We start from the raw sequence: 144,179 nt of genomic DNA, 5'->3' as shown, positions 1-144,179 counted from the left end.
AAGAAAACTCCCCATGTAGTTAGCACATCCATCACCTCACATATTTACTTTTTTGTGTGTTAGAATATTTAAGTTTTACTCTCTTAGCAAGTTTCAATTGCACAGTGCAGTATTATCAACTATAATCTTTATATTCTATGTTAGATTCTTAGGCTTTATTCATCGTATAACTGGAAGTTTATACCCTTTTACTAAACTCTCCCTATTTCCCCCACCAACTACTCTACTGTTCTGTTTCTGTAAGTTCAACTTTTTTTTGAGATTCCACATATAAGTGGTACCATGTGGTATTTTCCTTGCTGTATTTGACATATTTTGCTTAACATAATGCTGTCCAGTTTTATCCATGTTGTTGCAAATAACAGGGTTTCCTTTTTATTAAAGCTGAATAATACATACATATACCACATTTGCTTGGTCTATTGATCAGTGAACGCTTGGGCTGTTTCCATATTTTGGCCATTGTGAATAATGCTGCTGTGAACATGGGAACACATATATCTCCTTGAGATAATGATTAGTTTCCTTGGATATGTAAAAAGAAACACAGCTGCTGGATCGCATGGTGGTTCTATTATAAATTTTTTGAAGAGTCTCTGTGCTTGTTCCACAGTGGATGCACCAATTATATTCCTACCAACAGTGCACAAGGGTTTGTCTCCTTTTCTCCACATCTTCACCAACATTTCTTATCACTTGTATTTTTTTTTTTTTACAATACCTATCCTAACTAGTGTGAGGTGATATCTCATTGTGTTGTTGTTTTATTTATTTTTTTTCAATTACAGTTTACATTTAATATTATTTTGTACTACTCTCAAGTGTGCAGTATGGAGGCCAATCACATCCTTTACAAAGTGTCCCCCCTGATATTTTAGTATCCACCTGGCACCATACATAGTTATTACAATATTACTGACCATATTCCCTATGCTGTACTTTACATCTCCGTGACTATTTTGTAACTACCTATCGGTACTTCTCAGTCCCTTCACCCTTTTCACCCAGTACCTTAACCTTCTCCCCTCTGGCAACTATTAGTCTGTTCCCTGTATCTATGAATGAGTCTGTTTCTGTTTTGTTTATATTGTTCCTTAGATTCCACAGGTAATTGAAGTCATATGCTACTTGTCTTTTCCTGACTGATTTATTTCACTTAGCATAATACCCTATAGGTCCATCCATGCTGTTGCAAATGGTAAGATTTCATTATTTTTTGTGGTGGAGTAGTATCCCATTGTATATATGCACCATGTTTTTTTACCCGCTCATCTACTGATGGGCACTCGGCTTGTTTCCATAACCCCGCTAATGTAAATAATGCTGCAATAAACATGGGGGTGCATATGTTCTTTTGAATTAGTGTTTTGGATTTCTTTGGATATGTACATAGAAGTGGAATCACTGGGTCATCGGCAGTTCCACTTTTATTTTATTTTTTTAAAAAACCCTCCATACTGTTTTCCATAGTGACTATGAATCTGCATTCCCACCAACAGTGCGTGAGGGCTCCCTTTCCTCCACACCCTCGCCAACACTTGTTTGTTGATTTATTGAAGGCAGCCATTCTGGCAGGTGTGAGGTGAGAGTTCATTGTGGTTTTGACTTGCATTTCCCTGGTGATCAGTGATGTTCAGCACCTTTTCATGTACCTGCTACTCATTTATATGTCTTCTTTGGAAAAGTACCTATTCAAGTCCTTTGCCATTTTTTAATTTGGTCATTTGTTTGCTTATTGAGTTGTATCAGTTTCTTGTATATTTTGGATATTAATCCCTTATTGAATGTATGGCTTGTAAATATTATCTCCCATCCCACAGGATGCCTTTTCATTTGGTGGTTGGTTTTGTTGTCCATAAGCCCTTTAGTTTGATTTAGTCCTACTTGTTTATTTATTTATTTATTTAGTTGCCTTTGTTTTTGTTGTCAAATCCAAAAACTCATTGCCAAGACTAGTGTCAAGAAGCTTATCTCCTATGTTTTCTTCTAGGAGTTTTATAATTTCAGGCCTATACTCAAGTGTTTAACTCACTTTGAATTGATTTTTATGCCTGGTTAAGATAAAATCTGTAATTTCAACCTGAGTTTAACAAGCTAGATTCTAAATTTTTAAGTTTAATAAATTAATGTTAATCATGACCTGGGTAACTATTGATACTCCTCCTTGTACATAAAGCCATTTTTAGACCTGTGGAAGTTCACACAACAAAAACGCTTTATAATTCTGCTTTAGAATTACTGTCCCACCAAAAATAATTAAAACACCCGACAATTAAAAAATTCAGACAAAACATATCAAATGATCATGTTTAGACATTGAAAAAGAAGCACCACTGGGCTAAATTCCTGAAACAGAGGAAACAACTGAGTCCTACAATACCACAGTGTATTGCTTGTAGGCATTTTTCAGCAAAATGCCTAGTGGTCTCACTAAGTTCAAAAACAGAAATTAGAGGCCGTGAAGATCAAAGCATCTAAAATTTGTGGAACAGAATATGGGCAGAGGGAAGGAGGAGGAACTGCATATAGAAAGAGCAATGAAGAATTTAAGAAGAATAACTTTTCTTTCAGGGGAGATACCACATCATAAGGATGGTTTTCCTAAGGTGAGGCTCACCCATTACATTCTGGGTGTGCTTACCCCTGAGAATTTCTCCAAAAGAAAGAAAAAAAAAAGAATAACCTTGAGGCACTGGTTGAATACTATACGTGCACGTATTAAAGGAGACTCCCATAGTCCAAGAAAAGAGCCACTGGCAAGCAATAGGCTGATCAGTAGCCAAAGCTACGCAAACTGGAAGTGGTTTGTTTTCTTACTGATCATACCCGAAAAGCCTTGTAGTATATAAAAGAAAACATTGGGTAGAATCTCCAGACATGTCACAACTTAGCAGTTGGGGTTAGTTAGTCCCAGAGAGAAGTCTATTCTGGACTGTCCAAACAAAGCTTAATGTGGCTTGAGTGGATCAAACTATCACAAATTACTTATCTAGGCATGAGAACAAAATCCAGCACTCTTTAAACTAATTCAATAAAATCCAGAAACAAATGACACAAAATTCATAATCATTGAGCAGCTAATAAAACATTATCAGGAGTCTAAGGAAGCAGAAATATGTGAACCAGGCCAGGAGAAAAGTCAAGCAATAGAAACAGAACCTGAAATAAGAGATGATGGAATTTATAGACTTGGGCATTGAAACAGCTCTTATAAATATTGTAAACGAAACCTAGGATGTAAATGAAAATATAAACATACAAAGAAGAGAAACAGAAGCTATTTCCCTTGGAAAAAGGGGAAATTCAAGTGGAACTTTACAGATGAGAGATGTAATATACATGCAGCATGGGATTAAAACAGATTAGACACTGAAAAAGAAAACAGAACTAAAGATAAGCTAATAGAAACCATCCAAAATAAAACACAAGGATAAATAAGGCTGACAAGAAAATATAACTATAGAAAATGTCAAATGGTTTACACATGTAATTGAAGGCCCCAAAGAAGCAAGGGAGGGCAAAAATATATTTAAAAAATAATGCCCAAATTATTCCAAAATTGATGAAAATCATTAAGGGTACAGATCCGAGAAGTCTAACAACCTCAAAAGTAAAAAAATCAATAAATCAAAAAAACAGACCAGTATCTGTCCTAACAAAGGGTTAAAAAACAACAACAAAGAAACTCTTAAAAACAAGGTGCAGAAAAGAGACATTATATATGGAAGAACAAAATCAGAATCACAGAAGCAGCCTTGTTGTCAGAGGCAGTGCAAACTAGAAGACAATCAGCAACATCTATAAAATACTGAAAGAAAGAAAGTAAAGATATATCAATCTAGAATTCTATTTCCACCAAAATATCTTACGAAGCTGAAAACAATGTGAAGATTTTTTTTTCCTCCTATGAAGAAGAGCAGAGATAAAAAAGAAAGAAAATGTAAAGGGAGTTTTTGAGACAGAAAGAAAAATGATACCACTGAGAAATTTGAATCTACACAAGAAATAAATACTGTCAGGGGTGGAAAAAATATGTGAGTAAATAGAAAAGAAATTTTCCTCATTTTAAATCTATTTAAATAATAATGGACATTTGAAATAAAAATAATGTGTTGAGGAATTTAATTATATGACAACAATGGCACAAGAGATGGGAATGCACAAATCATAGTATTTTTAGGCCGTTATGTTACATTTGAAGCAGTACAGTGTTATTTGAAGGTATACAATAAGTTAAAGGTATATGTTTTAAGTTCCAGATAAATCATTAAAAACATTAATAAAGCAAAGAATTATAGTTAAGAAGCCAATAGTGGACATAAGCAAAATCATAACAATTCAATTAATCCAAAAGAAGTAGAAAAAGTAATAAAGAACAGATAGAACAAATAAAAAAAATAGCAAGATAGCTGTAATTAGAGATATCACATTGAATAAAAAATGCAAGGGCCTGCCCTGGCTGGTGTTGCTCAGTGGTTGGAGTGTCAGGCAGTGCACCTAAGGGTGGCAGGTTTGATTCCCGGTCAGGGGCATGTACCTGGGTTGCAGGTTTGATCCCAGTTCAGGTCTGTGTGCATGTGGGAGGCGACCAATCCATGTGTTTTTCTCACATCAATGTTTCTCTCTCCCTCCCTCCCTCCGTCCCTTCCTTCCTTTCCTTCCCCTTCTCTAAAAATCGATGGAGCCCTGCTGGGCGTGGCTCAGTGGTTGAGCATCAACCTAGGATCCAGGATATTGCAGTTTGATTCCCGGTCAGGGCACATGCCCGGGTTGCAGGCTCGATCCCCAGTCGGGGGCGTGCAGGATGCAGCTGATCAATGACTCTCATCATTGATGTTTCTCTCTCTCTCTCTCCCCCTCTCTTCCTCTCTCTGAAATCAATAAATATACATTCAAAAAATCAATGGAAAAAATACCTTTGAGTGAGGATTAATTAAAAAAAAACAAAAAACAAGGACCCTATATATATGTTTCCCTCAAGAAATCCACTCTGTCTCAGTTTTTCTGGCCCAAATCATGTGATGTATAAAAATACTCCGAGTATTGATATATAGGTTCTATGGCTCAATTTGTTCTCAAGAGATGTTCTATGGAATAGCTTTTGGGCTCCATCATGTTCAAATGATTTGTTTGAAGACATAAAAAACAATCCAAAAAAAAAAATGTGTGTCACCACCATGTCAAGCTGCTTAGCTAATGCCACATAACCACATATGATAGAGTCAAGATTAAAAATAACACATAGAAACACTGGGCACCAACCAAAGTGAAATATTGTAAGAATAAAAATGAAATTCTGAAATAGGTGCAGGGCAGCTGAAAACTGGCTTTCAGTAGAATATCATTAAACATTTAGAGATCTTCATTAAAAATTAGTATATGCCACACATGTATCACGGTGCCCAGAATCAATTCTTGGAACGGAAAAAGAATGGGAATGGAAATGGTGACATCTCAGTATCTGTAGTTAATAGTGTTACGCCAATGTTCATTGCTTAGTTTTAAAAAATGCACCATGGTTATAGAAAACGTCAATCCTTAGAAAAAGTGCACCGTCCGGTATGTAAGAACTCCCTGTGCTATACAGGGGTGGGCAAAGGTAGGTTTACAGTTGTCCATGTGGAAATACAGTAAAAAATACAAGAATAAACTCTGTTTTGTGCTCACAAATGAACTCACAACTGTAAACTTACTTTTGCCAACCCCTGTATTTACAACTCTACTGTAAATCTAAAATTATTTCAAAATGAGAAGTTAAAAAAGTTAAAATGTGTCAATAAAGTCCAGTGGCATGTAAAACATCAGGGGAATAGTTATTTCATGATAGAGAAGTAACTTCTCCTTGGTAAAGGAGCAAGTGAGTGGAGGGATTGGTAACGTTCTATTTCCACAATAACCATTATAGTTCACATATTATTCTCAAGATTTTACAGATGAAGTCAAGTTAATTTCTCAGAGCAGTCAATTGCAAATCTGGGATATAAAACTAAGTTTATATAACTAGAAAGACCAGGAGTTTCCCACAATAACGTAGCAGCCTCTAATGTTACGATTTGTCTTCTGCACTCTCCTTAAGTTTTATTTTCACTTATGTTCATTTTAAGACTGGTGTTTAAAAGTTGAGTGCATTAAGAGAATAATCAGAATAATAAAGGAGTAAAGAAACAGTGAGCTTTATCCCAAAATAAAAAGAACAGAGCCCAGCCCTGGGTGGTGGTTCAGTTGGTTGGAGTGTCAGCCTGTACAGGAAAACGGTTGCAGTTCAATCCCTGGTCCAGGCACGTACAGAAAGCAACTGAACTCCGTTCTCTCTCTCTCTCTCTCTCTCTCTCTCTCTCTCTCTCTCTCTCTCTCCCTCTCCATTCCTCTCTTTCTAAAACAAATTTTAAAAATAAGAGAAAAAAAAGGTATATGAACATATGATAATTAGTATGAATAAGCCAGGTTTTCATTTCTTCAGAAGGGATCCATCCATACAGTGGGAGGGGTGCACATTTTATCTTAAGAGAAAATATGTTTTAGCATTATGCTGCTTAAAAATAAAATGAGTTGCTTTTTGAAATCTTGCTAATGCAGTGGTATTAACGTATAGGCAGGGTGTGTTGTTCCCCAGGGGAGGTCTCTCATTCTAAGGAGAAATAATTCATGCAAAGACATGATGGTGTGAAATGCACCACATATTTAGGAAATAGAATATACTAATGGATAGCAGGATTACATATTCTGGTACCAGTGGAAACTGTTCAGAGATTTTGCTGTCACAATAAAAGACTGAGAAATTATATTGCCATTCTAACTAAATGCTGTTATTATGACTTGGAGTGCTGTTATAGATCCACTAAGCAGTCGCTTGAAATAATTCTAGGCAGTGACAAAATTTGGTGATAGTTTTGTAAAGTCCAAATTAAGGACAAGTTTCAGCTAGTTTCATTGCAAAAAAACAGGAAAGATAAAAGCAATACAATTAAAATTAACTAAGCACTTACTATATGCCAACTGTTATGCTTGATATACTTTATATATAATTTATGAAGTCTGCTTCAAAAAAGAGTAAAAATCAAGTCCTAAATCTGGGAGATATGCATAAATTTACTGAAAAAATACACCTTACAATTCTATTTTATTTCTGACACAAAGTCATACTATGCTTCATTGGTTTAGCAAATATGGGTACAAAATACAAATATTTCCCTAGAAATAGCATTGGAAATCCTACGAGGAAGCAAATCTGCTTAGTTCTTTTAACACAGAAATTTTGTAGTAACTCATTCCTTTAACTTAAGGCTCTGATCTCTCATACCATAAAAGGATGCAACCCTCTACATCTTTATCAGTAACTGACCTTTTAGTATAAATGAAGGCTCTGAAAGCAAGTTTTAATAAAGGTGACCAGGTGGTTGGATTGAAGGAACAGAATGAGAACCCGCAGGTAGGAAGTTTGGACATGGGACAGGAGACCTGAGGGAGACATATGCAAACTGCCTTAAATATTTGCCTTGAATACCCCTACTCATAATTTTTCAATTACTGTATGACATACTATAAAATTAGAATATTTCACTTTGAGTTAATATCATTGTTAAGGAAAACATGAGTACTATAACCCTTAATTTTCTCTAGAATGAACTGGATAAGTGATTATAGGATAGGTGCATAACACACACTATTTCTATAAAAAGAAAACCTAGTAACTAGACATTGTATTCTTTTTAGTGGACCACTTTTTAAATAAGGTAAATTCTTGACTAGTTTTTTCATGACTAAACAGAAAAAGGTCATGGTTTCCTTCTAAAATAAATACACACACTCAAGTAATGTCAATAGTTGATTGAGACTCATAGAGATCTAGTTGTGGTCTTTATTACACCTGTGATGGTTAATTTTATGTCTCAGCTTGGCCAGGCTATGGTGCTTCAGATGTTTGGTCAAACATCAGTCTAATGTTCCTGTGAAGGTAGTTTTTTAAAATGTGATAAAGTTTTAAATCAGTACACTTTGAGTAAAGCTGATCACCTTCCATGATGAGGATGGGCCTCGTTCATTCAGTTGAAGGCATTTACAGCTCTGGTGGGGGAGTTGTGACGGGGGGGGGGGGGGGTGGGGGGGGTGGGGGGATGGAGTGGGGGAGGGGAGGAGGGCTTGAGCGAAAAAGGAAAAAAGAGAGAAAACTCAGACATGGACAACAGTGTGGTGATTGTTGGGAGGAGCGGGGTGGTGGTGGAAGAGAGCATAGAGGGGTTAAATGGTGATGGAAAAAATAAAATAAAATAATAAAATAAAAATAAAAACTGAGTTCCCTGCAGGAAGGAGTTCTGCCTGCAGACTGCCTTTGAACTTAATACTGCAACATCAGCTCCTCCCTGAATCTCCACCCTGATCCCTGCCTTCAGATTTCAGACTTGCCAGTCCCCACAATTTCACAAGCCAATTTCTTTAAATCTCTGTCTTAATAGGTGATATAAATAAATAGACAGACAGAGCTCAATCTAGAGAAACCTGACTGAAACAATACCTTTACTAGGGAATGCATCCTTGGTTTGGCTGTGCCCCTTGTTTTGGCCAGCTGCACGAATATTATCATTGTACAAACATCAGGGGTAGAATGAGCCTGAAGTATGTGCTGAGTGATCACAGGATACAATCTCTGGACAAGAGAATCCTTTTTATTAAGTGACAACCACAGACTTCTTTTTAGTAGGGGTCCTTATGCAAATGCTTAATTTTTGTTATGTATGATATAATTCCCAGTGATTTTTGTTCTGATTCTTAATTTTTATTCCAACACACTACAACCTAAAAAAGCCATGCTTTAGGTTTATTCCTAGTACTAATCTCCATGGAAGAACTGAAACAATTTGTAACATTGAAATTTATAGCTTTTATTCAACAGACAAAAAGAACTGCTTCCAGCATTTTTGATCCTTAAAGTACAAAAACCAACACACCCTATTCTTTTTTTGATAAAATACACAAACACACACAGTTTTATGGTGATAACACCTCTCAGCATGAGTCTTATGCAAATAGAAAACTTTTAAAGTATGCATTATTTTAAATGTACTAATCTATATAAAAATCAAACACATAATAAAAATGTATATGTCTACATAAAGGCTTAAAAGCACACATAAAGTTCACCTTGCCATCAAAACCATTTTTTCAGTATTATTCCCTGGAGATGTTTCCATTAGAAAATTTTATTATATCATTCAAAGAAAATGTATGTATATATACCAGCATATGAAAACATACTACTCTACATACTATTTTGCATCTTGACTTTTAATTTAATAAAAAAGCACATGGGAAATCACAAAATCCTCACAACAGTATAAAGTAATTATGTACTTTTAGCTACCTCACTTGGCAAATGAAGAACCTAAAATGTTTGGGACTGAGATATAAAGTAACTTGCCCAAGGTCACAGCTAGTACGTGGCAGACAAGGGTTTGAGAACTAGGCATCTTGACCTGAAAGTCTGTGCTCTTAGCTCTTCATCATAATGTCTTAGGGATCTTTCTTCATCCAAAAAAAAAAATATATATATATAACTTTAAACATAGTTTTTAAAGGCCATAGGATTTCAAGATATTTTAAAAATAAATAATCCTTTTCACAAGTTACTGAGTGAGTATTTAGCACTGCTTTCAACTTTCTTACCGTAGAGCACTAAGAATGAGATACCAGCCAAGAAGCTTGCCTTTCTAACTTAGTTAAAATTGTTTAGTTAACTCTAACTTCGAACTTAGTTCAACTGTTGAGGTAAGCTCTCTCCATACACTTTGTGAATATAACTAAGCTGAACAAATTTGTAACGTAGCAGCAGGATCTTCCCAGGCCTCTCAAGGTGTACAGTTAGGATGGTGGGTCAGAATGCCCCTGCTGTTGGTTGGTGGTTTGTTGTTATTGTAGTTATCACAATCATCTCTTACAGCCCATATAAAAAGTCTATTTCAAATTAATACAGTTAGTGGACTGCTCTCTCCCTCAAATGAGGTCTTCAGACCAAAATCCTAGCAGCATAGTAAGAAAATGTAGATAAAGCTATCTTAAACATCAAGGCTTTTCTCTACTGAAGGCTTTAAGGAGACCACAGATGCCTAGGGATGGCTATTTTAAAATATTTTGTCAAATATTTTAAAAAATAGGTCCCAAGCCCAGCCAGACGTGGCTCAGCAGTTGAGTGTCAACCTAGGATCCAGGTGATCGGGGTTCGATTCCCGGTCAGGGCACATGCCCGGGTTGTGGGCTCAATCCCCAGTCCGGGGCGAGCAGGAGGCAGCTGATCAATGACTCTCTCATCACTGATGTTTCTATCTCTCTCTCTCCCTCTCCTTTCCTCTCTCTGAAATCAATAAAGACATATTTAAATAAATAAATAAATTAATTAAGTCCCAAAGTTACTCTCTCATCTCCAATGATACCTACCTTACCAATTATCTTTGTTCAGTTAATAAAATGGAGTTTATGTTCCTTTTCCTCTGGAAAAATGATAAGGAACCAAAAGGTACCTTAAGACTTATTTATGGTGAAAAAAATAAAACTTTAAGCAAAATAGCATCAGTATAATAATGCATATTGCTAAGACTGACAAAGTTCTCACAAAGCCAAATGGTTCACTAGCCTGTCCTTCCCCTAGATGAAAGAATCAGTAGGCATTTCACAGAGAAGCAGAGGAAACAAAGCATTTTGTCAATTGTGAATGTCCATGTTTTATTTAATTACTACCAGATTTAATAAGGGAATGCAAGTTATTCTTCATATTGAAATTTTAAAATTTTGTGCCTTATATTAAAACCTTTGAAATGTTAAAAGTTTTACCCTTTCCCTGCATTCTCTAACATTTACTTCCCTGAACATATATTACTTTTCTAATGAGAAAACTCAGCACCTCACAAATATTTTAAAGTGTTGGGTTTTTTAAAGTGTTTTGTCCCATAGTTAATAAATAGTTCTTAGAATGTCTATTTTTGCCAAGTAAACTGCTATAGAATCTCTTATAAGTGCGAGGATATTTTGATTTTGATATTAAATTTAGTACATATACTTCATAAGTATAGTTCAAAGCTGGAGAAAAAAATGACAATTTTGTTTTTTATTTTTAAAATGTTTCCATAATAGAGGCTGTTTTTTCTCTCTACTTCTATTATAGCTTTGTATGACCTTGCCTGTCTATAGCAGATGAATATTATTTGGGAAAAAATAATGTTTAAGAATTTTTTTACAGGTTAAGAAAATTCTTTATCCAGTTCTTATGTGTGTTTTTGAACTTTCTGAGTGCTATACATTTTTGTGTGAATTTTAATATAATGGATAAAATACATATTAATGACACACTTTCCTTTTTGAAAGACTTTAATCTCTAAAAAGGAAATAAGACTTTCAAAGAAACGACATTTTACCAAAAATCTTGATCTTTTGTGACATTGTCATCTAACTCTCATAGTGGGTATAATTTACCAAATTGGTTCGAAGTCATTTCAAGAAAGTACAGGAGCCATGGTCTGCATTACTGATAGATTTATCCAAGTACTTGATAGTCCATTAAGAGAATAATTTGTCTGAAAGCATGCAGACCAATATCCACACAGTGCTCCAAACACACAACCAATTTGAGAAGCAACCAGACAGCTGTTACCTACTTAGGGTTTGCCTATGACCACATAAATAATGCCTTGGGTTCCCACTTCTAACAAGATTAGACTTGCTACTTAAAAAATTGCTATTTTCTCTTGAATAGATGAATGTCACACGTTCTGTAATTAGAAAGCAGCTAAAGAATATCCAATTTAGTGGGAAAGGGTGTGGTGGGCAAGAGGAAGAACTATAACACAAACAGGAATATTTGAAGTAATGTATCACCGTTGCCTGAAAGATTTTAGGTGCTATTGTTATGTATCTTAATTACAATACTCTAAAATCTCTATACCTTCTTTTTATTCCTACTCCCCTATCTTCCCATTTTTCTGGGGATTTCACATAGCGTCTGAAGCTTTCACTTTTATAACATCTCCTCATCACACTCCAGGCCTTGGAGTTTATAGGCAGTCCTAAAAGTATACTCAATCATATCTGTGATTTATTTTGCATAAAGTGCTAAAATATGTATTCAAGCTCAATGGTGACTAAATCCAGAAGAAACAATATAAAACCCCTCAAATTTCATTTTTAGCTTTTGAATTACAATCTTCAAAAGCGTTTATAATTATTTTTTATCTTAATGATCTAATTAGACTTCTTTGCAGATTAATAATCCCTAGCTCCATATCTTGTAGTCTTCCTATTACAGGTACTTATGGACTCACTTCCCACACTTCCTCTTCAAGTAATCACAAATGGCTTGGCTACTTACTGTCGGCAGAATCCTGGGCTGCTGCATTGCCCCATTCCATCAGGTAAGTTCATGTAAGCTATGTGAACAATGCCCGCTGAAATTCTGCAAGGCACAGTTGTTCTCATGAACGACAATGGGAATATGCTTCTGTAATTGATGCTCTTAAGTAGCCTGACTAGACCCATCACACCTTTTTTATTGTTACTCCTTTGCTTCCATTATATGTTCTGTGCCAGCAACCCCACTCGCAATCTCTAGGCTCCCTAAATGATGTTAAACCTTATTTATATTTTAATGCCTAATTTGAAGGCTCCCACATCTCTGAGCCCACCTGATAGCTGAAGTTGATATGCCCTCCTCTGTGCTCCCCTGGCCTTTCGTTCTTATGAGAGGTCAGCATTCCATCTATGGCCTCGTGTGTGTGCATGTGTGTGTGTGTGTGTGTGTGTGTTTTCCTTTCTTGCTTTAGAATGAGATATTTAAAGGCAGAAATCATGACCTGCTAATCTTTGAATAATTATGTCATAGTGCCTGCAATATTAGTGGACTAAAAATTGCTGAATTGATGTCCATAAACTGAGAACTCTTATAGAACTCAAGAAAGTACATCAAAAGACCTATTAGCCTTTAGGGTTACAAAGAAAATACCCCGAACCAGCTACCTAAAATTTTATTCTTAAATATCATTCTGACTTTAAAAAAAAGTTAAACTCTATTTCATATGTGTTATTGAAGTCACTCCTCTCACAAAACCAACTGCAGAATTACCAGACTCATAAACAGGTTCCCTGGAGCAATGCCTTCCTATTTCCCAGCGTGATTATTAATCCAGTGGGCCCAGCAATGCAAAACTAAATCCACAAAATTTACATGATTCTCTTTTTCCATAATCCTTCTAAAGCCTAGGCCTGTCCCTTGTAATGCAAACTAAAACCTGCACATAAGAAATTCAGAACAGTATCTTGAAGACCAAAAAAGCCATCTTCCATTAAATGCAGCCCCTATTTTAAGCAATTCTCTTTGATCAACTGTAATGCATGTAGCTGCCAATTTTCTATTGTACACCAGAATTAGACCATGGTAAGGGCAAATATATCAAGTAACTGATTATTTTGAAATAAATCATACAGCGAAGGCTTTGAGTGGTTCTAAGAAAAGATATGGCAATGCAAATAGCTAATTGATCTTTAATTATTAGACATCCAGAAAGATCTTAGCAGGCCAAGTGGGTACCCTTTAGACAGCCAGCTCCATAAAACAAATAAATGGAGAAATGTATACAATAAAGAGAAAGCCCATTCTGAGATAGTTTTAATGATATGTATTGAGAACTTATTACATGCCATAATTTAACAGATGTTTATTGAGCACCTATTATATGCCAGGCTCCCTATAGAACTGCAGATAAAAGTGAAGAAAACAAACAAAATCTCTTATTTCATGGGGCTTATAGTAGGAAGAGAAATTAACCTTGGAGAAATCGGTCAGGACTTGGTTTATGTCACGTGTAATTCTGTTCCTTCTAAGCCAAACACAGCCCCATGTTTTAACAGAACTTGGCATTATCTTGTCCTAAGGAGCTGTCACCCAGGAGTAGCTAAGGTGCCCATGTTTCCCGGGATGGCAGCACTGCATCTGGCTGTGCCGTTCCAACCACAGCCTTAGTTTATGCCTCATCCTGTGACAGCATGTGAAGGAAGTGCCAGGAGACCAACGATAGATTGTGTATACTCTGAAAGCCAATTTCAACATTTAGAAGCTGATCTGGCAACAGATCCTTCCCTAAGGACCCCTTCTAACATCTGAACATGCAGTTTTCTAGTTGCCTGCACCTTTTCACACTATAAACTCAAACTTTCCGTCAAACAACGGTGTTAAATAATCAGCATCCTTCCCCAGCCAACATGTACTTGCAAAGCAGAACACACCAATGAATCTCCCAACACTGAGTACCAGCCACTCTGTTTCCAAAGAAAACAGGGATTTAAGGTGGACCTTGTGTAGGATGGTTGCTGGCAGGCGATTTCTGAGGCTCCTGCAAGCACCCTCCGGTTTCATGGCTCAGACAGCACTCGAGGGCATGCCCCTCTCCAAGGGCCTGCACTCGGGGCACGGGCCCCGAAGGCTCTCCATCGAAGGCAACATTGCTGTGGGAAAGTCCACCTTTGTGAAGTTACTCACGAAAAGTTACCCAAAGTGGCATGTAGCTACAGAACCTGTGGCAACATGGCAGAATGTCCAGGCTGCTGGCATGCAATATGCCTGCAATACCCCAAATCTTGGAAACTTGCTGGATTTGATGTACCAGGAGCCATCACGATGGTCCTACACATTCCAGACGTTTTCTTTTATGATCCACCTGAAAATGCAGCTGGAGCCCCCCACCGAGAAAGTCTTCCAGGCCAAGAAAGCGGTACAGATCTTTGAGAGGTCTGTGTACAGTGACAGGTATATCTTTGCAAAGAATCTGTTTGAAAATGGCTCCCTCAGTGATTTGGAGTGGCATATCTATCAGGACTGGCATTCTTTTCTCCTGCAGGAGTTTTCTAGACGGCTTCTAATACACGGCTTCTTCTACCTTCAGGCTACTCCACAGGTTTGTTTGGAGAGACTACACCGGAGGGGCAGGGAAGAAGAGAGAGGAATTGAGCTGGCATATCTCGAGCAGCTTCATGATCAACACGAAGCCTGGCTTGTTCACAAGACCACCAAGCTCCACTTTGAGTCTCTATTGAACGTTCCAGTGCTGGTGTTGGATATTAATGATGATTTTTCTGAAGAAATAACCAAACAAAAAGAACTCATGAAAAAGATATACACCTTGTGAATAGTTTGTAACCAATACCAGGATGTCCTGGCTGTGATCTGGGCTCTCTGACTCTGAAGCTAGAAAACACCGAGTCAACCACCTTTCCATCCCTACACCTGTCTCCTTTTGCTCCTAGAGTGCCCTGACACTACACTGTGCGGTTTCTGTTACCTTAGACTTTGCCATGGTCTTCTTTTATATCTCAAAGTCTTCTAAAATAAAGTTTATTTAAGTTTTGCTTGAAAAAAAGAAAAGAAAACAGGGATTTAACTCTTAGAATTCATTAATTGTCTCTTATGTTAAACAAACACCAAAGAGGATGGAAGAAATGGGTTTCCTGGGGATTGGGTTTAAAGACACCTTCATTAAGAGACAAAAACTACTTGGGCTGTAATTTCTTTTAAGAAGAAAAAAGATCTAATAACTTTCTTAACAATATCCATAGTGAAATTGCTTCAGGATCTTTTTCTGCATATAAAACCAAACGGGGGGAGGAGAAAGGGAGAGCTAAAAGAAAGGGAGACTTAACTGTTTCTAAGGACAATGAAAGATTTGTTGATATAACATACAGTAAACAAAACTGATGACAAAGCACCAAAGACATGAATATGTTCCAGGAGTTTGGATGACCATTTAAACTTGCTCTGTCTTAGAATCCCTTGTTATCTACTTTTTGGAACATAGTTAGGACTAGAGATATCTTTTTTTTTTCTTCTTTTTTTAAATATATCTTTATTGATTTCAGAGAGAAGAAGGGACAGGGAGAGAAAGAGATAGAAACATCTATGATGAGAGAGTCATTGATCTGCTGCCTCCTGCAGGCCCCCGACTGGGGATCGAGCCCCCAACCCGGGCCTGTGCCCTGACTGGGAATTGAACCGCGATCTCCTGGATCCTAGGTCGATGCTCAACTGCTGAGCCATGCCCGCCGGGCAGGACTCGAGCTATCTTGATCTGCCTAGAAATTCTTCTCCTTCTTACTAGGTTTTAACCTCTTAGAGCAACACTGCCTGTTAGGAATATAATGCAAGCCATAAATGCATGTTAAATATTCTAGTAACTGTGACAAAAAGTAACTGAAAATTAATTTAAAATGTGTTATATATAACCCAATTTATCTAGAATATTGTCATTTGAAAAAGCATTCATTATAAAAATAACTGAACTTGTTTTTGATACTGTCTTTTGAAATCCTGGTGTCAACTTTATACTGACAGGACATCTAAATTGATACTAGAGACCAGTATGACAGCACAGTCTACGGGGTGAGACTATATTTGAGACAATTTCTGTTCTCAGCTTCTCTGTATCTGTGCCCCTGGTTGGTACTGTGTACTGGACAAGTTTGCATGCATATCAGGGTCTAAAAATAGTACGTGTATTATTATAATGAGATGTTTGTAAACTAATATGTAATTTGGAAGCACGTCATGTGGTAATTAATCGCATCATCGCACAGTGTATGAAAGTGATTCACATTCCAACAGCAAGCCCTTGACTCCCAACGTACTGGTTGAAGAAGCCTAATATTCATGAACACTGAGCTGTTGAATAAAAAAACGTTTCAAAACATCAATAGTTCTCAATTTTCTTTTCTCTTTATCTAATTTACAAACACTGTGGCAGCACTTGTAAAAGTTTCAGAACTTTATTCATCATTAAGAACTAAAAATGAAGTAAAATAACAAAGAAGTATTCAACATTTTCACAATTATATTTGTTTAGGGCAGATATATCAAGTTTTTGGACTCTGCTTCTAATATTCAGAATATATCTTTTCCAGAACTTTCCTCTGGAAAAACTTTTGCCTTCTTTTATATGCGCTCAGATCCCTTGGGCTTCATCATCCTGTGGTTGTAAATGATTAGTTATAAATGGATTTCCTGGCTCTTGCTCATACTTGCTCATGCTAGAGTTTGGTTTCCTGCAAATTCTTCTTTAAAAGTTTTTCATGAGTCACAAGGTGTGTCTCGATTGGTGCTTAAAAAGCAGCATGCAGTCTCTGTCACAAGTCCAGCTTCCCTCTTGGGGGTCTTGCTGTTCTGGACTCTGTTAAGGCAGCTTGCCCTTCAGGGAGCCTACCTATAGGCTATATCTAGCACTTTAATTTAGCAGCATATTTAGTATCCTCCAGCTGTCCACCAGGCAGAGAAGTCCTCCACTATGGCTTTCCTGGTAACTTATATTTGCCACAACTACTTCTTAACAACACAGAGAAAATTGTCCTCTCTCTAGTGCTATTCACCTTTTAACTGGGCCCTAAGGTGACTGAATATGTCTTGTGTCTCATATAGTTCCTGTCAAAATGGCCAACTTAATTTCTGTTCTCAGCTTCTCTATAGTGGGTCAGATCAGGTTCCTGGGGACAAAATAGTTGTCACAGACTCTCCTCCTTCCATTTCCCATCCTACTGTTACATCAGTGCCAACAAGGTGGCCAAACTCAGAGTAGGCATTTAATATTTTGAATGAAAATTTTTTTCCACTTTTCATGATTACATTTTCATATTCTTTATGTAAGAAAATATTTATTTAAACTTTCAGATTATTTTAGTGTATCTTAAAACATTATTTGCATAAGAGGTTGTGAAGATTTATGTTTTTAAATAGAAACAGCTTTATCATTGATTCTGTCTATAAAACTAATAGAAATTTATTGTAAGAAAATAAATCAAAATATACATAGTTCTATAAAATATTTTGAAATCCCTAACAGTGAAAATTTCTGCAGTGATTTGTTGAAAATTCTTTCAAAATTCCCTGTTCATTTTCTTTCTCACAAAGATCATATGATACATGATGTATAACATATCTTTTCATTTATATATATATATATATATATGAGATATCTACCTTGAAAATTTTATTAGATCTATAACATCCCATTGCATGTATGTACCATAAAAAACTAACCAACTCCTATTGGCAAATAATTTATTACTTCTAATTGTTTTAATTACAACCTCACTTTTATATAAAAGAGTTTGTTTTAATTGTATCCTCTTAACAATTCCTTCAGTGTAAAACTGTGTCAAAAGCTATCATATTGTGTTTATTTATTAATTTCTTTTAAATATATCATTTGACAAAATGTTAAAAATTATACATAGGTTTTATCATTCAAAATAAATTTAAAATGTGTTTATCCCCATCGATATCTTTAAAAATAAGATAGTCTTAAAAATAACAATAAATGAAAGAGTGTCTTCTCAATAAGCTAAAAATGAAGCTTAAAAAGCATTTAAGTAATATTATATATCATCCTCTTTTAAAAATTAATACTCATGTTTGCTCATCTTGATATAGACATATATGGATCTACCTAATTCTTTCCAGTGACTCCATACATCTAGTATAATGTATCTCCTAATAAATGACTTTGAAAATGTACTTAGTTTATATTCTATTAAATACAGTGTATAGATATTTATTGCTTCCAATCAATATAACTATAAGATATAGATTTAGCAAAACAATTGTAATCAAGAGATTATGTTTTTTTCAATTCTAATAGATATTGCAAAATATCTAAAAAATTTACACACTTGTCAAACACATATAAGAGTGTCTATTTCTCTACACCAGAAAACTGAGAAATTATTAAAATTTTTCATGTTTGCCAAATACATAGGTAGCAAATCATATCTCACTCTCCCTTTCTTTAACATTTCTGAATACAAGATTACTATGCTGTATTTTATATTTACCATTCCCTAGTTTTTAAATATAGTTTTCTTACCTATATGCCAATATTTATATTATTTAATTTTGAAAATTCTTGAAATTCAAATAAAGATATCCTAATAAATTAATTCTATGTTTTGCTTTATTTGCTCAATATTTTGTAGGTGAAATTCAAACATATGATACACATTATGGTAGTTCGTTAGTTTCCCTCTGTGGATCTGCCCCACTGTGGCTTATATTACATTTGTTTTCATTCGTCGCTTGGTTGTTTTACTTTTGGGTTGCTCCTAGATTTTATTTATTTTTTTGCTATTAAAAATAATGCTAATATCAACATTTTTCTGTTTCCTGGCAACGATGAGGAAATAAATCATTTTTAATTAATCATACATGAGAAAAACAGCTAAAACAAAATGTCTATTAGATTTAACTTAATCCCATTGATTAAGCTTAATACACTCAAAAATTTTTCTTCTTTATTTAGTAGCAACTCAGAAAAGTCACTACACATGTTGCTAAATGTGCCATTGGACATACAGGATCAAAGACAGAGAAAAACTAACCGTGTTGCCTTAAACTTTACCTGGGAAGTCCTTGTTTTTATCTAATGTGATTTGGAATCTGTAATAATAAAGTTACTTTTCTTTGCTAGAGCTTATGATCAAGCATTAAAAGTTACTTAAAAGATAAATGGCTTGTCAAAGTTCTTATTAGGTAAATCCCAGAGGGCATAATTTATTTACTTACGTAAGTGTTTGGCAGGAAAAAAAATCACAAAATTTATTCTCAAGTTCACTAAAACCATAGTATTAAACAGTAACATTTCTCACAACACTAGTAAATTCTTTCCCTACTACTGAGTACACTATAAAGGGGAAGTTTTATTCCATTGGCACCAGAAAGCTCAAAAATGAAATGACTCTATGTGCCTGAAGCATTTCTTGGGACATTACAATAGTACTTTGCCATCTGTGTGGCAAACCAATACTATCTAAGACACATCACAAATTTAAATCCCTGTGGGTCCTGCCCACAGCGTAACTGAGGAAGCACCCAGGTGTGAGACAAAGGAGGCAACCTAGGCTGTTACACACTGTAGAGTGTCCTATTTAAGGGGACTGTCACAGTGCAGCTTAAAAGATTATTATGATGCAGAAATGTTGGTCCAGCGCTGTCAGACCCGGCCAATCTTCAAGAGATGTTGGTAAACTAAATTTTTAAACAAAACATTCAATTTTGAAAACGTTCTGGTGAATACATGCAATACGTCCATAGAATGCATAATACTCATCCAGCCCATAAATGTATTACATTTCAAATATAAATTCTTTACATGAGAATAAAGGACTGAAGAAAAAAGACAATATAAGAGGAAAGAGAAGAAATACTTTCCAGTAGAGTAGTTGGCCCCAATGACTAAATATTTGTAGTAAAAACTGACAAGGAAAAGGGGAAATGGAATTTTTGGTAGAAAATCTAAGGTAGCAGATAAAGACAGAATTCTTAAAATTATATTTTGGTGAATGTCAGAGTCTAATAACTCTGGCATCTACTATTTACTTGCTGGGCCCCTTTTGAGGGGAGGCATACTAGCTCAATCCCGAGTCTCAGTTTCCTTATTTGCAAAATGAGAATAATTACTAAAACTTCATGGGATTTATGAGATTATTAAAATGAAATGATATTTGTACCTAAAGGTAACAACACATATAAGCAACAGGAGATAGACTTCATGCTTGCCAGTTTAACTTTTTCTTTTCTTATTTCATATTACTTGGAGCATAGGTGGCATTGTGGAATGTGGTTTATAAGATGTACGAATCGACAATTTAGGTTGTAGTCAAAAAGGAAAAGGAGTTTAGAAGAATTAGCAAGATCATATTTATATCTAATTATTATTTTCTCTTGAGCAGCTACTCAAATAAAGAAAGCAGAAAGAGACATTTAAATGAAAAGATTGATGGTAACTATCTTGGCAATAGCGGTGAGAACAGAAGACAGGAAGAGTGGATTTTGCTAGTTTCAGAAACTTATTTCAAGCTTATAGTGAGTGCCGTTTTTACTAACATAAAATAAAACACATTTTAATTTAGAGTATGCTTTTATCTAGGTTGTACTTTTTAATTATGACTGAAGGGAAAAGTTGGCCAGTTAACACCTGCATACATGATGAGTTGTGTTATAGGATGGGAAGCCTGTTTTTAGGGAACCCACATTTTTCCTGTTGGACAGTCACCTCCCAAACCTTTGTCACAAAAGGAGACATTATCTTTATTATCCTGGACAGTAAACAAACTTGCCATTTGAAGAGACAAAGGTACTCTATCTTCCAAAGCTGTTTGCTACACAAACATGCTTGAAAATATGGTCAAAACAAAGGCAAACAGTAACTAGTTTGCACATCACAGGATGTGCAAAAGCATGACCGAAACTGTGTACATTAGGTGCATAAACTGTGGAGAATTAGTCCCCAATATTCTATAATGAGTAACTCACTCATCCATGATAAATGTACCCAGTTTTCAATATTTGTTGCTGTTTTTTATTTCTCCATAATCATTTTTATTTCCCCACTATAAAAAATAAAAGTGGACATAAATCTATGTAGCAGCATTTCTTCAGTCCCACCTGTGCTGATGTTGTGCAGAGCACTGAGGATTAAACATTAAACTAAGCAACGTCCTTGGCTTACAGGGCCTCCCACTCAAGTAAAGGGGCCACACATCAACGTCAGTCGTTGGCTGTGTTCTAACAGAAGTACATACAAAGCAAAAATAGTAGATAGAACGAAGTGCTCTTTTTGCTTGAAACGTCTCTATCTAAGCGGACCTTTATCCAGGAATGCAGCCTCTAAATTTCTCAGAGGATGTAAATTATGAACTGTATTTTGACAAATAAGTAAGTTTTAATAAGTAGAGATAGAAGGAAGTGATGGGAGGGGAAGGTGCAGGCATTGGAAATAGACAAGTCATGCAGTAAAAAAAAGCCAAGGAACACTAAGGGGTTTGCAAGTATTTTTTGTATTTAGAACATAGAGTACAGATGAAATGATAGAAAATAATTCTAGAATAATAGGCAGGGTACATCGTGAATGGTACATTTTATTCTAAGTATTTGAGTTTTGCTATAATATAGTAGAAACCAACTAGGATTTTAAGAAAGTATATTATTTTGACATTACATTGATATTTACTTGTTCTAGAGAGAGTAATGCTGATCCCTATTCTCTATATGAATGGCCTTTTACCCAGAAATAAACTCTTTAGTTTAAAACTGTAAATAAGCTTTCTATTTTTCTTGAGATCTAGTCCAGCTGAGTTATCATGAATGTTGATAACAAAAAAGGAAATGGAGAGTTTTGCTTGCAATTGTCTTCAAAAGCTGATTCATTCATAATGGGAAGAAAATGAACAATACTTCAGATTCCTAAAAATGCAACAGCAGTAGCACTGCCTTGGGATGGGAGTAGAAGTAGTATAACAAACAGCAGAGTCTAAATTGCTTCATATGGGGAAAGAGACTCTACAGCCAGTCCCTCCTTCCTACAGGGTCAGTTGAGTGCATTTCTAACTCCTGTATATCGGCATGGCCAGGGAAACTCGGAAAGGGCGACTTAATGGTATCAAGTGTAACAAGATGTTTAGCGGTTGCTTTGCTCAAGCACATCAAGTGTAAGCAGACAGTCAGGGTCTGAGGTTCCTCCAGGCAAACAACAAAAAACAACAACAAAAACAAAACCCTCTCTTATTGTTTAGTACACCCTTACGTACACTATTTCATGGTATAAGAGTTTCACATGCATGACATTCAGATTTAATTATAAACACTACCCAACAAAGTAGGTACTCTTTTGTAGTCCTTTATTTACAAATAAGGACACAGAGACTCAAACATTAAGTAACTTCTTCGAGTTCCTAAAGGGACTAAGTCAAGATTCACAAAAAGCCAGTCTGACTCCAGAGGCCACACTCTTCAAAACTATTACATATATTATACATTGGAATTTCAAACACACACTTGATAACTGTATTGCAATCATTTTGATCACCTACTTTATTTCTAAGGTCTACAGTCTAGTTTTTCTCAGGCAAAGTGTAAGAAAAAAAACTTCATTTGAAAGCGGGTTTTGCTCTGGGATTGTACAGAGAATCATTAGCAAAGTTAGCAGGAACGTAGTGAGCTATTTGGTTTGAGAAAGATGTCCCAGCTGCAGACAAAAGAAGCCGGTTTAGGAGGGATGAGCAATATTAAACACAAGGAAATTAGATAGTGTCAACTGAGTGAAAATTAATGTGTACTTAAACGAGTTAGTGATAATAAAAACAGAAAGGAAAATATTATAATTGGCATTTTGAAGGTAAAACCAGAAGACTTAGTGGTTCATTAAGTAATCAAGTTATAAAGGGAGTGGGTAGAACCTGCAAGGACTAGAAAAAAAAGTTTGTAATATACATAAGTTTACTCAAAAGAAAATCTTTTGGGGAGAAAGTTTTGGGTATGCTGAATTCTGTTGACTGCTGGATTCCAGGTGGAGATATCTAGTAGGTAGTTTTTAAACATGTGTGGAGTTTAGGACTCGAGCCTAGAAGAGATCTGAAATGGGTAATTGCCAGCTTGTATTGAGTGGTAGGAGCCATATCAATGGAAAGATTATATAGCATGAGGCAAAATTGTCCTGAGAAGCCCTGGAGAATATCAAGTGGTCAGAGAATGAACATTCCTAGAAAGAGGAAGTGAAGACAGTATAGTCCCTTTGAGACAGGAGGAGTTTCAAAAGGCAGGAGGTGTTTTAACAGAGTTTGACTCTAATAAATAAGAAGCAACATTTTTCTACATATTGGGTCAAATAGAAGATTTTTAGTGATCTTAGAAAGAGCAATTTTGAAAGAGTATTAAGAGATGCACTCAATTTGAGTAAGTATAAATTAAGAAAGTAAAAAGATATTAAATTATCTTTTCAAGAAAGAAATAAAATAGTGATAGAGAGAGAAAAGGTCATGAAGGATTTTCTTGTTAGCTTTACAGACAAAAATGTCTTGAAAACATTTTTAGAGAGAGGGAGAGGAACTAACATAAAGCGATGTTAAGAAATAGGTGATACATTTGAAGAACAAAGAAGTCTGAAAGTAGAACTAGATGCTAATATTCCATTTTTAAGAGTGCAAATTATTTTTCTTAGTTTAAAGATGGAAAAATAGAGACGTAAAGCAAAAAAATTCAAACTAAAGAACCTACCAAAAATTGAGAGAAAAAGGGAGAAATCAAGTATGAATTAAATCATCAGACTTGGTTTTTCATGGGACGGTTCGGCTTCAACAATAAAAAAATAAGATTGTGTGAATCAAGATTGCTGTACTGCCATAGTTACAACACACACGAACCACACCGACAAAAGCTTACATCACTAAAGTGTATTTCGTTCAAACCATACTCTACGAGGCATCAATCGTTTCTCCTCCCTGCAATTGCCTTTGTTTTTGGAGTCTTATATGCTTTGAATTTTCAATCACCTATATTTTTTCAAATTCACTCCTTTGATCTTTGAATTTATTTAAGTGAGTTTGCATCTGTGGACTCAAAAATTATAGGTTTTAAATTGATCACTATTTATTTCAGTTTATTTGAAGTAGAGACATTTGTATTGTATTATAGTAGTTTGTCCAACAACAGAAACAAGTAGGTGTGTATAATACTACATTAGTGGGTGTAAGGGACATGAAGAATACAATGCACCACCTTGTTCTCAAATGGCTTGCAAATTACTTTGAAAAAAATTATACTCAGTATTTGCAGGACATTATTTTCATCCTATTTTGCTTGCAAATAAGTTTATCTGTGCGACTTATTCAATGCCAGGTGTAAGCACTGCTGGTGGATTTGCATTGATTTATTTAAAGTACCTTTCCTTGGGATTAGATGCAGGTATTTGCAAGAAGGCCAGCTGAGATGAAAAATCTATTTGCAGCCGTGGTACAAAGTGGGGGAAGCCCATATCCATGACTTACTTTGATCTTACTAACACGATGTTCCAAACAACCTCTCTACCCAGCCACAGAGGGGATACTGATAAATATGCACATGTACAAAGACAGAGTACCTAATACAACGTGTCTTACCATACACTCAGATTCTCCTGTGAAGCAATTTGCATTTCCTAAAATGCATGAATCTATTCATTTTTTTCAGGATTGGTAGAAAGAGATTTTGAAAGCACAACTCAACTTTCCACCTAATTAATTACAGTGCTAATGCAAATAAAGTACAGAGATTTCAAATGCACTAATCTATGTTATTTGCTTAGATACAATTTTATCTGTATTATAAAACACAAACACTAGATATTCAATGAATTATTTAAATCAACTGATCAATACAATAGTCAAAGTTTCAGATTCCATCAAGCGAAAATACCTGAGTGAAGAATGGTATCAAGCACTGTGGAGCAGAATGAGTTGCCTTTCCTTCAGGCTCCCACATTGCTTGGTTAGCATGTATATTAGTAATATTTCCATGCTGTGTTATAATATACCTGCTTACTTTTCACTTCATCAATGTGTGAGACCTTGGATAGCAGTGTTATATATTTTTCATCTTGATAATTGTCATTAAAGAATGTACCTGCACATAGTGCACTTTTTTCTTTTAAGTGTTTTTTTTTCATCTTCACCCAAGGTTATTTTTTTCCATTGCTTTTCAGAGAGAGTGAGAGAGAGTGGGGGGGGAAAGAGAGAAACATCAATTGCTTGTATGTTTATGGGCATGGCCCATGGATGGGGACATTGGTGTGGGGAGGGCCTGGGGGTGGGATGGATGTGGGGTGGAGGGGATCAGTGGGGTTAAAAGGGGGACATTTGTAATGGTCATAACAATAAAGATAAAGAAACTTTAAAAAAAAAGAGAAACATCAATTGGTTGCCTCCCTCACGAGCCCCGACAGGGGCTGGGGATCGAGCCTGCAACTGAGGTACATGCCCTTGGTCAGAATCAAACCCAGAACCCTTCAGTCCACAGGCTGATGCTCTAACCACTGAACCAAACCAGCCAGGATCATAGTGCACTTTTAAATAATATTTATTTTATGAAGTGTACTGTGTTAATCTTTCTCACTATTCTAATCATCCTTACCTGTATTATAATAGACCTTATATTAATAGAAATTCATATAAAAACATATACATATCAAGAATATATTTATGGTTCAGGTTTTAGTTATACTAACCCAGTCTGATTTAGAAACTAATAATTCTTTTTAGAGATTGCTCCAGTATATTGCTTTTTATGGTAAGATATCCAAGAACAGGTATTCTATTTAATTGTTGTGCATGTACTGATAAAGTTGTTTATTGTTTACTGCTGTCCCCAGAATATAAGTTGATAATTGAATATTATATTTTCTCTCCCATGGAAGGATTAAAATGTTTTCCAAAGTTTTACTGTTAAGATTTCTCTGATTGTTTGCTTTTGTTTTATTTTTGTTCTTTGTTTTTTTTGGATGAAGGGGAGGTGGCCTAAAATGATGTGATAACATTGATCAAACACAGAAATATGTAAATATTGACATTCACCTAACCAATTAGGGTAGAGAAAATAAATACACTTTTGTCTTACTGTAATGATTAGAGACATTGAAAAGAGAATGAAAGTTATTTAATTTGATTTTGGTTAGGACATTGGAACTATTTTCCCCTAAAGATATAGTTTCCCCTAAAGATATAGCTATCATGATAAATTCTCACATTGCCCTAAAATGAGTCAGAATAATTCTATTCTGTGTCTCAAATGACAGATCTCTTAGATTTATTTTAATTATTTTATGGACCTACTACCTTACTTTTTAGTACAGAATAAATGAAAAATGAGCCATGGAACTGAAGACAGAAGTATAAAAAGCCCTGGAAGGGTGGTTCAGTAGGTTGGAGCATCTCCCATACATCAAAAGGTGGCAGGTTCGATTCTCAGTCAGGGCACATACCTAGGTTGCAGGTTCTCTCCCCGGCCGGGGCAAGTATGGGAGGCAACTGACCAATGTTCTCTCTCACATTGATGTCTTTCTCTCTCTCTTCCTTCCTCTCTCTCTAAAAATCAATAAAAATACATCCTCAAGGGAGGATTTAAAAAAAAAAAGTATAAAAATAAATCAGAGCAACCATTTGCATCTCAATGATTCCCCATCATTGCCTGATTTTACAGGGTACCTGCAATGAACAAAGAAATAAACTAATTTTCTAAATAAGCACACTTGTCCAAGAAGTCAATTTGCTCCACCTACAGCCCAATTACCTTGCTTTGACTTTCCAGAGCTGATGATCAGCTAATTAAATTGCCTTTGAGAGATCAACAAGAAAACAGCTTTCACCACATTTACTCACCTCTTTTTCAGCAACAGTAAGGCTTCATGGCTTAATTGTCAGCATGTTTGACCTCATGGAAAGATCAGAAGAAATTCTTAAAAGGATCCCCACTCAACTTTCACTACTATAGTTTTTTTCTTTTTTTCTTTTTTATTATGTGTGTTCCTCAAGTAAGCACATAATGATTTGTTATGGCCCACAAGGTAAACGTTTGGCCAACAGGAGAAAGCCTACAGAAGGATGGGAATCGTCCTGTCAGTGTAGGTAGCTGGATATTAATAAAGAAAGGAAACAAAGGGATTATGACATTGTAGAGCCTAATGGGCTGGGGAGCTGAATGGTACAAGGAGCCTGTTTGCTTCACCAGGAAGCTACAGCTTCACACACTCCAGGTGATCAGAGCATTGCCCATCCAAGGATTAACACCCTTCCCTTCCCCTACCTGCTACCAGATTGTCGGGGGGGGGGGGGGGGACAAGGAGAGGTAAGGACATGAGCAATAGAAGTCAAAATGGCACAGGGAGAGGTGCTTCTATGAGGCATGGGCAATAGGCAGGCCCAGCATAAGTCTGCAAAAGTTTGGGAAGCTGATTGGTTATTTTTAAAAAGCTTCTGGTTCTTTCCAAGCAGGAGATAATATATTCCTAGGGAACAAAACCTTTCTCTCTTGCTGGATAACATGCAGGCCCCAAAGGACTAAGCTTTAATGTGAAACAGAAACTCTGGACACTAGCCTGTTTTGGCCTTGATGAAGACAAAACTGGATTTTTTTCTATGGTGGGAGGACAGAGATGGGGCACAGGGGTAGCCCCTGAAGAAACTTCACCACACCACAGTCTCCTGTGCCTTGGTCCATGGACCGCTTTTCTTGTGATCCGGGGAAAGAACACATCTGCCACCAGCAGCATTCCTATCTTCAAAGTCCACTTTTAACCTGCCAGTTGTGAAAGAACAGAATAGAGTTCGCATTTCCACATTTTAGAAATCAATGGGAGTGGGGAAATAGAACAGTTAAATTTTTTTTTTCCTTCTACACAGACTATGGTAGTCCATTAATCATGATTTAAGTCCTATACCTATGTCAAAGTCAAGTGAGTAGGAGTTCTATGATTCTTAACACTGTAAGTACTTTTGGTTGCTTTCCTTCTGCTCCTTTTTAGATATTTTCATCATCATTATTTGTCCAAATATAGTATTTATTGAGTACTTAGCATGTGCCAAACTATGCTAAATGATCCAAATGTACTATCTGACTTAGTATGGAATTTACCTTTGTTTCCATTTTGAACCTGAAGAAGTTGACACATATGGAGAATAAGTTGGGAATCTAGAAAATGATAGAACATGATCTTAAACTCAGATACATCAAAGATCGTGCTCTTAATCACTTTACTATAAAACAGTGTAAATGGCTAGGCTATATTATGAAGGGAGAAAGGAAATTGCAATTGCATAACTAGAAATATGTCTTCATACATAAGAACTTACTAGTGAAGAAAGGCATAATAACCAAAATTCACCCTGTTTGTGTTTGTTTTGGCATGTTTAATGGTGCTGTTCATCTGTCACTTTTGGTCAATGTTAATGAGAAGTTAAAATGATCTCGATAATAAGTCACTGTTAACACAGATTTCTTTTTACTACAGAAACTAGAACTCTCTAATTAATGCTTCACATTGTTATAGTGTGTATCCTTATGTTATTCTAAAAGAGCTTTAAACAATGAAAACTAATCTGCTAGGGGAAAGTATGTAAAGATGGCCAAATAGGACACACAGGCCTTGACTCTAGAGGAGAGTATTTCTCATGATATGTTTCTACTTTTTTAGCTAATTGCTAAATATTCTCTGTATATGCCTCCCCAAGAGGGGGATTTACGGCAGTAATTACTGCCTGCTCTAGATCACACAGTGTGGTCTATAGCTCCCAGGTGATAGTAAGAAAGTGCAAAATTTATTTCTGCAGACCAAGAACACACTGAAACACTGAAGACTGTAAATTTGTTTAGGGGTAGAATGCAGCTAGACGTTTAGGCAAGAGTAGGGGTGGGAAGTGGAGGAGTCTGAGGTGATTCTCTCAGTGAAAAAGTTATATTCTTTCTAGAATGGTGCGAGGGTAATTCTCAATAATAATCATAAAGTAGCCATGTTGAATGAACAGTATCAGCAACAGCAACAGCAACAGTAGGGATCTAGAGGAGGCTTTGCAGGAAGAGCTCCTGGAGGAGGTGGAGGCCCCAGTCAAAACTGGAACCAGGGATATAGTAATTATTGGAATTAAAGATATGGCAGCTATGGATATAACAGCTAATGTCACGGTGATTATAGAAGATAGGACTATACTGGTTACATCTACTATGGATATGGTGATTATAGCAACCGGTAGAGTGGTTATGAGAAAGTATCCAAGAGAGGTGGTCATCAAAATAGATACAAACCACACTAAATTATTCCATTTGCAACTTAACCCCAAAAGGTGGTGAAGTAGTATTTTCCAATTTGAAGATTCTTTTGAAGGTGGCTCCTGCCACCTGCTAACAGCAGTTCAAACTCGAAATCTACTGGAAATTATTAAATTTAATAGAGAAATCCCCATGCAAATCAATGTCCATGTAGGATTTTATTGATTTGCATTGATAATCATAGTTTAAATCTAATTATTTATGATGTTCTTTTCATAATACAGTAATATAAGCCCAGCAGATTATTATGTGAATTGAATGAGCCTTCAAAAATAGGAGTAACTTACTTAATAATTGTTTCTAGAATTTAATAAACCTTTGCTAGCAAGCCAAAAAACACACAACAACCCATTTCATGTGGATTTCACATGCACTATCTTGCAACAGCTTTCATATAAGCACACACACAAACACACATACACTCTCAAACTCATTCACATGTGCACATGTACACTCCACACTTTAAGTGCATATATAATTTCCATATTCCAGATTAAGATGTTAGAACATAGAATTACAAACCAATAGATTGTCACTTGATAACAAAGTCAGTACCATGACCCTAGGTATACCCAATTCTTTGGTCCTCATGATTAAACTCCATTCTTCCTTTTATTGGTTTCAACTGTTGCATCTTTCTAAAAACCAAGAATATATGTATATGTTTAGATGAAAGTGGTGCCTTTTTGTTTAGAAGAATCAAAATAGAAAGGTTTTATAAAGCAGAATAAACAAAGACAAAGGAAACTTAAGAGGAAGTTAGTGAAGAACTCCACTTTAGGTAAATTTATACTAAAAGAGTGCACAGAAAGCGACGCAGAATCTTTCTCATTACTTACAGGACATTTTCCTTTTTCTTGTTTAAGTCTTAATTCTTAATATTTTAAAAATTTCAAATGTAGCAAGTGAGGAGATTTTAATTTGTATGATGTAATTCTCAAAGAAAAGAATGTTGTTTAAAATAAGGAAAGGTAACAGTAGTGATAAATGAAATATATAAAACTAAGTATTTCTTAATAGCAGTAGCCTTAATCTATAATAATTTTCTCTAATTTTCATTTTTTTTCCTAATAATTTATGTAGTGTTAACAGTTATACTTGGAAAGCCATTCTCTTTATTTTGTTTACTTCCAAGAAATACAGAGGCGTACTTATTAATCTACAGGAAGAAATGTTCTATCTTTGCCTACTAGGCTTAGCAAATTCTCATTATTACTATAGTCACTAGAAAAAAAAATTATGGAAATGTAAGACTGGCTATTAGCCCACATATCAGTCAAACTCCAACCCTCAAGAAATGCCCAACTCTCCTGTAAGAGTGTTGAATTTTTAGTCCAAAGAACACGAAGGAAAACAAGCTGAACGTGTGGTCAGGCAGAGAGAGAAGTTTGTTTTGCATTAGGATGTACACCCACAAGTACTTGTGAACACCCAAGATAAATCTGGAGTCTGAGTATGACTCGTTAGACTTATTTGAGTCTCTAACAATACTAGAAAATAATAGAGCTTTTCACACTAACAAAATCCTAGACACCAAATTAGAATTGGCACACACATTTACACACCCACACACACATCAAAAAACTTGGCAAATTATACCATAAATTATTTATAATTTATTACTCTGCTCAGACTTGTAGAGTATCTGATCCATAAAAATCATCAAATAAATTATATCACTTTTTTTTACTTACTTTCAGTGTCCCTTACTTTTAAAAAATACATTTTCCAAATATCTATTTTATTCTTTTTAGTTTTTATTAATTAATTCAGATCATCTTTCACTCCAAAGTTCTTTTTTAAAATTTTATTCTAAAAAATAATGATGAGAGAAGTAACACTCTCCTCCCAGAATGAGAATGAGACCTTGAGTAATGTCTGTGCCCATGAGTAGGAGGAGCATAGTTTGAATGGGAAAGAGCTGAAGCCCAAGACTTCACTTGTAACTAAAAAGTTCCCTTCAGCCCAGTACCACTCCACTTTCTCACTTTTCATTGCTTCATAATGTTTCTTCCAGAAAAACCACAGTTTCTCAAGAAAGTATTGTATTTTTCTATCTAGAATCAACAACAACAAAAAGAGTGACACACTACTGGTTATAACCTGAATTCTGAAATTTTTTATGAGTCCATAACTTACATTTACTTCAAAATTCCACATCAAATAAAATGAATTAAGAAAAAAATCTAAATTTGATGTTATTTTTAGGTTATGGGAAATACAGAGCCAGTTATGCCTGAGAAATAGACTAAGCATATTTACCCTATAATTAGTTCCAAAGACTCTCAATGTAATACTGTGTCCTTTAATTTATGTTTTATAAGGTATAGTCTATGGTATTGAATATTTTGTACTTGTTAGTATTACACAGCTACTCAAGGAAGTTCTCTTTCTGATAACATAAAATATACATAGATGGATAAGTTGATAGAGGTATCATGAGGTGTGTGTTTTCTAGCATAGTTTATAAAGTATTTTTTAAATTGTAACAACAGAATGAAAATAAATTAATTTGATCTTTTCTAACCACATGCCAGTTTAAGGAGAATTTGTGTTCTCCATAATAAAGGCAATGGCATTTATTTATGAATTTTAAAGTAAGTCTAATGAACTTGTAAAATCAGTTCTACTTGAAACTTATGAAATTTATCATTCTGACCTCTAAACTATTTTATTAACAAAACAGTAATTGTACAAATATTGCATTCATTTTTCTTTTATCTATGTATTTCAAAGAACTTAGCAAGCCTAAAGATGTTTTCCCTTTTTATAAAATATATTCCAAAAAATGGGTTGATTTATTAAGAATAAGACCCTCCCTCTGACAGAGGTAAAGCTCACTAAAACTGATTATTCTTTGACTTGATATTCAAGGCTCCCCATTCACTATGTGTCCACTGACCTGCTGTCTCTACAGCAACGAGAGCTGTAGCACAGCGTTGAGAGTAAGAGCCCATTAAGGAAAATGCTTCTCACATGAGAAAGCACATCTGACTCTCATGCATATCCTTATAGAAGAGATATCAAATGCTTCTACAAAAAAATTTTTTTTCCAGGAAATGAAACTCTTTAAATTATGTTTACTGAATGCAATAGGGCAACTTGTGCTCATATATGAAAAGTTTCCACCTTTTAAAAAGTGTCTAGGGCCTTGTAAAATACAGAAGCATATGAAGATGGCTCACTTTCATTTTTTTGAAAAACTAAGATTGAACGTTCATGAAGGTTGCCAGATAATCAGTAAAAGCTTTCTTTGACAGGTTTGGCTACCCTGAACAACATATAACCTTTCAGGAGATGGATCAAATAACTATAATCAAAACAGGTAATTAGAATCAGCTCAACTAGAATCATTAAAAATACATGGTCTTAGATTTTCTTTAAAAAAAACACCACCATAACAAATATTTAACATCTAAAAATAAGGCATAGATTAACCCTTTGCCTGCAGAGTAAGCTACCTAATTCTGTAAACATTCTCATTATGTTTTAAATTTAAGGGCTTACTATATGGCAATTATACTTAAGGCTTGTCACATATAATAACCCTTTTTAAAAATCCAGTAGCATAACAAAATATAATGTTGTATAAATCAACAAGAATATATTTTAGTATCATTGTGAACCATAGGCTTAATGTACACATATATATATATGCCACACATAATTGTTTGGTATTTAGACAGCCATTTAAAAGTAAGTCAAGCAGATGTTCACAAGACATAGGTAAGTCATAAAAGCATGTTACAAAAGGCCATGTGCAGACAGTCTTCCATAAATTAAAATCTTTGGCATAAAAACAGGGATAATATTTTAAAATATTTTTAAAGTGCATTTTTATTGTGAAATACAGTCCCATATCTTCCCCCACCAACAACAAAACTTGAAGTTTGTGCTGAGATATTGAGAGAAAAGATGATAAATATGATGTACTAATGTAAAACAAGCTAGTTCATGCATTTAAAGTCTTTGCAGGCACTGAAATTCTTAATAATTATTGAGAGAAAATATTGTATACCGGAAAACTCTACATTTTTTAAATTTAAGCTTTTAAGTCTTAAGATGTTGCAAAGTAAACTATAGAGTGTATATGAAGAGGTAGTGTATGCTACCACATATAAATATATGTAATGTTTTTAATCTGGGTTTGAAAGGAGGAAAAGAAAAACTGAGAGGCCATTCCCCACCCCCACCTCTCTGCAGACATCAATCATTGGAGGGCAGATTGCAGAACAGTTGCTGTGTTGAAATATCTAAGCACAAAAGGATGTGCGTCTTGCTTCCTAAGGGATGTCCACTGCAAGACAAGCACTGAAGTGTTAACAGCGGAATCCTTTGGGTAGATGACTATGTATGCTTTTTATATTCTGCTTGTTTACATATCTGCATTGTTATATATTTTTGTTGTAGCGATTGTGAAGCTAAAGGGACAACTGCAAGGAGTATCTGCTTTGTGCTCCTTGTTATCATATGTTTCTTTTCTGACAAATATAAATTAACAATTAAAGTTAAGAGGAAAAGCTGCAATTGACATACAGAATTATAGGAGAACAGAAAGAACTGGCTTCGTTTCTTGTAGTAACTCACCAAAACTTACATAGGGCCATTCTTTCTTATGAGGTTGGGAAAAACAATCACCGTGGAATAACTTTCTGAAGTGTGTCATTATTTATAGTTAATCAGGAAAAAATAGGGAGTTTGCCCAATGAACCAACCTGTTCTTTGGAGCAATCTTTAAAAGTAGTAAATAAATAAAAAGTAAGTAGTGTGGATGATAATAAAAGAACACCAATATTTTAAGGATAAAGAACTAAAGAAGTTTATAAATTAACGCAGATTAAAAGAACATTCAAATAAATATTAACTTCAGTTCAATAGTAATAATTTATGTTCCTAGAATTTTCATGGTATTATGCAACTTTCTATATTATTCCTGTCCAGGCTTTATTACATCAGTGAATATACACAGATGCAATATCAATAGGGTATTTTCATATATTTTTAAAACATGAGATATCCTTTATTCTTACCCTTTACTGTTATCCGATTATGCCCCCACATATCCTTTCCACAGAATATAAGAAGTCACCTTACATATCTCAATTTATCATATTAAATTCCTGATGGTATATATTATTCCCCTTTAAATTAAATTATCTTTTTCAGTAATTCCTGAGAACTTCATGCTTTCTCTGAATATAGAGGTTAATACTTCTCAACAGTAAAGTAGGAAACATCAGAAAAATCATACGGAGCACATAGTTTATAGAAGGTCACTGTTGAACCAAAAATCATACGGAGCACATAGTTTATAGAAGGTCACTGTTGAAAGTATTAGCAATGCAGAATGCTTTTATTTCAAGCACTTCTCTGTGCAGAGGATATATATTTAAGTGTTCATACATCTTTGGTAGAAATAGTTCAAATGAACTTGTGAAGATAAACACAGACATAGCAAGTAGAGCAAATAGGAAAAGTATGGAATTTAAGGTTTTGTACTGTCTTTGTGAAGGGAACTTAATTCGTCTTTCTCACTCAGATGTAATATAAACCATAAAATTGTTGGTGGCCTAAAGAATCTTAGGTATAACTCAGGGAAATAAAAATGGATAACATAAACAGAAACACACCAACTTTGACTACTAAATGTTCTCTGTTCTGAAATGCATACACCAAGTATGCTGAAACACTGAATGCAGCCCTTTGCAAGCCAAAAATAGTAATCATCTTTAATTCTGTTTTATTTTTATCTTGCCACTCTGCACTTGTTCTTTGCAGAAAAGACACAGAGAGCTGTTCTTAGAATATTCAAAAGTCCTGAGGAAATAAGATCCAGAACTCTCACCAGAATGTCTATTTTGTGAGGCTCTGGAGTCCAGTTTTTCTCACTTGACAGCTTTGTTGTAGATAAGCTTTAACTAAGTTATCCAACATTTTATTTGGCTGAACTGAACTTAACCCAGTGTATAGATTGCTATGTTTTACTTGAAGTTTGTTTATCTAGTAGACAAACTTTAAGCAGAGAAAATATAAAAATATATATCAATTAAGAAGCTAGTCAGAATTATTTATCTCTAGGTAGAATGTACGCCATATGGCTGCTTTGTTCTGAGCTAATGTGTTATATATATAAAAGCATTAGGCTTGTGTAGAATTATTGTAGGGTGGTTTGGAAGAAAGAAAGTGGGAGTCTAAACCATACTGGTTTCTTTCAAGAATAATGGTTGAAGACCAACCATTTTAAGAAAAATAAATGTAGCTATTTTTGTCATCCCTTGAGAGTACCTACTCATATTTGAAAATTGCCCCCAACCAATGCAAATAATTACCTGTATCCAGAGTATCTGCAGGTTTAATACTGCACATGTAAAGTGGAAGGTCAATGCTAGGACATAAGATGAAATTCTTTACAAGATTAAAGTCATTCATCAGACATCATAGAGAAAATTATAATACGACTGGGTACATCTATGAACAGTGAAGAAATGAATATTTCCACTAGTGTCACCATAGACATAATTGTGGTTGACATGAATTTTATTTCATAGACTAAGGCTATTAAATTTTAAGAAATTTAGAGGTGAAGTCACTAAATCTCTCTGGACATACTTACATATATCTCCAAAATGAAAAACTAAATTGCATAGTTATTCAGACCATGCAATGCTATCTTGAAAGAGCCTCTATGCTTAATCTGGTTATGAGTGAAGCGTGCTCTATTTCACCATGCTACACCTGGTAAACCAATACGGTGCTAGAAACCTAAGTAATCCACTGAGACTATTGTTTTCTCTTCTGCCAATTTCATAAGTAAAACACAATCCATTGGGTAATCTAGGCCCATACCTTAAAGTAAACATATGTAAAACTGAACTCCTTATATTCCACTCATACCTGCTTGTGACGGTGAGCTTTATGTGTCAGCTTGACTGACTACGAAGCACCCAGGTCAAACATTATCTCTGGGTGAATCTGTGAACATGTTTCCAGATGAGATTAGCTTGAAATTGGTGGGACTCAGTAAAACAGGTCACCCTCCCCGATATATATATACACATATATATCCTATTGGTTCTGTCTCTTGGGAGAACCCTGACTCATACACTGTTTCACTTGCATCAGCCCAACTTTCTGTCTATGATTAGCCCATCCTTTTTATTGCTAAGGTCAAAAGCCATAGAAGTCATTCTTGATTGAGCACTTTATTTCATATCTTCCAATCCTCTTGTCTCTATTTCCAAAATACGTAATCAAGTTGTCTCTAAGTAACCCTGTTGTTAACTTTTATCTGCACTCTGCAACGGCATCTGGCACTCCGCAAGTCTCCCTGTTCCTACCTTTCCTTCCAGCCTATTCTCCACATGGTAGGGATCATTTAAAAACACAAAAACTATAATTCTGTTCAAAACATTCCAATCACTCCCCATTCATTTAGAATGAAAGTAGTTTTTTTAAAATGAAATATGAGGCCCCACATGAACCCGTTTTCTATTATGCATCTCATTTCCTACTAGGTGCTCACACTGCTCCACTAATGTTGGTCTCTTTAGTTTCAGTCCTACGGATTGACATAAGTTTCAAATGTCAATGATGCCCACATTTTCATCTCTAATCATGGCTTTCTCCCTGAGCTCCAGACTCCATACTTGGTGTTTTTCCCCCTGCAACTATCACAGGTATCCTCAGTTCCCAAAATGCTCAAAAAAGAATTTTGACTTACTATCTTCCCAATGTAACTCTCCTCTGAGGTTTCCCTATCTTGGAAAATAGCATCATCAATTTCCAAATTTCTGAAGGCATAAAACTCCAAGTTGTCCTTTTTGTTTTAATCTTCACTTAAGGATATATTTTTTCCATTGCTTTTCAAAGAGAGTGGAAGGGAGAGAGAGAGAAACATGGATATGAGGGAGACACATTGGTGAGTTGTCTCCCACAGGAGCTTTTACTGGGGCAGGGAATGGAGTTTGTAGCTGAGGTGCATGCCTTTCACTGGAATCAAACCCTGGACCCTTCAGTTTGCAGGCTGATACTCTAACCACTGAGCAAGACTGCATAGGGCTTGAAGTCATCTTTGATTACTGTCTGCATCTCACTCCTGTTGGTTCAATGTCCTTGGCATATCCATAATCTATGTTCTCCCCTCCATTTCCACTGTTGTCAGAATACTCCAAGCTACCATTTCATCATACCCAGATGACAGGTCTTTGACTGTCTTTCACACAACCAGTGTGATACAATAAGAATCAGGTTGTATTATGCTCTCCAAATTAAAATCCTCAAATGGCTTCCTCACTTCTTGAAAGTAAAATCGGAGGTTATCTGTTGTATAGGCCTATGTGTCCCTGTCTTGCTGATCACTGTAATCTCCTCTCTAACCCTACTAGCTGTTTTTTCTCAAATTTGCCAAACTCATTCTTACCTCAGGAATTGTATAACCCATGTTATTTGTATGAAATATACCCAGTTTCATCTCACATGTATCTCAGCACAGATCATTTCTGCCATTTCAGAAAAGATTTTTTTACTATATATTATGTAGGATTTCTTCCTTCATTTTCTCATGTATCTTCCTTTTTCATAGCATTCTTGTATCTCTGTATTGATTTCTCTATTGCATGTACTACTTTACCCTGTCTTTGCCACTAATTCCAAGAGAATAGAGTCCATGTCTTGCTTGCTCACTAATGTGTCTCCAACACCTCAAGCTGTACTTAGCATATAATAGATGCTTAGTAAACATTGTTGGCATTAAAAAAAAAAAAAGAAACCTCAAAAGATTGCTTAAATGCTATATTTGCTTGGTTATAAACATGTCACATTTTAGAGCTTTAAACATTAAACCAGCAACAACCATTGCAAGTTTGTTGATTCTGATTATCAACTTTTTAAAGAACTATTTCAATCTTGTGGGAAAAGAATGTGTGTTAAGGCTGATTTATAACTATAGAGTTAATACTCTCTTGGCATTCATTTTAGGTTTAGAGTAGCTGATCGTCATGAATACTGGAGAAGACTCCATAAGCATACTCCCTGCAATGCATGTTTAATTTCTGAAAGCCTGGGGAAGGATGTTTTGTAATTGATTATTATTTTGTCCTTCCAATTATACCATCTGCTGTAATTGATAATATAGTAAGTACATAAGTGTATAATATTGTACAGAATGGCCTCTTGGTCTAGGCACTGGATCCACTTGGGTGAAGGATATCATTTCTTCCATCTTTCTCAATAGTCTGTTCCGCAAATTACTTCTACATGGCTTCAGTAACAGGGGAAAAAGGCAGCTTGTAATATCAGCTGTTTACAATCTATCTACTTATTTTAATAAAAGCAATTGTTCAAAAAGAATAAAATTTCTCTTAAACTACACTCACACCTTGCCTCAGTAGATAGTGCTTAAGACAACCGGCAACTGTTAACTTTTATAGCACTCTGATACTACCAGGAAATCTTTATTTTACAATAAAAAACATATGCAGAAAGTTAAATATTATTTATTATAGATTGACAGGTGGATTTGTATTATCTATAAATTTGGCAAAAGTTAGGGGAAATATTTAACATTAATTTCTATTCCTATAATATACCCATGCTACAATTCCTCAGTTGTGCAGCTATTCGCATGAACCTATGCTGACATGCTGGATAAGTAACTCTCCAAGAGATACTATTTTTTTCATAAAATATTCATATTCATAAATACCCAATCACATTAAAGTATAATATTTTGATTGTATTATTTAGTAATAATCTCAAAGAAGACTCTCAAAAAGAGGCATCAAGTTTACACATTTGAGCAAAATCCACGAAATGTCCTTTCAGTAACAATATCTACTATTTCCAGTCCATTAACTCAAGCTCAGTAACTTACATAGTAGTATTCGTATTATCATAATGATCATGATCACCATTATCACCTTTTTAAATTAAAGACCCTGTTGTTCCAGTTGGCCTGCATCTGTAGGCTATTGAAAATGCAGCAGTACAATGTTGTCTCATTCATGCAGAATGGGTAACTTTTTGTTTGAAATTCATTTGTCCAGAAATAAGGGCTTGGAGTCACATTTTTAAAAGAAGAATATAATTAAGATGTGCTTTCAGATCAACTCTTCAAGGTCAGAGAAAGAAGTTCTGTGACTGAGGAATACGGGGGCTTTATTTCTATTGCGCATTTATTCCACACGCAGGGTTACTTGTAAAAGAATGTTCAGGGTCCCTAAAACTAAACTACAAGAAAAATAAAAGTTAAGCTGGTAGTAATTGAACACTTAGAAATTGATAAATATGTATTCCTACAGGAAGATATTAGCCTTATGCTGTTAAGCTAAAGAATAAAAATGAATTATAAAACTCCTTTTAAAATATGAGCCAATATATGTTTTAAAAATACTATGTATGAATATGTATATGAATATAATAATGGTTATTTCTGAGTGGTGATATTGTAGCTTTTAGAAATAGATAGAGGTATAGATATAGATATTCTTAAGTACATCACAGTTTTTCTACAATGAATGCATATGTATATACATAGTTTTTAAAAGAAAATTTTTTTAGAGCACTTAGAGACACAGAGAGATAATTCCCATTCTCTATCTCCTCCATTGTGCCACTAAGAAACTGACTGTTTTTGGAGGAATGCTGAAAGATTGAAAAAATTTGATCAGCTCCTTCCATCAGTCACCAGAATCAAGCAGAAGAGACCTTAGTGTGACATCATGATTGAAAGTGCAGTGCTCACTCCTCAGCTTCGAGAAAGATTCTGCTCTGTCAGCATAAGAGGAGAAGAGAGAAATGAAAACAGGGGCCTGATTCACTGGTCAGATCTCATATTCAGTATAACCTTTACTCCTATAAAATTGCTTATATCATTGAATCTTAACCACATTGCAAACAGAAAATATAGTGAAATCACTGCATACACTACAGTAGCTTGCATATTTTGTCCCATTTGTATAGAAACAAATGCATGCCTTCAAGCATAAAGAATATATATGTAGTTTTGTGTTATTCCATTTGCATGTGTTTGTTTTCATTGTTTCAGTTTTAACATTTATGTTCTCAGTGAGGACATTTTTAATTTTTAAGCAAAACTATTTATAGATTCTCTACTTTAAATCATTTTGATAATTCTACTGGTAAATGTTGAATTTGGAGCATCTGGTTTGTAAATGTTTTTTTAGTAGAGTATGTATCAGCACTGAAATTCTTAGACTTTCTGGAACCGCAGCTTCAGTTTCTGGCAAGACGAACATAGCTCCCTAATTTTCCAAGAGATAAGGTACATTCCTTGTAGTCCAGCTTATTTGAGTCTTTTGAAAAAAAATTGAATTTTCTATTCCCAAAGGTCTGTGCTAACCATGTAATTAATAAAGAATTCCCCAAAGGATTCATTTTTAAGAACTGTCTTTTGTAAAATCCTAAATCTCTTTATGACTCAACAATTAAAACATTTTTAAAATATTTTAAATGCACATAAACGAATATAACATACACTTATGCAACAACCACTACCAATAAAATATTAATATTACTATATAAGCTTTACATTCCTCTTTTTCTTTTTTCAGAGGTATAAAATAGTTGAGATATAGCAAAAATCCCATAATCCATGCAGTTCTACCAAATCCAGTGTATATTATTTCTAAATACGATTTTAAACTTTTACCTCACTTTTATTTTTATTTTATTATTATTATTTCTTTAAATATCTTTATTGATTTCAGAGAGCGAGGAAAGGAGAAGGAGAGAGAGAGACAGAAACATCAATGATGAGAGAGTCATTGATCGAGCCCACAACCCGGGCATGTGCCCTGACCGGGGAATCGAACCCCGATCACCTGGATCCTAGGTCGATGCTCAACCACTGAGCCACGCCCGGCTGGGCTTTTACCTCACTTTTATATTAAATAATATGAACAAAAATGATTTCAAATGTATCCATATTGATACTTGCTATGCCGTTTATGTCCTATAAGCTTCCATTATATGCAGTAAGTTTTTGTTTATATCCCACTTACTATAGTTAATTAATGAATGTGAAGTTTCCCTTTGTTTCATCATTTCAATCTTTCACTCACCCTCTCACTCTCTATTTCTAAGTAAAGATCTTCAGTCCCTTACCCCTATTCTCCCTATTTCTTTACTATGGGAACGTTGCCGGGCATTCGTTAGGCCTCCCTCTCTCATTCCCAGGCCCTTGTACCTCACTTCTCTACTTGTTTCTCTCTGTGCTGTGTGCTGTGTTCATGGTAATTTTCTCCATAGCCGTACCTACTTTGCCATTAAATTCATCTTTGTATTTCACTATATATATATGTACTGGTATGTATCATATATATATCATATATATGTAATAAATATATAGTAAATATATACATGCGCTGCTGTAATAATGTACTGGTTTTTATATATCAGTACATTGGATATATATACATATATGTACATATGTATATATAGTATATAATAAAATGTATAAATATTATTTCTACTCATTTTCTCCTCTGCCTTTTTAAATTTTTTTATGGTTTTGATTTATTAGTATGCTTTTTAGCATTTTAAACATATTATTGTCTCTAGTACTTTAAGCCTGGTCAGTGTCTGTTTTATTCTTTGTTTCACCAACATGAAGTTTTAATAATACTGACAGTAATACTATTAATAAAAGCAGTGTGAATTTATTTTTATTGAATGCCAGTGCTATGCTAGGCATTATTTTAAGTGTTTTATATACATTTACTCTTTTAACCCTTACAATCTTATGTGGCAGCTCAATATTATTCACTTTTACAATATATAGATATGAAATATTTCTCCAAAGTTCAAATCCTACTCTCAATCAGTATACCAGTCTCCCTTAACAAAGATATGTATGCAGATTTTATCAATTAATTTAATAGCCTTTTTCTTGACTCTTAAAGATCATTCTATTAATGAAAAGAAATTCAACCAAGCCAGCCAAACTCAATAAGGGCACTACATATGTTTGTATGTATGTATGTATAAGTATATATGTAATTTGTATGTAAATAATATATAAATACATAATTATATATACAAATATATATAAATTATGTAACATATCATGACAATTTGTGTTCCATCCCTTAGACCCTAAATTAATTAGAGTTAGAAGAAACATTATGTACACTGAGCAACAAAGTTCAACTATATGGTGTTTCTATTTAATTCACTTTGTAAAATTGTATGTAGACGTCATATACTAGATATGAGAACATAGTTTGCCTTACACTCCTGCTGAAACATTTGTGAATGCTTCTGGATTGTTAGACAAAATGTTTGAAACTATCTAACAAAATCAGATTCCAGCCATACGTAAGTCATTGTTTTGGATTGAAAAAATATTTTCTACTCATGGTGGTTTTGGGCAGAATGTTAATTGTAACATCAGTATATCATTTGTGATAATTAGAGCACAAAATTATGTCAAACTCAATGAGAAAGTCCTCATAACCTTAAATTCACTTGTCAATAAAGCATTCTTTCTTCCCGAAGTGAATATAATGTAAACAGAAAAATATATAAAATATATCTTGACCCAAGAAGAAGCAGGGAGGTAACCTTGGTTGTCTAAAATTTATTCTTGAATAAAACCATGGCTATGTATTTGTAAAATTTTAGACAGAAAATTGGAAGCTATAAACATTTAGTCCATTTGTTTTATGAAAAATTTTAAGAAACAAATAAGACTCCTTTGTTTACCTTTTCGTTACTAAGGGAAAGTCCTTTGGCTGGGGCAAGCTCAATGTTTCAAGTTTAAATGGCTCTAAAAAGGCTTTGTTTCATTGTCAATATAGAAGGCACATGACTTGAAATCTCTTAGTGACTGCTCTATGAAATGAATCCAAGCTTGGCCCTATGTCTCCAAGAGTAGAGACAGTTCAGCCTCCTAAATAACCATCATGTATAACTGGACTTCCACATCATTCATAGAGACTCAACTGATGGCAGCTTCAAAAATCATGGAGATGATTTGAGAATTAGATGAAATAATTAGATTGCTCATTAATGCTCATGTCAGTTGTCCAAATGGGAGGCTGGGAAGTTGAGGCCATCTGCTAGAAACGTAACACATATGATCACATTTTCACTTCACTCAAACAGACTGAAAATGACATTATCTCCATTTGGCAAATAAATTCACTGTGACTAGTTATCCAACTAGGAAATATGAGAGCAGAGATCCAGACCCTGGTATATCTGAACATTTTTAGGCCAACTGACAGACACTGGTGGATGGTTAGCCCACATCCATCCACTAACTTGTTCTCACTGACAGAGCTCTAGCTGTATACAGTCGATTCTCCTCCAGCTCCTAGGTCAGTTATTTTCTTTTCTTTTTTTTTTTTAACAATTTTTTTTTTTAAAATATCTTTATTGATTTCAAAGAGAGGAAAGGAGAGGGAGAGAGAGAGCTAGAATGATGAGAGAGTCATTGATTGGCTCCAGCCCGCAACCCGGGCATGTGCCCTGACAGGGAATCAAACCCTGATCGCCTGGATCCTAGGTCTATGCTTAACCGCTGAGCCACACCCGGCCGTGCAGGTCAGTTATTTTCATTGCATTTGTCTGGCTTGTGTTTTATTTAGGTATGTTGATGTGACTAAAGAGTGGACAATGGAACCCAAGGGTAAGTCTGTTGGAGGCTTCCAGGAAAAGTTTTTCTCCCTGATAGAAAGGCATGTATCCACACCTCAAAAGTAACAATAATAAAAAAAACTCACTTTCTTCAAAATTGGATGTTATAAGGTCAGCATAGGTTGCCTTGCATAATTAAAGTCATCTTGCAACAATGTATAGAGATTTTATACACCAGTATGGGACCTGGGTGATATTTTTAGAGACAAAATGAATAATTTAAAGACCCACATATCTCTGGATATGTGAACTAATCAATTTATTATAGTTAAAGCAATTTTCAGTGAGGTATTGTGTTATCAACTCTTTAAGGAGTCAGCAATTTTTTTTTCTGTTAAGGACTTGTACAGTAAGTATTTTAGGATTGGTGGGTCATATAGTGCTTATCACAACTACTACACTCTGCTATTATAGTGCAAATGGTGCTATAAACAATATGTAAATAAATGATTATGACTATGTTTTAATAAAACTTTATTCATAAAAAAAATTGGAGGCCAACATACATGGCCCTGGGGACTTCAGTTTCCTGAACTATGAACATGCTATATGTTAAACACAATTTAAAAATAGCCCCAAATATCCTTGCTTTCCAAATAATAAAGATGAGTTAGAGTTTAAATGACTTGTTCACACACAGTTATAAACATGTCTAAATGGTGTATAAGTTATCTCCTAGAATTGAGCTAAACAGGGTTACCTGAGTTTGTGCATTATAGAGTATTCCTACCCAATATCCTTAGGAATGGTAAAAAAGTCCATGCATTTTCTCAGTGAATATAAAGTTTTATCATTCTCCTATTAAAATAATTAATGGATACACTCACTTAAATAATTCATGGAAAACTTTGCATGCTTCTCTTTCTTGAAGCGGATAAAACTAACTTTATTGCACTTAATAGAAAAAAATATGAAAACATCATGCCTTCTTTAGTTAACAAAGGAAAGGGATGATTTTCACTGACACCATCAACTTTGATTCTGAAGAAGTCAGTAAGTGGAGCTCTGAATTGCTGTTTTGCCACAAGCATTTTATTGCTCTTTCCCCCATTATAAAAATGGCAAAGTGTTCTGAAAATGAAAATTTTTCCTCGGGGACAAATTCATAAAGATTTATTACCTTGCCTTAAAGGGATGGGATTGAGCCACTTTTACAGCCAAAAGTTACTTTTATTTCCTGCATTGGAAGTATTTCTCTGCAGTCTTGCAATTGTAAAAATATTATTTTGCTAAGCACTTCTGCCACTGATACAGCCACCAAAAGCCATCCGTGATATTAGCCAAGTGCTTTGATAGCATTCCAGTATTCCCAGCCAGAAATACGCATTTAAAATTCATGTGAAACATTTAAAAATACAGAGTCCTGGGCCTTACTCCAGTAATACTGAACTACACATCCCAAAGATGGCTTTTGGATGACTGTATATTTTGCACAATCCTTTCAGGGATTTCCATGCACAGCCAGCATTGAGAACCATTGCTAAAAAAGAAAAAAGCAATTTTTAAAAGTCAGTTACTAATCAATAGTTATTTTTCAGCTTGTAAATAATGCTGTGGGCTTAGAAAATATGGAAAAATATACAACTTCCTAACATTCATCAGACTATCAAAGGCAGTGTCTGAAAGGGATGGCTTTGGTCCTGTCAGACCTTCCATGAGATTGCCCTTGAATCATCCCCTCATGCTCTCTAACCCAGTTTTCATTTCCTCTCGTTCTGGGAAGACTAGTGTCATAACAGTCTTCTGTTTCCCATGCTGGGTCTGGCAGGGCTGCTCTCACAAAGGGAAATTTGAGCTGTTTCAGAAAGCACCCCCACCACACAAGCACACACTAGCCAACAGTAAAACTTGCCAACTGCCTTTCATAAGTACATTATCATTAGAATATTTTTTAATGCTGAAGATAGCTTGGGCTGTAGGGGTTTCCCCTTAGAAGGCAACTCTACCCATAACATAACTCTTTTAACCTAACACAGCTGGTCAAGAAGGTTTTTAGCCCTCATAATGCACTCACATGAAATGGATCGAAGGCCATGGTATGGATTTATCAGTCATACATCAGATAATAGCTTAAGTTGAGCTGAGTCATCTACCTTGTTTCACAGACAGTATCAGGGTACTGAGTGAACTGGTAGACTTCAAGGTTTAACCAATAGCCTGTTTCCATGGCTAGATAGCTGAGAGCTGCAGGATGCCATTCCAACAAATTTAGATAAAACAGTCATTGAAATTGAAACTGAAATTATATTAATCCCAATAAACTAGGTCATGCACTTAGGAAATGATGAGAGATTATCATTAAAAAAAGTAAGTGACTCCCCATTACTAACTCCATTGGATAGTGATAAGTCATTATATTATTTGCCTTTCATTGCACCATTAAACATTAAAAACTATATTATTTTCACACTGTCTTCAGCTTCCATGAAACCATATACACCTGGTTTTCTTTCTTACCTCTTCATTTCTCGTTGGCTTCCTTGAAAGGAAACTTCTCCTTCAAGCAACATTTAATATCAAATTTCCCCTATGAACTAAGCATTTACACTTACTACCCAGAGAACCTCATATTTTGCAGTTTTCAGTTTTCATCAATATGCAAATGATCTCTAAATCCATACTGAAATTACACATTTGTTGAACTTTAGACTATTATAACCAACTTCTTACTTATATCTTCATTTGCAAGTCTTGTAGGCATCTCAGACACATATCATGAGGTGAACTCATCACCTCTTTCTCAAACCCCTCCTCCTCCAGCATCCCTGCAATGAATAAGGGCTGCCTCAATCCACTGAAACACTCCACCCCAAATCCTAGGAGTGGCCCTCAACTGCCCCCTCTTTTCATCTTTAATAATCTGTATCTCTTGTACTGCTTACTGCCTCCTTCAATGTAGTGTTACCACCATAGTTGGAACCATCTTTCCTTCTTGAATTATTGCAATAACCTAATTGGTTTCTGTTTCTGCTCTTGCTTGTCTCTAATCTCTACCCATTGCCACTTAAAAACTCTCAGTGGACTCCCATTCTCAAAATATTTACCATAGTTTTAGAGGAATAATGGCATTACTGAGTCCCTGCTTTCCTCGAAAGCAGGGTGGTTGGCCATCTCCGGTACCTGCCTAACCAGCAGCTGACCTGTAGTCTTTCAGTACAAGCTGGTTTTTGTTTGTTTTGTTTCTTTTTTTTTTGTTTTGGTGGAAACACTCTTCCTTCAATGTTTCTCTTTCAAAGCTCTTTCTTAGTTTTAAATTCTCAACTTCAATCCCTTGCCCTTCCTAGAACTGCTCCATGTCTTTTCACAGAAACTTAGATATTTTTATTTTTCCTCCTAGAGCATCATTTACTCCCCTTTTGTTATATTACATGTGTAATTACTGGTGCACACCCCAATTTTATAAAAACAGTGGGCTTTGTGGGTAGAGGAAGCATGTTTGTTTTGTGCTCTGTGTTATTTCTAGGGTCTACTGTTATCCTCAGCCCAAATTACAATTTTTGACTAGATTAATAAATGAATAAATGATGTTTCAATATGCACTGCTTCATGTTCACGGCACAAGTATTTATGCTTTTTGGCTCATTGCTGTTAGGAAGAAAGAAAGAAACGTGCTCCTCATATGTGTATATTTATGATCAGATTGACCCTTAACAGCACTGTTAATAACCTCTGTCAATTAATATCTTATGAGTGATTATTTATGTATTTGGAGACTGTGGTGAAGAAAGAAGAACCGAGAATAACCTGCTATACAATTGTTATTGGATGCCAGTTACTTTACTCTGCCCAATCCATGTTTCAGAATATACACACCCTGTGTGTGCGCACGTGTGTGCGTGTGTGTGTGTAATTCGCATCAGACATAACACTATGGTCACATCAATTATACACTTTCTAAACCTGTTTACTCTTTTATAAAATGGAATATAATTGTATTACCTAATCCTTAGGTTTGTTTGAGCAAATGAAATAATTCACATAATTCACAAAAACTGTTTAATATCAAGCACACAAAAAATTGTAAGCATTCAGTGGTAGATACTGTTATTATAATTAGGACAATGTTAAAACAAAGAAAAGAAGTTCTAAATGATTCAATGATTTTAATGATACGTATTAAAAAATAATCCATTTTGAAAAATATTCAGATGGGGGCTCTATTATAGGTCTTCTAACACCTAGTGAAACTGAGATTCAGAATTTCTCACCTCAATCAGTGGATAGTTACCAGTTTGGTCTACTCAATTTTTGTGGTTTCCATCTATATTTATCAATGATACCCACTGAATTAATTCGCACTCCCTCTAGCTACTCTGTGGAGAATAAATATAATAAGTCTTTGCTCAATATAGAACATGTTTTACCCAATAAAACTTTTTAAAAAGCTGATAATGTATTACTGTGCTATATGTGTATTGACAAAATTACCAACCTAGATATCCACTCTGCTATTCTCTCCAACTTAATTTTAAATCTCGAGTTACATTAAATTCTGGATTGTTCAGAAGGACAAATTCAAGCCTCAAGCCTAAAGTAAAATTAGAGCAGTTAGCCCACAAACACTGTCATTTGGATCTAAAATGTAATACTTAGTTGCAAAAATCTACTTGGAGCAATATTTTTGTTAGAACTTATAAAGAATCCCTTTGCCCTTATTTTCACCTCTAAAACTTTGGGTAAAGGCCCACAGTTTCTTTTAGCTCTGTTTTTTGAAGGTGAGTTATGGATATTTTTACCAACAAATTTATTTTTATTTGGACATAGGATTTTAAATACGTTTCTTTATACTGAAATTTCTTGCCATCAAAGGACACAGGCTGTCAACACTTCTCTGACTATCAGAACCTTGCTGTTGAAGCCTTATGTGGTGCTTCGTCACTTGAGCTAAATAAAAAATGGGTTGGATGCTTTTTTTGGCTCCAAGTGTTAATTGCATCCTAATAAAACCATCTAGTTAAAGTGTCTGCTTTGTGGTGCAGCGCCATAGAGAAGGGATTTCTAAAGGAAGCCTGCTAAGCTGATTGTGCTTCCAGATAACTAATTGAAATGAGAAAAGCAAGGGGAACATGAGAATTCTGTAAGGCCGGCTTTTTGGCTGTTCTTCATAACAAAGTTTCTAAGATTACTTGCAGCAGATAGATGTGTCCTCCAGCTAAGTGGGTGCCATTGTATTCAGCTGAGCACTCATTTCCTTTGCATTTCACCAACTTCTTTCAATCTTCAAGGACTGGGAGGTGAGGTTGAAAATTATTGAAACACCTTGAAAAAACTACTAATTGATAAAGGGTCTATAAAAAGCTGTGACTCTTATCAAATTCAGATGATTTGTGGTTTATTTTGTCTGTTTCTGTGATTACTGTGTTTTATTTCAGTTACAGGAGTCCCATTTGTATCTGTCTTCTAGAAATAATTTGGCTTTGTATTCATTCTTTTTGGAAGCAGATGATCAATGTTCTATTTTTTAAATCAGTGTAAATATGTCATAAGTGCCTTATGCCCCAGTTTCCTAATATTTTGCTATTGATTTTCTTTTTTATAAAAGTACAAATTAAAATTACATATTTCTCTTTGGTAAGGTTTTTCAAATAATTAGTGTTCTCAGGAATTGATTGCACTTAAGGGTAAACCTTTAAGCCTTTTTCCCCCCAATACTATCGTGTGCCTTTCACTTGTTTTGTTCTTTAAACCCTTGTGATCTTTAAACACATTGCTCTGATATGGTGCCTTTAAAACATATTCTTGAATATTATAGCCTGCTATTGATGACAATTCACCATACTTCTCACCCCACTTTAATCATGCTCATCTATACTGACACAAATATCAGCAACTTTAATCCATACCATATACCTTTATGTGCTTTTAAAATTTATTTTTTAGCCCAAGTAGAAAAGTACTATGCACTGAATTTTGACTCCAAAATTCATTTGTTGAAGCCACAACCTCCAATGTAACGATGGGGACTTTGGGAAATAATTAGGTTTAGAAGAAGTTATGATGGGATTAGTGCCTATTAGAAGAAGCACCAAAGAGTTTGTTCTCTTTCTCTCTCTCTCTCTCTCTCTCTCTCTTTTTACAGGTGAGGACACCAAAAGGAGAAAGCTGACCTGGGCAAGCCAAAAAGAGAACTCTCACACGAACACAACCATATTGGCACCCTGATCTTGAACTTTTAGTCTTCAGATCTTAGTATGGATTTTTTTTTTTAAACAAAATGATTTATTTGTAACCCAGCCCAGTCCTCATCACTTCAATACAGTATAGGAGTCAAAAAGAGTTACGCTGCAAGCATCATGTAGTCCAAGGTAGAGCTCCATACCTCCCAAGACACAAGCCCATCTCCCTCAAGACCCATGCCCAGAGCCAAACTAAACTTGCAAGTCCAGAATGAAGTCAGCCCCAGGTCTCAACACAATGCATTCTTCTTCCACAGCCTTTTCAGCTTCCTAACTGCAGCCTTCTCCACCTTCCACCCCTTACAGGCCAACTCCTAGGCCCTGAGAGACTAACAAGGGTTTAAGTGTGACATAAAAAAGGCAAGTCAGTACTCTGTGAAATCTAATGTTCCATTATTTGATTGATTACCTACCATTTTTGCAACAAAATTTATTTTTTTACAATAAAATTTCCTCTATAATATTGTATATAGTGCTATTTTTAAGAATGTTAAAATAGCACTATCTTCAGTTGTTGTAATCATGATTTATTACCTTAATCCACATTAAGCTTTGCACTGTGATTCTCAATAATGTCTCTCTAAAAGAATTATTGATGTAAAACAGCCCCACAGCTATGAGATTTATAAGAAGTAATATTCACAGAAGCCTAGATTAACAAATTTCCAGGTGAGATGCTTGTTGAAGAGGTGAGACTCACCAAAGTGTGAATGTTAGGAAAACAATTAACTTTTTTCAGACTGTTTCCACATCTGCAAAACGCACATGGCTGTACTTCATTCTCTACCTGTCATCCTTCTGAAGCTCACATTTGACTGCACACAAATCAATGTTGAGGACTCATTTGGCAGTCCACTAGCCTATAATCCCATTAAGAAGGAGAGTACATTTTATCTTTTTTGTATCCCTAGTCTGGCCCATAATTGGTACTCAATTAATATGTTAACAGTTCACAGTTATCTAAAATAGCCTAAAATGTAGTCTAAGAAAGAGCAACATTAGAACCACTAAATTATGCTTGGTCTCCTCTGCCTAGTTTTTAGAAAATAAAATCATTTATTAGAATGTCTCTCTAAAGAGTTAATTGCATTGCAGCTACTATCAATTAAGGCCCAAGAAAACAAACTAATAATACTCTAGGTTCCAATTTGAAGGTAACGAACTTGGACACACAACAGACAAAAGATGTTAGTAAAGTAATACAGTCTATGAGCAGGGTGCTTTGTGCTTTAACCCCAAATGTTGTCATTCCCTTAGTAATAATATCATTTTTGGTTTCAATACTTCTTTCACAATTGTGTAAGATGTCAATATTAGACAAAGTTTGGTAAAGGACACTTGGAGACACTCTGAACTATTTTGCAACTTTTCCATGAAACGTAACTCATTTCAAAATAAAAAGTTAAAAATAATAAAAAGATAATAGCAAACATTTAGATAACATTTACCATGACTTAAGGTTACTTTTCTAAGTGCTATACCTATATTAACTAATCATACAGAGATAAGTCTCAGATTCAAAGTTTCAGATTTCAGAGTCTAGGTAACTCACTTAAGATTTTACTTTTATTAAAATATAAAATAGTGCTTTTAAACACCCTGATACAATTTGTACCAAAGGAAAAAAATGAAATTATATATATATATATATATATATATATATATATATATATAATGAAATATATAAAATCCAGTTTTACCCTTCAAGGAATACAAACAGAACTTCAGGAAACTGATTAGGGGATAGAAATATTAAATTTAAGAGAGAACCTTGTCCTTTTAGCATTGTTCTCTTTGACTGACACTTCTTTGAACTTAGATCTATTTCTCTTCACTCACCAATCTTTTTACCTTCTCAAACTCAAAGTATGAATGGATAAGAAAAACCTAATCAAAATTTAAAATGTGGCTATTTCCTAGGTTGATCAAACAATTAATAGATGGATCTGGTGTATCATTCACGCAAACCTCACGCATTTAGACACCAGGCACCCTGAGGCATGACTTAGTTTGAAAGTATCTGTTTCTTAAAGTTCTTTTCACTTTAAGGAAGTTGGATTATGGAAAGGAAAGTTGGCATAATACTGAAGCCCAAGTTAGCATATGAAGGTAATGAACACTTAGATGCCTAAAGAACAATAAAGAAGTATTTCATTCAAAGAACAAAAACACTTGGGTCAAAAATTAACTCTTCTAGCAGCTCATCGCCATATGGTACGCCCCGTTACTCAGAGCATCTTTGAAACCCATTTGACAAAGTGAAGTATGTAAGAGATAGCTATTTTTTTTCAGTAATTCAGTTTCAGATCTGACCACTCAATTCGTAGGACTGCAACCTAATCATTCCTGGTTTGGACTGGTTTTGTTCCCTTTTCTTGGGTCAGACCAAAGATGTAGAACCCTAAGCAGTACTAAAGCAGAGAAGACCCATAAACCAGAAGTGGGGATGGGGCTCTCTGGTTGCTGAGATGATCTAGCTCTTGACAAGACACCCACTGTCCCTGCACCAGGAGTATGCAGTGCCTTGGTGGCTTTTTAATCGTGATACAGGTCACTTAGAATAATGATTGTGCAACCATCCCTTTTGCCCTGCCCCCGGGGAGCTGTCTGAAATTGCCCCAGGAGTGAAAGGCCTCTTCTGGCTTTACAGGAAATCCCTTCCTCCTCATGCTTGGATTTTTCTTTTAGACTGAATTCTTGCACACGCTTCTGTCTTCTCAGCCAATCATGGAAATTTTCCTATGAGCTTAGATTTGGGGATGGTGTGTGAGTGTGTACAGGCGAAGAGGCGGTAAGAATTTCAGGGTTTTGACAGATATTTTTGGCCCTGCCTCATATATTTTTGAGATTCTGCCATATATTATTCTTGAGGAAGAAAACTATGAGAGAGAGAAGAGAGAGAGAGAAAGCATGAAAGTCATATTTTAAAGTATTAGCCCTCCACATTTAGCATTTTCAAACACTTTGAGCACTCACCCACTTGTGGGCATTTACCAAATAAAAGATTTTTCTTTTGAACAAATTGTGCATAAAGAAGAGAGAGAGTTAGCACCAGTACAGTAAGGGCTAACCAGTTACCCCGAGGCACGTATTCTCTTTATTAATAAACTACACTGCATTTGCAGATACCTGAGGAGACTCAAAAGGTAATATTAATAATCCTTTCTTGTTCCCAGGTATGACTAAATCAGCATAGACATCATTAGGTTTGTTTGCAATGAGTTACTTCAAGGACTCTTCAGGAAGCCTTTGCTTTCTCAGATCTGCACTTTTACATAATTCAATACGCGATGGCCAGCCCTCTTCTCTCTCTAAAGTAATGTCAAAGAATGGTGTCAACTGTCCTGCTGAAATTACCTATGCTTTTTCTCCTCCCCAAATATATGCAACTTCAGATCCCTTTGGAATAAAAACCATGAGGTTGCAAGCTTACAAGCTTGGAGATTGGAAATGTTCAGAACAGAACGTGGAGTGTCCAGATTTACTTGTCTATGTCGTTGAGGATTTCAGGGCTATTTGTTTAGTAAGATAGTTTATGAGACAATGGTATGATTTTCAAAAACTGGATGGTTAGATTTATCCTTCCAGAACAACATGGCTCCAAAGACTTTGGAAAAAAAGTTGGATGCAATTAAATTATTATCACAAAATACCTAGTTTTAAATTTATATTAAACTTTCAAGACTTGGGATTATTGAAATTGAACAGTATTCAACATCCTGCAACATCCTGAAGAAAGTTCTGGTAGATTGTTTCTAACGAGAGAGAGAGAGAAAGAAAAATTCCCTCTCCTCTAATATTCTTTTTTTTTTTTCTTAAGAAGGTTAGAGAATTCAGAGGCAAATATTTATTTGATCACCAAATGTCAGGCTATTCTTTTCACATAATAAGTTGATATGGACCAGAATAAGGTGAATGAGCTTTGAAATGTGAATTGTAATTTGATTCCTGGTTCAATACTATCATTTTTTGTTAATGAAATAAAGAAATAATGTTTACTTCTAAGCAACTAAATGCATCCAGCAACATTCTTCCCTTCCCTTTTGTGTTACTGTGAAATAAAGTAAGTTATCCTTTGGGTCTCTTCTCACAAAATAATAACTGCCAACCACCGGATAAATGCTGCTCTTGATAGATGGTTAGCTACTGAGATGACAGAATATGGGGAAATGCCAGAACAAATATAGATGATCTCAGATAAATAAAAAATACTGTAAAATAAAATAAAAAAGAATTGATTGCTTAGGTTACTTACTAGAAAGCAGAAGAAGTAGAAAAACGTCCTGAGGGGAAACGACAGCATGTTTGCTTTAGAGAACATTAGGCAGAGGAAGGCAAGCTGCAAAGGTGTACCTGCGTCATAGTAAATACCAGTTTTGATTTTTGAACAAGATAATAGATACTCTGGAAAAGAAAAATTGTGCGTGTCAGTTTTCTAATTGAGATTTGTGCTGTATCAATAGATATGTAAAGACCAGTGAGAAGGAATCATTTTGAATTAATAATTGAATTAAGTATTGGTGGTTTTTATACCAAAATAAGGGGAATTTAGAAAGAAATTCAGTGTAAGAGAATATTTAAATAACATTCTAAATGTAATAATTTAGTTTATTTTTATTTTTTAATCAATGCCATCCATTGTACCTAAACAACCTATAGTGCTTTATATGTTCATTACTGTTTAAAATATTAAGTATAAACATGTATCCATTTCTAGGCACATAACATGCAGAAACTTTTTCAACATTTTTTAAAATATAAAAAAAATAACTATGACAGCAGAAATATGCAGTCACTTCATTAAGAGATTAACTTTGCAACCTAATAAATTAATATAATTTCAACAAAAAATAAAGATAAGGCAAACAGTATTTTCTTGAAGAAATCATTTAGTTATCATTTTCAGCTTAGGATATAAATACTTGCTAAGTGTGTTATTCCCAACATAACAATGAAAGTAAGTCAGATAACCTAGACACATAATTTTATTAAAATTCATTAGAGAATTGAAAAAGAAACCTGAATGAACTAAAATTAATAAAGGTATAATCCCCTCTTAGAATAGGAAAGATCTTAATCACTTTCATTCTTGGAGAAAGAGTGAGAGGAAGAGAAAAATGCAAGAGATGAAGGTGAGAAGAAACCAGAATTTTTAAAGGCCAAGTATGATGTTTTAATATGCAAAGCAACCTCATGAACAAAGATAGCCTGTACCCACCTTCCCTCTCTTTCCCATGGGCTGTTGCCAAGTGTTCGTGCCGCGGAGGGAGACCTGAGAGAGATGCCACTCATCTGAGGCACAGAAGGGCAGGGATGGCTAAAGATTACGGGTGGGGCAAAATAATTTAATTTTGTTTGAAGCCTAGACTCTCACTGAGTTGTAAGGGAAAGACTGCTTAGAGAATGCCTCCTGAAGCAAAAGTGTACAGAACTTGAACATTTCTATGTGCAGAGAAAGACAGCTAAGACAAATTTCTCTGTGGCACGTAAGGACATCACCAATTATTCTGTTACAGCCTCTCCACACTCCAAGTCTGGGGAAAAGGCCAGAGATCACCTAAGAGACAGGCAGTCATGGCAGGTCCAGAGAGGAAGATAACTCCTTACACATCGCCTCCCCAAAAGCTGGCAGCCAGACTGTAGGGCAGAGTGAGGTTCCTACAGTCCTGAAAGCTTGTAGTTGGGCTTTAAAGTATAAGATCTTTGCATAAGGAGATCTCCGAGTCTTCCAAGACTTCAATCCCAAATCCCCCTGAAGGGAGATCTCAATCTATTGTTCCAGTTATTTGAACACCAGAGGTGAAAGAATACAACTAAATAAATAACAAAGCCCAGACTGAGCTAATGACTCTGTTTCTCACACAGTTCTGACATAAGTGTGCAATATTTTTTAGGTAAAATATAATTTATTTCAATCTCTTTGCTTTTTATACCCAATATTCATAATACAATAAAATATTACAATACACATGAAGAAGGAAATGGGACTCAAGAAAGAAAAACAAACAAACTTGGAAATGGCTTCAACATACAAGCAAAGAGAAAGAGGCTTGTGAAATAACTATGATGATACCCAGGGGATAAAATGATCAATATTTATGCATAGGTGAGAATTTTCAGCAGCAAAAAGAAATCCATTTTTTTAAATCACAAATACAAACACGGTATATGAAAAATACAATGTGAGAAATTGAGAATTTATTGGATAGATTAGCAGACTAGACACAGAAAACAATCTTTGAACTGAGTACAGCCTAATAGAAATGACCCAAACTAAGGCATATCAAGTGGGGGAAAGTGTGAAAAAATAAAACAGAGTATCTAAGATCTATGAGACAATACCAAACAAATGAACATATGTGAAATTTTAGTCACAATAAGAGGTGAGAGAATGAGTCAGAGATCATGGTAGATAATATTCTAAAACCGATGAAAGACATTAACTCACACATCTAAGAATTTCAGTGATCCCCAAGCAGAATAAATGGCAAGAAAATAACATTCACGCATAGCATAAAGTGCTGAAAACCAAGCATAAAGAAACAGACTGAAGCAGATGGTGGGGCGGTGCTAAGGGACACATTTATGACGTGTGAGTATACTACTAAGAATAATGGTTGGCTTCTTTTGAAAAACAAAGATTAGAAGAAAATATGGAATATCTTTCAAGTGCTAAATGAAAAATGAGTAAAAAAATAACATTCCATTTGGAATTTTACTGAACTAACAAGCAAAATAGAGATAGATAAATAGCAGGCTGACAGCTCTGGGTGGGGGTAGGCAGGGGGTGTGGAGAGATTGAGCAAAAAAGAGAAAAAAGCCCTGAAAGAACTCATGGACATGGACAACACTGTGGCGATTGCTGGGGGGCAGGGGAGGGAGGTGGAAGAGGGCACAGGTGGGATAAATGGTGATGGGAAAAAAGATTAAAGGTGTTTACCGGGCAGACAAAAGCACTGAAGATTTATTTACAGTAGGTTTGTCCTAAAAGTAATACCTAAAGTTCTTTAGACTGAAGCAAAATGATTTCAGAAACAATTGCAGATTTGTATTTAAAAATGACAAGACCAGAAACAGTAGTTTGATCAGTATAAATTCCTTTACCATTTTGTTATATCTTTGTGTAGTTTTCAATTGCTGTTGTAACAAACTACCACAAACTTAGTAGTTTAAAACAACATAAATGTATCATCTTATATTTCTCTGTATCAAAAGTCCAACACTGGTCTTCCTGGGTTAAAACTAAGATGCTGTCAGTGCCAGCATTCAGAGCCAGCAACAGTAGGTTTTTTCCTTAGATAACATCACTCTTATCTCCCCTTCTGCCCACCTCTTCCATTTTGAAGAACTCTGGTGACTTCATTGGGTTCATCTAGAAAATCCAAGATCATCTCCTTGTCTTAAAATCAGGTGGTTGGACACCTGAATTCCCCTTTGCAGGTAACCTAACAAATTCACATTTTCTAGGGATTAGTACATGACATATTTGGGGGCTAATTTTGGTCTATGACAAAATTTACATAATATATGTGTTCATATTATAAGATGTTTATTGCATATTTTTATTTTTATTATTATTATTTAATATATCTTTATTGATTTCAGAGAGAGGAAGGGAGAGGGAGAGAGAGAGATAGAAACATCAATGATGAGAGAGTCATTGATCGGCTGCAGCCCGCAACCCGGGCATGTGCCCTGACCAGGAATCGAACCCCGATTGCCTGGATCCTAGGTTGACGCTCAACCGCTGAGCCACGCCCTGCTGGGCTATTTTTAAACATTTTAAAGATTATTGACTATTTAAAATTATTGACTATTAAAAATCTCTTGGGAAAATAATCTTTCTACAAGAAAGAAAGAAATATTTCCTGTACTGAGCTGCCAATCTTTTAAGATTCTTTTTCTGTTATGTTATTTCAGTATAAGCTAACCTAATGTGACTAAAGCCATACTAAAAGTTTCACCAGTAAGTTTCGAGTTAATGTGATTCAATATTGGCTTTGGTTTTTCAGGTCTGAATAGATTAAATGGCTGATCAGTTTAGGAAAAAATTAATGTATATTTAACACACAATAAATGCAATAACAGTATAGAAAAAATAGTAATACAGAGTAACACAAAGAAAAATAAGTCATCTGATATCTCACCATCAGAATTAACCATTCACATTGTTCTTGTATATCCTATATTAGGTTAGTTTATAGTGAAATAACAAAATATATTTTATATATATGTTACTAACTGTTCTAAAATCAAAATATAAATTTATAAATAATATATCCTGTAAAATTCTTCTGAAATGATTATAATCTCATGGAATTTCTTTTTCTACAAGATGCTCAATCATTTGAACATTTTGCAAAATTTATTTAAAATTTTTTTATATCTGCCGTTGTGTCAAGCATACGCAGAATTTGACTTCAAGGATCTCCTAAGTATCAAATAACCCTACAGGGATTTTGATATATGTTTTACTACTAAACCAACATAATTATGTTTTGAAACATGTCTATCTGAATTTGAATAGACCTGTCTTCACACATCAACCCTATTAGACAGTCTATTGACCCATTTAATTTGTTAACACTATGTTATTTTGTGACTAATTTAAAAAGTTGCTTTATTTTATTTGCATTCCTATAAAATCAAGATTGTTCTTGAATAATGATTTAAATTTAATCAAGGTAATCAAAATTTAAGGAGGAAAGAAAAACATTTCTCTCAGTTTATCAGTCTAATTTGCCAATAAATTGAATTATGTCAAGCAAACATTTAAAGTTCAATAAAACATAAGCCACGTGTCTTTCTCCCTCAAAATATGCACAGCACCACTCTTGCTAGCAAAAAATCACCTTTAAAATTGCTTTTAGTATAAGAATTCTGTGTTAGCAAGTCTTCCTAACTATAAAATAGCAGCAAACTTCTACAAGTTTTCATACATGTCATTGAGCACTCTTTTGTTCTCCAAGGAATAAATCATTTAAGGTCACTGTGACCCACTTTGAAGATAAAATAAAGATTTCTTCATTTAAAAGAAAATACTTTTTTAAAGGTTGAATAGAAAGATAGTGGGAACAAACTTCTAGTTCGATAAAATTAAATTTCCAATTACAAGGATCATGCAGAATACTCTGTTTTTTTATGTTCACAATGTTAGTTGATGAGAAGATACTTTCCCATTCTCCTTAAACTCTGGCTCAGCATTTCTCCTTCTTGAATTGGCAAACAATCATCAGTTATTTTGTTTATAGTTGTTTGGAAATAGAGTTCTTTATATTAACTGTAATTTTTAATGAGTGTAACTTATAGAACGTGTCTCAACCTTTACTGTTACATCTTCATGAGAGAACACTTTTCTCAAACTTTTCCTCTTTGATTGTTGGCCCTCTTTTTCCTGTCTTGCCCTCTTCTAATTTCGTTTCTAATCTGTACAGAAGGACATGCCTTATGTGCTTCATGAGGTGGGTTACCCCATAGGAAGGAAGTTTGTAATTCCAAACTCAATCTCTTCACTCCTGAGGAGCAGGAGTGTTGTACGTGTTTTGTACATGTTACTCAGTGTTGTACATGTTTTCTTTGAGTAAAGGAGAGTGCTTTGGAGGGTTGTTGTTTCTAGTGGACTCATTTGCTTTCTTTTTTTTATGTTTATATTGTATTTTCATTTTAGCATTTTTTTAACATTTTTTAATAAAAAGGTTTTTTTGTAAGTGCTATAACCTCATTGTGGAGAACTTGAAAAATAAATAGAAGTATATATTAAAATATATAAATTCACTCATATTGTTACCATCCAGAGAAATTTCCATGAATATTAATATTTTGATGAATTTCCCTTTGTTATTTTTAATATGCATACCTGTTTATATACACATTTGTCACATATAAGCTAAACTTGGCTTTATACATGGGTTTTTAAAATGTATCTTTATCGCTGACAGTATTACAGATGTCCTCCCTTTCCCCCCATTGGCCCCCTTCTCCCCGCTCTTGCCCGCTCCTCAGGCTTTCACTGCTGATTTTAGGATCCTGCTTTCTCTGCCTCTTTTCTGAGACTTTCGCTCACCTCCACTGTGCACTTTTATTCACTGCCTCTAGATTGGTTCCTCATATGCTGATTTCCAAACTTTTCTCCTCAATCACTTGTTGAGATAGGCAGCAAATATTGTCTTGAAGCCATTTAAAACAAAACACTCTTCTATTTGTAATTTATTAGTAGTTGTTCAAAAGAAAGGGCATTATGACTTACAGAATAATGAAGGTCCCACTAATGTCCAACCACGTAAAAATCTGCTTTTGAAAAAAACTTATGTCCACATAATTTATATCCTATATATGTTAAGATGTGCCCTTGAATCACTCAATTTTAGGTATTTTTCATCAGTAATCTTCCCTCTGGTCACTGTGTTTTTAGAGTAGCTTTATTTTGGGATAATGCTTATCAAACCATGTTTTATGGTGTTTGCTCATGTCATGCCTTCCTCTCTCTTCTCTTGTTTTCTATCATCTTTCTGGGCAGCTTCTACTGTCCTGCTGAGTAATCAAAAAAAAAAAAAAAAGTCTCTAGACACTGTGGTCTTGCTGCTCATCTCAGTAAAGGAAAAAAACAAATAACAGCTGCTGAAATTGTGAACCTTCCTTCCTGGCTGTCAAATTTAGTGAAAACATATGCTTCAAGGAGTCGTTTGTAATTCAAGCAGGCCCAGATGAGAAAAAGAAACCCTTATTTGCTGAAACTAGAAAAGAAGTTTTGCTAAGTCAACTTAGCTTCCATCTTGGACTCTGAAAGAAACAGCACATTCTTATTGCCTCGCAACTGCCCATCACTGTCTTTCTAAAATAAGGTCATCAGTTATACTGACAAAGCATAAAAGGGTGCCCATGAAAGTTATACGTCCTGGAAGAAAAATGATTAAAACTGCTTATAATGAAATGAATTCAATGATCTAAAACATTAAGCATTCCACTAGTGAGGGAAAGTACTTCAATTTCTACATGCCTGGGCAAGAACCAGAACACCTGAGCCACCGGAAAAAAATACCGAACCAGGTATTGATAGATGTCAGATCTTGTTAAGCAACCTTCCACAAGTAATTTACACCTCTGACCCTTATGTTTCCTCAATGGTGAAATGAGGGACATTGAATCTGATGACACAGAAAGTCCCTTGCATAACCCAGTTTCCGTGATCCAATGAATTGAATGCCACTGTTAATATTTTACTAGCAAAATGTTGCCAAAAATAACAGTCATTCTAACAGGTCAAAAGCTTAACAATACGTATGAATAGAAAATGTTTCTTAATTTACCAAACTGTTCCTGTGCCCAGTTCTTTTAGTAACGGATCTTTAACATAAAGCCTATTACGTTTGTAATCATCTTTGTGGCTAACACAGTCTATAACCTCCTAGTACCTGTATCAGAAAACACAAAACACAAATTAAAGACATCCACTCTCTGATTGGTCTTTTAAGGATAAGAGCAAAAATTCTAAGTGTATTTGTGCCTGTTAGACAATTAGAGAATTATAAAGAAGATATATGGGACCTTAGCATTTGGGGAAGAGGGAGAACACAAGGGGACAGTTATGAGTCCTTTGGGATTTCACAAGAAAGAAAGGTGCTGCTAAATGAAGGAATCTGAGACTGGATGAACTGTGGGAGAAAACTAGTTTGGGGTCAGGGATTGAATGAGAAGAAGAATTAGAAGTGAGAGAAGGTTAGATGAGAAAAGAGGCCAACTCTGCACTGCAAGTAAACGCTACTAATACGTTTTCCTTAACTCATATACATTTGTCGAACACTGCGGAAATTTAGTCAGCTTTAGACTCCCTGCAAGGGGCCCATGAAGAAATAAGATTAATATGGATATTCACAATCAGTGACACTTGGTAAATTATATTGCTAGAAATTGAAGCTGAAATGTCAATTAAAGCTCATGCGTCCATGGAGATGTGCTCTGATATTTTTTCACAGGATCCAGGCTTCTTTAAATTCTAGATTTTTGAGTTAACATCCTAAAAACTCTAGCTCCATAGTGGTTTGATGCAATTAGATGGGGCCTTAGATCTACTTTCTCTTAAAAGAAACATTCCTTTCCATCCCAATTCTCATAAAAACCCAATAAAACTTGATAGGAATCAGGGCAGGCAACGGGATAAATAAACTTACATGGACTTTTATGCCTTAAGGATAAACTCAATTTTCTACTAATTTTCTTTTGTGTATAAATGCTTTACATATTATGTTCATTGCCTGACACCTACTATGAGGACAGGATTATTATCTGTTTTGTTTAAGGCTTCTTTTAGTATTACCAACTGTCACCACTTACACTAAGCCAACAAAACAGCAAAGGAGGCTGCTTTCCTTACATTTGCAAAATATTTTACTTAGCAGAGGCAAGTATTTTGCTTGAGCTGCCAATGATTCTTTCTAAATCGCCAAGAGATTCAATTAGAGATGGAGTAAAAAACCAACCAGCCGACCAAACAAATAAAAAACAGAAGAAAATTCTTGTAGTAATACCATACTTTTTCCTAAAGCATCAATTTGCATATTTGCTTCAAAGACCCGAGGTAGCAATAGGTAGCTATATGAAAACTGCATTCAGGATTCTAAATGACAGCCAAATGCCATCACTCTCTAATTAATAGTTTTAAAAGGAAATAAGTATCTTTCACTGTAGCTTTTCTCTTAACTTATAATTAATCCAACTCCGTCAAGTAAGGAGGCAGGCCCAAGCTCACTGCAATCAGACTTTTGCCTGCAAAACTCCATTGAAATTGCTACTGTGGGGATCGCCCATGACCACCAATTTACTAAATCTACAGGTCAACTCTCATTTCTCATATTTTATTCCACATCTGCAATATTTGGCACAATTAATCACCCTCTACTTCTAGAAACTAATTTTTCACTTGGACTCCAGGACACCTACAACTACTTGGTTTTCCTCCTACCTTCACTTTGTCAGTCTCCCTTCCTGACTTCTTTGCTGGTTGTTACTTTCCTTCCTAGCCTTTTAACACTGAAGTGCCCCGTGGCTGAATCCTAGGATCTCTTCTCTATTTATACTCACTCCCTGGTTGATATTATTTAAAGCTAATAATACCCAAATCTACATCTTTATCCCAGATCATTAGTCTGAATGCCAGAGTTGTGTATACAACTGCCAACTCAGTATCACCACTGGGCCTTTAATATAAAGCTCAAATTTAATCTCAGTTTAATATCCCAAAACTCAACTCCTGATCTTAATTTCCAAACCTCTTCGACCTGTAGTCTTTCACAGCTCACTTAATCAATTCCATCCTTCATGCTGACCAGACCAAACACCCTAAAAGTCAGCTTAGATTCATCTTATTCTCCCACATATCACATTTAATCTGCAAGACATCTTGTGGGATTCACATTTAGAATATATTCATATTCTGATTCCTTGTCAGCATCTTGCTGTTATCACTTTGGACCAAACCGTATTCTCATCCCTGGATTATTGCAATAATCCCTTCAGTGATCTCTTTGTTTCTATCTTCTGCCCATCTGGACTCTATTCTCAACATAGCAATCAAAGTAATCTTTTTAATGCATTTATCATATTATGTTCTCCTTTGCTTAGAATTCTTCAATGTTTTCTTATCTCACTCAAAATGAATGTCAAGGTTTTTACAATGGCCTACAAGGTACTATACTATTTACTTTCCTAGTCTTTCTCTAGAGGTCTCATTCTACCTATATTCTCCATCCCTCTCCCTGGAATCCTCTTCTATACATCCGCATGCCTGACTCATTCACCTATTTTAAAACTTTGCTAACTTTCTTAATGAGGACAACCTGGACCAACTTACTTCACATTACAGTCCCTCTGATACACCCTTGATTTACTGTTCTCCAAAGACCCAAATGGAATCACCTTCTACCAGGCATAAATGCTTCACATATTGATTCTGCCTGTTGCTTGACACCAACTATGAGGACAGAGATAATTACCTGCTCTTTCTTAAAGCTACAATTCCTAACACAAAGTAGGCACTCAAAAAATATTTAGAGAATAAATAAATAAGCAAATGAAACAAAGAGTCTACAGGGGAACTAATAAAATATTTGATACACTGTCTTGACCAATGTGCTCAGTGGTCAGAGCGTTGGCCTGTGCACCAAAGGGTCCTGAGTTTGATTCCCCATCAAGGGCACTACACAGGTTGCAGGTCTCATCCCCAGCCCTGGTTGGGGCATATGCAGGAGGCAACCAATCGATGAGTCTTTCTCACATTGATGTTTCTCTCTCTCTCTCTCTTTCACTCTCCCCCCTCCCTCTCTTCCACTCTCTCTAAAAATCAATGGAAAAATATCTTAGGCTAAGTATTAACAAAAATGTGTGTGTGTGTGTGTGTGTGTGTGTGTGTATTTAATAGGGCAACACTGACCTGAAGTGGAGACACACAGATCAACTCCAACAGTAGTGGCCCGTGAAAATCCCAGTTTGCCCCATCTAATTTAGCAAGTAGTATGATTAATATAATTACTCTTTGTTAACCACTTATTCTGTTGGTCGGCTTTTCATCATTCACACATTCATTTTATTATTCATTTTCTTTCTTGGTACAAATTTTGCTCAACAACCATTTCCCCTGACTTCTAATCTATCTTAGATTCCTGTTCCCTTACTTAAATTTTCTTGTCCAGCCTGCCTCAGGTTCTTCTTGATATTTCATTCCTTACTTTTGATTTCCTTATAATAGGTTCTGGGGGTGGCAGGGGTGGGGTGATATACCTTAACTTTCTATAGCTCTATTTAGGATTCCTACACATTAAAACCTGTATAATCTACTGAGGAAGTTTTGGGACTGAAGTATAGAAAAAGGTAATAAATATAAATAATATAAATACTAAACTTTAAAGTGATATCTACAAATGGGTTAGATGATAATGTCATTATTTTCCAGATGAACAAACTGAGATCTAGTTTTTAACTCACTTTCTTAATCTCAGCTGGTACATGGTGCTCCCAGGCTGCAAAGCCAGATGTGTGTGCCTTCAAAGCTACTGCTTATTGTAAAATATTACATCACCTCTTCAACCCAGATATCTGACTCATAGACCAGTGCTTCTCTCATTACATATGCAATCTTTCCTCATGTTTCGGGAATATACTGTTTGTTGCTTCTTCAACCTTAAGCATTTACTAATCATTTATTCCTCACATTTCACTTTAAAGTCTATTTTATAGCCAAGCATTTATTGTGCATACTGAAATCGTACCCAAATAGGGAAAACGTCCAACTCCCTGCCAATAAAAATATGTGAGCACTTGCTCGTGTTAGAAACAGTCACACTTCCATGGACATTCTTTTTTGTTGTGTGTTCAATTAAGGTTAAAGACCAGCTTGGTGTAACTTTAGATCATTCCCAAATTTTTGAAAATACATGTATCTTCTTTCTTTGGTTCAAGAGAAAAGAAATAAAGCTTCAAAATTAGGATACTCATACTCTTTTTGCAGAAAGTAGATAATCTCTGACTAAATATAAAGCAATATTTATATATATATATTTCAACTTGAATAAGGGAAAGAGACTCTCTGGTCACCTTTTAATCTTGTCTATGAAAAGAGTATAGTCGATTGTTATTTCAAATTTTTGCAATGACTGTTCACTCCTTAGAACTTCTGATTCTGTAGGCAGGTGAAATGGAGTAGGGATAAAAACTTAATCTTTTATACATGTTGCCCACTCCACTGCCATATGATGAATCCAAACTTAAAATGATTTGTTTATGTTGAAAATTTTGCAGTTTTTCCAAAGGTTATTTCTAAAGACAAACTTCATCTGGAACTTTTAATTTTCAATTAGAAATTATATTATCCTGATTAGCTATGTGACAGTTTAACTAATATATTGATTTTTAAAAAGCAATCAATAAATATACATTGTTGTCTGTGTTTAGTGTTTACTTGATTTTGAAGGGAAACTAAAAGAAAGGAAAGCAAGAAACATGGATTCAGATGGACTGGTTAAAAATCAACCAATATAAACATGCTAAAGATTATTATTAAAAGTAATTAAATTTAATCAATTTAAATCTATTCAAGAAACTGACATCATTAGAGATATGAGGAAAATTATTTAAGAGCAGAAATTAGTGGGAACAAGAATAAACATAGATTAATTTCATTGTTTAAATCAAATATAATATAAACATGGTGTTTGAGAAAGGTGAATTAATAAGTGTATCCAGAAAAAGAATGAAATTTGCTGAATCAGAAGAAATCATTGTGGATTAAGAATTTCAAGGTTGGCGTTAGAGTAATGGAATAAGATTTCATTTGAAAGAAAAAATCTATAGGATACGAAAATAAACTTGACGGGAAACCATAAAGAACAAGATGCTCATTTCTACTTTTTTAAAATTTCTTGATTTTTAAAAATTTTTACTTCACTTATAATTTTTTAATTAAATATTTTTTTATGTTTTAAAAAAATAAAGAAATGAGTCAGAGACTCTGAACTAAAGCTTTACGCAAGAAAGCCTATGGGTCCGAATCTGGGAGAGCAGCCCATGAGTTAGGCTTAGGTGCAGGAATGGAAGAGGGCTCACAGTCGGCATGAAACAGGGGCCATCTGAAAGGCAGTACCAAGGACAAAAGCAGAGCGCAGAGGACGGCGCAGAATAAAACTGGAGCACGGAGATGAAAGGAGGCTTGACTTTGGGTGGGGAGCTCTTGCTGCAGTACGCAGATGATGTTTTATTGAATTGTATACTTGACACCTGTATGGTTTTATTAACCACTGTCACCCCCAATGAATCCAATAATAAATAAATAAAATAGAATAGAACTGGAACATCAATGAAAAGAAATTCAGATTTGATATTTATATCACTTTTTCTGAAACTTGATTATAGTTGTGGTTCTAATATTAAAGCATTCTGTTTGGGCCTAAAAATGATGAATGATCTTAGCATATACATGAGTAAGTTAGAGAGTAAAAAGAAAATTAAATTGAAAGAAAGTAGAAAAACAAAACAAAACGAGAAATAAATAAAATATAAATTAAACATGATAGAGAAAATTTAAAAAGCCAAAATTTGTGAGTTTTTTGGTCTAATCAAGGAAAAAAAGAACAAGATACTAAAATCAATAATAAAAAAAGAGACATTTTTACAAATTCTATAAGCATTATAGAGATAACATAATGACATAAACAATTTAATAATAAATTTAATTAGATAAAATTTTTAAATTCTGGAAAAACACAAAGAAAATAGAAAATCTGAATAATTATATATATTAAGAAATTATATTTATTAAATAATAGTTTCATTGGTTAATTCTTTAAAGATCACAAATGAGCTCAGTTGGAGTGTCTCAGTTGGTTGGAGTGTAGGCCTGTGCACTAATAAGTTTCGGTTCGATCCTTGGTCCCCAGTTGGGGCACATTCAGAATGCACATGTTTCTCACTCTCTCTTTCTCTCCCTCTCCCTTCTTCTCTCTAAGATGTCCCCAGGTGAGAATTAACCAAAAAAAAATCACTAAGACCTGGAAATGAAACCAGACACAAGGGTTTCGAAGCCGCCTATCACTACTTGAGCCAAATTAAGCAGAGACAAGGTTGAATCATATGTGAGCATTTATTCTATTATTGCCAACAAAGTGGGAGAGCAGTCGGTAACCCTGGAAATTCTGCTCTGACTCCCCTTGCCGGTTGGCTGATTATATACCAGGGAAGGAGAAGATAACTCTGTGCATCTGTGAGCTATAAATATAACAGAGAAAGGGGAGAGGAAGGGCCGCAGTCTGGCCTTCAGGAGCTCAAAGTCCGATCGATAACCAGGTGGCTAATCTTCTATGATGTTACAAACAGCTCAGCCCATTCCTGGGACCAAAGAATGGTCAGTGTTCCTGAGGCAAACTCCCAGAGGTGGTCGGATATGGGCACAGCAACCAAATCAAAGCATGTCCTGTCCTTGGTCTGATCTCAAAATGTATTTCTTTTCCAAGTAATGAACCCACTGAGGCATCTTTTTACAGCCTTGTCTCATCCTCTAGTTTCTCAGTGTCGGTAAGAAAACTTCTTATCTATAGTTAGTAAGATGAATGATTATTAACCTCTGTGGCTCTCTTCTTATTACCTGCCCTTCCCCACTATCAGAAACAGCCCAAGTGCCCATCAGTAGATGAGTGGGTAAAAAAGCTGTGGTACATTTAGAACATGGAATACTATGCAGCTATAAAAAAGAAGGATCTCTTACCCTCTAAGACAGTGTGGAGGGACCTGGAGAGCATTATGCTAAGTGAAATAAGCCAGGCAGAGAAAGACAAATATCACATGATCTCACTTATATGTGGAATCTAATGAACAAATAAACCCTAACAAAATAGATCCAGAGACATAGAAGCATGGAATAGACTGATGAATCTCAGAGGAAGCGGGGGGTGCAGACAGAAAGAGATTAATCAAAGAATTTATATGACTTATATGCCTATATGCATAGCCCATGGACACAGACAATAGTGTGGTGAAGGCCTGGGAGGTGTGGGGCTGGGGGCAGGTGCAGGGGGGTCAATGGGGATACCTGTATTACTTTCAACAATAAAGATAAACTTAAAAAATTAGAAAAAAATCACATAAGAAATATCAGCAATTTTATACATAATATTCTAGGGATAGGACTCAGTTTCCTAGCACATTCTATGAAGCCAGCGTATTATTTTCAACAAAATTTAACAAGTTATAACAAGGAAATAATATTATTATGTTTGGGGGGAAAATTATAAATATCTTATTAAATTAAATCCATCAAGATAAAAAAGGATAACACATCTCAAATGAGGTGTGCCTATTCTAAAAATGACAATTTGGCTTAATAGTTAAAAAAAAAAAAAAGTCTATGTAATTCACCACATAAACTTTATAAAGGAAAAAAGTAATATGATTATGCCATTAGACATATATTAAGTACTTGAGAAAATTGAGGCAAAGTTGTAAATTACATTCTCCGCCTTCTATAATCTTTTCCTCTAGAATGTGGACTGAGCCTGTGAATATGATATGTTTCCCATGACTTTGCTACTTTATTTGGCAAAAGGGATTTTGCCGATATAATCAATGTCACAATCAATTGACCCTAAAATAGAGAAATTAACCTGGTGGGCCTTATTGAATCACTTGAACCTTTTAAATCCGGGTTTAAAGATCAAGGTTTAAAGATCAAGGACCGGGGAAGTCAGAGATTGAAAGCAGGAGGCTTTGGCATACTAGCCAGACGCTGGCATAAAGATGGAGGAGCCAATGTGGCAGAGAGGACAGCGGCCTCCATGGACACAGACGATCCAAGATTTCCCCCTGGCTGATGGCCAGCATGGACTCAACTCTGACAACTACAGGGATGAGCTCTGGAGCAGACTCATTCCAAGAGCCTCTGGATGAGAATTCTGCCTGGCTAACACCTTGATTTCAACCCGTGATAATACCAGACAGACTGATATTACCTCAGTGACAGACACATGGGCCTATGTAAGAGGTAGTCTCTAGAAACAAACTCAGGGATACATAATTTTTTAATTTATGAATAAGCTGATACTGACAAGCAAAGCAGTAAAAAAGGAGTCTTTTCAATAAATGGTGTTGGTTTACCACATACCCACAAAGGGGGGAAAATGTAATGTCTTACACCGTTCTCCAAAACAGCAATTATAAATGAACCTTAAATCGATAATGGGTTGAATCGTATACCCTCAAAGTCAAATGTTGAAATTGTGGATAAAAAGAGGCCATATACTAAACTTGACAAGCTCAGAGAAGGCCTGCATGGTGGCCTTGCAAACTCAGAGACCTAAAATAACCGCAAAGGATGGTTTGAAATTAAAACTTTTTAAACATAAGCAGTTTATGGTTGATAACCATGTCCCAAGGCAGTATTTTTCCTTCACAAAGGTTAATTTTCACCCTAACTAAGCCTGTTTTTTGCACCTGAGATAACATACCTGATTAACATACACCTTTGTAAAACAAAGTAATTTCCTCTTTTTCTGGGCCCTCAATGTACCAGGGCAGAGACCAGGAATCTTCTCATTGTTACTGATATCTTGTTAACTGTTCACTGTTAACTATCCCTACCTTTGTAAAAGAATTATGTGTCTACCATTTTACTTCTTAACCAATCCCAGACATTGCCCCCCTTTGCCTCCCTAATCTATCACCAAAGGATTTCATGTAACCAATGGATTTCATGTCTCCCCCTTTGATTGTAATCTATAAAGCAAGGTGCAAAACTGCCATTCTCATGAGCATTATCTCAGTCGGTTGAGGTTTTGATTACCTGGCAATTGTTGACAGTTTGGCTCAAATAAATTCACAAAAAATTCTTCACAGGTTTGAATGTTTTTTACTTTAACAAAGTGCTAACCCTCAGTACCTAAGAATTTTATCTTGTTTAGAAATAGAGTCATTGCAGATGTAATTAGTTAAGATGAGGTCATGCTGGAATAGAGTAGGCTCTTAATCCAATATGACCAGTATCCTTATAATAAAATGAAATTTAGGCATAGACATTTACTTGGGAAAACTATGTGAAGATGAAGGCTCTACATGCCAAAGAATGCCAAAGATTGTCAGAAAACCACCAGAAATTATGGAAGAGATATGGGACAAATGCTTCCTCAGTCTTCAGAAGGAACCAACTTTGTTGACATCTCAATTTCAGACTTCTAGACAATATATCTGAAACAATTTTGAGACATTTCTATGTTTAAGCCATTCAGTTTGTGATATTTCATTACAGTAGTCCTGACAAAATCATATAAAAATCTAAATTTAAAAGAGACTAACTTCTTAAAAAGATCATGGGTGTCACTAACCACAAAGGAGTTAAACAATATTAATATTAAGATTTTTCAATCACAGTTAAGAGTAAAAAGTCAAGCTACAACAAGAAAGAAGATATTTATACTACACAAAAATAAAAAGAAATATGTAGAGATTTCCTAAAAATCAGTTACGTACAGATAAACAACACAACAGAAAAATAAAGATGCTTAAACTAAACTGAAAAAGACTTGAATAAATACGTCAAATTAAAAAATTTCCAAATGACCAAATAATATTTATTTTAAATGTTCAATGTCTCTAAGTCATTGTGGAAATTTTAAAAAGTCAAATTATAATAAGGTCAATACACATTGACCAAAATTATTGAAATAAAAAGCAATAAAAATACCATGATTTTGGTCAATATTTGTAGCAATTGCATCTCTCATACACTGCTAGTGGGAGTTTAAATCCATAGAAACATTACTAACTGAGCTTACATATGCATTATGATCCAATAATTTTACCCCTAGAAAGGCATACATAGGTGTTCCAAGAAAATATGTACATGAATGTTTATAGCTACACTATACATAATAGCCTAAATCTGGAAACAGCTAAAATGCCCAATACTAGCATGAATAAATATACTGGCATATATTAATATAAAAGTGCCATACATCAATAAAAATTAACAACTACATTTAACAATCTGGGCGAATCTCAGACCAAAATTTTGAGCAAAGGAAGCTAGGCACAAAATAAACATGCTACATGATCGACCCCATTTGTATCTATTTCTAAAATGGATAAAGGTCATAAGAAGATACTGGACACTGGTAATATTCTCTTCTTAATGAAGTTGGTCATGACACAGGTGTGTTCACTTTGGAAAATTCATTAACCATTCTTACAGTCAATGTGTGGAATTTGCTGTATCTCTAACATGATTTAATTAGAAGCTTACTTTAAAAAATAATAAGAAAATAATGTTTGTTTTTAATAATAGTGGTAATTAAGTCAGATAAGTAGTTAGAACAAAATAATTATTAATATTCATTAAAATACATACTTAAAAATAATTGTTGATATTGTTGAAAGTTTTAACTATAATATTAAGGAAAACTTTTGTCTGTTTTTGACAAAAGTTTTATTTTCATTGGTTGCAAATCTGATTTAAATGAGTACAGCAGAATCAAATTCTACATTCTGAAGGTTTTTCTAATAATTGTTTATATTCAACAACAAAGGATTAGCTCTAAGTATCGTGGTGACTCACCAAGTTAATTTTTTAATTTTAACTCAATGAAGATAACAATAAGGGTGCACAGTGCAATGTACAGATTCTGTGTCATGGAAATATACACTTGAAACCTACATAATCTTATTAACTAATGTCACCCCAATAAATTTAATTAAGTGAAATAAATAAATAAAATAAAGAAAATAACATTAAGACAACTTTCTTAACTAAGGGTTGAAATTTAAAATATCACAGCCAAAATGTCCTTCTCACCACAGGGAAAATTCAGTATTTCTTTCTCAAAGTGTCATCATTGGGCTTTGGATATTTTATATCAGAGGAAACAATAGTGAATTGATTTTGTATATTATGTATATATTACATATACAATGCTTGTATATATAATGTGTAATTTTGTTAATGTATGTGTTTTTGTATATATATGTGTGTGTATATATAATCTGAAATGGAAGATTAATTATAACCTTCAATGAAATATTGGTAGAGTCTTAGAATTCAAAATTATTTTAAAAGATGATGCACTATATGAAAAATTGTGGTAAACATTTGCTGCCTACAACAAATTCACACCAATCAAAAAGAAAATAAAAGCGAGAGTAGATATGAATATCAAGTTAAACAGATATTTGAGCAAAATATTTCAGGGTTGAAAAAGGCCGCTTCATAACGATAAAGGAATAAATTCATCAATAGGTTAAACATTGTAATATAAAGCAAAAACTAATAGAATTTCAGAGAGAAATGGACAAATCTGTAATTATAGTTGGTTATTCTAACATTCCTCTTGCAATGGTTAGTAGACTTGGTAGGCGAAAGTAAAAGAGAAGAAAAACTACTTGTACCATACTGTTATCGGCAGAATTGTGCTATCAGCACCCCCAATTTATATGTTGAGATTTGAACTCCTAGTACTTCAGAATGTGATTGTACTTGGAAATGAAGTCCTTAAAGATATAATTAAGTTAAAGTGAGGTTTTTAAGGTGAGCCCTATGCAATATGACTGGTGTCTTGATAAGAAGAGATTAGGACATAGACATGCACATCACAATTACCATGTGAACACACAGGTAGGAGACACAGATCTGCAAGTCAAGGAGAGAATCCTCAGAAGAAATCAACCGTGCCAACACTTTGTTTGGAATTCTGAAAAAATACATTTCAGTTTTTTAAACCCCCCGTCTGTGCCACTTTGTTATGGCAGCTCTAGAAAACAATATACATATTATCAAAATATATTAATTGACAGTTGTAACATTCTCCATAAACAACAGAAGAATACACCCTATTTTTAACCTGTACACAAAAATATTTACACAGATTAACCATATTTGGAACCATATATGTATAAATAATTCAAGTTATACAAAGAATGTTCTCTGACCACTGTGAAATTAAATTTGAAATTAGGAACAGAAAAAATATTCCCACAAATAATTTGAAAATAAAAGCAATTCTAAGTAATCCATGAGCAAAGAAGAAATCAAAAGGAAATTAGAAATTATTTTGGACTAAATGGAAATAAAAACAAACCATATCAAAATTTGGGGTGCACAGCAGCATTTAGGGGGAAATTTATACTATGAAATGATTATCTTGGAAAAGCAGAAATGTATCAAGTCAATTACCTCAATTTCCACCTTAAGAAACTAGATAAAGAAGAGTGGAAACCAATGATAGTGAAAATAGAACATCAACAGAGTTTTTATATTTACTTGGGTTTGTTTATAGATTTTCTATTTTGCTCTATAGACTTTTACTATGTACCAAAACACACTTGTATAGAGACTTGTTTATTATATTTTTATGACTAGTAGTTCAAATCCTGCATTTTTAATATATTTTTTCAGGGGGTTCCTGGCTATTCTTAATTATTTAGTTTTTCACATGAACTTCCAATCACACCTAATGAACATTATTTTAGGATCACTACAACTGATATATTAACTTAAAAAAAGACATCTTTATGATGTTCAGTGTTTCGAGCCACTAAACAGTATTCCTTTCCATTCTGCAAGGTCATTTTGTGTTTTTCTGTAGTTTTTTAAATTTTAACTCATAGTGTTCAGGCAAATTTTTTGTAAAGTTTGTATCCAGATAGTTTACTTTTTTTACTGTTACTTTAAATGAAGTGTTCTCTTTTATTATATCTTGTGACTATTTATGACATATACTAAATGTAATAATTTTCAATATTAACTTCATATTTTTCAATCTTTTAATTTGTATGCATTCTAAGATTTTTCTCATAATTTTATACATATTTATACATAGTTTTGTTTTTTGTTTTTTTCTCTCTTATGTAGCTTCAGAACATCTCCTGAATTAGCTGGTACCTTGAAGGGAAAATGGCTTACAGAATGTTCCCTCTCATTTTGTGTTTCTTTTCTCTCTTAATTCTTCACCCCTTACCCTGGTTGTTGCAGCTTCCTTTGATCTTTCAAACATGTTCTTTGTACTTTATCCAGTTTTTTGTTAGTTTTTTGTTAGTTGTCAGTTGGACTTCTCCAAGTTACTTTATCTGACTTGGAGTCAGAAGTCTCCTGAAATTGCCCATTAGTCCAATATTTATTTAATTAAAAAAAATATTGACATATGGAATAGTTTTTTGCTTTCATTTTGAAGTTGATTTTTAATTGTAGCGCCTTCTAGTCAAAAATAGTCTTTATAATATTTTGTTTTTGTTTTGGAACTTATGGAAGCTTTCTTTTTAAACATGTATTATTGTTAATTTTTGAAAACGCAAAAAGGGATTATTTACTGAATATAAAATTTCATATATTCATATTTAAATTATTTATGTAATTCAAAACATCTACATACATATCTTTTTTTTTACTATTTTGTCAGTGTTATATTGAAAGCATTAAGTCCAGTTTCCCCATAGTTCTATAAATTGTAGCTAGAAGACCAAATTGAGGAGTATGTGTTAATAATGTTATAAATTTTTAATGTTGTTTATTTAGCAATACCTCATTATATTTTTTACTATAAATTCTAATTTATCACATATCAAAATAGCTATCCAAGCTTTCTCTTGGTTCATATACAGGGTGTCCCCCCAAAGTGTATACTCACTTTGAGTAATTATTAATTCCAATGGGTTAAATATGAAAAGAAACATCAATTGAACTACCAGAAAAAAAAGTGTGTATACATTTTTGGGACACTCTATATGTGTATATCTTCAATCATCTCTTTGTTGGATAACTTTCAGGTGCTTTCAGCTTTGAGTGCATCTATTAAATATTTTCTTTTGTAGAGTTTTGTTTTGTATTTTTGCTGAGTGAGTTTAACCTATAATATTTACAACATGTACTGGTATATTAGGATTTATTTCTATCATTTGATTTATTTTAGTTGTTTTTCTTCTCTGAAACTTTCCATTGGATAGATTTTCTTTTGCTGGTTTGAAACATACATTAAAATTGACATCTTGTATCAGCTAACCTTTACTTATTATAGGTTATTTTGCTCTAAGAATGTCTATGTTCTATAAATAAATGGAAGCTAATTGTACTCTTATATCCTCTGGTCATCCCCTTTCTGAGAGCCCTACATGTTGATATATTTTCAATTTTAATTATGAGTTATTATTCATTTCTTATTTCACAATAATCAGTACCTCACTCTCACTTGTCATGTCTCATTTCTTCCTACTGGTTCTATCCACTTTCTTGCTGTAGTATTTCCTCTGTATTTTCTTTTTTTCTGTGACGTTACCAAAGAAAATCCACATTTATGATAATCCCTGATGCCTGATATGTTTGGAAATGTTTCAACTGACCCTTCAATTTTAATGAGAAGTTATTTGGATAGAAAATCTTAATATTAAGTTATTTTCTTAAATATTTCAGAGACAGTGTGGCACTGTTTCCGGCATCCAACAATATTGTTTATAAGGTCAATGTCAACCTGATTGCTGTTCTTTTGTAAAAGATTTGATTTTTTTTTCCCTATCTTAAAGTTTTAAAAAATTATTATATTTTTAATTTTTATATCAAATTGTTGCTACACTGAGTTTAGGTATGAGTCATTTTCTTACATATCCTGTGCAGCATTCTATGTATTCTTTGACTCTAAGTTCTTACATACTTATTTCTTTAGAAAAACATATTAGAGTCACCTTTTTTCAAATACCTCCCTTCTACCTTTTCTCTTCTTTCCGTCTGGGATCCGTGTTGGTTGATGTTGACACCTGTGCTCCTATTCTCCCAATTCATTAACAATTTCACAACCGGTCTTATTTCCCTTCCTAGTATTGACACAATTTTGTATTTCACTGTTTCTGATATTTTTATCGTTTGTTACTCAATTTATCCAGGTAAGTTCTTATTTCAACAAAAGAATATTATTTCCATTTTGTTCATTTTTTCTGGACCTACTTCATATGTCTAATGTCCTTACCTCTATAAAAATGTTCAGTAAAAGAATGTTTTATTCGATCTTGGTTTTTTTCCATTTTCCATTGTACCTGTAGTTCATGTATTTATTTATTTTTTTCCTTCTTTTCTTCCTTCCTTATTACTATTATTTTTTTAAATATATGCTTCAAGACGGGTGGAGTCACCTTATAAGATCCTCCCTCTGAGGTCTTTGGCCAGCACATGGCGAGAGGGCAGTTGGGGGGCCGAGGAATGGGGCTGGAATGTAGCTCCCGTCGCTATTGCTCTTCACCTGGAAGTGACGGTAGAACCACCTGGATGTTGCTGTCTTGGGGTCACCTGGGGGACATTTTAAAAATAATTAGAAAGTCCTCCCTTTGTCTATCCCTGGCATTGGACCCTGTTCCTTTACTGCTCCGGGTATCTGTCTAGTCATATCCTTCCAATCCCTGAAGTTCTTCCCATGGTGACAAATCTTGCCACCTTGTGCTTCCACGTGAGTTTCTCACAAGTTTTATAATTAAACACAGCTCTAAAATTCACCCATTTCTCTGTGAGTTTCATGTTACCTCCAACTTTGTATTATAACTTCCTGAACCAGAATTTTCTAGGATATCTTTATTATTTCAGAGCTATAACTTTCAAAATTAATTTTTGTATGTTTGTTTCTCCATGAGACTGTGAAACCAAGAATGGCATTTAATCTTTTTGCAAGTACTACATCTGGCACTACGCCTGGACTTGTTTAGGAATTTAATAAACATTTATTGAATGCATCATCTACCCGTTTTTATGAAAAAAATATTGCTAAAAGTGAAAAAGTAAGTTAAGAGAACGTATCTTAAAGGTTACTGATTGACATTTCTCAATATATGTTTAACAAGGACACCTTCACATGAAGAAGGCAGATCAATTCCCACTCAAATTACTAGGTCCTCTCTAAAAGTTTCTCATACTACTAACATACCCTACAGAAATACTTTAAATTATTTGTAAGAGGTGGTTTTGATTTTCTCTTTTTTCAAACCCAACTAGTTAAGGACTTGTGCACACACATCTCTATCTCCATAGTTAGCTTAACAGCAAATAATGACATTTACTAAGAATATCTGGGAAACTTAAGCAAGCTATAGTAAATGATTAAAATTATAAAATGGGTGGGTAATTTAATTAATGGGGAGGTAATAAAAATTGTTTTAACATAATGCAGAAGGAATAGGTGATTTCACTGTATATACATGGCCCATATGCATTAAAAATATGAAGAACATATAGATATATGAGCATTTTTAAAAATGCCAACATGCATTATTAGGTTAAAAAGAAAACAAGAAAAAAAACACCTGAAGTCAGAATAATGTTTATGGGATAATATTAATATGTTTAAATTTTTTCTACATCTTTTTACATGCATGTTCACACGCATTGAAAATTCAAGGAAACACATACCTAGAAAGAAAGGGATTGTGAAAGCAGAGGTGTGAGGTTATAGCTTTAAGATGTATTTTCTATGTTCACTTGTTTGGTTAAATAAGTGGCAATAAATACTTATTACCTAAAATTACATAAAGCGTTCAGGTTGTAAGGGCCACAGAAAATGCAGAGGTAAGGGTAATGAATTAGTGTGCAGGGTTAGAGATTTTTCCCATGCCCAGCTTCTCTCACCCATTCTTGTTATCTGCAGTTGCAAACCCTTGCCAGGTAGCCTTTTGGAAAGGAAATGGTTATTTCCCAGTAACAGTAAAATCACCATACCAACACTGCTTTGTTCTTAATGGAATTGGAAAAGGTTCCCATATTTTTCTGTGCCAGGGAATGGGGTCTTTTGCTATATTTAGAAGTGTTTTCGAATGAGAATAGAAAGAAGGAAGAAGGTGGCAGGTTGGCACTGTTTCTCCTCCTACTAAAAAAAGAAAAAAGCTCACAACTTAGGAACTAAAGGGAATCCTACCCTTGCATCTTTCCCAGGCTCTGCTTCCTCTGGGAAATGGCTCTTGGGGAGAAACCTTAAGTGGCAGCTACCCAAGCTCACAGCTCTGTAGACTAAAGAAACAGGCGGATTGCCCTGGTAGAAATGCCCAGAGAAAAAGATGGTTTATAGAAGAAACTCTTTCCTCCCTCACTCAGCAAAAGCACAAGCCCTCAGGGAAATATTCCTCATGGGACAAATGCCAGGACTGAAGAAATAGAAACCTCTGCTTAAGATGCAACTGAAAATAATGTTCCATTCAAATATGTCAGCTTGTAAAAAAAAGAAAGAAAAGGAGAGTTTATTGGAATGTGAAGGGAGGGAAGAAAAACACTGAAGCAGGCAGATACAGAGTGACAGACAAGATCCCTTAAGACAAGGCTTATGAAAACTTTCTACAATGACTAATAGCATTGCAAGGAGCTATAGGCAATAAGAGCATTGTCACAATTCCTATTTTATGTTGGTGATGGTATTTCCTGTATATCTGTGAGATTTTTCCTTCTTTCACATTCCAACAAAAGATTTTTCTTTTAAATTTGTTTTTCATATCAAGTCAGCTATATTTGGAACCTAACTATACTTTGATACATGATTTATTTATGTGCTAGGGCCTCCAGAAGCTCCTCATTATCATGGGTTGATTCTAATTTTCTGGAAGAATCTAGGAGCAGATGACTAGAATGACAATGGAAAGGCCTGAGTATTCCAAGCCCCCTTCCCAACACACACACAAATACATCCCACCCCACCTCTTTCTGTGGCCAAGTCACAGCTCTTTAAGAAAAAAAAAAAGAGGCATTGTGTTAGGATAGCGTGAAATGTTTAGTGACTTGCTGATGGGAAATTTATTGGGGATATTTCTGTAGAAAAGAATCTGAAAATGTTTTTTTGGGGGGAATGGCAACATGTTTATTTTATCTATTCTAAAGATGCTCAGTTTGCTTTCAGCTATTATAGCTTTATTGCAAAATAGCCTAACAGCAAAAGAGGCAGGCAAGTAAGATAGATGAAGTTGGAGTGAGTGCCTAATTGCTGATGGGAGGTTATATCATCGGGAGGATCTGCCTGGCCTCTTCACTTGAAAGGTAATAGAAAGCATACATTGGATCTGAACTCTCTTGAGTCTGATAGTAGCTTATGTCCTCTGACTTCAAAGAATTAGTTCACTCCTTTCATCTGACCACACAAGAAGCCTCTGAAGATGAGAAATCACTTTACGATGAAAATGTAGTTTCCGAGGTGTTTGCTGAATGAAGCGTATTAATAAAGTGCACAACTGTGGGGCAGTTAAGGGACTTATGCTTCTTCATTTTCTTCTCAGATTCTCAAATTATTTTCCCATTCTTAATAAGACTGTGGTGTTGCACCTACTTCAAGAGAACAGAAAAAGTATAAATGACAAACTCAGATAAATAACAAATTGATGGAAGAAGCAATATATTATCCTGGAAGTGTTGGGCACCAGCCATTGCACAAATTCAGAACCTGTCATTTATTATTATATTCCAATGGCCCATACGGAAATGCTTATGGTTGTGTATAGGTTCTGATGTAACACTGAACAGCATTATCTTATTTATTTTTAATTACCTTATGCAATATTATTTCAACTTTGTGCTCTGATGGCTTCTGCTCAAATGAGAATTTTTTTTTTTTTTTTGGCAGAATCCCCTTATGAATTACAGTAATAGCGAGAAATGGGAGCAATGGTACACAGATAACAATACTTAGACTGATAAGAGTTTAAAGTGCTGTAGTTATAGTTAGCAATGAGGTAAGACATTTGGGGAAAAAAATCAGGGGACCATGTAAGCATGAATTTACTGGAGCATGTTGTGCACAAATGTTGTTCCAATAATCACTGTAAAACTGTAGCTCTGAAACTTTGTTTCTGAGATTCAAGTCAGTTACAATTATGCAAAACTAATTGGCTGTAAAAAGATATTTGCAGGTCTGGACAATGTGACTCAGTGGTTGAGTGTAGACCTATTGATGGTTCAAATCCCGGTCAGGGTCCATGCCTGGGTTTAGGGCTCGAGCCCCAGTAGGGGGCGTTCGGTAGGCAGCTGATCAATGACTCTCTCCCATCATTGATGTTTCTCTCTCTCCCTCTCCCTTTCTCTCTCTGAAATCAATTTTTAAGAAAATGACATTTGAAGGGTAGAAAAATAGAAGCATCAGGCTAGGAGTCTAAAGGTTCACAGAAAGAGCTAAAGGGCCTCAATACCTCCTATTACTCACACTACTGTTTGATAAACATTGTAAGTTCTACTTCAGCCTTGAAATATAAATACCATGGAAACTGTAATGGCTTCAGAATGTCTCCATCGGAGAGGCTAAAGAGCTACAGATTGCTTGGGAAGGGGACTTCACATGGTGATGAAAGATGTGATTTGAAAGCACACCATGTATATCATAAATCAACAAATACAATGCTAGCAAAAATAGGAAATAGGAAATTAATTTCAAAAACAGTGTATAAGGTATTCATTTTTTAAATCTTCACCTGAGGATATGTGTTTTGTTGTTTTAATTTTAAAGAGAGAAGAAAGGTGACGGTGAAAGAGAGAGAAAGATTTATGAGAGACTGTATAAAGTTTTTAGACAAATTGATGTTACAGCTTAATAAGGAAAAAAAGGAAAAAAGAAAAAGAAGAAACTACTTAATTTGTCACTAGAAAAATTAGTTGATTATTAGTAAGAAACAAACCTCTGTATTCTTATTCTAGAAATCCTGATAAATATCACATTTAAGTAAATGTGCCCCAACTGGGGATCCGACCTGCAGCTTGGGCATGTGCCCCGACCGGGAATCAAAGCCGCATCCCTTCGATGCACAGGATGACACTCATCCAACTGAGCCACACCTGCCAAGGCCTATATGAATTATTCTTTATCTGATTGATTAGCTGATTGAAAAAAACAAGGAAACAATTATATTTTAAAGTTACAATATGTTTACTTAAATGTGATATTTATCAGGATTTCTAGAATCAGCATACAGAGGTTTTTTCTTACTAATAATCAACTAATTGTTCTAGTGACAAATTAAGTTGTTTCGTTTTTCTCTTTTTCCCTTTTTCCATATTAAACTGTAAAATCAATTAGCCTAAGAACCTTATACAAACAATTTGTAGTTTTAAAGTCAAGTATGATTATTGCCATTATTCTTATTATTTTGTTATATTTGAGATGGCTTGAATGCTACTGCATGCAAAAATATCTCCTATAGCTATAAGTTATGTAAATCTTGACTTGATATCAGAATGAAAGACCCATTCTGAACAGGGTATACCTGTAAAATAAAATGTTGGTCACTCTGCTTGCCTCAGACAGAAAAGAACCAATTCAATGGACAGAAATGACTATTTGTTGTTGTTGTTGTGTTTTGTTTTGTGTTTGAATTGCTGGAAACTTTAGGTTAGAAAGAGATTCAGATGCAAAAGGAAAAATCTGCAAGTTATCCCTAAGAGAATGGTCATAAAGATCTGGATTAGTGGGAAATTAGGTAAAGTCCATTCGGAAGGGAGTTTAAAGAAAATGACTATGACCAATATCATCATTTACCAGTTTCGGTCAGAAAGAAAGTGATCCATACTTGTCAAAATTTTATACATATACAATGTTCTAATGTTTGTTTATTTTATTATTTACTGTCAGTTTCTCTATGGAAATTTGTTGTCAAAGTCTCAAACTAAATGGTGATGTGTTTACTTTTAAAGAAAACAAGATAAAGTAAATGTGAGAAGAATATATTTTCCTACCCATAGATATACTTGATGGATAAAAGAAGGAATCTTAATGCTAGTATAGGAGAAACAGCCATGTAAAAATTAGAAAGGCACCCTTGGGCTTGTTTTTTGATGGCTTTAAGTGTGCTTTTTATATTGCTACTGTGTGCAACTATATGTTTTCATATCCAGCAATTTCAAGGCAATTTTTATGCCTTGAATAAAAATTCAAATAAAATTATCTTGTCTTCCTCTGAAGATCTTTGCTTCTTTTAGATGTCTTTACACTCAGTGATTTACAAATATACACATTTATTGAGCTTTAGCTGCTGCACACAGCTAGATGTTCACAATTTTATATTTTATCTCAGAAAAACATGGAAAAGTCAGAATTATTCTCTATTTACAGAAAAAAAAAATAGAAATGTAGAACTGCATTATAGCTAGGAGTAAATAATGTGGTGGAATTTGAATTTACACGTATGGTCACTGACTCCAAAGTCCATATTAGCCCCATTAAATAATACTGAACCAAAGGCAAGTATCAAGAGAAAATTATTAAATCCAAGAAGTAAAATATATAAGGGGTGAGATTGACTTATTAACCAATGATTTATTGATTTATATACAGTGTATCCAAAAACAATGTATACACACTTTCAAGGCTGATAGTTCAATTTTGAAAATGAAATGTATTTTAATAAACACTGCCTTCATAATTATTCAAAGTGTGTGTATACACTTTTTGGGGATACTTTATATTTGTTCATTCAAATATTCATTCATTTCTCCATTCAGTGCATAAATGTGTATGAATTCCTGCAATATGTTACACATCTAATTGAGATATAGAAAAATAAAGTACATATTTGATACAGAAAAAATATTTTAATTGTGTGCTTCCTTTTGACATAGGCCTCCATTCATAGTCCATGAGAAATTAGCCCCCGTTAGCACTATCAATCTGAGTGATGAGTACAGAATTCTAAGCAGTGCACCGTATGGCCAGAAAAGAAACATTGTTCCAACTCATAGAGTTTGCAGATTTAAGAAAGCACTATCTAAATAAGCAAAGAAAACATAGCAAAGAAAAAGAAAATTAATACATGTCCACTAGAGATATTCTTTCTTAGAATTTATTTTTCTTTATTGCTGATTATAAACACAGAGGCTTTAACAAGTTACTTAATATGTGAAATATAGTGCAAAAGGAAGAGAAGGAAGGAGTTTTAAAATTAAAAAAAAGCCTTTTGTCTGTTGCCTGTTTCTTCCATGGAACACATGTTTTTCAAGAGTAGACTCCAAGAGACTAAAAAATCTCTCAGTGTTTGAACCTTTCAAACTCTATAAGCCTTCATTCATGAGGCCTCAGAGTCTATAAAAAATCCTCTGAGTAAAAACACCTAAAAATTGTCTACGTCACTCATAAAATAAAAAATAGCTTTATTTCTTTTAAAGTTGTCTTTTCTTCATGCTTCCAGACACCAGAAGCAACTGGCAGAAGTTTCTGTGGGCCCTGCCATGTGTATTAGCAGGTTATAGTGTTTTATCGACAGGCTGCTGGTTTCAATGTCGGCATACCTAGAACACCCATGTTCTTGTGAATGATTAAGAGTCACTATAGCCCAGCTGGCGTGGCTCAGCGGTTGAGCATCGACCTAGGATCCAGGAGATCGCAGTTAGACTCCCAGTCAGGGCACAGGCCCGGGTTGCGGGCTCGATCCCCAGTGGGGGGCGTGCAGGAGGCAGCCAATCAATGTCAACTCTCTCAATAATGATGTTTCTATCTCTCTCTCCCTCTCCCTTCTTCTCTCTGAAATCAATAAAGATTATATATATATATATATATATATATATATATATATATATATATATATATATATATATTATTTATTTATTTATTTTTAAAAAAAGAGTCACCATATATAATAGGTTCTCTGAAGTCTCTGCAATTAAGTCAAGGCATGGCCCTGACACAGCCTGACATTGGCATTCACCATCAATAGGTCTTAGAAGTTACTTGCAGAAATGGTGGTATGACCGTTTTCAAAAAGAAATGCCCATGATTACTAGGAGGCAGTCTGAGAGTTTATAGCACTAGCTATTTTCCCCAGATTTTGGAGAGCATTTTATTACTTCAAATGTCATAGATTGTCTCCTCTAGTGCATGCACCAACTCCATAGGAGGGAAAAATGCTCACTATTATCTTCATTTAAAAGATAAGGTAACAGATTCAGTGGGATCAGGTGACTTGTCTACAGTCACTGCTCTATGGCTTCCCATGCCTGTGGAAAGCCTGAGCATGCCAGGGAGGTGGTACACCTGAGCAGCGAGCCTGGGGACTTGCCCCTTAACTAGCCCTCAGTAACATGTTGGGGCAGCATAGTGGGCGGGAAAATACCTAAGCAGAGTTTCCATAAGTGCAGAAAGGAGAAGAGAAATAAAACCCCTGAGGATGCTACAAAGAATCTTTTGGAGAAACCTGTGTGGAACTGTTCTAGCAACAGCTAGGACCCTGGTGGATAACTGAAGTACACAGGAAAGCTGGCCTAGAGGATGGGAAGGATGGTGAAATTATGAGTCTAACCATTGTCCTCTTAAAAGACAAAAGCTGAGGCATGCATTATCTTCATAGAAAACAGGGTGGTAGAAATCAGAGTGGAACCTTAGATCTCCTTGTTCCACCTCTGTACTGTACAGTTGAGGAAACTAAGGTATAAGAGCCTAAGTAGAGAGTGAGACTGATAAAGCAAATGAATGGCACAGCTTAGACTGGAACTAATTTTCTGAGTCAATCCAGTGTTCTTCCCACCACACAACCCTAACTTCCTGCTATTTCAATGAAGTGAAGACTTCTAGAAATTTCTCCCGTGTCCTGGTCTTACATTTTAGCTTTAGAGATATTCAGAGTGGTCTTTCCTTTCTGCTTCTTTCAAGACTTTAGTGCTTTGGGCCTGTTTTTTATGTTTTGTTTTTTTAAGTTTTTAAAATAAAAAATAGAAAAAATTTGCATTGATGTGCAATATAGCCATTATTCTTATCTATGTGAGACAGTATCAAACTCATATCTCGGTTTTATTCATGGCTTAGATGAAAAGAATAAAGTTCTTTCAAAGCCATTTCACAACAGGTAGTATGTGTCCAAAAAATCATCTCTCTGCTCACTGACTAATCAGGTGGAGGGCCTAAGAGTATATACTTCAAGGAGGTGCATGTTTTTTGCATCCTGGCACAAATGTAGTGCATTTGGCAGCCACTTGGAATTTCAGGGGGTTTCCCAGTAAATGAATAGTGTCTTTCTTGGTAGAAAAAGAGGAATAGCAGGTATTTTTCTGAATTTCCCCTATTTAGTTAGTACTTATCATGAGATCTAAAAGAAAAACTGAGGTGCCACAGAAATTGCTGTTGGCGATAATTGAATAAGTATGCATTGGTAACAGAGAGACACATAAGCATTATAGAAAACATATATTTTAAATGTTTTATGTTCTTCCTGAGGGAAGAAATTTGGCAATTTAACTTAATTGATGCCCTGAAAACATAGCTGGAATGTACAATGAAAGCCAAAGACCCCCCACCAACAAATCAACTCAGAAATGCATCTCATAAAAAGAACCTTTGAAATCAGAACTAAAAAATAATAATCTATAGAGACAAGTCATGCTTTATAATTAGAAGGTAGGTACAATTAAATGTAAAGATGTATTTTTAATTTGTGACTTGGTGTGAACCACTTGGCAGTTGCTCAACGAACATTTGTGAAATAAGCCAAATGAATTTGCTACAAAAAAGGGAATATATGTAGATAAATGCACAACTTTGTTACATGTATTGAGTGCTTGTTTTGTGACAGTTACTGGGTTAAATGTTTTAAATGAACTATTTTATTAACTTCTTGAGGTAGGTACTGATTGTTAAACAAATTTTATAGCTGAAAAAATGGGGGTTCCAAGAAAGTAAGTAACCTGCCAACTTTGCCCAGATAGTCAGTGTTGAAACCAAAACTCAAATCCAGGTCTCCTAACTGATAACCAATGACTAAACCACTAAGCTCTCCGGCCTTTCTTTATTCTCATATTTAAGAAAGCAATTTTCAATCAATTCTTCTTAGAAATTTCAAAAGAAAGGATTCTTGCTATTGCTATTTTAATAGCATATGCAAACAATTTTCCTTTGCTTTTACAGCCTATCTTCCAAGCATACCACGTTAAAATTCACCAGGGATAAGGGCTGAAAAAAATCTGAGGGAGAGAAAGTTGTGCAGAGCCAAACCAGTCTATGGTTTACCAAATACATAAAACTGTATAACTCATTATATCTGACTATCCCATTATTAGACATATTAAAAAGATGATAGGCAAAGTTAAGTGTGTGCTCCAGGGTGTGTTGTCTCTTGTTCCATCTCAAGTTAGCATGCCTATAATATACCAAATGATTCATAATAGAGACCTTTAGAGAAGCTGGATGCAATTAAAACATGAAATAGATTTGGCATATTAAACTAATAAACTTCGGTAAATGCCCGTTCGTCAGCAGACCAGCAACCGTTCTGCAGGTGCCCTCGTGATGTTGGCGCTCTCTGATGGACTTTCATCACACAGTTTTATCTTCAGCTTTTGCAGGGATCATTTCCCTCTTGGAATAATGTGCTCTCCATTTATGTAAATCATAGTGAGATACTCTCTGCATTATCTAGTGGTTCTGTCACTGTGGCCCAGATTTAAACGTAATTGTTCCTTTAGTGCATAATCACATGTTGACAAGTTGTAAAGTAAAAATATGAAACAAAACCCAGTGTCTTAACTCAGATACAAATATCAGTACTAAAGAAAATATATAAAGCTTCTTTGTCCTTGAGAAATTTCTGGGAAGTTGCATTAAATCATCCCATAAAAGAAATTCTACCCAAGACTTACTAATTTCCAACTATGTGCAGAGTGCTAAGCTGAACTCTAGAAGTATTTTGTTATTAATTAATTATTATAGTAAAATTTATCATTTTATTTATATTCTCCCAGGCATTTTTAATGCATGTGTTTATATGTGGACATGTGCATTTATGCCCAAACTTAGATCATGTTTTACCTTCTTTTACTTAGATCATGTGTTTCTCATATATACAGTAAGATAATTTAATCACATGTTTATTCATTATCTATTATTACTGCATATAAAATTATTACAAAATTTAGAAGCTTAAGACAGTCCATGTTATTATCTCAGGGTGTCTGTGGATCAGGAATTGTGGTATGGCAAGGTAAATTCTTCAGTCGTGTTGACATGTAAGACTGAGATCAAGGTGTCGGCCAGGGCCACAGTCATGTCAAGGTTCAACAAAGACAGGATTCAATTCCAGGCTCCCTCCTTGATTGCTGGCAGGATTCCATTCCTCATGAGTTGTTGCTCTTAAAGCTAAAGTTCCTTGTTGCTGGTTGATTGTGAGGCACCTTCTGTTGTTTGCCACATGGGCCTCATCGTAGGACAGCTCAAAGCATGGAAACTTGTTTCATCCAAGTCATAGAGTAAGAAGAGTCAGACAGGGTGTGAGTAAGATGGAAGTTAGCATTTTTCAAAACCAATCTCAGGAGTTTCATATCATCACTTTTGCTGTATTCTGTTCACTTGAAGTAAGCCACTATGTCTAGCCCATACTCAAGAGGAAGGATTCTCAAGTTCTTAAGTACCAGCAGGTGGATCTTTAGGGGTAGATCATAATAAAATATATCAATATCAATATCAATATATATATATATATATATATTTTTTTTTTTTTTTCTCTTAGGGACCCATTATTTTTTCCTTTTGATATATTCTGACAATGAGAATTATTTGCTGAAGAAGAGTATAAATTTTAAGGCTTTTGAAACATTTTTAAAAAATATCAGTCTAGAATTATTTTTCTAACATACAATTCCACTAGTAATAAATGATAAAACATCTCATTTCCCCAAACCTTCACTAAAGCAGTTATTGTCACAGTTTTAATCATTTTAATATTTTGATGAAAAATAGGGCCTCATGTCTTAATTTCCATCTATTTTATAACTTAAGAAATTGAATTTTTTTGATGTGCTTATGAGCCATTTGGGTTTCGTCCATTATGAATTGTTCATATTCTTTGCATAATTTCCTATATGGTTGCTGCTTATTGATTGATGAGAATTAACTATATATTAAGAATATTATACACTTTTCTATTTTATCTATAATTAATATTGATTCCAAGTTTCTTATTTGCCTTTTGAGTAAACAAAAGAATCCCTTCATTTATTAACATACATACGTATTTTCCTCCTGGAACTATAAGGCAAATAATTATTCGTTAGTATTCCAATGGTACTGTGTCTTGCAACAACAAAACAAATGAGCAAAACGACATTTAGAACTGGAAGGATTGAATGATTTTCAAGGGCCCACTGAAGCATAAGAGCTCAGAGTATAGAGAGAGGATTTTGCACCTAGAAACAATATAGTCTAAAGATGAGGAATTTATAGAAAGAGAGAAAAGAGTGGTTTGTAAAGTGCCATGTGATACAAAATTTTAGAAAAGAAAAAAAGAGCAGTAATATTGCCCTTATTTTTGTAACTCTAAATAAAATTTATAATAGCAATTTACATTATTTCATAAAGAGTTTAGTGTGAGAGCTTTCTTTTGATGTAACAATGTATTAAGAATGACCGTAAGTGTTCTAATGTTTTTAGGAGAATTAAACTAATGTTTTAGTTTTAAAGGAGATCTTAAAGATAAATAACACTGATTTATCTATCATATTTATTTCATATATTGACTAGATTATGCCAGACAATGTTGAAGGATACTATTTATTCTCATAATTAAAGTTCTAATGAACCAGCTTTATTTGAATTTTATTTAATTAGTTGAATGTCTTAATAACTAATCCAACTAACCAGCTCTTTTCCTTTGAATATTGTAAACAGATTGCCATTCTTCTCATTATTACCACTACTTATTAGGGAGGGTGTCTGCTCTTGTACATGCTACTCCAGGCACAATTTAAGTATCATCATGCTGACACGATGGTTCCTAATTTTTATATTCCTAAGTCAGAATAGTCTCTGAATTACAACTTTCATTTTTATTTCAATCTTTAATTCATGTTAAGTTACTGCAATTTTAAATTATTTTATTCAATTATTTAATTACATTATTATTATTTAAAATGATCGTTATTTGGTAAGGAAACTTTATTTTCAAGCTAACTGAATACACTTTAGGAGCCACTAACGTAAAGAGCTGCAACCTGAGCTGAAGCCAGTGTGGCACATTCGGACAAAGATGGCAGACTGAGCACATGTTTCTATCTTCACTCCCTGTTGGAATGAATTGTGGTATAATACACGAGGGAGTGCTAAACATCTGTCAAAGGAAGAGACCATTTTTTATATAATGCTCTAGAATATTTTTTAGGATATATTAAGTGATAAAAAGCAAGGGAGAAAGAAGTTTAAATGGTATGACACTTTTCTTACAATAGGAAGGAATACAAATACATACATTTTTATTCTATTTAAAAAACTAAAAAGTAGAGCAAAATCACTAGTAGAGATGATTGAGAAAACACAATGGACAAAGAAGCTAAATTCTTCATGTATACCTTTTCTTAAAAAATATATTGTTTATTGATTTCAGAGAAAGGAAGGGAGAGGGCGAGAGAGATAGAAACATTAATGCTGAGAGAGTCATTGATCGGCTGCCTCCTGCACGCCCCCCACTGGGGATCGAGCCCGCAACCCGGGCATGTGCCCTGACCTGGAATCGAACCTCAAGCTCCTGGATCCTAGGTCGATGCTCAACTGCTGAGCCACGCCTGGCCTGGCTTCATTCCACCTTAGTTGTAGTTTTCACTTTGGAACTATATAAATATTTTATATAAACATAAAAAACATTAAAATAAAGAAAACTTAAAATAAAATTAAAAATAAATTAAACAAAATGGTGTGTAGCCAATTGGTGGCATTACAGCACAAAAATATACATATAAATTTATATAATGATGATTATATATGACTATATATGATTTATAGATATGGTTGAATTCATTCATATATGTGATTAAATAAGTACATAAGTGTGTTAATGTTGATAAGAACCAAGATTTTTGGTTTAAGAGAAAAAGGATATTGAGAAAAGAGATTTTTTAATTAAGTAAAAATCCAGTAATTCTAAATTTGAGTTGGAAGTGTCAATAAGAACTCAAGATCCAGTACAGACACAGGTATTTATAGATTCTCCAACCAAAAAAATCTTAACAGCTGGCTTGCAACTATTGCAAAATAGTTTCCAAGAATCTATTTTATCTGCTCACCAATAAAAGCACATTTTTAAAATGTTATCTTTATTGTTGAAAGTATTACAAATGTCTTCTTTTTTCCCTACTGACCCTCTCGTCCCCACACCCATCCCCTACAGGCCTTCACTGCACTATTGTCTGTGTCCATGGGTTAGGCATAAATGCATGTAAGTTCTCTAATTAATCTCTCCCCATCCACCTCTTTCCCTCTGAGATCCGTCGGTCTGTTCCATGCTTCTATGTCTCTGGATCTATTTTGTTCATCAGTTTATTTTGTTCATTAGATTGATTCTACATATGAGTGAGATCATGTGACACTTGTCTTTCTCTGACTAGCTTATTTAAAAATATGTGCTTTTAGCTTTTTTTGTTTGCTAAAAATACATATTTTTAAAGATCATTGGTGATGATATCATTTGTAATAGTAAAGTTAAAATAATAGCAATTGTCCAATAATAAGGCAGCTGCTGAAAACAGCAACAGCAGCAATATCAACAACAGAGCCATGCTATATCTACATAAGTTGTTCTAAGCAAGGGAAAATTTTGCCCTTAATGGACATTCGACAATTTTAGGAGACATTTTTATTGTCACAGCACAGGGTGAAGGGTTGCTACTGGTCTCTAGTCATTACAGGGTGCTGCATGAAACCCCTCGTGATAAATAATGATGTGGTGCAAAGTAGTAATAGTGCTGAGGTAGAAACCATGGTGTACATGGGGTACTATGAATCTATAATAAAGAATGAAAAATGATCTCCTTGTATTCATATGACAATATCTATAGACTATAGTAAGGAGAAAAATCAAGGTATAAAACAGTGTATATAAAAAACCTAACTTTAGAATTTTTGGTAGGATGTTGAATAATAAGAGTACTTTTCTTGCTATATCTACACACAGAGAGACTCAAGCACATGCTTTTATTTACAGTAAGTAACAATGGGCTGATGATGGTGACTGCATGTGAGATGGGCGTAGAAGAACAGGGCAAGGAAAGCAAGAGGAAAGCAAGACCCATCTGCCTATATCATTTCACTTCCTAAGGAGTTTTCAGAATAATGCAAATGCAATACTTAGTCAAAATAATTTAAATTTCAGAAAGTAAATCAAAATCAAATGAAGAATAAGAGAGGCAAAATAAAATAGTATTAGAAAAATTAAAAATGAAGACAATAAGTTAGATAACTGAACTAAAAATATGAACAACAGTATAGAAAGAACAAGAATATTATAGGATCAATCTACCTTTTAATAGAAGTTCTTAAATTAAAAAAAAATAAAGTAGAAGGAAATTTAAAAGTACATTCTTAAATATTTCCCTGAACTAAAGGGCTTCTGATCATCTGTTTTAAAAGGAATTTCTGATCATCTGTTATAATAAATGGCAAGAGCTCACACAAAAGGCCCATTATTGTAAAATCCTTAAAATCAATGATAAAAATAAGAAGCATGGGCTTGGAGAGATTTATGGGGGAAAATATGATCCTATAGAAAGGATTAAATATTCAAAAAGCATCAAGATTGTTAAGAATACTAGCTGCTAAATGTCATTGAAGAAGCATCTCCAGAATTCTAAGGTTCAATATAGACATCTATACTCAGCCACATTTTCAACCAAGTATGAAAACAATACTTTTTGATAAGCAAGTTCTCAATAAATGTGTCTCTGAATACAGTCTTTCTTAGGTATCAGCTGAAGGAAGTCTTCCATCAAATGGTAATAAAAATATGATATGACAGAGACAATGGTATGTGTACACCAAAATTGATTTATTTTTCTTCTGAATTCACTGAAATATATTTTCTAGCCTCTCTTAGAGTGTGCTGCAGACACCTGACTGAGTTTTGGTCAATGGATGTAGGAAGAAATGAAAGGTAAATAGGCCTAAAGGGCAGACAAACCACCTAAACAATCCAAGACAGGAGGTCTTTGGAGGGGGAATAGTTAACTTACAGGTTTGCATGGAAATTTGTTTTGAAAGGGTGTTGGAGAGAATGGGAAGAAAATTTAGATTTCTTTTTTTTTTTTTTTAATGAAGAAATATCAACTCCAGGGAAAACATACAGAAGACAAAATATAATCATAGTCTACTGTTTGGAGCAACAATGATGACCATGAATATAGTCATAAATTTGTGATTAAGGATACAAAGTCCATAGGTGATTTTTAACAAGGTGACTAAGATAACACACACATATTAATTGGAAATATGTATGTAAATACCAAAAGAAACAGTTAAAATAATCTATGTAAAATGTTTACTGCTAGGGAGCAGTTTAGTGTGGTGGGGAGCGAAGAAGCAGAGAGAGGACTGATGCTTCTCATGCACATTATTTAAGGTTATTTAAGCCTCTGTGTGTATATGTGTGTATACATACAGGGTGTCCCCAAAAAATGTATACACACTTTGAATAATTCTTAATCCCAATAGGTTAAATCTGAAAAGAAAGAAACATCAATTGAACTATCAGCTGTTAAATGTGTAAACACTTTTTGGGACACCCTGTATATGCATATATATGAATGCATGTACATATATATCATTTTGGGTTAAATTATTAAATTTGGATTAATTTATTTTATATAAATAAAATTAATTTTGGAAAGGCACAATGAAGCAGTAATTATAAGACAATGTAGAAGCAACCATTTTTGTCTTTACAATCCTGTCTAATTTATAATGCACTCATATCAACTGTGCACACCTGGGTGATATATTTTGTTGTCCTATTAATATATTTTACTTAGTTGCTTCCATTTTCACACCAATAACTTTTCTTGAAATGCCCTCTCTTTTTCTCTGATCCATTAAATTACATTTGTTTTCAAAGTACAACTGCATTCTCAACTCCTACAAAAAAATTTCCTCAAGAGTAAAATGACTCCCCAAGAAGTGATTTACATTTTTTCATACATTTTGGCACTTGATTAGGCAATATTTTAAAATAATTTATCATGAAATCTTTATTTACCACTAAGAGTTTAAGCTACATAAGAGAAAAAATTATATTGCCTCACAGCAGACACTCTATGAATACTGGTTGAAATTATATTAAGTCAAAGAGTGTATCTGTGTCCCACTCAGTATTCATCACATTTTTGACACAAACATTATTAAAAATGTTAGAAATTAAACTTTAACTCAAATAAACTAGGAGCAGAGTGTACAGGGCAAAAATGGAAATCTGAAATTTTTGCTCTCCCTATCAGGCTAGAATGTAGGTAAGGTACATTCGTGATGATAACTCTCTCTCATGACCATGTCCTTAGAAGCCTGTGACCTCTTTCTGACCCACACAATAATTCAAAGACATTAAATTTTAATTAAATTGAAAAGAAAAAAGAGTCAATGTTGGTTTAAAAAATAAGGTAGCATTTCAAGAAGAAAATATTTATGTCTTTGTCAAAATATCCCTAATAAGAAACAACTAGAGACACAATGTGTTACTACTTTCAATTTATATTTGGAAATCCTGTTCTTCAATGTATTAACTCTCCCAGGAGTACCCTAGACTGGGGCCTCTGTCATAACTGCATACTGTATTCAACTCTGAGGACCAAACAGTTTGTTTCCTCTAGTTAAAGTTTATGATTTTTAGCTTACCTAATTTCAAAGTTAGATCTCTAAAGTTAGTGCCATAAGACAGGCACTTTACCCACTACCGGTGGGGGAAAAATGAGCTGTCAACATCCATTTCTGTATTAAAACAAGAAATGTGGTCTGTGTATGAATACAGATGTAGAAGCTCCAAACAGACAAATACTTTCTCATAGTTATGGCTGTATTTTCTTAAGGACGACTATGTTCACAGTTTGTTTATAAGGAAAAAAAAATCTGCATGTAGAAATACATAACAGCATGAGTGCTACATAAGGCACAATGGCAGAATTTAATAGATGTTGCCACATCTCACGTAATAAATGACGCCATTTCCCAGGTTCTTTTCAGTTACAGCATCCTTGATGCTATCAATACAGGTATGGAGAGAATGCAAGTATCTTACTGTTGCAGTAAACACACCGGGGGAAGGCCAAAGCATGATTTAATAGGACATTCTTGTCACTCAGAGAAGTGAGCAGAAAAAAAATATTTTTAATGCTTTCATTTAATGATTACAGGCTAAAAATTTTTTTGAAGTATGAGTTTTATGCCCTTACCCTGAGATTGAACTCAGCCTGGTATGCTATTGAAAATTGTTGCATCACTCAGGACCCAACATTGCAATATAAAGATAAGATCAGAATTGGTCACTAGGGTTCAGGCACATTCTTAATGATTGCCCATTTTGTACCCTCATCTACTCTTACCATTCTACATAAGTTATGACTAATGAACTTATTAATTAATTGCCTAAACATTTCAAATGTCAACAATGACAAAAATGTTGAAACAATATGTTCAGCAATGTTTTGTTCTATAACCAGAAGAGAATAACCTAAAGAATAGAGTAGGACTTCCAACATAGTCACTAAACCTGTGCCCAGGCAATAAGAGAGGGGCCTGGTAAAGGACCAGTCTGCCTTCGGAAATACAGCCATAAGTGGAAATGCAGGGCCTCTAATAATGCAAATGTCCTTGGAGTACCACTAATCTTTTTTTTTTCCATTTAAGGATTTCAAAGCTTGTGTAGGCTGTTTCTCCAGGTTCAAGTACAGTGTAAGACTTCTCCTATGACTAACCTACTAGGCATCTAGTTCCCTTAAGGGCATCTAAGGAAGAAGTGTCCACTTGGGTAATTTTACAGACCACTCTTCTTCAATTGTCCACATAGAACAGACACACAGGAAAAACCTTGTCAAAAGAATGTCTCTCATTCTGCTGTTTGGCTAGCAGGTAACATGGCAGCACAAGTAGCAAAGTGCTCTTATGCATCCAGCTGAGGAAACATTGAGCTGAGACAGTTCGGAGATGAGAGGTTCATGCTTGAGTGAAGTGGGGTAGTCTGGGAGACTCCACTTCAATGTGCCTCCAGGACATTCAACTAAGTTTTCTTACAGTGATCCTTCTCTAGGTCAGAACACTCACCTCCTTCTGGGAAGTGAAGTGAATTCCCAGCCCTTCAAAGTGTCTTTGCTTGCTCTTCTGTCCCTGATCCTCCTTATAGTTTCTCTCACAAAAATTTGTTATTTTTTTACAGTCCACTCTTCCTCAATGTCCAACAAATGTCCCAAACCTTATCTTCCTCAAATAGAATTTCTCTTTTCCATTTTCAAATTAAACATGAAAGCCCGTTAAAACAAGAGTAGGGAGGAGATTGGTCTTCACATATTCCCAGGAGATAAAATGAAGTAAGTATTTATATTCCATCTTTCCAGCACATCACAGAACACAAAATGAAACTGAATAGTTTTTTTGTGTTTTTTTAATTAAAACAGAGTATCCCTTTATAACCCGTCACACAAATAATAACAACCTCAGTAAGTTCTTAGTTCTTGGATACACTATTTCTAACCCTGATAATAGTGAAATTGCACAGTAAATATTGTCACCTATAGTCCAGAGATTAGGCAAAAGAGGCTCAATGGAGTTAACAGGCCCAAGTGTCAGAGTAAGAAAAACAACCACCTTGACATAATCAGTAGGTTCTGAACCTCATTTTCTTTTTACTAAACTTACTCCTTTTAGAGTATAGGACAGAACATCAAGAAAATCAAGCCATATAACTTCAAAACTGTAAAGACTTTAATGGCAGAAATAAAGGCAGTCCTAACATAAGAGTAGGAAATGATCTTTTTGGAGTAGGGTAGCAAAAGCATGTATGGTCCTCAATGAATACTGAAAATATATGGTGCTATGCAAAATGCCTCTAAGACACCAGTGAGAACTGCAGAGGAAGCCCAACTTAATCTGAGCCTCTTCAGAGCTAGAGAGAGTCTGATAGCTTCTGTACAAAGATGGGCAGTTCATAGAGACACCCTTAAACACTTGCAAATAAAAGTACACATATGCAAATAAGTGCAGACTAAAGTGGGCCAAAGATGAAATGTAAATATAAACCAAAACTGTCTTCCATGAAAAACAGAATGTCAGGTTCACCTGAGAGTCTCAAGGTATTCAGATAGTTACTTTAAATGTTTGTTTTCTCAATCATATTTTTTAGTTTTTCTTAAGTCCTAAATTAAAGATCTTACAATCAGGATAGGGTATAACCATAAGAATATTAACACATTCAACTATACAGAAGGTGAGTGCTAAGGTAATCATGGTCAAGACATTGTTCACACTATTAGCACAAGAGATGGGGATGATTGCTAGAATTATCTAGTTTTCCAGGAAAAAAAAAATCTATACCAGATCAATAAGGTCTGAAGCAAGTTGTTCTTAAACAGAGACAGCTTCTGATTTGTGAGAATCAATAGAATAATATGTATTTAAAATTTAAACTAAATACTCAAGTTCACTTCTCACCTTATAGTTATTCCTTAAAATAAACATTAGATTAAACACCATTGCATTGATTTAATTGGTTATTTTCAGAGGGACAAGAATAGTCTTTATTAAATAAGATTTAATATGATGCCTGAAGAGATTATCTTCACAGTGACCCCGAGAAGATTGTTTTCTAAATCAGTCATTAAACTGACATGTCCATCACTCCAAAGATACAGAGCAATTTCTTGCAGCTAAATAATTAATATATTAAAGGAGTGATTTGATGAATGATTTGAATACTAGAGTGCTACTTACAGGACCATCATAATTTAATTGAGAACGTTGGGAAAAAGCCAATAAACACTTTCTTCAGAACTTCACACATAGTCTCAACTTTCTCAGAAGGTTTTTCTAAAAGCAGGAGCTGGACAATGGTACAATTATTATTTATTCACACAGCAAGCAGTTATTGGAATATTTCTTTATGCCTCTGAAATATGTGACGACTCACAGAAAGAAATATACGGTAGTCACTTCTTGTTTTTGCCATATTCATGTAAATTATTAATGTTTTTAAACTCAAGATTGCTCCTATGCCAAATGTGGTTTAATTATGTTATTCAATAGATGTGTGCTGTGGATAATTGTACTTAATGAAGTCCAGTTTATACTGTACATATATATAATATGTATACACACACACATAGTGTGTCAAGATGGAAAACAAAAAGTCGTGTTATCAGAGTTGAATAATAGTCTCTGGAGAAAAAATTATTAAGGCCAAAAGTTTTTTGACTATTTTTTTCCTGAGGAAAAATTACATAAATATATAAACCATTATTCATGTCCTTTTTCTTCAAAACTTACCAATGTACATTGTTTTCAAGACAAAAGCTTATTTTATTTCCATTATTATTGCTTACTATAAATAAGGTTGGGAATATAAAGTGGGATGAAATATTAGAATAACCAAAGCTAAAAGTATATCTTAAGATTATGACTGTTAATGAATACTTAAGTGTGAAACAGTTTTATATATACACATATATATATTTAATTTAGATATAAAATTTTGGATAACATCAGCTAATGTGTTGTTAGCAAAATATAAATACAGAATATTCATACAATATGCCTATACATTTATTTTCTAATGTTTTTGAAACTCCTAATTACATGGGAAATTCTCTGCTTATTGAGGACGTCTCTGCTCTGTAGTTGCATTTCACCTTTGTCCCTCCTTAGCCTGGCATTACTTATGGCTAAGGGTTTAGATATGCCAAATAGAAAAATCACTTCATAGTTCAGTGAAATAGTTGAACTTTGTTATATAATTCTCAATTTATTTTAAACAATTTACATTTATATATTTAGAGGACTTCACCAATAACCAGTCCCATAGGCATTCATTCACTCAGATGTTTAGTCTCTGCTTGTGAAGTCTATGAACAATATTTCCTAAATTCACAGCTAGGAGGTTCCTTCTTGTGAAAAGATTGGAAGTTTAGTACACTCTCCTCCTAAGACAAAAGTAGTTTCCAATTACTTTTTTTGGTAGGAATAAAATAAATAAATAAAAGTGCTCCTAATCCTGTAGAATGACTATGTTAATGTCACAGCAGGCAGAAATATGCGCCCCTCCCCCAAAGATATACAAATCAAATTCCTGGGACTAGTGAAAGTCCTCTTATTTGGAGAAAGAGTCTTTTCAGATGTAATTAGATTAAGGATTTTGAGTTTAGATCACCCTGCATAACCAGATTAGGACTTAAATCCAAGGACAAGTATCCTTATTAGAGACATAGAGAGAAGATTTGATGGACATAAGTGGATGAGGCAATGAGACCAAGGGAGAAGAGACTGAAGCAATGCAGCCAACAGCCACTTAGAGCTGGAAGAATGTAATCTATCCTGGACCTTCTGCAGGGCGCAGGAGGTCTGCTGACACTGAGTTCAGATTTTTGGCCTTTAGAACTGGCAAAGAATAAATTTCTGTTGCTTTAAGTTACTCAGTTTGGGAAAATCTGTTATGTTAGCCTCAGGAAAGTAATGCAGTTAGAAAACAAGATTACAATGAAATCTCAAAATGATGATTAATGAAACTACTGAGAATTATGGGGATGGGGAAACAAGGAAGAATATAATATGTGAGGGAAATAGACAGAATCGATTAATATACCATGGTCGGAGGGAGCAAAGAAATGAATGTAAAATGAGTGAGGTGTGTTTGTGTGTGTTTAAGAACACTCTAATAGGAACTTCAAAATAACTTTGATTAAAGAATTAAAGAAGGTGACACAATTTAGCAAAAAGCTAAAATAAATTCTAAAACTAAAGTTAAGAACTTTATAATTGGATATAATAGAAATACAGAATTAAAAAAAAATTTAAAATGATAGAAAATAACAGAAAACTTATGGGACATGCTCAATGAAAATACTAACATGGATATAATTGTAATATCACTGGAAAAAATGAAATTAAAAATGGGACACAAGTGATATCTGAAAAGATAATTTCTAAGAATTTTTAAAAATTGATTAAATACTATGTCACAACTTTTTAAAATGCTATTACCCTTAAAAAGAATCAATATATAGTGTGTCCCAAAAATATGTATATACACACTTCGAATAATTATAAAGGTGGTGTTTATTAAAATACATTTCATTTTCAAAATTGAGCTATCAGCTATTGAAATGTGTATACATTTTTGAGGACACCCTATATGGCACACAGGGAGAATGCCTTGTGAATGTGAAGGGAGAGATCAGGGTTATGTGACTACAAGCCAAGAAATGCCAAAGATTGCCAGCAAATCACCAGAAGCTAGAAGAGAGACATAGAACAGATTCTGCTTCACAGCCCTCAGAAAAAAACAGCCCTGCAGACAGTTTGACTTCTGACCTTCAGAGCCCTACATTAAGATCGGACACTTTAGCCAACTGTGATTTTTTCAAGTGTAATCAAATCTTGATGGCATCTATCCCTGAGGCAAGAATCTATCGACCAGACTCTGCTGAACAGCAACCCTGTGTGGAACTCATGAATAATAAAAGTCCCTGCCACGAACATTGTTGTCAGTCCTTTGAGAAGCCACAGCTTCCCCTCCTTGGCCTTCTAGGAACAGAAAGTACACTGCAGTACACAGGAGAGGCCAAGAATCATCCTCAGCTGGAGGCCAAAGCCAAGAGTGGGTCTCTCTGCCCTCTCCTCCATCTGCCAAAGAGAAAAAGCCAGGAAATAGACACCCGTCTTCTTTCCTTATGAACATCTACTTTACTCAAGCCCAGCTCAGAACAAAGTCTAGTAATTGTCTCTCTCTGCATACAGGCACAACACTTAAAAGCAGTTAAAGTCATACTAACAGGAGCCTGTCGGAATTCCAAGAAATTTAAGACCCAGCACATTCGTTACATGGGGTGCAACTCATTCGTTCTTTCCCTAGTCTGAGAAATATTTTCAGACAGTGTTTCTAATTTATCTAGCTTTCCTTTCAATTAAATGGGCCCCTACCTTGAAAAAACAGTTAGGCGACTGTATAGTAAAATTGCTGAAGACCAAAGTCAAAAGAAAAAAAAAGAAAATCTTAAAGATGAGAGATGAACAAAAGTATATTAATTGCAAGGGCTGGGGAGAAAGACAATAACACTGACTAATGAGAGGTGGCTTCTCAACTGAAACAAAGGAAGTCAAAGGCAATAGCGAGACATCCTTAAAGACGTCGGCTGGAGTGGGGATAAAGTTGCTAATGTGCAATAAAGAATCCATTGGAAATGTATTTCAAAGAAGTGGCAAAATAAGACATTCTCACACACACACATGCACGCACACACGCACACGCACACACGAATGTTCCGCTTAGGCAAGCCATCCAAGCAGTGGGGCAAGTTGAGTGGGGATGTGGGACAGGTGGCATAAGAGTGTCACTGCAATTTAGCCAGCAGTTAATCTGAGGTGAAGCAAATAGTCTGTAAAATAACATTATACCTGAAGACGAGATTCTCTCTGCGGTACAAGGTACTTTTGTGGAGGACTATGAGTTCTTGAATTCACCCATTCATGAATTTTGCTTATTTTTGCATCATTTCCTATAATACCTAAGTACCACGGACCAGTATTTCCAGGATGCTTGAAGTTTCAGTAACCAAACCAAGATTTTACCTTCTATTTACCAATTAACACTTTTAGTAGAGGAATATATGACAGAAATAGTGCTTCTCCATTCTTCATGATCTTTAAGTGCATTCCTTTCCAATGAGTTGTAGGTGGGATTAAACCCTAGTTGTACGGAGCTGGTAGTCAGTGGTATGAATTTGTCACTTTAGCCTGTACCATTAACTGTAAGAGTGCAAGACCAAGTGACACGCTAAAAAATCAGGGGCTATAGACTGTGCTGTAAATGCAACAAATATGGTTTCTAAGCATTATTTTCTCACTTATGAAATAGGGTGATAGATGACAGTTAATATTAAAACATAAAGAAAAAGTTCATGAGAGCAATAAACAATTTCGCTTCACAAACCCTAATACAAGATAGAAATACATATGATATGCTTAAAATGCATTGATATATCACTTTATTATAAAATAAGTAGTTTCCAATGGCCTCAAATTCAAAATGAAATATTAAGGTTCAAACACAGGCATTACCCTTTTCATAGCCAACTCATGTACCGACAGTGACAGCTACTGTCTCCCACTCACCAGAATATCACAGCAGCTTTTGTGTCTGCTTCAGTTAAAGGAAGAAGAAATTGAGAACAAATGTTAAAAGTTATATGATTAAAGGTCATTTTATGAAAAGTTTTGGAGGGAGGGTTTGGCCTCATGACACAGGAATTGATTGGCTTCAAAACTGGACAATACATTTTTGTTGAATCCCTGTGAATGAATTCAATCCTATTTGATAGCACAGGTATATTGGGCACTGATTCATGCATATTAGTATTGAGTGCACATGCCATGAGGAAGAAAAATAGTCACATCACAGACCTGGGATTGTTATTAGTATTTAATAGGCTATAGGTGTGGACACATTGATAAAGAAAGGAGAGCACACTTTGGAAAATGGACAGAAAAAAAAGAAAAAAGAAAAGCAGAACAACTCATTTTCACTGACTAGCTGTAAAAAGTTTGAATGAAAAGATAGTCTACAATTTTTTTAAATCTATTTAAGTGTCTAAATCTTTTTATTCATATGAATTATAAGGACATTCCATCATATTTGGTAAGAAAATAAACAGTTTGTAATGCAAGTCTTTTCTGGATGAAAATGTTTCATGACACATAGAATAAATTAAAAAATCAAAATGTATTAAATCTTCTTGGGTGGCCAAATGAACAGAGATTTATGTTTTAACTGGAATGTGACATGTTCTAAGGTACAGTGTGATGATAATTTATTGCGGGCAGGGATGCATTAAAATGGTGTTGAGAAAAAACATTCCACAGTAAAAAGTTGCATGCAAGTGTACAGGGGAATGGGAAAACAGAGTGAAATATATTTCTAGATCTCTGTTAAAAAACCAGAATGGATAACAAAGAACACAGGACTTTTCACATAATTATAAAGATACCGTTCAAGAAACAAAGCTTGTACTGAGGAGAACTTACATTTTAATATATCAGACAGTTTGCTCTGAAAGCAAATTCTTGCTTGTTAAAAATACTAACAGAGGTTTAATCAGTAAAATTTGTATTTAAAAGGGAGTACATGTAGTTAATCTAGAAAACTATGTTAGAATATTTTATGAACTTTTAAATATATGTGTCAGTGTTTTAACTAGCTAAGAAGTAACCACCCATTGAAATTTCTCTGTGTTTTAAGCAGAATAAAAATCCTTAGCTACTTTAAAATGTATTGGATATCTAATTGGATACACTTTTAACTATATCCCCTGAAATATCATGGCTATAATTATGATTTAGTCGCTACCAATGTACCAACATATTTTCATATTCAATGGAAACACTGATTATTAAAAAAAAAAAAAAAAAAGCATGAAGTATACTTGAAAGAAATTCCCTAAAAAGTGAAAAGTGTGCCTGGCAGTGTAAGCTAAAATTATAAAGGGAGTTCCTTAGACCAAAGGTGGTGGCTGTACTAGGTTCAGAAACAGATGTTTTGATTCCACTCGGGTTCAGTGTTTCCACCAAGCCCACTTCCAATTCCACCTGCAAAGACCCTGTACCCTTTGAGGAAAATGGGAGATCCAGAGTTCAGCAGGAGGAGATAGCAAAGCACCGCAACAGTGTCTGGAAGCATCTGAGGTCACAGATAAGTCAGTTGCCACCATCTGTGTTGCTTTATTGAGGCCTAAAACAGCAGCAATCGCTGTAGTAATTAATAACAGCAATTATATGCCGGAGGCACAGATGCTAATGGGTCTGAAAGAAACAGTACAGCAGAGGGATGTGGAGCTGCAAACAGTTGCTGAGAGAAGCAGCAAGAACTATGTGACCACTTAATACGTAAGACATTTGGATGGAAATACGAATGTGACCTTTCCTAGAACATAAAAGATGGTGAGGTCAAAGACTACCCACATTTTCCATACTCTGAATTAAAGTCATAACCGTCTGGTTGGTTATTATTCCTTTATCTGCAACCAATCTAGCCCTTTCCTTGAAATTCTGTTGAAACCAAAAGAATGAAAATCTAAATGAGGAGAATCTGAGTTTATAAACCAAGTAGGCAATTCATAAATGTTTCTAAAATATATATTGCATAAGACATACTTCTAGGTGCTATGGAAAATCCAAAGATAACAAATGAATACTAATATTTATTAAACATCTATTTTTTGCCAAGTCCTCTCTTTCTTTCCTTCTTTTTTCTTTTTTTTTTCATGGTGATGCAGATTTCTGGTTCATTGCTCTGATACCACATTAAGCTATCTATCTCTGTGACCACATATCACATATATACATATGTGTCACTTTTATAAAGAAAAGCAAATCCTAACCTGTAAAAATAGAGATGAATTTACAATTACTGATTTCCTTAAAGCATTTTTAATATATTGTTTAAAAGTTAATATCATGTTAATGGTAGCAGAATATGCTGTATCCACATCTAGAAGGTAGGTAGCAGAGAACATGTATGAACTATGGATACAGACCAGGAAGAAAAGAATTTAGAGGAAGCGGTTGGGTTTGGTAGATTCAGTCATAAATATCAAACCTCAGTTCACTTGAACAACACTAATTACCCAATTTTACTGCTCTCTTGTCTTTAATATATATTATATATACATATATATATATAAAACACTAAAATTAATCACAATGAGAATAAATCTTTCAAGCTATCCAAGCTATATTTTAGTTTTTTATTGCGGTGTTGCAAATTACCACAAATTTAGCTTAAAACAATACTCACTCATTACCTCCCAGTTTTGTAGCTCATTTTAAGGGAGTTCAGATGGGTCCTATGCTCAAGGGAAAAATCAGTGTTCTAGAAGAAGTCTGCTTTCAAGTCCATTTAAGTGTTTGACAGAATCAAGTTCCCTGCTGAGTAGGACTGAGATCTCTGTTCCTTGCAGGTTGTCAGGGGCTTCTCTGTGCTCCTTAAGGCTACTGGGATTTCTTCTTCTGTGACTCTTTCAACAAGCAATGACATGTTGAGTCCTTCTCAGACTTTCCATCTCTCTGATATTTCCTTCTGCCCCCAGCCAAAGAAAAATCTGTTTTTAAGGGCTCAAGTGATTACACATGGCCCACATGTATAATCCAGGACAATCTCCCTACTTTGAGATCAAGTGTGTCATATAACTCAACAATCATGAGCATGATATCATTTCTCAGGTTCTAGGACTAGAGCTGGACATCTTTGGAGGGGTATTTAAAGGTTTCTGCTTACCACAGCTAAAATATTGCATTCCAAGGAGTACAAAACACGGTGACTGAGCAATACTGATTTATTCATCCCTACTTTTTAAAAAAAACCTTCAATCTTGATGGTAGAATACAGGGGCTATCCATCTAGCTGTTGCTTTCTCCAGAAATGAAGAATGAAGATGTAATTGTGATTGTCTGGCACTGGAACATCTTATGGCTGCCTCCCTGGGAGCATTACCAAGATCAATGACTCCTTCCTTCATGTCTTCCACATTCAGATTTATAATCTTTCTAAATTACCAGGATTTCTAATATGTTGCTTGGGTACATGGATTTAAACTTCCATATTTAATGGGCTTAAGAGATCAATATAGCAATGTTTCATGATCATGAAAGGCTCATTTTACCCAGTAATTACTATTCTTGACTGAAATTGAGAGGCAGAGAGAAGGCTTTTGAAAGTAAGCTCATTAAGCCTCAGGTCAATCCCCATGCAGATACATTTCAAAATGTGGTCTTCACACCCCTAGGGGGAAATGATAACGTTTAAAAGGGGCAGAAATATGACATTATGAACTCATGTCTTTAAAAGAGAAAGTTTGCTGAATGGACTCTTTAAAAATATGATTTTCATACATTCTTCAAGTGTTTTATCTACCACTTAGAAATATTCCTTGGAGAAAACAGAATCAGAAAATTTATATTTTCTTCTACTTTATGTCATTAATATAACATATGTTCAAAGGAATAACACAAAATTTCTATATTTAGCATTTTACATCATTTAATAGAAACATATATAGCACACATAGACACGAGTTGTGTAATTGTATGTTTATATATGTTTGTGTGTGTATATATAGTATATCTACATATCTATAGCAATAATCATCACATTCTCTAATTCACATTTTTATGTTTGCATAATTACCTGAAGAAGAATCCACTTAGGTAACCAATTATCAGTTTCCAAAGATACTTAATATTTCAGACTATGTGTATTGAAAAAATTCATTGTATTTGCAAACAAATGGCAATAGATGTAGTAAATGACATGTGCCTATTTTGACAAAGTATTAATCAAAATGACATGATGCATTGCTGAAATAATTATATGTTACTAGAAAAAATTTTCTAAAAAATAAAAATATTACCTGTAAGTCCATTTCCACGAAATTTACGGTATCTTTACATGTACTTGCGTACATATTTATGTTTAATTGTTTTCAAGTATTATTCAAATAACAACATATTAGATACTTCCCATGTTTCTTCATAATTTCCAAAGACATCATGGTTTTAAAGATCTCTAAACCATGCCTTTTTCATTAAACATTTAAGTAATTTCCAGTGTGGGTGCTGTTTCCATGTGTTTTTCTGATTCATCTCAGTTATTAAATCACAGCAAATCTAAAAAATTACCTATAAGGAGATTTGCAAAATATCTGCTTCAAATTAATATTTTCTATAGTTCACACTTATTTTTTCTTTTTTCTTTTGGTTCTTTTCCTGCTTTTCTTTATTTGGTTATTGATCCAGATGATTCCAGCAAAGGCTGCTCATTTGAGAACACAGAGGCACACACAGTTACTTGGACAATTTCTCAAAGTCTGGGCCCTACACCATCAGACTCAGAGTATCAGGTACTTGCTGAAATAGAAGCCCTGACCCCCACCCCAGATTTAGTCAATCAGAATCTCTGTTGTGGGTATGACTTACAAATTCCTGCAGTCTTTATTTTTAAAGATTTTTGCAAGGTACATCTCCTTTACATGTTATAAAAGTATTTTTATTTTTCCATTTTGCTGCTCTTATTTATTCTAATTTATTGATGCACTTTCTTTAGGAATTGTGAAAATTTAAAACCAATCTAATCAAAGATCATTATCTATTGTTCACTGCAGGGTACATTTTCTAACGTGATCTGTTATAAAAATCACCATCTATATTTAGAGCTATTATTTATAAAATCATTACGGTAAAAGCAGCCTACATTTCTCCTCTAATGCTAAGATTGCTTGATAATTTACTTTGTGTTTAAGTGCAAAACTGACTCTCGGGGGGCTTTTTTCAACTTTGCAGCATCTGCTGCCACTGAATCAGGAATAGCATTTGAGATTCATTGGGTTTCAAATTTACTAAATCATGCTACATTCCATAACAAACTCTACAATACAGTGTGTGTTTTCATTGTTTCAAAAACCTACTTTAAAAAAAAGACACTTACAGTTTGTCTTAAAGGGGCAATCTCTGCTAAATCCTATTCTAGACTTTCGCTCAATATAAATTATAATGCTGGGGCTAAAGTCATACAGAGTATGAGCTCAGGAGGCTTTCAGAACTCAAGACTTCTCCTCAATAATTCAAGTTTACTTCTCAATACTTTAATTCTACCATCACAATAAAAGATAATCATAATGCAAACACATATTTTGCTAATCACAATTCTAATCACTTTTCAAATATAAACTCATAAGACTCAAAATCAACCCATAGTAAGTACTATTAAGCTCATCATTCCCATATACAGTTTATGATAATAAAGCATCGAGAGGTCAGGGTCCCAGAGCCAGTAAGTGGCAAAGCCAGAATTTAATCTTTGCAGTAAGAGTCTAGTAATATTCTTAACCCTTAACCCATACAACACGATCCTGCACAAAATGAGTTGTGTTTGTGGTTATAATTTTTCCTTCACCAATATTTTCCCCTAAATATAACAGATTTTTCCCTAAAAATTATAAATTATTTTTTATTTATTCTACCTCATTCCAAAAATTAGTTAAATTTTGAAATTTAAATGAGTAGCAAACAATTGTATTGCTACCTTTGCATTTGTAATGGTAATTAAAAAATATATAATTTATATTTTCATTGATTTACATTTCACATATAATTGTAGTACGATACTTGAGAAAAGGACTGTGTTTTACCATTTTAATCTTTCACACATTAGAGCAATGTTTTGTGTGTAGTAAGAATTAAGAAAATAATGGGATTCAGGTAGCAGTTACTAATTATATCAAAACTCAGAAATTTAAAGAAATGTACCTTAAAATGTACATTTTTATGATTCTTGTCAAATAACATAAAAAATATATTCTTTTTATTAAGAATTTTGTATTTCAATTACATCATTTATGTCAACGTAACTTAAACATGGTTAAGCATTTACCACAAAGAAAACGTTTGTATATAAATTCACATTTAATATATAAATTCAAATAAAATTTTGTGAAAAGTATTTTCTTTGTACAGACAAAAAATGCATGCTTAATATAAAAATTTTTACAAAACATAAAATTATAAACAAAGGAGAAATTATCCATAAAATAGTTATTCAAATGTACTTATCTTCTACACACAAGAATATTCATTTAAATTATATTCTAGAAGTGAGGTTATTTATTTTTTATACTTCTATAGATAAACTCAAGTTTTACTTCATTTTTCTAAAGCAATTTGGCTTGTAAGATCTTTGTTTTTCAAAATTCCCAGAAATTAAAAAAAAAAAAAATTTAAGCTTTTTCTGTCTTAGCATGCCAATTATTCTTGGGTTCATAAAGAGTGTGTATGCTTTGTTGAAAGCAGCAAAGCTAGATATAAATATGTTAATTATTTATTTATTAATGTTATGTTATTTTGACTACTTGAAAAAGAATAGAAAAAAACTATTCTTTTTATAATAACTGAAATATAAACTGCTTTACTTATAACTAACAAGAATAAATATAGTGTAGAATCTATAGTAAATATATTTAGTGTATATTTATAGTATATAATCTTACTACAATCTCAATACATCCATTACATTAAGCATAATATAAGTTATATATCACATATCATATAATATACGATATAATATATAATATCTATTAAATGTAACCACATTTTACCAAAGGTAAAATTTTGAATAAATGATAATATTAATTACAATAAATGTCATTTGCCTTTAAAGTAATTACATTGCTTATGTACTCTTAGTGTTTCATATATTTGTTTGTTTTGTTTTGATTTGACAGTCATTCCAAAATATCTCTGGAGCTATGAGAAGGTGTTAATGGTGTAGAAAATTCTGCAAAGGAAAAGAATAAAACATTAAAAGTAAAATTTATTATAAAGGTATGATAATTAAACTATGCTATCACAATGAGAAAATATACATATAAGAAGGAGATGATTTTACAGTAAGAAATAGATTCTAGTATGCTTAAGAATTTACTATGTGAATAAAAATTATAAGTCAGTATTTTATTTTCAAACCATTTCTGAAATATATACAAATAATTTTTTCCCTTTTAAAATATTTTTCAACTTCTAGTGATATTCTTCCCCCCCCCAAAGTTTAATTGCATTTTCTCAATTACATATGATCATTTTTGTAGTAACTTAATTGGTCCATGAAATAGACTAGGTTATGAGTAAAGTAAAAGGATCAAAATGTAACAATTAAATAATATTTTCAGTTACTTTACCATCTATTTGACCTTTGTTTTCATGTTTGAATTTCTAATTTGGTAAAGTTAATAAACTTTCATTAAAGTCACAAATCTTTGTGTGTTTTGATGCTATGCTGTTAAGCACAAAATCGTTCATAATATTTACATATTTAAGGTGAATTGTATATTGTAACATTTAAATCCCTTTGTCCTGTAAAGGTTATTGTTGGTTTTGCTTTTTTTTATGATTTTTTACTTGAATAGGAGATTTAAGTGACCTTCTAAGATATGAGGTCATAGGCATTTAGGAGAACATGATAAAAGATTACAATCATCCTTTGATTTAATTTTGTCAATTTTATGCAAAAGTAGGGGGGGTATGTTATGCTCCCTTTACCCACCCATATACACATTCAGGGTATCCTGCTTCTCACAAAGTGGGGCAACCTGGCAGAGAGCAAAACAGCTTATCATGTTTTTTCTACTCAGGCTTCAACTTAAATAAATGGTCAAAGATCTTTGATGGTCAACTTATTTTAGATCTTCCTGTTTGTACATTTTTGCTTAGACTCCAATAGTGCTATTGGTAAAAGAGGAAACACATTTTTAAATATTAACTAAGTAGGAATTTACTTTTGATTTTTTTTCTCCAGTTGAAATGATTCTCTTGGGGTTCAAGTAGAAATTCTGACCTGCTCATAGAATTCATTTCACTCTAACCCACAGAGGGACCATAATTATGTACATTGTCTTCACCAATACATTTGATATATTTGCCACATTGTTCTATGGTTTGGTTCTATATGCTTCCTTGTTGTTTCCTGTGTTTACTATGGCAAATGTGTTGCTTTAATAAATCAGAAAAGACTATACCAGAATTTGATAACCAGATATTATTTGAACTGAAAATATTTAAGATTGTTTTTATCTAATTATCAACTTTAAAAATAATTTATTGATTTCTTTACCTTTATAAGAAAAAAGTAGTAACTTATTTTCTTTCATCTTTTTTCCTTTTTATACTTTAAGAATAATAAAAAATTAATTTAGAAATGTATAGCCAAATGCTTATCATTATTATAATTTTAAATGTATGCATCTTCCTGAATATTTTTGATATTTGTGTTATTTCCTCTATGTTTAACTGGTTTTATGGTTTATCATAAGCTCTCCTACTTTGACTTTTCTAGTCTTGAGAGAAACATAAATTATGAGTAAGGATGTTTAAGTCCGACAAATACGGATTGGCATGATATGTGCTCTAAATACCAATTGCGAAAAGCATTTTCTTGTATAAAAAAATGTACAGTCTCTATGATTAAATTCCTTTAGGAAGAAAATAAGATTAAAAATAACTACCTCCTAGGGTTGTTTTGATATTAGCTTAGATAATGTATCTAAAATATTCATCATACTTCCGGCATATACTAAATACATTTAACAAATGGCAGCTATTATAATTATTAATCGTTTATATTCATATTCCTTTAATTGCATTAAATATTTAAGTAATTTTGCAGTTGTTTCTAAGACAAAGAATGTACAAAATATGTAGACTTACTGTCTTTGCCAGTTATTGATAAGTTCTTATTAGAGTTATTGATCTTCTATTGTCATCACAAATTACCACAGATTTGGGGGTCTAAAACAACACAGATTTATTATTCTCACTTCTGTAGGTTATGGGTCTGACAGGTCTCAGTAGGCTAAAATCACAGTGTCTACAGAACTATGACACTTCCTGGAGACTATGGGAGAATCTCCTTGCATTTTCCCGTCTCTAAAGGCTCAGTACTTTCCTTCACTTGCAGCCCCTTCATCTCCCACATCAGCCACACCACATTTCTCTGACCATTTCACCATTGTAATATCTCTCCATGACTATAGCTTAGAAAAATTCTGTGCTTTCAAGAGCTCATGTAATTATATTGGGCCCATCTGAATCATCCCCATCTCAAATCCTGAATTACCTCTGCCTAGTCCCTTTTGTCACATAAAGTAATATATTCACAGATTCCAGTGATTAGAATATGGACCAATTTAAGCCACCATTTACCTACTTCTAAAAATTTATAATTTACTTACAATATTATATCTCATAATTGTGTAACAATATCATTTATATCATGTTTATTAATACTTAAGAGGTAAGGAGTCCAGTCATATTTTTGGTTAATTATAGTTAAATTTTTGTTAATGATGATTTTATTGATTTTCCTTACTGAATTTGTATAGAAATATCTGCTTTTACTTGACCTTTAAAACATTATTTACTATTAATTATGCTTTATTTGTTTTTTTTCTAGTTCTTAATACATAGAACAAATCCCCTGCATCTGTGAAATGATGTTTTCTCTTTTCTGTAAATTTTTTAATTTTTGCATTCTTTTGGTTTCTCTATCACTAACATAATATTCCTGTTATGGAATATCATGCTGATAAAGGGATTGCATGTGTCCTAGAAATTTCCTCAGAGCTATTTGCATAGGAATTCCATAAGGAACGTGGAGCATGGTTTGAAGGAGGGTGCTCAGGCTTTGAGGGAGCATATTCTCTCAGCTCCACAAATTCCACACTCCAAGGGAAAGGTTGCCCAAAGGAGACACAGTGGGGCCCTCTACAGTGGGATCCCTACCATAAGGGGTCTCACAGTCCAAGTCTAAGCAAGGAGATGGGTTTTTCAAACAATTAGAAAATAAATGATGTTGGGAGCCAGTGGATTACAGAAGTAACTAAATACTTATGATAATTGATTCGTTCTACTTTTCACTGTATATTCAATTTTCAGTATCAGGAACAAATCAAGTATCTATCTCTCCCCATGGAAATAAGATTGGTTATGCTAAGTAATCAGGTGCCCCAATTGGACTTGTTCCTTGGAACTGTCTGTTACTCCCAAGGTTTTGAGGTATGTAATTCATATCCTTTGGTCCATGAACAATAGAATCCCACTCTACCTTTTCATTAGGGACTAGGATAAGTGGGAATGCAGGACAAGAATCAATCTCATCTTCTTTACCAGTTGACTAGGTAATGCTTCTGTTTTAGCCATTTATGCACAATTGGCCTACCCTGCAATATTATAGTTGTGAACTCCAAGAAGGAATTTTTCTGCTGAGATGGACTTTGTGAGAGCTCAAATTTTGCATATAATAAGAACCTAGCAATCATTTGCTGACAGGGTTTTCTCAAGTACTGTGTCTGCCTCAAAGAACCTCAGACTGAACTCTTGGCTTCCTGCACTAATGCTTGCTTTTTCATGCTGCCTGAATCAACTATTACAAGGGAAAAACTGGTTTCATCTTTCTACCAATGGACTAAGACCTTCCCCATCTAATCAAAACTGTAAAATGTGGTAACTCATTTACATAAAATGAATCTAATTGGGAACCTGGGTAGAAAATTTCCTTATAAAAGCTGCTTCCCCTTTGTCTCTAGAACACAATTTAGTTTGTTACCTAAATCTATGTCTCCCAGGCTGCAGTTTCTTTTGCTCAAATCAATGTGTGTGTTTTTATTCTTTATTACAGTCTAAAATTAATTTTGGGCCCGTCCAGGTGTGGCTCAGCGGCTGAGCGTCGACCTAGTATCCAGGTGATCGGGGTTCGATTCCTGGTCAGGGCACATGCCCAAGTTGTGGGCTCAATCAATGTCTCTCTCATCATTGATGTTTCTATCTCTCTCCCTCTTCTTTCCTCTCTCTGAAATCAATAAAGATATATTTAAAAAATAAAAATAATTAATTAATTAATTAATTAATTAATTTTGGTTTACATATATATAACCGTTCTACCTGGTGTGATTTCTTCTCTGTAAATTTCATCTGGGATCATGTATAAGTAACAAGTAATTATGGATTACTCATTTTATACTATCACTAAATAGTATAAAATTCTAAGTATTGAAAAGTAGTCAAAGGCATGACTATAATACCACCAGTTTCATAAAGCATGATGTTTTGACCAACCTAGTTCATTTATTAGGGAACACTAAGTATGCAAAAAATTGTGTTTAGCTACTGCTGCTGCTGACAGAACTCCACATACAATATATCATTGGATTACTAGTCTTTCCTCTTGATAGAGTTATTTATTTGAAATATTATTTTTCTTATGCCTGGAGGGCAGACTATTAGATATTCCACTTTGGGCAACATACAATCTTAAATGCCTCTTCAGGGCAATAACTGAGAAGTAGGGAGGGGCAGATTGGTACATTCAGAGCATTTAAAAGTTCAATGGCTCACCAGGTCCTAGATAGTTCATCTTCTTTTAATAATTATTTTGGCCAATAATGAAGACTAATAGCCCTGGGGGATTTATTTACACAGAGGTAAATCCCACTTGCCAAGACTACATTATTGACTTGATAAATTGCAGCAATGCAAAAACAAAATTGCTTACAGTCATATTAGCCCTAAGGGGCCTCTAAAAGTCACAGCTTGACTTCTGATTTAAAAGATCAGTGATTCACAAAACTACCCAAGCCACAAGTTAAAATTTCAGAAAATAGAATTTATTTCTAAAGTGTTCATCAGATTGTGTTTTCAACAATTTACCACTTTTTACGCAATTATCAGACTGGTTTGGTTTATTTGCTAATTTGCTATCAACAATATGCCAAATCAGTTTCTGAAACACAAACGTAGTTCTTCTTTTTTTTTTTTAATGTTTTTATTGATTTCAGAGAGAGGAAGGGAGAGGGAGAGATAGAAACATCAATGATGAGAGAGTCATTGATCAGCTGCTTCCTGCACACCCCCTGCTGGGGATCAGCCTGCAACCCTGACATTGGCCCTGACCAGGAATCAAACCATGACCTCCTGGTTCATGGGTTGAGGTTCAACCAGAGCCACGCCAGCCGGGCCAAATGTACTTATTCTTAATAAGGCTTAATAAGGCTCTGTATTAGTACCTATCTTACAGTCAGACAAAGTAATCAATATGACAGAGTATTATTTGAGCAAAGTAGAAAAAGCTATCTGTTGATAAGTCCCTTTTTTACCTGGTGCCAAAGATACTGAAATTCTACCACTCAGGAATAATTTTGTTGGGTAGAGAAGTTCCCTCTTTAGCTACACTCTTTTAAATAAAAATATACCTCACTGACAAACCCTTTAGGTCACTGACATATGAGTAGCGGGGAACCCAGATTCATCAGAATCCCAAGCATGGACATAAGGGAAAGGAAATTTAAAAGACAGTGAGAGGTAAGGGGTGGGGAAATTGTAAGGAGTTTAATTAGTTATTTGAATATACTTAAGCATAGATCCTCCACAGCTATCCATGGCACTAGGCTCCTTTAATCTCAACTGCCAAAGAGAGGGTCACAACTCTTCCTAGAATTTCCTGTAGCCTAGTTGACTACAGGATGTAACATTTCACCAGAATTTTACTTACTACTCTCACTTTATAGAAGGAAGTTAAGAGCAGAGCTAACCTCATAATCCTGAGGGGTAGATATGCCATATATCCAATAGCCTGTGAGGCCCATTTTATTTTCCCAAATCTTAAAATCTTGAAATCATAAACTTTTAACATTCTTCTTCTACATGACTGTTATGGACCATAGTGTAAATGAGTGGGAAAACCTTGGATGTTATCATTTAGATGAGTTGTCTATGCCAGTACAACATTTGGTAAGAAGCAGTTTTAAGATAGTATCCTGTATCTAATATCTCTCAGTGTAGCAAAGTGGAAATAAAAAATTCAAGATACTTACCTATCACTAACAAACCCAGAAATGTATGCAGAGTTGAGTAAACCAGGAAAGGGGGCTGAGATATTATGGAATGGTAAGTACCCTGTGGATTACTAAATGTGGATTACTAAAATAAAAATTTTAAAAATATTATTTCAAGGTGATTATAATTCTGATCCACTTAAAATACAGTTCTCTGGATTTGTGGGGACCCATAAAGCTCAGTTATTATAGCATCTACAATGTACATATCCTAAGTGATTTCCAATTTCCAGCCTGATCTCAATTCTAAAAAAATAAGTAAATAAAACAAACAACTGAATATTTAAAGAAAATTTCCCCTGCATTGATTCTATTTGGATAATGTTTATTAACTTTTGAAACTATTGTCTTTCTTCTTTCTTCATGTAGCTTCTGATGATATTGCATTTCAAGGCTTTCTAAGAGAGGAAATATCTGCTTTTAAAGAATGAAATATTCAGTGGAATGTTTAACATTCCTTAGGGATTTCCTTTGCCCTTCAGTTCTTGATTGAAACCACAGGTAGAAGAGGGAGAAATGAGGGAATTTATTTGTTCTGTATCTGAGGATCCAGCTGAGACTGCTGCACTCTTGATGTTAAGTACCAGTTAGACCACAATGGTAAAGAGATCAAAGATTATTGAGGTTTATTGCTCATTTGGCCAAAAGTGATGCACTAACTACTCTTTTTGTTATAAATTAGTCACTTCCTCGCTTATTACTGATCCGTAATGCTAACTAGTAGTCTGGTATTTCATCTAAGATCTAGATATTGGCAAAAATAAACCCTACACACTGCTGGTATAGTTCAGCAGTTGAGCATCGACCTAGGGTCCAGGAGATTGTGGTTTGATTCCTGGTCAAGGCACATGCCCAGGTTGCAGGCTCCATCCCCAGTAGGGCTCGTGCAGGAAGCTGCCAATTAATAACTCTCATCATTGATGTTTCCATCTCTCTCCCTCTCCCTTTCTCTCTCTGAAATCAATAAAGATACATTAAAAAAAAAAAGAAAGATATCCTGCTGACTTGGCTCAGTGATTGAGTGTCAGCCTACCAACCAGGAGATCATGTTTCGATTCCGGGTCAGGGCACATGCCCGGGTTGTGGGCTCCATCCCCGGGGGGGTGTGCAGAGGCAGAAGATCAATGACTCTCTCATCATTGATGTTTCTCTCGCTCAGTCTCCCTTCCTCTCTCTGAAATCAATAAAAACATATTTAAAAGAAAAAAAATTGATAAAACAAGGCATGTGACAATTGACAGTTACATCTTAGTGTTATATTAATGAATTATATTATATATTTGTAATATATCATATTTATAAATTTATAATATTTATATTATATATTATTGCATTTACATAACACATATACATATATTTATAACATATTTTATATATAATAAATTAAAATAATATATCTTAAGTAATATATATCATGTATTGTAATATATTTGTGTGTGTCAGTATATATGTTTTCTTACTTTTCTGTAATTTTCTTAACATAAATTCCTAAAAGGGGGTTTCTGGGGAAAAGAACATGTATTGTTTTAATATATTACAAAAAAGAAAATGTCCATCTCATATTATATATATAATGTGAGATATATATGATATATATTGCTTCACATATTATATATTACTTCAGATATATTATTTTTATTTTCTTAATAGTACATGATAACCTATACATGTTTTTATAAAGCACATATTAAATCATATGTTTAATATATAATTAAATTCATATATAAAATTATGTATAATGCATTTTTGGTATAAACTAATAAAAATATATAATGTTTGGTCCACTAAATTGTAAAATTACCCAAAGTTTTCAAAAACTGTAGGTAAATAGAAAAGGATGCTATGAGGGATACATGAGGACCTGCTCACATGCTTCTAGCACAAGTAGAAATCGCAATAACATTTCTTGAAAACAGTTTAGCAATGTATATTAAAACAATACATGTCCTTTATGTATGTATAAAATGTTTATCATGGCAGTTTTTAAAATACCAAGATCTGAGAAATGAGCTAAATGTTCTACAATAAGGGATCAGCTGACTAAGTTATTGTATATTTGTCCAGAAGACAAAATTCCGTCACTAAATTGATGATGCATGTGAGTATTCTCTGCATTGTATACTAATGGATATTTCTTAGGTGCTGAGGGGCTTCTCTTACATTCTTGGGTAAATTCTCCACCCTGTCTCCCTTTTGCAGATTCATAATGCATGGAAGCACATTAACAGCTCCAAAGCTCCCCTGTTTGATAAGCCTTTATAACAATAATTTGAGGACCTCTGTTCTGCATAGCATCTATCTGCAGGCCACTGTTTGAGATGAACCTGTCAATTATCATAGGCCTTGCTTTCTCTCTCAACAAAAGAGTTTTTAAAATAAAATGTCTAGTAGCTATGAAGTTTCTAGGAAGAATATAAGGAAATTATTAGAGAAATATATTTTGGAGATGTATGATTAATGGAGATAGAGAAAATTAAGTAAGTATGTAAGTACTGGAGCAGAATATTTACAGGTTGTGTAAGTTCTTTTCATTATCCTAACACTAATCTGCGGAAAAGTAAGTAACTTCATATGTTTAACAGTGGTGCAAACAAATATCTTGTAGGGATTTTGAGAATTAAATTAAATACCTTAAGCAAACCACCAAGTAAGTGAATGCTGGCACATAGCAAACATAAATATGAGTTGCCTCCTCCACCTTAATACGATACCACACGGGAATTTTGCCCTCTCTCTATCTTTGACCCATGAATAGTTCCTTTTTTGGTTTCCTCAAACAAGTCATTAAACATCTTTTTTTTTTTTTTTAAGTTCCTTTCTTGTTTAAATAAACACTTCCAGGGTCAAACCATCTAATGAAAAGAAATCAGTCACTGCTTTATGGCCCATGGGTAAACGGTGGTTATTTCAAGGCTTAGGAGACTAGAAGTTATGTTGCTCTGAACCAGCACAATAAAACTTTCTTGTCCTGTTTTTGGCTTAAAGGGGATATTTATTTTTCACTTATCCTCACAGTTTCAGAAAAGGGATGACTTTAGGTGCCTTAAACTCATCCCATGAATAATAACTTGGGTTAAAGATATTTTCACATTTACATTGTTGGAAAATGATTTAAATGGTTTAAATACCTGGTTTTATTAAAAACACCTGGACAACAGGACAGAAAGAACTTGACTAATACCAGTGTCAGAGAGATCCTTAAAAAAAGAGAATTTTAATTTTAAATGCGTTTTAAAGTTTCCTTCAGTTAGGGCAAGAAATATCTTAAAGAGAAATGTATTTTCAAGTCTAGTAGAAAAGACTTTGAGAAAGATGTTCAACCCTAGGCAGATATTCAATGTAAACATTAGAGATAAAGGAAAACGCATAGATGTTCTGATAATAGCTGACAAAGGCAAACAGAGCTCAAAATAACGTGCAATACTTTTGAAGGGAAGACCTCAAGTCTTGACTCTATCTGCTATCTTTCTACCTGACATGTAGCCAGAAACCGAGAACAAATCATTCTTGACCCTTAGTACCAATCAATTCTACCGTTATTTTCCATTTTACTATTCCAGGCTAACCTCATGCCTGGACAATTGCAATAATGACTCAGTTGGTTAGGGAGCCCCATCTCTAGATGCATGTCCATAGGATCACCTGTTCAGAACAGCCTTTTAGTTCTTCTGTGTAGATACCCAGAAGTGGTATTTCTATATCGTACGACAATTCTGTTTTCTTTCTTTTTTTTTTAGGAACCTCCATACTGTTCCCCATAGTGTCTAAACCAATTCACATTCTCACCAAGAGTGCACAAGGGCTCCCTTTTATCCAAACCCTCACCAACACTCATCTCTTTTTTTGGTGACGGCCGTTCTAACACGGGTGAGGTGATAGCTCATTGTGGTTTTGATGTGGTACCTGGTGATTCATGATACTGAAGATCTTTTTAAGAGTCTGGTGGCCATTTTTATGTCTTCTTTGGGGGAAAAAAATGTCTATTCAGATCCTCTGCCCATTTTTAAATTAGACTCTATTAGTTGTATGAATTATTCATATATATTTGGATATTAACCCTTTACCAGATATGTGGTTTGTAATTATCAATCAGCCATAAAAGAAGGAAAATCTGCCTTTGGTGACAGCATGATGGACCTTGCCTTGAGGACATTATGCTGAATGCAGTAAGTCAGACAGAAAAGACAGATACTGTATGATCTCACTTACATGTGGAACCTAAAAAAGAGCAAACTTGTAGAAGCAGAAAGGAGAATAGCGGGTGCCAGGGGCTGGGAAAAGGGTTGGAGAATTGGGGGGATGCTGGTCAAGGGGCCTAAGCTTCTGGCTATAAGATGAATGAGTTGTAGACATCTAATGCACAGAATTATGATGACAGTCAACAACATTGTACTGTATACTTATAAGTTGCTAGGAGAGCCCAGCCAATGTGACTCAGTGGTTGAGCATCGACCTATGAATGAGGAGGTCACCGGTTAGATTCCCAGTCAGGGCACATGCTGGGTTGCAGGCTGGATCCCCGGTAGGGAGCAAGCAGGAGGCAGCTAATCAATGACTATCTCTCATCATTGATGTTTCAAATTAATTCAAATTATTTAACGGTATCCAAAGTTCTTCTCAACTGAAGTATTATCTTCCTAGTATATGTTGTAGATTGGAAATTTAAACTAACTTTGAAGAAAAAAGCGAGTTCAAAAAAGTATAAAACCATGGGAAGGTTTCAAAGTGGTTGCCTCAGTGCCTTGTAAATAGTACACCTTTGATAAATGTTCACTAATTAAATTTAATTGAGCATTCTTTCTTATTTCTTCCTGCCTAAATATTCTTTTGCTACATACCTTTCAGGATGCTTTTCTTGCCATGGCCTTTGCTGTGAAACTCACATTTTTACCATATCACTGTTCCCCCACCCGCCACTCCAGCTGTGGAGCCATCTGTGAAAATTTTATCCAGAGGGGCCTCTCTGTATACTTTTCTCTGAAGCCTTGTTACTGATCCTCTAAAAAGAAAGACGTAAATTCAGCCTAGTTTTTTAACTGATTGAAAAAGGTAAGGGTAGGGGAGACAAATGAGTTAGTTCACTAAAAGAAGGCAGAAGAAGAAACAAGAGGTGCTTTAGTCTGTGGCTGACACTAGGATTTTTAAGATTATATAAAATACACCTATTACTGAGATGGTTAGTTTCTTTATAAAAATACATTTCTACAACTATGAATATAAGAAATTGTATATCCTCCAATTGCCTAACTTTGATTATAATTATTTTCTTTTTTTGAATATATTTAAAGCAGTTTTAGGTTTATGACAAAATGGAGAGGAAAGTTTAGAGATTTCCCACATACCCTAGGTTCCCACACATGCATAGCCTGGCATTATATATCAAAGTCAATTACAAGAATAGTATATTTTTATAAAGGATGAACCTACACTGACATCAAAATCACAAAGTCCATAGTTTACACTAGAGTTCTCTCTTGGTGTTGTACATTCTATGGGTTTAGACAAATGTAAATAATGTGTATCCACCATTATAATATCACAGAAAGTATTTTCATTGCCTTAAAAATCCTTTGTGTTCTGCCTGTTCTCCCCTCCATCCCCAGCCCACACTTTCTATTGCCTGCATAGCTTTTCTTTGTTGTTTGATTTGTTTTATTTTATTTATTTTTTATTAAATTTATTGGGATGACATTGGTTAATAGGATCATATAGGTTTCAAATGTACATTTATAGGATACAAAATCTGTATATTGTACTGTGTGCCCACCACCCATAGTCAAACCATTTTGCATCACCATACAGTTTTGTCTTTTTCAGAAAGTCATTTAGTTTGAATTCTACAATATATTGCCTTCTCAGATAGGCTTATTTCACTTAATAACATGCATTTAAGATTTTCTCCCTTCTTTTCTGGGGTTGACAGCTTTTTTTAAAGCACTGAATAACATTCTATCACCTGGATGTACCATAGTTTATTCATACATTCACCAACTAAAGGACATTTTGTTTGCTTCCAAGATTTAGCAGTTATGAATAAAGCTGCCATAAACACCCATCTACAGGTTTTTGTGTGGACATGTTTTCAATTTTCTTGGGAAAATACAAAGAAGCAGAGTTTCTGGATCATATGGTAAGAATATGTTTAGTATGTTTAGTTTTGTAGGAAACTGCCAAACTGTCTTCCAAAGTGGCTGTGTCATTTTGCGTTCCCACCAGCAATGAGCTCCTTTTGCTCCACATTCTCACTGGCATTTGGTGTCAGTGTTCCAGACGTTGGCCATTCTAACAGATGTATAGTGATATCTCATTGATGTTTTAATTTGCACTTTTCCTGATGACATATAATGTGGAGCATCTTTTCATATACTTACTTTCCATCTGTATGTCTTCTTTGGAGAGGTGTCTTTAAGGTCTTTGACCCATTTTTTTTTTTTTCCCAATTGCTTAGTTTTTTATTGTTGAGTCTTGTTAAGAACAGAGTGCTCTATGTAATTTTGGAAATTTGCCTCTTCCCTTCGCCCTTCTGGAAGCATGAGAGGGTTTTTCTTTAACATTTACTGCGGGAATTTGGTCACGTTCCTGGGTGTAAATCTCACAGTATTGTGGAGGTGCCCCGGTGACTGGGTGTCCCTGGAGTATTTCAGGCTCAGAGTTTTCCACTGAGTCTCAGCACTTTGTTAACTACAGTTTATGTTCTTCTACCTGGGCCTTGAGTCACACAGCGATTTCCACTCCTGAGCTTCTGCTCTGGTAAGCTGCTGCTCTCTCCATTTATCTGTCTTTCCCTCCTATCTTGGGAGCTCAGGTTTGCCCTGTGTCCTTCCCTCTTTTACGGATTCAAGGTGAATTGTTTTTTCAGTCTGTTCACTGTTTTACTTGTTGTTAGGACTGAGTGGCAATTTCTAAGCTCCTTACATGTGAAATTGGAAACTGGAAATCCTCATTTATGCTTTTTAAAATATAACACTACTGTTGTTATACAAACAAAATGTGGTCCTTATTCTAAGTTAAGTCACGCATCACACATACACACATACACAGACACCTCATGTCTATATGGCCCCTGAAATAGGAAAAAGAGCATTTTTGGATGCTGAAGGCCTCTAAAACTCAGTTTCCTTTTCCTTTTTCTATATTTAATTGGTCTCCACCTCTATTCATTTGTTAGTGTTTTTTGTTGTTCTGAAGTATCTTTTTCCATTCTGTCCATCTATTACTTCAAGATGAAATAAAAGCTCCCTTCCTCCAAGAAGCCTTCCCCAACATCTGAAATCTTAAGTGACCAATCTCTCATTAAACTCCTGTGACACTTTTGTATGTGCCATTCATTTAGCACTTTATTTCCGCTCTTCATTTTACACAGATATTTTTCTGTTAACATCCATCTATCCATTACCTAATTGTAATTCAATGGTAGTTGCCAAATATTGGTCATGTTACTATACCCAATGTCAATGGAAGTTTTCACAAATGTCTTGATGTTTCATAAGACTTAGTTGACTATAAAAATGATGAGGAGCAGTGGAAGACTAAGGAAAAGTCATAGGCACCTCAAGTGACTCTGTGACAATGTTTCTCAAAGTGTGGTTTGCAGAAAACTCCTGAAAATATATTAAAATGCTGATATGATGGTCCTCCTTAAACCTTTGAAAACAATATCTGGAGGCATAGCAGAGGATCTACATTTTTAACAAGCACTTCTGTGTGATTCATATGTACTCACTGCTTCATTGACGGACCAGTTAGCCATGGAATCCCACAACTGGAAAAGCTTTAAAGTTTATCAAATTGAACTTCTCACAAAAAGCAAGTTTAAAATGGTGAACGCACATGCATTGTATTAATGAGTAATAGCAGAACTAAAATCTGGTCACGTGGAACTTCCCCGATACCTCACATCACACTTTGTAGTGTCTTATGCTACCTCCACTGAAAAGCTAAAACTGCATGTACCATACAAATAATTCAATGTCATATCTGACAATGAAGAACCTGCTATTTTCAAGCAACTTTCTAGATGGTGTTACAGAAGAATTTTGAAAAAGAGAGATATTGATTTCTTTTTTTTTCTTTTCTTTCTTTTAAACATATCTTTATTGATTTCAGAGAGAGGAAGGGAGAGGGATAGAGAGAGATAGAAACATCAATGATGAGAGAGTCATTGATCGGCTGCCTAGCCCTCAACCCGGGCATGTGCCCTCACCAGGAATCGAACCCTGATAGCCTGGATCCTAGGTCGATGCTCAACCACAGAGCCATACCTGGCCGGGCTTGATTTCTAATATCACTATTTTGCTTACAAAGAAGTTTTCAGAATAATTTTAAATGTTAGAAACAAATTAGGTGAATGTAATTTTTTAGGGAATTCAAGGCTTCAAAGAAAACAAGAAATTTCCGATTAGACTCTTTACCAAACCCAGCTGATGGAGCCAAGTGTTTTCACCTCTCACACCCAATTTCAATTACGTTGTCTATTGCTATATGCTATTCTGTTCACCCGCTATGGATGAATCAATTTCTACAATTAGAGATGGTGCTATACATCAACTGACAGAAGCAAAGAAAGAATAAAAACATACCCACCAGCTGGAGAAAGTGGCAGGTTGTGGGTGCATAACAAAGTCCATTACACCTAGCCGTTAAGTTGGACAATTAATACGTACAGCTTAAATTTTTCATCTTCATATGAGCCCAAGTAAATATACACTGATCTCTCTCCCTGAATTGTCAAGGCAGCTGTTGGCATACAGCTAGCTTCACAGGTATAAAAATATGCTGAATTATCCATCAACTAATTGCAATAGTTGGCTGAAGCAGAGGTGAGCTCCGAATGGCCAACCAGACAGCCACACAAACATCCTATCATTTTAAAAAAGAAAACAAAGGACAACATTGTTGACTGATTTAAAGAAAAAGGTCACTGTGGTACATACAAAAACTAAAGAAATTATAAAATGTAGATAATTTGCCATATTGACAGAAGCAAAATTAAGAGATTTAGTTTCCCATACCCATTTAATTCACTAATGTCCCTACTGAAACCATTAGCAGGGTGGCATTTGCTGTAATTGTAATTTTTTTCCTACATGTGCTTAATTTGCAGGAAGTTTAGCATCTGTGTAGCTGCTCATCTGACAACCCCAGAGACTAAAGTCTGTTTATTGGCAGAAGAGAAAGGATGAGACAGCCTAAAAGTCTAGGCTAACGTTATCACCTTTGTCATGCATGTTTTTCCTCAATCTGGAGACTAGTGGGCTGGAAGAAAAGAGTCTGTGAGACCATTAGACAATAACTATCCTTGTCTCTAAAAGTATTCTTTTGGGGCTGGGCATGATAAAATAAATCAAATTTTGTGTTAATTTCAAGACAAGGTATTTTCCCTAGCCAGGTCTTTTTAAAGACAAAATAACCAGAAATCAAGGGTTTGATATTACTAGAAAATGTTGAAATAGACTCCTGTGACACCAGACACAGGTTTCCTGATTTTCTTGCTAAAACTTGTTTTTGTTAGAGAGACAATGTAGTATGTACGAGTCAAAAACCAGGCTGTCATCAGTTCTCAGTGTGGAACCCTGCTTTCAACAGTGACCATGGCATTGCCACATTATTTCACCTTTCTGTCTCATTTCCTTTTTTCCCAAACTAGGGAATAATTATTAGTACCTATATCATAAGATTTTGTGAGTATTAAATGATTTAATACATGTACACCACTTTAAATAATGTTTGGCACAGGAAGGAGAAAATGCCATGTTAGCTATTATTGCTATTCTCATAAAACAAAATGAATAGGTAGCTTAATGGTTACTTTACCTTAAAGTGTGTCTTTTTATGACATAAATATGGAATTTCTCCACATTTGCCAATTAATATTTGGGGAGAAATAAGTCCATTCTTGTGCTCTTGCTTAAATCTTAATTAAAAATTAACTTTATAATGTGGGATTATCAACTTTTCCTTCCCTTTGACCAAGTCCCATTCTCTCTCTAGGTAGGTGCACATGAAGATGAAACTAATCCTTTACACCACTTTGTGAGTTTACGGAATGAGGTGATCACATGTGGCTGAGGATGGTCCCTCATGTTTACTGTTGAGTTTTTTTGACTATGTTTCACATCCACTGGGACTATAGATTTTTTATCTCTTGCTAATTCTACTAGCACCTGCACAGCATTGATTTCTTAATCTTCATTTGGTCCTTACTTAAAAAGGAGTCAGAATAATTGATTTTGGACAGAACCAGCTACATGATTTGTGGGGGGAGAGAAAGTGAAAAATGAGACTATGGGTCCCTTGTTTAAAATTATTAAGAATTTTAATGCAGTGACAGCAAAACATTAAACCAAGTAGAGTTCCTCCTGAGTGGAAGGTCACATGGCCATAAAGTTGGCCTTGATTTGAGGTGTTTGACCTCTTATTCAGAATTTAAACTAATTAATCTGCAGTACTTGCATTGCTGTCTTACCAATAAACTTTTGTTGTTTTTGTTTTTGTTTTCTGCCATAGGGACATAAACTCTTATTAAAGGTATTTTTACAGACTTGAAATTGCAAAGTAAGTATCTTTATTTTTTATAAGCTATGAATTTCTCTGACTTTTCAGGACATTCCTTGAATATTTTAGAAAGAGAAAATACCAAAAAAAATTTATATAGGCTTCATAACCAAGCAGAAATTCTTTATCTGAATTCTGAAAAAAAAAACTACTGGGTGGAAGAAAAAAAACATTAGCAGCAATATATAATATCATTAACCATCCATCATTTCAAATGATAATGCTCAGCTTGCAACATTATAATTATTTCCAAGGGAATCAATTGAGAAGGTTATGTTGTAAAGTAAAACAACTAGAGAAAATTCTAATGATAACTAAAAAATAACTATATATATATATATATATATATATATATATATATATATATATATATATATATATATATAAAGAAAAAAAGAAAGTGGTATGTCCGAGGACCTGCAAATTCTCTTTTCATCTAGCTTCTGTTTATATCATGTTAATATTTTTGCCGATTGATCAAATGCTTTTAATACTTACTCCCGTTTATTAACATGAAGCTTTAATTCTTTTGATTCTAATGACAAAAATCAAAATAATTTTTTTGACATTTTCTTAATTTTTCAGTTATTTTCTCCTCCTTTATTTTTATTCGGAGATGTTTATATAAAAAGATAATATCATTAACCATTCATCATTTCAAATGACAATGCTCAGCTTGCAACATTATAATTATTTCCAAGGGAATCAATTGAGAAGGTTATGTTGTAAAGTAAAACAACTAGAGAAAATTCTAATGATAACTAAAAAATAACAATGATGGCCTTAGATTGCTATATATCAATTTACAGAGTATTGGTAACACAAGAAATACAGCTATAGTTTTAAGGCAAAGACATAAACTCAACCTTTCAGGTATCACTGCTCTATAGGATAAGTTTATAAAGGATGTTACATACATTTTATGTATATATTCAAAAGAGTCCTATGAGAGCATTATTATTATATCCCACTTTATAGAAGATGAAGCTCAGAGAAGTTCAATCATATTCTCCAATGTCATACAGTTAATGCAAAAATGTCCTTTAAGGTCATGTGGGAAAGGATATTAGAATCTATGAGCAGAAGTGGCATCTTTGCAGCGGTTTACAAGGAGTTGCTCGGAAACTTAGAGAGAATGCATGATTGGTTCACAAAGCATAAAAGAAAACTGCCACAGTCTATTCATTGATTAATTCGTGTTTGCACCCATTCACACATTTATTCAAACATTCCTTCCTTCAGTAAATGCAGTCTGATGAAAACCATGACCAATGCAGGTGGCTGTATTAGTCAACTAAAAGTAGTAACTTGAATTCATTCTTGACTTTTCTTGACAGTTTCATCATTGTGAAGCTCAGAGGTGATGAAAACACTCCTGCCCTAAATGGAATTCTGCCAAAGAGGAAGAATATTTGCTGAAGTGGAAGTGGTAGGTATTGTATGAAGAAGGGGAGCGAGCAGGAGGTATCAGGATTTTTAAAAACTTTTTTCTCATCCTTGGCTGCAAATTAGAATAACCTGAGTAATTTGTTTATTAAAAAAATGTACTCATGGAACCTTTTCCCAGATGTTTTGGTTGAATTAGTTTAGGGAGAGGCTCAGGTGAGCGTGAATATATTTGTGTTGTCCCCATGCACACATGGCTTGAAAGAGGAAATTCTAAAAGGATAAACCAGAAACTACTGAAAACAGTGCTCAAATGAGGAGAGTGGAAAAAAGAGAGCGAGACTAGACCTGGAAATGCAAGTGTGCAAGAAAACACTTCGAGTTGTGATTTTTGAAACATGTAAACTGTTTTATATATTTCTAAAATAAAATTAAATAAATATAAGTAAACAGAAACTAGTAGGCCCAGCATCCTAATGATACACTTAGTAACCTATAGTCTAAGATAAAAAAGAAATGCACAGACATTGTAATATATATAAAAGATTCACTTAGCATGTTTATTTTGATCATGATATTGGTATAGCAATTGTTAAACTTATTGTTTTAGTGTAAGATACACCAAAATAAATGTAATTATACTTCTGGTAGCCAGAGTTGTCACCATAGGGAAAGAACTGTATAAATATGGAATAAAAAAATGAGAAATAACTCTGTGGTGTTAGAGTTGAATTGAAGCTATTAATATAAAATTATGCTTAGTTATATTTCCTATATGTCTGTCCACTGAAAGGATCTAGAAGCAATATAACCATAGTAGCCATGGGCACACATATTAACCAGATCAGGTGTCTCATCACCACTAAAAGGAATAAGAAATCCTTAAAAAATTAGCTGAGTTAGAAATAACTTCTTTTCCAGAAAGCAAGGAAGATATCAGAGGAAGATAGGAACATCTTTATCCAGCTTGACGGAAATCCCAGGGACAAATAAGGAATAATCTGATCATAGAAATAATGACTGTAATAGATTATAACACAATGAATAAAATAGATGCCCATTAATTCTCTGTGATAATCAAAATAAGGAGGAGGAACATAAAGAACACGTTCTTGTTTTTAAAAAAATGTTTGCTAATAAATGTAGAGGAAAAGAGAGAATTTTAAAAAGTTACCACCAATATAATAATTGATTCAGGCAAGAATTGTCACTGACTCCTAACACCATTAGGATATTTTCACAGCCTTAAATAATCACTCTACATATGATTTATTCAATATAAAGAGGAAAATGTAGCTTTATAATGGAGAGCTCTGGTAGAAAACACTTTAAACAAAAGATCAAGTTTAACACCACCAGCAGTGGGACAGAGGCCATGATGTGTTTCCTGATGTGATGAAATGTCATGTATTCAACTTAATGTCCAACCCGAATCGAATGAGAAAATCATCAGACAAGTAGAACATTTTATGAATCATCAAAGACCTGAAATTTCCAAAATTTCAATATTATTGCAAAAAATAATAATAATAATAAAAGAAAGAAAAAAAGAAAAGAGAGAAAACAGCCTAGAGACTGTTGTAAAGTGAAGGAGGTAATTAGTGATATATCACAGCCCAATGTAATGTATGACTTTTGATTACCCTCTTAGATAGGAAATTTTAAATGTGTGTGTGTGTGTCTTTGAAAAGTTGGAGATAAACAAACTAATTGGAACATAAACTACATGACAGATTATATTATTTTATCAGTGTTAAATTCTTAGATATGAAAATAATTATTGCTGTTAAATTTAGATATGATAATGACATTACTTTATAGAAGAAAATGTCCTTATTCTGAGACATATTCTGAAATATTTAGAGCTGAAAATACAAAAACTTCCTGTGTATGTGCACGTGTGTGTCTATGCATGCATGTACATGCACACACATGTGCAGAGATGGGGGAAGACAGAAAAAGAGAATAAATGTGGCAAAATATTTAAAATTGATGAGTCTGAACAAAAGGTATGCAGGTGTTTGCTGCACTATTTCAAATGTTATAAGTACAAATATAATCCAAAACAAGTTTGGAAAAAATCATATATAAAATTAGTTAAAAAAAGAAAAGAAAATGTGTAATCATAAAATATATATTTTCTACAGCAATATTTAAATAATTACAAATAAAATTTAAAGACAAATGAAAACCAAAGTGTGCAAACAAAAGTAACTTAAATATATTTAAAGACTCTCACTAATCAATCTGAAAAGTAAAACATCCCAAAATAAAATTGGCCTTAGGAAATTAATAGAATTTTTTACTTAAAAGGCAATATATAATTTCTCATTTAATATTAAAAATTCAACTTTACCAGTAATGATAGAAACCAGCAGTTAATGCCATTGTAATATGCATCATTAAAGAAGCTCAGCAAAATTTTTACTCCTTCTGGAAGAAAACTTAGCAAATACCTGTCTAAAGCCTTAATGATATGCATATTTTAAGTTTATACATGAACAGAGAAATTCCATTTCAATAATTAACCATATGGAATTCAGGGTAGCCCTAGAGGTAAACACAATGGTGTTTATGATAGTATTGTTTATAATTGTGCCAAATTAGAAATAGTTTAAGTGGCAGAAGTAAAATCTTGGTTAAGTAAATTATGTACTTCGTACAATTGAATATTATTACATATATATGTGGAAGGTAATACATATATTACATATATGTACACATATATATATACATTATATCTATGTATATGTATATAAAGTAATTCTACAATGATTCCATAATGTATTATGTGTATCTTTGGTGAGACTATAGGGGTTTTATCTCTTATTACTTCATGTATTATATTTTTTTAAACAAATACTCATACTTCAGAATCTTATTTTTTGTTGAATTTATTGGGGTGACATTGGTTAATAAAATTATATAGGTGTCAGGTGTACAATTCTATAATACACCCTCTGCATACTGTATTGTGTGTTCACCACCCAAAGTCAAGTCTCCTTCCATCACCATTTATCCTCCCTTTGCCCTCTTCTACCTGCCCCTTCTCCCTTTCCCTCTGGTCATCACCATGCTGTCGTCTGTGTCTATGAGTTTTGTTTTTTGTTTGCTTAATCCCTTCACCTTTTCACCCAACCTCCCAACACCCCTTCCCTCTGACAACTGTCACTCTATTCTCTGTATCTATGAGTCTGTTCCTAATGTGCCTGTGTGTGTGTGTGTGTGTGTGTGTGTGTGTGTGTGTGTGTGTGTATGGAAGGAAATTCTATAATGATTCCATAATGTATTATGTGTATCTTTGGTGAGATTGTAGGAAGTTTTTCATTTATTTTTGTAAACTTAAAAAAAAACCCTAATGCATATTACCTGTTTGAAAAGCTTTATGAAAAAGAGAGAGGCTTATAAAAAAAAAAAGTTGAGATGGCTACAAAAAGATCTCAATAACTCAGGTATTAAATAGTTGAAACAAATAAAAAACAGGAGCATTCCAAAAGTATCATTAGGTAGTATTAAGGGCAGTGCTAAAGCATCAAGACAGCGATGAGGTCAGGCTAAGATAAGTACAATAAGAGGGGGCGCTTTCCGTTTAGAACAGGAAGGGGCAGGGGGAGGGAGAAGGGACAAGCAGAGGAGGGGAAGGGGAAAGATGAAGAATAACGACCCCTTACCATAGTTTCCTGTCAAGAAAACTGACCTTCAGATCATTAAGAGCAGAACAAACTTTGCTAAAAGAGGATCAATGCCCCCAGTATGTTAAAAAAATAAAAATAAAAAATTATAAGATAGCACATAGACTCTAATTATGTTTGTTACCTAACCCCGAAAAATTATTCCTCAAGAAATTGAAAGAAGAAAAAAAATCTTCAAAAAAATGTTGTAAGAGCAGAAAAAGACTCCCAGTAATTGGAAACCTGTGGTGTACAGAAAATTTGTTAAAAACTGTGTTGGGTAACTGCACGCACAATAAAAATGGAAGAATGTGATTCTTCAGTACTGACATTTTCAAGGTGTCTCTTAATTGATGAAAGTCGATTCAATAAAAGCTTGATGTACTGAAGAGTCAATTTATGAAAAACTGTTCAACAAATGCTTTTAACAGTATCTAGGACAATCTGCTGCTGCTGACTATCCAGCGGAGACACACTGGGGAGAGGCAGGCTGAAGAGGCAGGAGCCAGGGCGAGAGGGAGGTGCAAGGAAAGGGGCAGAGGCAGAGATGGGGCAGGAGCAGGCAGACACTGGGCAGGGGTGGTTCCGGCAGGGGTCAGGACAGGGACACTGAGAATGGCCAGGAACAGTTCTGCAAAAACAGAGAAGACAGGAATTGCATGGTAGAAAAAGACCCCACCACTGGCCAGTAAATGGGAATTCCAGGGGTACAAATCCAACTGCTCTGTAAAAAGCTGCCTTAAAATTGCTTTGGCAAAATAGCTGTCGGGCAGTCTCAGCTCATAAACTAAACCCTCAAAAAAAAAAAAAATTATGTGTATTCAACAAGATGGTCATTCAATGAAATGATTTTCTGGAAATTAGGCCTACTTCCTTTCAGGTCATTACTGAAAGATTATTTGTTAAAATACGAATAATCTCCAAATAAAAGATAACTCTCATTATTAATATTATCAATTAAAAGATATAATATTACAGAGAATATATAATCTATGCTACCTTGAGATTATTTGTAGTGAACATTTATTGAGTACTAGTTTTGTAACAGACACTCCAGAGGTGTGCTTCTATTTACCTTAGAGCACTGATCTCTCACAACACTGGGAAGTAAAGTGCAGCTATGTTCTCCATTTCACAGATAAGAAAAACTAAATTCATTGATCTGGCTAGCCCAGACATAGAAGTACATCCAAAATGCCTTTGACAGTGGGTACCTGATTTCCATACCATTTTTACAAGGTTGGTATTTGTTTTTGTTTGTTTGTTCATTTTAATAATTGAGATATAACTAACATATAGCATTATATTTGTTTCAGGTGTACAATATAATGACTGAATATTTGTATATATTGAGAAATGATCACCACAATGTCTAACACATATCCATCACCACACATAGTTAATAATACTATATTATATATTTGAAGAGTGCTAGAAGGTTGGCTTTATTCCATATTTTATACTTTTAAATTCTGATATATTGGAAATCTGTGAAGATAAGTTAAATTTATCAGACAGAGTTTTGAACTACTTTTGACATCAAACTCTGTAAAGAAGACATAAGCATTACCTACGTGTTTGGCAAAATTATCTAAAGTGTAAGAGAGTTTCACATCATTAAAGACTACAGAGAAAAAAGAATAGCCAGGCTTCTCCCTGCTTCTGTGTGTCTCCATTACACTGCCACTGTGGAGGGCAAACCATGGCAATGAACCCCAAAGGGCTCCCCAGCTCAACACTGTGAGATTCAACTTTAATAGCCTTGCCAGGAATTCAGGTTGAGTCTTGTTCTCTGATGATAATAACTATGCATCTATTTTACCACTTCATTTTTTAAATCAGCCTAGAACTATTAGGACATCATTTTTTTTACTGTTGTTAGCAAACTCTACTCTGGCTTGAATTCTGGCTCTTGAATCTTACCCCAGAGGCAGAGACCCACTAGCAGCACAAAGACATCCCAGATGCAGATTCCAATTTTTGTTGACTATATTTTTAAAACTACTGTCTGCCTCACATCAGTCAATACTGTTCTTTGCCCCTTGGTTTGGCATTCTGACACCACAAGGAGCCTTTTATTGTTGATCTTATTACTGCAAATAAACAACCAAGTATAGATTCCCAATTACATGATAGCTACTGAGATGGCTTTAGGAGAGAACATAAAATGAAACATCCCCAAGACTCTAGTGATTTCTAATCTACAGTTTATCCTGGATAGTTTCAAGCTCAGAATTATATTCCGTGTATTTAAGTTGTATTTATTCACTTTCCCCACTATATAGAACATTTTGCTTTCTACAGATACTGTACATGATATATTAGCCTTTAAAAAATATGGCTCTTACATTGCCCCATGAACCGAAACATTGCTGGTTCAATTCCTGGTCAGGGCACATGCCCAGGTCATGGGTTGGGTCCCTGGTTGGGGTGCAACTGATCAATGTTTCTCTCTCACATAGATGTTTCTCTCTCTCTCTTTCTCAAATCAATAAAAACATGTTTAAAATATATATGGCTTTTACATTGGTATGTACTTTACATGAATATTTCTTAGAAGTTATCTAACCTAAGAGGCTCCAAAGATAAATGGAGGAATATAGGAGTTTAATCACACAGAAATGCAACGTTTACTTAAATGTCAGTTTATTTTAAAATAAATACATTTTCTTTCTTAAAATTTTACTTATGGGAAAATGTAGATAACATTTTTTTACTGGTAGTTTTTCATGCGTTAATGAAAACTTCAGACTTATCTTTACACATGATTAGAAGGAGCTTGCTATACTTATTCCAGGAATGATCAATGTGTCATTGTTTGGAGAATCAGGATCCACACTTCCAGAATCCTGGAACTCAGTTCCTCTGTTAGCAGCCTGGCTCTGCCTTACAGTGGGTTCTGATTTGTCCTAGGACATTCAGAAGCCTTCCCAGGGTTTCTTCACAAATCCCTTTTAATGTGGGGAAATATTCATAGTTTTCTGAGATTTAGAAACCAATAACAAAAGCTAGACCAAATCCTAAATATACTAAACATACTGGAACAAAACCAACCAAACAAACAACAGAAACAAAAAGGTAATAAAATTCATAGTCTGTATCATATTATATTTTGGAAAAGACTATCTCAGTCATGTGTGCGACTCCCTACATGTGTCTCCCTAAGATGTCGGAGAGCATGAGATACTGAAATCTCTTTATTGACTAATAAAGCTTCATAGTCTTTATCTTCCCCTAGGGTGCGCTATAGTTCAAGGGTGATTGTCTTTGGTGCATAATGTAAGATAATTTTGTTCATCGAGCAGTTGGCAAATATTTTATTTGTTTGCTTAATTTCTTTATTTTTTTCTTTTCTCTGGTCCATTTAACTCCTGTTCAACTGTGTAACATAATTTGATGCTCTATTTTATTTCTTTTAGCTTACAAAGAAAAGAGGGGAACTTTGTGAAATAAAAACATAACAAGTACATATTCCTAGGGAAAAAATTAAGTTGAGGTCCAGCCCCCGGGTATGGGCGTCTGCTCTTAGCCCTGCAGATAACTTTCTTTAGTGTATCTGGTTCCAACTGACAATATATTTTTTGTGACCTATGTACATCTGGGTTCCCTGTATAAAAGCATTTCATATTATTACCTGGTATTGCTGCAGGAATCAAACTGATTATACCTGGTGAACATACTGACATGCAAGCTACACGATTAATTTTTAAATGTTGTAGATTCTCTCATAAGAGTCTATCAGGAGATTTTGTTTTAGTCAATATAATAATTATGTCTCTTCTTTCTAATAAAAATATTTAGGGAACCATCACTCTTTCTTGACTGTGCCATGGATAGGCAGAAGAGGAAGTATGTCTTTCAACAAGTTGTTGTGACCTATTAGCTCAGTATCTGTACCATGTATCACATATGCAGTTTGCTTGTCAAAATTAGAAAATAAACACATCTGTACATTTTCTATACTACTTTTATTCATAGATAATTTTTATAACCTTAACAGCTGACTTGAAGGAAGTGAAGTTTGCTTGATTTAGTCTTTTTTAAATGCCAGATTCTCCTTACCACTTCAGTTCAGGGTGTATTTACTGGACCTAATGCTTCTACTCAGAGCTGATAAAAGTGAACACTGTCATGTAGCCTGGGCTGGGAGGGGGGCAGGGTAAGTGGAGTGAGAGGCATAGAAAATGCTCAAGGTGCTACCCCAAGAGAAATCACAATGGGGAGAAAATCTTACCTCGGGTAAGATTTTCAGCTAAAACTCTGGGTAGAGAGCCAGTGGGCACCCTTAGGGAATACTCTAAACTCCAGGGAATCCACGCTTCTCATTCATTTAACATGATGTTTCACAGTGGATTGATTTTAGGGAAAGTTTGCACAGCGCTGGGAATAATTACAAGAATAATGATTGGTTTGGAGAAAAGAACACATCACCAAAAAAAATGAGGAATAGACTGTGTGAGGAACTTCCCAGCTTAGGCTGTCTTCCAGCCGGCGTCAGAATGATCTCTTTCTCTGTGGTACCTAAACTGCATGTGAGCAACTATCCGCAGGAGCATTGAACTCTCTTTCCTCCAAACTGTAAAAGCTTCATTTCCCCAGCTTGTCGACTTTGCGGCCCACCCACCAACTATGCAATCAGAAATAATAAAAAAAGTGGGACCCACAAATTGCTGAGCTATTCTGTCAAACAGTATGTCAAGGCCTAGGTCTTTACTGCCTTTCAAGAGGAGTTACTACTTCTCTGGTGAGCGCTGATAATCTATGGTTCACACGGGTGGCAGCTGCACCACTCTCGCTGCCCTCAGCTCGCCACCACCTTAAAGGGCACACTGACACTGATGCACACAGAGAGCCAGGCCTGATGTGTTTATCTGACCAGGTAAGTTCCATTATAACGGCGACTCACTTATCAGCCACGAATCTTTTTCTAAAACGTTTCCAGAATATAAGCATTCTCTGACAAACATGCCAAGGGCAGGTAAGCATTTGAAATTACCCCAATATACTCAGGTTTGACAAGGAAGTGACAATGTATTAACAAATGATAATGTAAATGAAAATGAAAATGTGATGAGTGTTGAAAATGTTTCCTTTATAGGGAAGCGGGAAACGATGGAATGTGGTGAATTATTTACTTCTTATCATTTTATAATTTTATAATTTTATCATAATATTATATCATTTTATAATTTTTAATTTACATTTTTTTCTGATAGAGAAAAAAAGGATAATTTATACTCAAGTATATATGTATACATAGGGGTGGGCAAAAGTAGGTTTACAGTTGTAATACAAATAAATAATACAATAAATAATAAATCATAATACAAGAATAAACTCGGTTTCACATAATCACAACTGTAAACCTATTTTTGTCCACCCTTATATATATCTTCCTATACATAATCTTCTTTATGCACACATTATACCTGCAACACACAATACTCAAAATAGTAATACTAAGAGTAAGAGTTTAGTGGAAATAGTTCTATTTCCACAGTAACTCTCAATTGGGGAAAACATATCCTGATAACACAGTAACTGTACTTCTTTTCCACAGAAATACTGAATGACGGATGGCACCACAGGGGCTGCTGGAGACCCGGAGGCCCTGGAGGCCCTGGAAAGGGAGGCCGCTTCCAAGGAGGATTTGGCAGCGGTGTCTGGGATGAGGTCACTGCTGGGGTCTGGCTCTAAAGAGGCCATGTGGCTTCTAGAGACAAGGCCAAATACAAGGACTGGATCCAGGTCACCAAGCTGGGCCACCTGGGCAAGGACATGAAGATCAAATCCCTGGTGGAGACTTATCTCTTCTCCATTTCCCAACAAGGAATCTGAGATCATTGACTTTTTCCTCGGGGCGTCCCTCAAGCACGAGGTTTTGAAGATTATGGTCATGCAAAAGCAGGCACGCACTGGCCAGAGGACTGGTTTAAGGCATTTGTTGACATTGGGGACTACAGTGGACATGTTGATCTGTGTGTTAAGTGCTCAAAGGAAGTAGCCACTGTCATCTGTGGGCCATCATCCTGGCCAAACTCTCTACTGACCCTGTGCACCAGGCTACTGGGGAAACTATTTCTGCAAGCGCCCCAACATCCCTTGCAAGGTAACCAGCCTTCCCTTGCAAGGTGACCAGCTGCTGTGGCTCTGTGCTGGTGCATTAATCCCCACCCCCAGGGGCACTGACATGTCTCAACCCCGGTGCCCCAGAAGCTGCTGCTGATGGCCTGTGTAAACAACTCCTACACCTTGGCTAGAGGCTGCACTGACACTCGGGGCAACTTCACCAAGGTCACCTTTGATGCCATCTCTAAGACCTCCAGCTATCTCACCCCAGACTCTGGAAAGCGGCTCTTCACCAAGTCTCCCTATCAGGAATTCACTGACCATATTGTGAAGATCCACACCAGAGTTTCTGTGCAGAAGACCCACGCTCTAACTGTGGCCACCACATAAATTTATACAAGAAAAATAAAGTGAATTAGTCTTGTTAAAAAAAATCAAACAAGTAGTAATTGTAATAATAATATCTAATATTTATTGAAGGCTTATTTATATACCAGGCATAGTTTCAAGTGGCTCTATGTATTAACCAATTAATTATTACAATGTTCCTATGAGGTTGGTACTATATTACCCTTTCTTTATGGATAAGTTGGGATGCAGAAAAGATGTAAAAAATGGATAAAGTAATTCCTCAAATTGAGCAGTGCATTACAGTACACATTTTTTTAGTTGTATTATTACCTCTTTGAAGACATTAGATGGTCTTAATAAGTTATTGATCAGGGCATAAATAATATAGATGATTTTATGAACAAAGTACATTTCTGAAATATGTTTTAAATCAGACCATTCTAAAGTTAAACCCTAAATATGCATTGTGTGATATATTTGCCTTGTAAGTTGGCCCTGAAGTTGTACAAGGCTGAATAATACATTTGGTAAAATGTAAACTATAGGTTTTATTAGGCAGTTTTTAGTATATGAAGCAGAGAAAACTGAGGATAAAAAATTGACCTGAAAAATGTTTCTTCAAATGATTAAATACATTCAGAAAGTTAGAAAAAAAAATTTTATATTAAAGATAAAATAAACTATGTGTAAAAGAAATATTATGTTACGAGCAAAAACAGTAAGTTTTGGAGCTGACTACACTGACCCATAGGTTCCTCACTGCCAGCATGTGGCTACTGAGGGCTTAAGATGTGGCTACACCAAATTGAGATGTCAAAAAGTATAAGATCCACACCTGAATTCAAGGATTTAGAATAAAAAAAGGTAAAGTATCTCATTTATAATTATTTAAATTGATTATTTGTTGAAATAATAATTTTATCTATATTGGATTAAATAAAATATACAATTGATTATGACTTTCATTTTACTTCTTTAATGTGACAGAAAAATTTAAATTACATGTGGGCCTCTTATGCTCTAAAATATGTGGATGTTGCAAATTTTCACTCTTGTTTTTTGTGTACTATGATATGTTAGTCTCTGTAGACAGTGTTATAAAAATTTATGTGTAAGAATCCTGAGACAGAAAGACTTTGGAAGAACATATGTGCAATTTACTGCCATATAGTAAGTAACTTTAGAAATGGATATTCACCAGTAGATGAGTGGATAAAAAAGCTGTGGAACATTTATACTGTGGAATACTATGCAGATGTAAAGAAGAAAGATCCCTTACCCTTTGGGACAGTTTGGAAGGATCTGAAGAATATTATGCTAAGCGAAATAAGCCAGGCAGAGAAAGACATGATCTCACTTATATGTGGAATTTAAAGAACATAATAGACTGATGAACAAAATAGATTCAGTGACATAGAAGCATGGATCAGACTGACGAATGTCAGAGGGTTGGTGGGGGGAGGTTGGGTGGGTGGGGAAAGATTAACCAAAGAATTATATGCATATATGCATAACCCATGGACACAGACAATAGTGTGGTGAAGGCCTGGGGCAGGGAGTGGGTGTGGGGTGGAAGGGGTTAATGGGGGAAAAAGGGGACATCTGTAATATTTTCAACAATAAAGATAAATTTAACAAAACAAAACAAAACAAAACAAAAGGGTATTAAAAGCCTACGGTGTAGACTAAGATGGTTTTTCAAAACGTGTACTGTGGAAGACTTTCTATAAAGAAATACGAAGTGCTTATTAAAAACAACAACAACAAAGAACAAAAGAAACGATGGTATATTTCAGCGATTTTCAGCCCTTGTGACGCAAGAATTTTTAAGATATGCAGTACCTGACTAATATAGTCAGGGGCACTGACTTCTTTTCCCTTAGATTGTCAAAAAAAAAAAAAAAAAAAGACAACAGCCAACACAACAGTAGCCATCCTGTGTGAATGAATCAAAATTATACCTTTTTTTTGTTTTTTGTCAGATGGGCAAAAAGTATATTTTTTGGTGTACTGTTGAATTTTAGTAATTAGTTTATGTGTGCCATGAGATGAAAAAGGTTGAAAATCACTGGTATAAATTAATCAGGACAGAAAAAAGTCACAGTATATGAGAAAAAAAGCCAGAGAAGAGCCAATTAGCTTAATTAACTTGTCATGGTACAAAAAAATAAAAATGAAAATTGTAACAGCACTTACTAAGGCAGTGTCTGGTAGTGGTGAGGGGCATGGTTTCTGCATTTAGCCTTCATTGATCCTAGAATTGCAAAGAAGCCTTGTGTCCTTAAGCAAATTACTTAGTGTCTATTTTTGCTTCTCCTCAAAGTAGAGTCTGAGATAAAGGCTCACGTGCCAGTAGGTCACCTAGTTATCCGATCCAAGGGAGAAGGCATTCGGGACAACAGGAGTAAAGGGGAAGGAAGGAAAGAAGTTCAAAAATGTCTTATTAAGTTGAACACTGACTTTAGGATTTTCTAAAGTCTTACAAAATATGCCTCAGAACTGTCTGTGACAGGAAACAAAGGGAGAGACCCATTTTCCATTGTCTCGACCTCATGAATCAGGAACACACACACACACAGGGATTTAAAACCATCAGCCTTCATTGATTCATATCTTGGTTACATGAGTCTGGGTTGTGTTTGCATGAAGGCAGAACTCTTTGCCCCATACTGCCCTGCAGAAGAGCCTGGGAAAAGTGAGAAGTGTGCTTAGCCCGAGGCACGATGTTACTTCCCCTTTGTGAAGTCCACCTTCATTCTTTTGGAAATGTTTGCTGTAGTTGTGGCTAGAAGAGAAGCGAAAGAATTTTGGAATGATGCAAAAAAGATGTGAAAACATTATTAAATATTTACAAGTTCCAGTTTTCTTACTCAAAAATGAGAATGAGAATGGAACCTTCTATATAGCATTATTGTAACAGAGTAAAATGTTCGGTCTCTTGACTCTACATTTTAGCCTGAATTTTTCCCATGGCCTTCAGGCTAATAGTGCCTTCTATGGATATGCTTAGAAAAATTATTGTTAGAGGAATTCTAATTATTAGAGGAATTATGCTTGAGGCTTGAGTTTTTGGAAGAACAGCCTCTTGCCAGGAGGTGGCTCTCCCGAAGAGGCAGTGAAATATGTACAGAATAATGACTTTATGAAAGGTTTGCAGAAGCCTCAAGATGGGTCTCAGATCAGCAGGGGTCAGTGATTGGAGAACAAAGAGATTTCCAGATTTTGTACGCTTCTCCAGATCCCCGCACTCTTCCTCAGATCCCTGTGGGTGCCCAGGTGTCTGGGGTTGGTCATCAATCACCTCTTTCCCCTTTCATTCTCCCTTCCCTTGACATAAAGAAGCCTTAATTCTGGGCCATCAGAAGACGGACTTGAGGCACCTCTAAGGCCCCTGTCCTTTTGAACTGGTACCTTCTTGATCAATAAATCTTTCCTTATTCCAAACTCTGATGTTTTGAATATTGGTCTTTTGAAGCATCAGGACTTTGGATCCATAACATTGTTATGAGAATTGAGAGAGATTACAAAGCATTTAGCACATTGCCTGGTATAATGCTCTTGTCTAATATGTCTTAGCTCCTAGGTTACTCAGGATCACCTACATTATGCTGTGTAACAAATATCCCAAATTGTAATGACTTTAAAAAGATGATAAAAAAAGAAATATATATATTTATCCATTATGTTTGGGCAGTGACAAGAAAAAAATTATGAGATATTTTAAACTAAAATTATAGTGGCCATAGAATGAGAGAAGGAGAGAGAACAGTTAACCTGTTAACAGCTATGGTCTAGCTCTGACAAAAGACTGCTCACATTTTTGTGTGTCTGTTGGAATTTAGGATTCATTTCCAGGTGGCCATTTACATGATTATCAAAAAGAAAGAATAGTCAGTGCTGTAGAACCCCAGGAGCCTCCACTTCTTGCTTACACATGAACTTCCAATCTGTGGCCCACAGCTAATCCACAAGACACTTTTTCCTTGCAGACTGTGCCATCCCTATACCAAAACTAGTCCCATTTTACCTTCTCCCATATTTTGTAAATTCTTTCACAATGGTGGCTTGCATTTTTCTCTACCCTACTTGATGTACAAAAACACTTTCAAAACTCCAGATAGATAGACATATAGCCTTTCCTATGTAGTCATAAGGCTGGTGGTTTAAACTCCATGCCCCAAGACTGGTATTTATTTATTTATTATTTATTATTTATTTATTTAGCTAGCAATGGCCTAATAAACCTTTCCTTTCAAATAGACTTTTAGTTGTGGAAGTTAAAAATTTTTGTTTAACAGCAGGCAGGATCTGATCATAGTAGTAGCCCAGGAATCAAGGCTGATAAAGGAGTCACTATCCTGATGATAAAAAAATGAGAAATGAATAAATAGAAATCAAATTTCAGAAGGACAGAAAATAAACTTTTATTTGATAATTTTATATATACAAGAAGCAGCTCAGAGAATGAAGTGGTGTCTGCTTTCCCACTATCTTCTCCATGTTTTTGTCCAAAGGATCCTGGGTTTCAATATTGTCAAAGATGTTGAGGACTGTGTATTCACATCATGTTGAATACAATTGTATTTAAACCAAGATATACCATGAGGAAAAACGGGAATGTGTTATATACCCACAGACAGGAATTTGTGGTGGCATGTGAACACTACAGGGGGCAAACTGATGAAAGGTCAGGAAAAAGGGAAGCGGAGGCATGGGAAAGAACAGAAGTGCAGTTAGGCTTACACAGCTGGGTCCTTTCTCTGTTACTCCAAAAACATACTAGCAAGCCCTATAGCTTCTGCTGGCATCTTGTTTTCCAGAGCACCCTCCTGCTGTGCTAATGAGGTGAAAAGTGACCTGCCGGCTCATTTTCTGACTCCTTATTTAATGATGGTGCAACATGCTAGAAAGCTGACTGCGTGTGCTGTTAGAGATTCGATTATGTAACACCTAACAGATGCTCTGAGGGTTTTTGAAATAGCAAATCTAAAGTTTCAAAGCTGCATGTGTTTTTCATCTAGAATGCTGAAGGAGTAACACTGCTACTGTTAATTTTACATATGTTCACATATGATTTCTTCGCTTCAATGTGTCACAAGTTAATTGTCTACAGATGACTTGGTTTGCCATTCCAATGGTTTGCCATTCCAATCAGTAATTGTGAGCCCTCAAGTGTTCAATGCCATCTGAAAATGTGTCTTGCACTCTGATCCTTGTATAAGAAAATGTCTTTCTTTTAAAGGTATTAATGTCACCTTTTAAGGTTAAGCTTGCAAACGCAGGCCTCAAGGGACAGTGTTTTTGTTACTAGATGAGCAGCGTTTCTTTGGTTATGGCCTTGAGGTCAGAACAGGCCCAAAATATGTGTGTGAGTGTGTGTTGACATGGGGGGTGAAGGCAGGGGTAGAGAGGAGAGAGTTGAGTTTTCCTGGAAGGGAGAACAGCATGCTTTGTGATGAATTATACTTTAAAAAAAAAATACAGTAAACTAGTTAAGGTTAGCATAAAACAAACACAAATTTTGTGTAATCATAAACTGATAAAGCAACATGAAGACAACCCTAACAAGATTTCTCTCCTTGGTCAATAGTGAAAGGAGTAACAAATTTTCAAATTCAAAGGCAATTGCCTTAGCTAAGATGGCTGGGAAAATGTGATGTGAAGGCTGGGTCATTTAGTCTTCTAAAAAAACAACAGGTTCTCTTTATTGTAACCAGAGTAGTGACAAGGGGAACACCACTAAGATTCCTTCAGGTAATAGAAGTACATAAACAGAAATGAACAGTGTAGGAGAAAAATAGTATGGCATGTACTAGTGGGAGATCAAAGTTTAATTCTAGCATTTAAATGGAAGAAAAAAATTCTTCTAGAGATAGCATAAATTTAAATTCAGTGAACAAGAGACCTCATCTCTGAGTATTACAAAATGTAAACCTTGAGATTTTTCAGAAATTTTATTTTCCTTCTTGTCCTTGGCTGTACTACAAGTATTTGAGGAATAAGATCTTTTTGTCACCTGGAAAAAAGATAGGAAATTTCTAAAGGGATAAGATGATTTGCTTGTATAAAGCATGGCTATAATGAGCCCTCCAGTATTTTGTGAAGAAAGAGAAAGTATGCAGAGGGTTTTACAAAGGAGATAAAAGGAGGGGAATGTATGAGCCTAGAGAGCTTAAGTGCTCAAAAGATCTTTCCTCCAGACCAGAGAGATACCAAGACTGTGATGAAGGGAGAGTAAATGAGAAAAGAAGAGGAGAGGAGAGAAGAGAAAAGGAGAGGAAATGGAGAGCTTATGTATATTTTATCTAATGCAATCTTCCTACCTGTCATAAAACTTTAAATAATAAAAGAAAAGTAAGCTATTATTGTAAAGCTATAGCTCTTACTATTACAGGGTCTTCAAGACTGAGTATGAGCTTGGCTAAATTTGTCAACCTGGGAGGCCACAAGAAGCAAGTATTCCAGGCTTCTTGGTCCAGAGAAGTATTCTTCTCATTAATTCAATCACCCACTTGCTCAGGTGCTTTAATACCCTCCATCACATTTGTTGAATTGCTAATCAACTCTTTCATTATTATAGAATCTTTTTTTTTTTTTTTTTTTTTAAATGTATCTGGTTTCTATGGAGAAGACATGATGAAGGGAAATGAACTAGAAAATGTTCTGGACTATGCAACAACCAGTCTGTGCAAACCCAAAGGAGAGGAGAGAGAAACTATGAGCATGCCTTGCTTATCCAAATCAACAGTTTCTCAGGGGAAGAAAAAAAATAAATAAATAAAATTAAAAAAATACATATATATAGTATA

At 34.7% G+C, this 144,179-nt stretch overlaps 2 pseudogenes across 2 annotated transcripts; both read left to right on the top strand.

Annotated features, from left to right (window-relative positions):
* The first annotated feature begins 14,339 nt into the window (after window positions 1-14,339).
* Window positions 14,340-15,345, top strand: LOC308557808 (deoxyguanosine kinase, mitochondrial pseudogene; annotated as a pseudogene). The gene has a single exon. The product of its transcript is annotated as a deoxyguanosine kinase, mitochondrial pseudogene (transcript).
* A 13,987-nt stretch (window positions 15,346-29,332) lies between these two features.
* LOC308557486 (small ribosomal subunit protein uS5 pseudogene) lies at window positions 29,333-137,409 on the top strand (annotated as a pseudogene). Its single transcript has 2 exons — window positions 29,333-29,561; window positions 136,511-137,409. The product of its transcript is annotated as a small ribosomal subunit protein uS5 pseudogene (transcript).
* Window positions 137,410-144,179: the final 6,770 nt, after the last annotated feature.

This window comes from Miniopterus schreibersii (genome assembly GCF_964146895.1).
Source record: "Miniopterus schreibersii genome assembly, chromosome: 5".
In the NCBI taxonomy this organism is placed as follows: domain Eukaryota; kingdom Metazoa; phylum Chordata; class Mammalia; order Chiroptera; family Miniopteridae; genus Miniopterus; species Miniopterus schreibersii.
The sequence above is the reverse complement of the archived record's forward strand: the minus strand, read 5'-3'. Positions and strand labels throughout refer to the sequence as shown.